The sequence below is a fragment of the Gymnodraco acuticeps genome, unplaced genomic scaffold, assembly GCF_902827175.1.
Source record: "Gymnodraco acuticeps unplaced genomic scaffold, fGymAcu1.1, whole genome shotgun sequence".
Taxonomy (NCBI): Eukaryota; Metazoa; Chordata; class Actinopteri; order Perciformes; family Bathydraconidae; genus Gymnodraco; species Gymnodraco acuticeps.
Window position 1 is genome coordinate 143,165 of NW_022990743.1, and position 141,291 is coordinate 284,455.

At 42.3% G+C, this 141,291-nt stretch overlaps 9 protein-coding genes across 20 annotated transcripts; 5 read left to right on the forward strand and 4 right to left on the reverse strand.

The window, feature by feature from the left end:
- Positions 1–4,205: 4,205 nt before the first annotated feature.
- On the reverse strand, positions 4,206–17,459 carry mmp14b (matrix metallopeptidase 14b (membrane-inserted)). The gene is made up of 10 exons (XM_034232047.1): positions 16,830–17,459; positions 9,295–9,443; positions 9,068–9,190; positions 8,590–8,897; positions 7,929–8,090; positions 7,508–7,668; positions 7,288–7,426; positions 7,008–7,158; positions 5,688–5,803; positions 4,206–5,577 (listed from the first exon to the last, which is right to left on the reverse strand). Exons 1-10 carry the CDS (start codon positions 16,926–16,928, stop codon positions 5,108–5,110), a joined length of 1,878 nt encoding a protein of 625 aa, XP_034087938.1. The 5' UTR covers positions 16,929–17,459; the 3' UTR covers positions 4,206–5,107.
- A 1,157-nt stretch (positions 17,460–18,616) lies between these two features.
- On the reverse strand, positions 18,617–28,288 carry sall2 (spalt-like transcription factor 2). Of its 2 annotated transcripts, XM_034232128.1 has the most exons (4): positions 27,890–28,288; positions 26,089–26,235; positions 20,131–23,969; positions 18,617–19,978 (listed from the first exon to the last, which is right to left on the reverse strand). In XM_034232128.1, exons 2-4 carry the CDS (start codon positions 26,162–26,164, stop codon positions 19,667–19,669), a joined length of 4,227 nt encoding a protein of 1,408 aa, XP_034088019.1. In that variant the 5' UTR covers positions 26,165–26,235; positions 27,890–28,288; the 3' UTR covers positions 18,617–19,666. The 2 variants fall into 2 exon arrangements, with proteins under 2 accessions (XP_034088019.1, XP_034088020.1); XM_034232129.1 differs by lacking the exon at positions 26,089–26,235.
- A 4,009-nt stretch (positions 28,289–32,297) lies between these two features.
- On the forward strand, positions 32,298–37,880 carry trim110 (tripartite motif containing 110). Its single transcript, XM_034232100.1, has 8 exons — positions 32,298–32,397; positions 33,014–33,518; positions 33,599–33,688; positions 33,776–34,009; positions 35,339–35,361; positions 35,539–35,684; positions 36,274–36,545; positions 37,188–37,880. The coding sequence occupies exons 1-8, from the start codon at positions 32,363–32,365 to the stop codon at positions 37,455–37,457; spliced, it is 1,575 nt and encodes a 524-aa protein (XP_034087991.1). The 5' UTR covers positions 32,298–32,362; the 3' UTR covers positions 37,458–37,880.
- Positions 37,881–37,884: 4 nt separating this feature from the next.
- cbln12 (cerebellin 12) lies at positions 37,885–42,605 on the forward strand. 3 transcript variants are annotated; one of them, XM_034232098.1, is made up of 4 exons: positions 37,885–38,758; positions 39,344–40,176; positions 41,815–41,934; positions 42,020–42,605. In XM_034232098.1, exons 2-4 carry the CDS (start codon positions 39,895–39,897, stop codon positions 42,215–42,217), a joined length of 600 nt encoding a protein of 199 aa, XP_034087989.1. In that variant the 5' UTR covers positions 37,885–38,758; positions 39,344–39,894; the 3' UTR covers positions 42,218–42,605. The 3 variants fall into 3 exon arrangements, with proteins under 3 accessions (XP_034087989.1, XP_034087988.1, XP_034087990.1); XM_034232097.1 differs by having other exon boundaries at positions 39,449–40,176; XM_034232099.1 differs by having other exon boundaries at positions 39,475–40,176.
- A 2,022-nt stretch (positions 42,606–44,627) lies between these two features.
- On the forward strand, positions 44,628–71,831 carry chd8 (chromodomain helicase DNA binding protein 8). 3 transcript variants are annotated; one of them, XM_034232049.1, is made up of 39 exons: positions 44,628–44,763; positions 45,832–46,793; positions 46,895–47,164; positions 48,111–48,224; positions 48,696–49,195; positions 49,330–49,441; positions 51,532–51,735; positions 51,989–52,057; positions 52,152–52,207; positions 52,292–52,409; positions 52,498–52,581; positions 52,685–52,822; positions 53,085–53,206; positions 54,231–54,474; positions 54,864–55,040; positions 55,234–55,377; positions 55,475–55,573; positions 55,659–55,818; positions 56,303–56,513; positions 56,620–56,815; positions 57,003–57,173; positions 57,310–57,603; positions 58,881–59,098; positions 59,192–59,394; positions 59,569–59,725; positions 59,810–59,899; positions 60,005–60,108; positions 62,434–62,557; positions 62,800–62,875; positions 62,995–63,266; positions 63,516–63,769; positions 64,929–65,576; positions 65,657–65,763; positions 66,285–66,506; positions 67,124–67,219; positions 67,335–67,448; positions 68,255–68,356; positions 68,444–68,548; positions 70,707–71,831. In XM_034232049.1, the coding sequence occupies exons 2-39, from the start codon at positions 45,933–45,935 to the stop codon at positions 71,070–71,072; spliced, it is 7,602 nt and encodes a 2,533-aa protein (XP_034087940.1). In that variant the 5' UTR covers positions 44,628–44,763; positions 45,832–45,932; the 3' UTR covers positions 71,073–71,831. The 3 variants fall into 3 exon arrangements, with proteins under 3 accessions (XP_034087940.1, XP_034087941.1, XP_034087942.1); XM_034232050.1 differs by having other exon boundaries at positions 63,540–63,769; positions 70,707–71,072; XM_034232051.1 differs by lacking the exon at positions 67,335–67,448.
- A 1,095-nt stretch (positions 71,832–72,926) lies between these two features.
- Positions 72,927–81,347, forward strand: LOC117556595 (TOX high mobility group box family member 4-A-like). Its single transcript, XM_034231997.1, has 9 exons — positions 72,927–73,455; positions 73,558–73,623; positions 73,746–74,045; positions 74,140–74,385; positions 74,505–74,825; positions 74,910–74,990; positions 76,610–77,320; positions 78,237–78,379; positions 80,682–81,347. Exons 1-9 carry the CDS (start codon positions 73,357–73,359, stop codon positions 80,731–80,733), a joined length of 2,019 nt encoding a protein of 672 aa, XP_034087888.1. The 5' UTR covers positions 72,927–73,356; the 3' UTR covers positions 80,734–81,347.
- On the reverse strand, positions 80,992–85,365 carry LOC117556603 (E3 ubiquitin/ISG15 ligase TRIM25-like). 7 transcript variants are annotated; one of them, XM_034232008.1, is made up of 7 exons: positions 84,907–85,365; positions 83,918–84,184; positions 83,519–83,839; positions 82,734–82,817; positions 82,567–82,651; positions 82,397–82,486; positions 80,992–81,859 (listed from the first exon to the last, which is right to left on the reverse strand). In XM_034232008.1, the coding sequence occupies exons 1-7, from the start codon at positions 84,922–84,924 to the stop codon at positions 81,759–81,761; spliced, it is 966 nt and encodes a 321-aa protein (XP_034087899.1). In that variant the 5' UTR covers positions 84,925–85,365; the 3' UTR covers positions 80,992–81,758. The 7 variants fall into 7 exon arrangements, with proteins under 7 accessions (XP_034087899.1, XP_034087904.1, XP_034087903.1 ...); XM_034232013.1 differs by having other exon boundaries at positions 83,519–83,836; positions 84,898–85,365; XM_034232012.1 differs by having other exon boundaries at positions 84,898–85,365.
- A 278-nt stretch (positions 85,366–85,643) lies between these two features.
- Positions 85,644–92,694, reverse strand: si:rp71-1g18.1 (uncharacterized protein LOC559922 homolog). The gene is made up of 4 exons (XM_034232002.1): positions 92,304–92,694; positions 91,884–92,023; positions 91,566–91,659; positions 85,644–87,451 (listed from the first exon to the last, which is right to left on the reverse strand). The coding sequence occupies exons 1-4, from the start codon at positions 92,545–92,547 to the stop codon at positions 86,490–86,492; spliced, it is 1,440 nt and encodes a 479-aa protein (XP_034087893.1). The 5' UTR covers positions 92,548–92,694; the 3' UTR covers positions 85,644–86,489.
- Positions 92,695–103,256: 10,562 nt separating this feature from the next.
- casq1a (calsequestrin 1a) lies at positions 103,257–110,632 on the forward strand. Its single transcript, XM_034232001.1, has 11 exons — positions 103,257–103,658; positions 106,313–106,406; positions 106,656–106,756; positions 106,872–106,983; positions 107,273–107,346; positions 108,340–108,470; positions 108,559–108,604; positions 108,736–108,790; positions 109,021–109,121; positions 109,224–109,298; positions 109,510–110,632. The coding sequence occupies exons 1-11, from the start codon at positions 103,422–103,424 to the stop codon at positions 109,930–109,932; spliced, it is 1,449 nt and encodes a 482-aa protein (XP_034087892.1). The 5' UTR covers positions 103,257–103,421; the 3' UTR covers positions 109,933–110,632.
- The last annotated feature ends 30,659 nt before the right edge of the window (positions 110,633–141,291 follow it).

Consider the following 141,291-nt stretch of genomic DNA (forward strand, 5'->3'; position numbering starts at 1 on the left):
TAAGTCTAACAAAGGCAGGCACGTAGGCTCAAACTAAGGGGGGCAAACGCAGGCAAAACTGCATGGCTAAGAAAACAAAAATCACTGAGCAAACAGTTAAATAGACGATGAAACTGAGAAAACTGAGATTGGGACGTCGGGCTCACAAAATAAAAGTGTAACTAATGAGAAGTTATTTTCCATCCAAAGCTGTGGAACTAGATGGAAAAATAAGATGCAGACTTAACGGAAAAAGCATTAGGTATTGATCCCCCTCTTTAACAAGCCACAGATAAACCGTGTGTCTGTGAGCGCAGCAGCTCTAAGACCTCGCAGAGTGTGTGGGACCATTTTAAGGTCAACATTTCTCTGTTTTAAAACAATGATTGAACAACAAAGCACATGAAAAGAGAGCAAACCTCTGCCTTAAAAGGTGCAATCAATAACCTTAACGACGGCCATTTATGGTTCACAGAACCTTTGATGAAATGGAGGGGTCGTTAGAGTTATTGGTCACACCTGTGCTCAGGACCATCAGAATATCTGCTGTGAAAAAGTTAATCTTTCATATTCATTACTCGACTGGGACTGCATATCACAGCAGTGTTTATGACGGCTATTAAAACCACAAATGTTCATATCAAATCAGCTTTGGCGGTGATAAAAGCAAAAAGAGAAATGTATAACTAGCTGGGCGGCATGATAAAAAACTCATATCACGGTATTTTTCCAAATTATAACGGTATCACGGTTTATCACGGTATCTATTTATTTTTCAATGATTAGAAATGTATTTGCATTTATACGTTTTTCCTATCGGCAGTCCCTCGAAAACCGTACTTTAGACATTTCACCAGCGTTACTTGTTGAAGCAGATCGTATTTTCATACATTCTTGTAAATTACTGGCGTTACTTTCTCGGGCAACAATTTTAGTTCGACAACATATGCAATAAATGTTTGTTTAGTCCATGTCAGAGTTTTGGAATACACAAAACCTCCGGACAAGTTATTCTTGTGTGTCATATGTATCTCCATCTCCAGTCTCATTTTCTTCAGCGTCCATCTTGACTCACATGTTATGCTAGTGCTACTAAGCTAGGCGCTGAACCCCAGCATGATGCCAACCGCTTGAGCGCCCTTTGCCACTTTTTCAAGGGTATTGTGGTATTTGAAAAATTCTTATCATACTGTATAAAGTTCACAGTATTCTGTATGAAACGGTATACCACCCAGCACTGTGTATAATATATTTGTAATATGTATAATGATGTGTAATAGGTAAATAATAATTTGCAATGTTTCCCTTGACAAAAAGCTATTGGGATTTTGTAAAATATAAGCTCTTTAGCAAACAAATGGTTATAATACTTAAAGAAATGTTTAGCTAAAATTGTGTTTTTCATGTTCCCCTTCTTTAATTTAGTGTGTGAGAATGCTAACCACATGCTGAGGCTGGTGGGAATGTGACTAGTTTCACTTTAAATGCTGATGTAAGATTAAAAGTAGGAATTTTTTCCTATTCATCCTGAATGAACATGAGTTCATGAGAAGACAATGCATCCAATATTCTTTGAGAAACTTGTTTTAAAACCACAAAGGTCATTGTCATGTCATTAAGGTCAGTAGAAAATATTATGGCAATCCATCTTAGAGTTTTTTGGATATTACGTATGCGCAAATGTGGTCAACAGACAATAATCAGGGTAATCTCAGATAAGGGCTTGGAGAACATGTTTTTACCTTAAGCTTTTGTTACAACTTACAGGTTGTCAGTCTGAACATAACTGACATTTAACAGGCACAGAGAGTATGCTTTTTCTTCACAGATAAACAAGAACAAGCAATATATCGTTCCTTACAATGTGTGCAAACGAAAGGCAACCCATCACCTCAGCATTAGTTGAGACAGGGTAAGAGACATGGACTCAGGAGAGAAATCCCCTGTTCCTGTTTGTTGTCTTATTGCTTGGTGCAGGATGTGGCAAAGCTTTAACTGATGCAAATGAAAACCATGTGTAACCTATATAAAAGCTAACCAGATCCCTAGAAATGCCCCCTTCCACCTTCCCACATCCTAGTTGCCAGGCAGAGTGCAACACTAGCCTTTCTCAGTTAATCATTCAGTCTTATTTAATGGGAAAACTACTCATTCACATCTCTGCGGTTTGTTCTGCCATTACAGTATGATGTCCAGCTCAGCTATTATGAGACACAATAGCCAAAAGCAGGACTTCCCCTATTTGGAAGTTTCCATTCATCAGCCTGAGTGCTACACATGCCAACTGAAACACAAGCACAGGAAGTGTCCAGCGCAGAGATTGAAACATAAAAGGAGTTTGTTAATGGCGTCCGCTTACTGGAGTTCAATGACGACAGAGAGATGAGATTAGTCAGTGGATGTGTTGTAAGGCCTTGGCACGGAGGAGTTTTTGTTTTTGGAAGTGGACAGTTGCATCAGAACCATGACTAGAAATTACAGTTTCATTTTTTCTTCTTTTTTTCTTTTTTTTTCTAGGTGAAATGTGAGGGCCAGAGGAGTGGAGGTGGCTGGGAGAGGCAATGTGGTGTGGTCTTTTGTCAGGCTTTTGTGAAAAAAGGAGTGAGTCATTTCGCAGACAGTGAAGAAAAGTCTCCAGTTACACAGAGCGCAGAGAAAGGAGAGGACTTTGGGAAGAATTATGCTGAGGCGAATCTTTTCTTCACTCTGCAGAATCAGCTGGGGAAGACAGAAAACACCAAACAGTGACCCAGGGCTGAGCCACAGAGATAATGTAAGCAAAACATGCCCAAAGACGCATACTCGAACCTTGTGAGGAGAAAGACAACTCCAAAAAGGCACGATATTTGTTCACATGTCCTTTTATTGTGACTTTGATGTAGTACATGAAGCTAATTAAACAGATCCAAACCAACTCCCATCCCCCATCGCCCTGTCCCGCTGTGTTACTGGCCAACATGATGCAGTTGGAATTCCAGATGTTGTTCATGGAATTCTGCTCCATCTCTGGCATCCAAATGTGACTTAACCCTCCTCACTCCGTCCTCCCCTTGCCTTGTGACTTCTCTCCCCAGCCCAGGCTCTTCAAAACACTGCTGCAAAGTAGAGACAAATGGGCGCCCTAAATCTTTATGGCACAATAGGAAAATACCTCATCATTTTCATTGCATAACTCCCATTGCCGTAATCATAACATATCCTAGAGACCCTGACCCCCCCCCCCCCCCCATCCATTCCGTCACTTGCAGTAAGTCATCTTTACAGGGAATTTAATGGCTGTGTGGCAGTTGTTCATTAGTGAGATCATTAAGGAGTAGAGAGACGCCTGAGTTTGCTGTTTGAGCTTTTATTGGCTCATGTTGGATGGGTGTGTACATATAAGCAGTGGATAATGCACAAATAAATACATTTATAGCCTTGCAAAACATGCATGTGAGCATTTTGTATTGCTGTACTTATGAGGACCTGCATCGACCACAATTCACTGACAACAAAAGGTTTAACCACTTCACTGCTTATCAATCCCTAAATCCAAAACCTCTGCGTCTAAGAAAATAATTTGTGCGTCCGTTTTCTCATCTCCTACTCTTGTGAAGGATGGTTGGTCCTCATAAGTATGGAAACCCATGAACACACACACTCTCTTGAATTGTATAGCTGAGATTTGTTTTCCTGCTGTGCAGCAACAGCTTTACACAATCTTCTTCATCCCTGTTTCTACTTAAGCTTTGGATCCAGTCCGTGTTTTCCGATCCAGTTTCTGGACTGCCAGTTTCCGAGCCCCAGTAACGCAGAGTGGTGCAGTCGGGGAGCAAGAAACCTGGAGGTCCAGGAAGACTGGGTAAGACTAAATGGATGAGCGAGCAATAGGTGAGATAAAGTCCAGGTTAGAACTGGATATGTGACAGCAGAAAGTGACAATATGACTGCATTAAAGGGAGTGCTCTAGTTTAGCTCAAAGCAGTTGACAGAAAGATGGTGCAAAGAGCAAAAAGTTAGTGAACTACTAAGTCAAAATCAAAGCACTGAAAGTCATTTGAAATTACTTTATTTTGTATGAAAAGCTTAAGAATATAAGTGGTTAAGAACACACAAACAATGTTATTAAGAAAACTAAATCATTATCAGTATCACTAGTATCATTATCATTGTTGTTAATTTAACCCCTGATTAGTAATGTAACACCATGATTTGAAACAGTAAACAAGTACAATGACAAAAAGGAGTCATTTTCAGATCTTCAATTTATTTTCATTTGAAATGGATTCAAGGTAAAAAAAAAAGAAAAGACATTCAAGTTTCAAGAATACATAACCCCCTTCCCCGTTCACTGTTCCCACACATATAAAATTAAGGCCATTTTCAAAACTGTATGTCACTGTCCAGCAGGACTTTTTAATGACAATGTACAAAAACACATTCTTTACACAACAACAATAATAGTATTAGTCATAATAATAATGACAACATCATTTATAATAATCAGCACTAAAGACATTGCTATAAAAAAGGAAAAGACAATCGTATTTATTGCTTTACTCTGATGAGTGAATCTCATGCTTCTTAAGGACTTAAGCTTTGGCTTTGTTTCCCTTGTATGGCCCGTACTGCCTCTGACATGTTACTTTACTGGAAGACTAGGAAAACAATGACTATGCCATTGTGGTTTTAATGTGAGTTTGTGCAAGTTAACAAGGGGGAGGAAAGAGCGATAAAACACGCTCTTTGATACTTAAAGGAACATGCTAGGATGGGCGTCATGGAGATGCAGGTTTGAAGCGGGAATTCACAAGGACACAAACACTGACCACTGACATAAACTCAAAATAAGACATTGAAAAAAGCTAAACAAACAGCAAAGAGCTGGCGTCAGTAACCACGAGGAGAGAGGCCGAGGCCGAAGGGAGGCGGAAAACTGGAAGGATGGAGTGGTTGAGAGATTGAGCAAAAGGAAACTGGCAGTGGTACGAATATTTAAAAATGCGAGTCTTGTGCTTATCCTTCTGCTCTTTCTCCAGTGTTAACTTTTTCTGTTCTGCTCTCATTATCTGTGTTCAACATTTCCTTCCACTTTTTTTCTCCTTCCTTTCCTCTCTTTCCCTCCTCTCTCCTTCCCCTTCTCCTCCGTCTACACCTTATCCAGTAAAGACCGTTGGCAGTAGAGCAGTCTGCGTGGGGTACCGTACCGACGGAAAAACAACAAGGCAGCCAGCGTCGCAATCACACACACCAACAAGAACAACGGTAACACTACCGCCGCTGCTCCACTGCCTCCACCTACCCCTTCCTTCTCAATAATGATCACCTCCGTCTCCTCCTCCACCTCTGTCCCCCTATCCCTCTCTCTTTCCCTTTCCCTCTCCCTCTCCCTTTCCCTCTCTCTATCTCTAGTTCTGTCCTTATCATCCCACTCCTTGTCCTTCTCCCTCTCCTTGTCCTTGTCGTGTCCGCCACCGCCTTTGCCTCCATCAGTCTTGGGGTCTTCGTTGGGACAGCCCATCCAGTCACGAAGGGCTGATTTGGGATATCCGGGCTCCACACGCATCACCTGGTTGTTAAACTTCCAATACTTGTTGGCTTTGTAGAAGTAGGTGTGCTCTAAGGAGTTGGAAGAAAGAAATGTGAGAAACAAACCTGAACTGAAAGGAAAAGCAACTTGTACAGATGTGGAAAAGAAAACACGGTAACATCATACGGGCCCCCCTTACCTTGATCTTTGCTCATGAAAGCTGCCTTGATATTGTCAGGCACTCCTTGCCACACACTGACAGCTTTTGGATAGCCCTCATCAACGCTTCGCATGTCTTCGTTGAAACGGTAATATCTAAACAAGGAATAACAGAGGAAAGGTTAAGAGAGGATCAGCTAGAGGGGTTAATGGTCTCATGCAGAGCCCCAAAGGACTTCACTAGAGAATTGGACTTGAATACCTCAAGACTTGAATCTGATTTGCCGTGAAGGACTGAAACTTGTTCTGACAGACTTTAGACTTGACTTCCACATGCACAGATTTGACTCTACATAACCTGAGTTATTTTCGAGACCTGACCTGGACCTGTCCAAAACAGGTGTTAGACTTGGTTCGACACATTCATAACTATATTCACAATTGCCTGTAAAGCCCTGACTTGGACTTTTCTAGCAGTACTGGAGACTTGATTTGGACCTGGTTCACATGACTAGGGACTTGACTTGGAGTGACTAAAGACCTGGCCCGGACTTACCCTCAAAGACATCAAATGTTACACAAAATAGAATTGACTTTCCTTGAATGATTTGAGACTTGACTTGCACTTGAACCCTAAAGCTTGAAAACGTGGTTATGTGTATGTGTTTCTGCTGAACTAAACCACCAGCTGGACCACAAAATGAGCTGCAAAAATGTGTTTCTGCAGAAATATGAGAGATTAATTGTTGCAAACTCTTCCAACAGTCATACTAAACCTGGTAACACCAAGGCAAGGAATGAAAGCGTTGCCTGGTCTTAGAGCACGTGCAATCTCAGTGATTATGTGGGAGGCTGTTTGCACTGTAAACACTGACTACCACACTTTACCAAGCTGTTTTATAACAATGACCATGATGTAAACATAGGGAGGCTTAGCAAGCTTTAAAGTACGCCAAGGTTTTTTTTCAATGTTGAAATTATATGCAGGTTTGTAATTTAGGATAAGTCAAGCATTTAAAATGTATAGGGTCAACATTCAAACATGTCTTTTGGTGGTGGTGACGTAAATGGATTTTCCTTACAATCAGAAGTTTATAAATTCCAGTAGAGTTTAATTTCAGAATGTCACACACACACACACACACACACACACACACACACACACACACACACACACACACACACACACACACACACACACACACACACACACACACACACACACACACACACACACACACACACACACACACACACACACACACACACACACCACACACACACACACACACACACACACACACACACACCACACACACACACACACACACACACACACACACACACACGGATGACTAACTTGTTTGCTCTGAAGTAAAACGTCTGTCCAGTGGGGGTGTAGAAGAGACCAGCATCTATTCGGTCCTTGGGAAGTCCAGTGCCCATTTCCTTTATGTTCTTCGGGAAACCAGGATCTAGAATTGATTCAGTAAACACCCAATACTTGTCCCCTGGAGAGAGAAAAAGACAGAAAGTACACATACATATGATATAACTGTAAGATATGCCTTTTGATTGGGATTGCTTTTAAAAGAGAAATCTTGTAAATGTTTTTATTATTATACCGAACCCAGATTTACCTTTAAAGAAAACAAATTTCCCATCTTCCCTTTCAAAAGCAGCAGTCACATGAGTGGGCAGTCCCCTCCAAAAGTGACCAATCGGCATTGGATATCCATCCAGAACATGGTTGTTCCGTACTCTCCAGAACCATTTATCCTGAAAGAGCAAACAGAAATGTTAACCCCCTGCGAGACTAACTGTCATTATCACAAGTCCAAAAAGGTTGTATGTGTTTACCTTGAACACAAACATTTCTCCTCTGAGGATAGCGATCGTGTCGAAGTGTCCATCACAGATGTTGGGGCCAAAGTGAGGCTTGTCTGGCGAATATTCAATGTCAGGGTCATGGTTCGGCGCACGAGTTGATACAGGGGGGGGCTGAGGGCCTGATCCAGACCCTATATGAACAAAAACGAAGATTTGCGTTGACCTAATTTCCACTTTTATACCTCATCTAATGTTGGTCCTGTTAGACCAAAGGAAATGTCATGATCCACCAATGAGCTGATAGATGATTGTAGCAGAGAGAAAACTAAAGATCACATGCATCATTGGAATGATACATTTACTTCTACCTTTCAACTGCTGATGTATTTCTTAAGTTAGGGACACCAAGTTTTTTGATAGTGATCTGGATAGCTAATGTTCAATAACCTACCATAAAGTTGCTGTATGCCTCTGCGATCGTCGTCAGGAAGTACGAAGTGCTCGGTTTCCATCCACTGGTAGAATGGAGCCATGATGGCTGAAGGGTCATTGGAGTGCTCCAGACCAAGAGCATGGCCCAGTTCATGGACCGAAACCAGGAACAGATCATTACCTGAAACACCAAATCACCATTTAATATTAACTTACTTTTAAAATAATTGAAGTAATGGAGTTGTGAAACTGGAGGAGTTTGAGACAATGAGAACTGAACTAAAAGGACTAAATGTTGCTGTTTCCTCTATTTTAAGCGACTCAATTGCACACAAATACTTGGAACATCAGTAAAAAATAGATAAATCATCTGCTGGTCATGAGAATATGACCGTATGACAGCTGTTTGACTGTGTGTCACAGTCAAACAGCTGACAGCACAAAGCTGTGTGTCTACTGTTTCCCAGAAATAAACACTTCTCCATAGCCCAGGGCATAAACTCCTTCAAATGTTCTGATGCAAGACTGGACTTGTTGATGCTCGTGTTTTGCCCACGACAGCAAAGTCCTGACTCCTAAAATAAGCAGTTACTCCCAACATTTGTGTCATCAGTTTTAGGATAATCACTAAAAACATGTATCAAAACGTCAGTTTCGACATAGATTTAACAAAGCCTCACCATACAGATCCTTGTTTGCGATTGTCCATGGCTCAGCTGCGTCAAAGTGGGTGTCCCCACCGATACCACTAGAGGGGAAATAGGCATGTGCCAGGAAGCCCCCCTCCCCATCGAACGGGCTGCTGTCACCGTGGAAACCCTCGGCGAAGAAGAGCATGATGTCGGCAAACTCTTCCACCTTGTCCCGTATGTGACTGTAGGGGATCTCCCGGAAACGTAGCGGGCTGACGCTCTCCCACACCTTGAAGGCCTTCCTGATGGCTTCATTGGTCTCGTACTCACCCACCTTAGGGGTGTAGTTCTGAATACTGTAAAGTATGTCATTGTGTGGGTGTGTGAGGGGGAGGGGGAGGGTGTGAGAAAGGTAAGGCACATAGAAACATATTTAGACAAAGATAAAATTAAGCAAAACTTTAGTGTAAACAATAGCGTTTAGTACTGATCCATCATGCTTCTGCAGCACACATTGCTGACTTACGAGAAAGTGATTTCATTCTTGCCCCACTTCAGGCCCTGGATGGCGTATCGCTTCTTCCTCAGGTTGCTTTTCAACTCAGCACCAAACTTATCTGGCACTCCACAGCGCGGTCGCTTCATGGCCCTGCCAAAGACAAGACAGTCCACTCAAAACAGGGTAAGAATAACTAGTTTTATTTTGATCTTTGACCTGTAGGTGACCCTGTTAGAATAAAGCTGTGTGCTCACTCGATTGTGTTGGGGTCAAAGGTGCCAGTGACGGTGAGGCCGTAGAACTTCTGCATGGCGCTGATAGCCGAGGTGACGGAGTGAGGGGAGCGGAGGGAGTGGGCTCGCATGTCCCCCGGGGGCAGGTAACCATACTGCTGCAGCCATGTCTTTAAAACACATTAAAAAAAGGAGACAACAGTGTGAGTCATAAGAAATATTGCAAAATAAACCCAACAACACTCCAGTTTCAGTAAGGAGAAGAAAAAAGGTTTTTAGAAATTAGAAACCGTCGTAAACAAGTCTTACCTCACCAGAGTTCTAGATAAGGGATACTTGGTATGATGTTGATAATATGTTACAGGGGCTACAAATTCAGGACATTTTTATACAACTGCAGCAACAACACATTCCACACTGACGGCAAAAATAAGCTCTGGAATTACATTGTCGTGTGTTTTGAATTGTGGACATTTGGACAGTCAACAACATAATTTCAAGCACCTGGCATGTCTCCATTTAATGACTAAACACAGAAGCTGTCCAGCCTTCAACAGTGTGCTCTCCACTGAAGACCATATATGAAACTAAGGTAAACACGAAAGAAAAAAAGCCAAGCTTAGGCCCAGAAGAGGCTTCTGACTAATACAGTTCAGGTTTCAACAAAAAAACCCTGTGAGGCAGAAACTGAACCAGGAAATCCCCCTCAGAGAGTTAAAGATTAACTACAGTTTCTACATTGAAATCATTCTTTAGCTACTTGTTTGTGTTTCACTGCAACACCTATACCTGAACTCATCCCAGTTGTTGAGTTTGTACTTGAAAAGAACATTAGTTTGAATCCCTTCAAGAACATATTATGAGGCCTGAGTTCTTCAAGCATCAATATCTTTCTATCTCAGGTTAGGTTGACCTTACTTTCCCCTAGAAACCCATTTCACTGCGGTGCTGGTCTGACGTCTGGACCTGGGCCAGCGGCTTCGCTCAGCACCTCTCCCACTCAGCTTCTCCTTAACTCTTTCCCTCTCAAGCCAGAGCTGAAAAACAACACTGAAGCTATTGTGAGCGCAGTGAAAACTGAGACTGCTTTGATATTCTGCTGTACAGTCACGTTGTGAGCTTGTTATGCACTTGTAGGATGTGTTTGATTCCTTTCTTGCACGCTAGGACTTGATGGGACGTAACTTATTGTCATCTGTTTTGCATAGTCCTGATTAAAAAACATATGTGCAAAGTGGATGTTTGTGCTGTGGAGGGCATTGAAACGAGAAAGCTAGGGAGTGTCCCAGGGTGAGACTCAGGCCTTGGGCAACCTCAGCCGATGTCTCCAGTGGAGCAGCAGCGTCAGGCAGTCATTTAACTGGGAATTTCTTCCTCGGTGCATCCAAACCTCAAAGTCAAACTCTTCCCCCCACGTCCATGTCTCTGTCTCTATAATTGTCGCTCCACCCCTTCTCTTCTCTTAATCCTCATCCCTCTCTTATGGAAAACCCGGAGACTTGAGGGTAAATACTTATGAACAACCACACCCAGAGCAACTTAATTATTGCTGTATAGCCCATCTGCTAAACGTTGCTAAATACAATGAAGTCACAACTTGTTTCATTGCTTGGTTTCAGCCTTTTTCCACCTACAATGTACAGTACAGAGCAAATGTGTGCGAGTAGTGCTGACACATGTTGTCTGACTAGGTGCTCAGGTCTGTACGTTTATATTCACGCATGACTATACATGAAGTTGGGCAGGAGTGAATGGCTGAATGGCATTTTGGAGGCCCTTGAAGGTCTAATCTCTCTCTCCCTTGGAGACATGGAGGTCTCAGTATTTAGACTTCACCCCTGAATGAGCCCTTCTCTGGTTCTGACTCACCCGTGGAGCTCCACTGGACACATAAAGACTCAGTGTTTCCCACTGTTCCAGCACATACACTGCAGCGGGAGAGTCAAATGCCAACTTTAGCATCTCAGAATGTGTTACACTATGAATATAAGAAAAAGGGTTGATTTGATTGCTCTTGAAACCTTATTCTCCTCTTTTTCATATCCACTGTTTTGTTTTTCTACATAACTAACATTGCCCTCAGCCCAGTCAAAAGCCTGCTGTTGAGTGACACTGAACACTTGTTTTAACTTGAATGCTCCCACGCCTGTTTCATGGGTCCCTGAGGTGACTTGACAAAGTCTCATTCACTTCGTACTCTACTATTTTTGACCACACTAATGGCCTGACTAACTAAAGCAGTGGCAGGAAGAGGAAATGGTCAGTGTTTACTGTGGCATAGGAGATGAGAGCCTAAGCTAATACAGTCCTTTAATGTAGAGCAGTGGTTCCCAAGCTCCTTCGTAAGTTGTACCTTCACAGCCTTGTCTGATATACTCATATACCCCTTTTATTGACCATAATGATGTATGCATTAATACTCCAACCGTCTTTCCATTGCGTTTAGCTATTTATCTCAACCCTTGATCTATTACGTTTAGCTAACTACTTTAATTGTTATTCCATTACTTTTCGATTTTAACAATTTATCCAATACTTGAAGCTAGCGAAATGTTAATCCATTCATTTAGAGTTACCATTTATACTGTTTCTCCATTACTTTTACAGTAGCCAATTTTTCAACAGTTATTCCATTACTCTTAACTATGTTTATCCATTTCTTTAAAGGTGGGGTAGGTAAGTTTGAGAAACCAGCTCGAGTGAGCTAGAATTTGAAAATACACAACCGGAGAAAATCTGCCACTTCCTTGTAGAGCCCCTCCTCCAACACACACGAACGCGCACATGACCAATGAGGGCACGAGATAAGTTTGTGCACAGATGGAAAGCTGACAGGCAGGTAGGCCATCCAGTTATTTTAGCCGGGCCGGCTAAAATAATTGGTCGTGCTTTTTACAGTACTACGGCTTCCACAGATGACATTTTTTTATGGATTTTTTGTCAAAGCACAAGATATTAAGATATTCATTGCTATCGGGATGTTAAGAGCATTCCATGGAATATAACAAAAAGTGTATCTCGAGCCGGTTTCTCAAACTTACCTACCCCACCTTTAAGCTTACAGTTTCTACCATAAATTCATAGCTGTATGTTTACTATTTCATATTTTAGTACAGTTTAATCTGACTTTTTTTGCAGTTTATCCATCACATCTATGCCACGTCTTTCCACATAGGCTTACCGCCTGGCAACTGCTAAAGTAACCCAGGCTGAGAATACCTGATGTAAAACTTTTAAAACTGCTGCATAAGCAAAAGTGTGTGTTAGTCCACAGATGTATATTCATAGACAGAGAGAAGCACAGAGCAAAGGTACTTTTAGGAAGGAATCCAGGACTTTGAGGTAAAGGGCGCTGACCGCTCGTATGCATCGAAGTGAGTTTATTGTTTAATGGAAGATCCACAAGAATCAAACAACGGTTGCTATGTATGTCGGGTGGCAGAGTCCTCATTTTGTACAGGGTGACAGAGGGAGAAAAAAGAGATTACATTTGAGAGAACGTCAGTTGTTCCGTTTGGTGAGTACTAATGGGGAAAAAAACGTTGGTTGACAGTGAAGGGAGTCCAACTAAGGCATATACAGCACACACACAGCTCTTCATTACACATTCAAAGTATTTAATCAGATGTGTACTCCCACTACACTTGCAACAGCTAGTTATTGTCTTGTTATTGTGTGAGTTACTGCGTAGGTTTATTCAGGGTAACACTGTAAAGTCAATCTTTTCAAATTCTTTATGTCTTATGAACATTTGCCGGAGGCTATTGCTTTTCTTCTAGGAAGATAGTTATGATGATGCTGACCTATCTGGCAAGGAGCTCCCCAACACACATGTAGAACGGTCTTTGTTTGTGTGTGTGTGTGTGTGTGTGTGTGTGTGTGTGTGTGTGTGTGTGTGTGTGTGTGGCCTAGCATTACTATACTTGTGGGGACCTAAATCTGTTTACACAGTCACGTGTGGGGACTCACCTCCCTTATGGGGACAAATTGGAGGTCCCCATGAGGGGAATCATTAATTTTAGGGTGAAGACTTGTTTAGGGTAAGGGTAAGGTTAAGGGTAAGGGTTAGGCATGTGTTGGTTAAGGTTAAGGTTAGGATAAGTCTCCAGGAAATGCATGTAAGTCAATGTAATGTCCCCTGAAGTGATGTATACATATATATGTGTGTGTGTGTGTGTGTGGGCACATTTGTGTGTTAATGACACCAGCTGCTGTCTATTAAAACAACCTTTTTTCCAGCCAACTACAATAAGAGCCGGTGACACAAGAGTGGAACACTAATCATCTCTGCCAATGTCATTTGAGCGATAGGGCAATCCCAAGCAAACCTCAATGGCAGGATTAAGCCTCCCTGAATTTTGGCTCATTGCTTGCTTCCTTTATGAACAGGAAATGACTAAGGGTATTACCTTATTTCCTGTAACACCTCACATTATTCCTCAGGGAGGCTGCCGTCAGGCCACCCACTGGTGATTTATGGGATGTTACTTTGTCTGAAAACTACAAACCCATCCTTCCTTCCTTCCTCCTTTCTTCCACTAATAGTACATACATAAAGTTACTTGTTTGACCAATCTTTTTTAAATCAATGCCAATTTTATTTTGCAGCACAAGGAATAAGAGACCAATATTCATACAGGATGTGTGCACGTCAGCTATGATTTACATCCTGTACTGGATAATTGATTCATTTTACGACTGTCCTTTTCCCAGATTGCATCACTCCCATTGCCACAATGCCTTCCTTTCTAGTCACCAACAGCCTCCTCACTGTCTTCCCTGCTTTGCCTTTATCATCTAATTTCATGTCCATTTATGCTTCTCTGGAGCCAATGACCTCAGCTTCTAGCCATTCTGTGTGGCTAGAAGCAAATATGTGCACATATTCAAGTAGTAGTAGTAGTAGTGTGTGTGTGTGTGTGTGTGTGTGTGTGTGTGTGTGTGTGTGTGTGTGTGTGTGTGTGTGTGTGTGTGTGTGTGTGTGTGTGTGTGTGTGTGTGTGTGTGTGTGTGTGTGTGTGCCACTTGCAGGTGGTTGCTGACACACCAAAGTGTTTTTAGCAGTGAAACAAAAGCCCACTGCCTACTTCCTGTCTCTACCACAGACCACAGGACATAGCCTCTGCATCCTCCAATCCCCGACTGTTCATCCCACCAACACGTAGCCGTTGACCTAATTAGACTTACTCTTAATTAAAACACAACCTACTGAAGGGCAGAACTGGGAACTGATACTAGTAGCTTGTGGGTTAGTGGGAGCAACATTTCACAAACATCCCCTGTTTAAATATAAACACAGCCAGCAGTGGTTTCACACAGTAAATGTCATATGAGGTGTATCACTATATCAACATAAACGTATTGAACCAACACATTTTCCAGGGCACTTCCTGCCAAGCCTGCCCATGCACTTTAGTGCAATCTTCTATACAAATTTGATCAAAGCAATAAGAAAATGTATGACTTTCTTCCATTCTCACATTTCCGGCTGCTATTTTTGCTGAAATCATTTGTTTGAAGTGCTAGATCTGCCTCATCTTATTTGAGTCTGCCATTGAAGCCTAGAATTTGTTAAGCATGACTTGCCAGAAAATACATTCGGAACTTGTCTGGTCACTTGTTGAAAAGCATCAAAGGGAGGCCACCAATTTAAGTGAAAGCATTGTTTAGATGCAGTTATTGTAAAGAAAGGGTTTGTGAAGCGTCATTTTCTAAAACAACTAACTGACGTTTGATTGTTAGCACATCTAATATTCTATTTGCATCCCTGGTATAGCCACTAGCTTAATTCATGCTAGCCTACTTTAGAAACAACTCATTAGTATTACTCAGAAAAGTACATTTCTGTGTAATACTAAATTGATTCTCATTGGAAAATGAAGGCCTACATTGTCCACGGTTTAGAACTATTACTGATGGAACCAACCCGTTTAACATCATCAGAACATATTAGTAACTTGGAGTTGATTGTTGTCTAGTATTTAAACATAACTTTTAAAAAAGATAGACGTTTAGGCCTCTTTGCTCCCTTTGTACCCTTTTCAAACACACTGCACACACACATATGGTGATACATAAGGAAGCAGGTGTGTAGGGGTAACATAACAATGTCTATTCCTGCAACATAAACAGAACTTCCTAATGCTTCACTGGCTTTGGCATGTGAGGATGGTTGATACCGCAGACAGAACAAATTAGACTTAAAAGGGCAGAACAGAAAAGAAGAGGAACAGTCTCTAAAAGTCCCTGATCTACAGCACTTAGCTGGTGTCTCTGCTCAGTGGGTTATTGGAAGTCTTTAATGTTCAGAACCAGAGTTCAAGGAGTTGTTTTTCCTCAGCTGACCATGGCCGAGATGCTGCAGAACCTCTCAGATTGTGAAAGCACCTCCCCCAGTCCGCTGAGCCATAACTCAGGACAGATGTCAACAATTACATCTCCCCAGCCCTCTGATATAACTGTACCCACAGCTATCAATCCCCCCTCCATCCCCACAGAAAATGTCTCTGCCCCAACCACAATACAAACTCATGCATTTTTCCTCATTTGCTTTTTTTCCTCTAGCCCTCCTGTTTTTTGCCCTCTCAGCATTTCTCAGTGTTTTCACGAGCGCTATCATCATTATGGGCTGCTTCCTCTAACCCAGGGTCACAGCCCTTCCCATATCCCTGAGCCAACTACAGGCAACTGTTGAAATGACTATAACATTCTGAGTTTAAACAAAGGCTAAATGCCAGTCATAAACAAAACCAGTGTATATATATTATGTGCAGGCTTGTCAAATCAAATTAGTTTTTTTCCATTCAGAAAATATGGGATTTAGATTTACATTTCCCAGTCACTCATCATTTAATATTTGTTTCTAACTGAACACTTACTGTATAGATAGGTAGGTAGATAGATAGAGAGAGAGGTAGATAGATAGATAAATACAAACATGTAATAATAATAATAATAATAGTATATAGACATAATAAAATCAGACAATGTTTAAATATAAACACATCTGTAATAGAGTCCACAAATAATATAAAAATATTTCAGATATATTTAAATGATCTATATAAGAGAGAGAAAAAAGTCAGTAACAGAAATATAATGTATATTTATTTGCTTTTTCTAGATTCCTTACTAAATCTTTCTTCCACATCTTTTGATTTATTTATCAGGTTTTACCTATTTTTGATCTATTTTTTTAAGTAGCTGGTTTTATAGCTCTAGTCATTTTGTTTCTATATCCCTAAACTCTGTAATTATTTATCTCACTTAGATTGATTCTTAATGTATTCATATGACTCTGTTCCCGAACTATGGATTTATGTATCATACTTTATTCCTTGAAACTGGATTTATTTATCTGAATTTGTTCCCAAACCCAGTATCATTGTATCCCTAAATCTATAGGCCTACCTTGATTTTGGACTATTGAGCTGACTATTTCTTTGTCTGGCTTCATTCCTTGATTCTGGATTCATTTATCTAGCCTAACTATAATTCTGTATAGCTTTACCCCTCTATATTAAGGACATTTTGTCCACCGTTGCCTGTACTCCTCACCTGTGGATTGACTTGTCGCTCCGTCGCTCCCTGTGCGCTCAGCTCCCACGCCACCGCAAGCAGCAGCAGTCGGATAAGCGATTTGAGCTCTGGTGCCATCACTCGTCTCTCCAAAAAAACTAATCAAAAACGCACAGATCTTCCTGTAACAGTTTGCGCAATATTCACCTTGCTATTTGTCAAAACATTGTGAAAAACGTGTCCCATAAACGAAAACGGCGTGACCACGATAGACTTTGCGCAAAGCTCAAAACGCGTTTCCAGAAGATGTGTGTCTTCACAACGTATCACTTAAGTTACCTAAACCACGAGAGGTATTTGTCCAGTCTGTGCATTTTTCTTGCGTGTTGGGGAAGTTTAACCAAATTATCAGACGTTCTCGGGAGCAGGAAGTCTGAAGGAGGGGCTCGGGAGCTGCAGCCTGTGCGTATTTTATGTCCAAATTGAGCTTGCACTTTACTCCAGATGTTGCAGCCGACTTTGTTTTCGTGAGGCAGACTTTACTCCTCGCTGTCCTGTCTTCTCTACCCTCTAGTCGGCTTATTTTGATCCCCTCTCCTCTTCCCCTCTCTCACCGCTGCAGACGTGGTAGTTCGATACTCCCCGGAGACTTTAGCTGGAAAGCAGAGGGTTGTAAACCTCACCTCCCCCTCCTAAAACCGCCCGCCCCTCCAACATAGAGGGCTGGAATCAACTTAGTGACCTTCACATTAGACTTGGCAGGGTTTGATTTTACCTTCAGGCTGTGATTAAATGCCTAAAATGCTCCATAGAAATGCATGAAGCTATTTTCTTGCAAGCCATAGACAAAACAGTAACACGCCTCTGAAAAGTGAATTGTGTTATTTTTGGGGTGGTTTACCAATATATCAATATATTTTCCCTCATTAAACGGAACAAAGAAAGTACAATTAATCCATTTGTTTGTGTACCATCTTCAAACCTTTTTTGCCCTTGCACTTTACAGCCATATTATTAAGATGTTGTCTTTATTGTCTTAAACTGTTCAGGTTTTAAGCTTGGGAAATGTACATTTAGTTTATTAAAAGCTGCTTTTATCGGAATGTATTTTATACTTGACAGATTAATGCTTTCTCTCACTGATTCTAATGAGTTCTCCTGAAAAAGGCCCAAACAGTAACCAATTGTGTTTTGAAAGGGGAATTGCGCCCTCTAATGCACACATTGCACATACATTTAACTACTTACATGACATATAATGTATCCTCTTATTATATATATATATATATATATATATATAGAGATATATATATATATCTATGAATGACAATGACCTCATGATAATTTCTGCTTTATTTAAGAGGAAAACAAATACTAGACATTTATCTTTGTAAAGACATGTTGGTTTGGTACCAGATAACAGATCCAGGCGGCGTTAATTGGCATGCATGTGGTAGCACTCATTTGTTCGTTTTAATGGCAGCTAAGGGTTGGACATGGCATAGGCTGATGTGGGCATGTTGCCTATGTGTGTGCACGTGCATTCAAAGACACATTTTGGATTAAAATGTTGAAGACATTAGATACAAGCGTCCTTTTACCCACCTTATGTGCGCACATACTGTAGCTCAGCTGCTGTGTTGGCCACAGCTAAGGAAAGACAGCTGGCCTCCTGCTCTCCCTTTGGTTGATGTGATACAAGAGAAGGAGCTTTGATTGTCTTGGCAGAGAAAACAGATCAGTAACGTGTGACTGAGGGATGATGGCCGTCATGAGTAGACACCCAAGGCAAGCATAATTACGTGGAAATTAAGTCAGTACATCAATTACAGCAGGATATTTTTTTCCAAATATTTTTTAATATGGAGATACTGAAACAGCTTACAACAAACAGACATAGCCTTTTGATATATAGTAACTTAAAGTTTTAGTAGCTGAAAAAGTGTTACAGATATCACTTTTCGGACCAAACAACAATCAAAATATTCACAAACTAAAGGTCAAAGATCAAACACAAGACCATGTCCATACTGGGTTCACAAACACTGCTGCTGTGCTTCTTGTAAATCACAATGACATGAGTGAGGAGCATATCCGAACCACAAGATGGGGGACAAAAGACGTAATATTAGCCACAGAAACACATTCAGTGTGTTGGCCTTTTGTGCTCTTGCAAAAAATGTTGCTTTCTTAATTTCCTCATTTATATGAGTTCCTTCTGTGCTTGAGGGAAAGAATGCTATGATAATGCGTAATATAAAACAGACCTAGGTCGATAAGCACTTGCAAGAAATCACATTTTGGTTAGCTTGAGCCTCCTTTGGTGCCAGTTGGATCCGATTTGGTACATGGCACAATAAGACAAGTACCGAAATGTTTACACACTGACCCAAAATTATTTTGAAACTATTATTTTAGTGTAGGCTATTTGTGTAACCCTATCTATAAGTGCCTGGGAAGTTAAAACAAAGAGCACCCTAATATTTTTTGACCCAGGTCTGATATTAAACATTGATACAACAGTGATGCTCTTTTTTTCTTCTTTTTTTACGTTAGAATGTGCAACACACTATTATCAACTTCAACCGGAAAATGAAAGTGTCACTTTTTATCAAATCCAGCAAAATCTGAACTTTGTTACTACTTAATATTTTTATCTTTATTTATACATAAGCTGTCTTCTTTTCTTTTTTTTCACACAAGACCAAGCTGGTCAAATCACAACTTTCACATACAAACATATTACTCTGACTATGAACCTGACAGGTACTTGAAATGTGTTATGGAAGCATTACTATGCAAATGTTCATACAGTTTCACCAAAAAGGTAACCATTGTTTGGAAACAGCCAAACGTTATTCAGCCATCACGCTGAGTTATGGCTCTTCACTAGACTCTTCCTCAGCTTCCTCATTGGATTTCAAATCCATCTGAGAATGAATGGGTGATTTTGAAGACCGACCCGACTGATTTTCTCCTTGGCTGCCAGCTGTTGGATCATCAGTTGGCTCATTACTGGTGTTGAGGAAAGCTTGGTACTGGTTCCAGAAGCCCGCTGAGCTCCTGGTGGCTGGAATGTTCAAGGAATTCATCGATGTAGAAGAAGAAAGTTGGTCAGCTGAAGAACGACTACTCCGGACTGGTGGACGTGTTGTTTTGGATGCTACACCATGATGCTTCATGTGCCCCTGCGAACATAAAGTCATTATTTAAACAAAGTAGTTTAGTACTTAAGTTCTGTAATTAATCTGTCAAATATTGTGTCAATCTCTTGAAAAAGCACTGTACTAAAACATCTCTGCCAACATGTCGTTTTAATATCAACATTTTGGTATTTCACCTTTAGTCCACTGCGACTGGCATACTCTTTTCCACACTCAGCACAGCTATACGTCTTCTTTTCAGGACGAGACATCGGGGATGGGAGGGTTGGGGCAAGGTTAATGGGGACAGAACCATCCATTGCTTCAATTGGAGCCAATCCACTAATCTTAACATCTTCTGTCTGCTCTTCCCTCCCGTATGAACCAAAATGAAAGCTCTGACGTGTTTCCCTCACAAACGTGCCATCTCTCTGAGATGCACCTTTTCCATCAGCACCAATAGTGTCAGCAGTCTCCACAGTGGACGTCATGTTGAGGTTCTCGTCAGGCACAGTTGCTTTGTCTTGCTTTGGTGATGCTGGTGGAGAAGACTCATCATTGTCTTCTTCCATGGGTTCTGGTGATTGGGGCCTTGGGGAGACAGACTCTGATACTAAGGTTGGTGTTGCGATAACATTCGTTATATCTTGACTCAGGTTGGGGTCAGAGGAGGTACTGGGACAGGTGTAAGCAGAGGGGTCAGCAAGGGCAGGTGTGCTTTTAAAGTCTTCCAGATTTGATCTGGAGCCACAAAGGGCTTCGAAGGAGGTGACTGCTTCATCTTCTCCACAGTCTACTTCCATAGCGTTCGATGAAACTGGTGTTTTGGTAACAGTGAAGGAAATTGGTGAGGGGCTGGATTTAGGATGTTGGACATCGTTAGTAGCTTGCTCAACCTGGTTATCTTTGCTAACTTGGGAAGCTTGTTCTGTCTGTTGAGAGACTGGCAAGGGGGCACTGACACAAAGGACAGGGGGTTCCACACTGCCTGGGGATGGAGTTTGTGTGGTGGGATTCATGAAGGGGTCAGGGCTAAGGTCAGAGGGGGGAATAAGGTCAGGACTGGAGGTCCCAGACTTCCCAAACTCAACTGATTTCGTACTGCCGGACACAGGAACCGAGCCAACTGCTGGAGATTGAAATAGTGAGCTTGGGGCTGGGCTCCTAGAGTGGCCTGCTAAAGGAGGTGTTTTAGTAGATACAGTATTTGGGTCAGTCGATTGGGATTGAGACTCAGGTTTTGCCATAGATTCAGTTGGCATCTCATGTGCAGGATCCTCTGTGCCATCTGTTGGCAACTGTCCACCAAGGTGCATACGGATGTGGTGCTGGAGCACTAGAGCGTTAGTAAACTTACGCTGGCACAGTGGGCAAGAGTTCTGGACACGTGCATTTGGAGGTCGGGCATGATGAGTGGCTAGATGTGACCGCAGGCTGCCTTTGGTAGAGAAGGATCTGCCACATATCTTACATGGAAAAGGGCGTTCTCCGAGGTGTGTAGCCTGGTGCAGACGCAGTGCTCTTGGACAGCTCAGGACCCGTAGACACACCCCGCACTGATTGTTTGTCAGGTTACCAGCTGGACCTGTGATGCTTAGTGATGGTAGCAAGCCCCCTGCCATGGCACTCGCTCCATTGGCACTCATGCCTAGGGCAGCAACCATCTCATGGGTGAAGTTTGCAACAGAAGTGGAAGCACGAGTCGAAGATGGTGGGGACGCCATGACGTATGTGGTCGAAGTGTTTGCATTTTTGAAACGACTGTTGGCTGAACTTGAAGAGGTAGTGGCACTTCCAGATAACATCTCAAGAATGGAGGAGGAAGTAGAGGAAGACAGCCATTCAGATGAGGAATGGGGGGCCTTCTCTAGCTTTTCCACCAGCCTCTGCAGCTTTGAAGTTTCAGATGTAGGAGTGGCTGATGGCAGGGAGGATTGAGTGTTGGTGGTTTGACCTTGGACTTTAGGAAATGAAGAGAAAGGAAAAGAAAGCTGAGAATGGCTAGATGAAGCAAGTTGGTGGGAGCCTGGGGCAGAGGGGAGTTGGTTGCGCATCAGGCCCAAGGCTGCATGGTTGTAGAGGGATGAGTGTGCAGTAGGGGTAGAGGAAGACGTGGAGACAGATGGGAAAAGGAGCTTAGGCAGGTGGGCTAGCTGGGAGTATGCAGCAGGAGTAAGCATTGGGGCATGAGGGGGAGTGTTTTCATCAAAGTGCTGCTGCTTGGCACCCTTGAATAAGCCTGTGAGGCTGGAAGACGATGACATGGAAGGGTTGGAGAGGAGTGAGGTAACCAGAGAAGAGGAGGAAGTTGAAGAAGAGGAGTGGGATGAGCCAGAGGCGATAGAAGCTGCAGCTGCTACAGCCGCAGCCCTATTAAGCTGCAGAAGAGAGTGGGAAATCAAAGCCAGGTCTACACTAGGGGGCAAGGGCAGGGAAGAAGAAGTAGATCCTCCAGAGGCTCCCAGAGAAAAGCCTGTGCTGGTACCACTGCCCTCCACATTATCTCCACATGTTTCATCCTCAGGCCAGCCTTTTGGCCTCATCTGCATCATATTCATGCCACTAGTACTGCTACTACTGCTCATGGTCTGTCCCATTTCTGCCCCCCCAGTGGGTCCTAATGCTACTCCAAACAAGGATGGTGGCAGGAGTGAAAGTGAGAGCTCTGGGTTTTGCTCACGATGGCGTAGGAAGTGCACCTTGAGATTGCCCCTTGTGGTGAAGCGGCTGAGGCACACTGGGCACTGGTAGGGTCGTTCCCCTGTGTGCGAGCGCAGATGTATCTGTAGGGAAGAGTCACTACTGAATGCTTTTCCACAAAAGCGGCAGGCATGTTGCAGTCGGCCTGTGGAGGCGGAGCCTGAAGAGGAAGGTTCTACCCCTGCAGAGAAAGATTGCAGGGCATTTTGGGAGTTTTGGACCATAGATACTGATGTGGGGAGGGATGAGTTTAGGAAGGACAGCCCACTGTGCCCAGTCACTGAAGTGGTATTTGGAGATTTCTCATGAAGATAGCGGGTGGGGAGAGCTAATGACAAGGCTAACGGATAGCTGGAAGAAACCATGGACATGGCGGAAGAGGAAGAGGTGGGGGGTGCTGAGGATCTGGAAATCCCCCTCAGATAACCATGAGCCCCTCCAGTCCCTCCCATCCCTTCCATCTGGGATTTGTGGGGCTGCAGGATTTGAGACAGGGAACTGCTTGGCTTTGTGGGTTTGTTGGCTGCCTGAGAAGGGAGCAGGGAGGAGAAACATGCCAGGAGAGGAGCGACAGAGGCGGACGGCTGAGGTGTGGTTGGCTGGGTATTTGGGCTGGCTGCCCTTTTGCCGCCTTCCAGGCAGAGCTGAGGCAGGGGGGGGAGGAGTTGCTGGGAGGGTGTGTCTATGGTATAGGAGGCTCCACCGAGGCGTAGCACCTGTCTACAGATCTCCTCTGTTATCTGCATTTGATGGATCTGCCTTTGCTGAAGGACCCGGAGCTCCTCCAGTATCAGGGCGATGCTCAGTTGGGCCCTAGAGGGTGCAGCTGAGGCTGATGTCACTCCTGGGCTGGGTATTGGAGTAACAGGACTTGGGGGTCCCTCAGGCACACGGCTAGGGCTACCAGGGTGTGGTGGTGGACATAGGGAGGCAGAGGATGATGAGGAGGAAGAAGAAGTAGTGGTGGTGGCTGACAGCCCCAACTTGGGAGAGGCCATGTGTGCGCTTCGGGAGGGGGGGCTGAGGGCACTTGCAGAAGACGTAGGGTTGCAACCAGGCTGTTGAAAGGGTGGATATTGAGTTTGGGAAGAGAGAGAGGAGAACGGGAAGTCAGGAGAGAGGGGGGGTCCTGGGTCTTTGAGGGGCTGGTGGGAGGGCTGGCTGGGTGAGCAGGATATCAGTGGACCCTCAGTAGGTAAAGAGGGGGTCTGAGAGCCCTTGAAAAATGAACGGACAGCGAGGGGCAGCTGGGAACTTTGAAGAGAGGTCGATGGAGAGCACAAGGGAGAATCCAGGATAAATGGAAAGGAGTTTGACTTCATTGCCAAGTTGTCATCTAAGAAAATTGAAAGAAGAAACACTAAATGTAATCATACCACCGTCAATGAAAACAAAAGTTTACATTATAGTCTACAATCTTCTCCATGATATAGGACACAACATAAAATACCAGCAGTGAAAAGTACATTATCTTATTAGGTGACTAATGTGTTGGAAATGGATGTATTGGCTTTTTAACCTTTGGGATTAATTTACACTAGTTTATGATCCACTACTGTTTTCTTTTCCTCTTTGTCTATCCTCCTCATCACCTGACTGACCACACACACACACACACACACACACACACACACACACACACACACACACACACACACACACACAACACACACACACACACACACACACACACACACACACCACACACACACACACACACACACACACACACACACACACACACACACACACACACACACACACACACACACACACACACACACACACATCACACACACACCACACACACACACACACACACACACACACACACGACACACACACACACACACACACACACACACACACACACACACACACACACACACACACACACACACACACACACACACACACACACACACACACACACACACACACACACACACACACACACACACACACACACACACACACACACACACACACACACACACACACACACACACACACACACACACACACACACACACACACACACACACACACACACACACACACACACACACACACACACACACACACACACTAGAGGAGCCTACCTTGTTTCCAGGGCAACACAAGACAATGGACTTTACCTAACCCCCTCCCAAATAAAAAGAAGCCACATCCATACACTCTCCCATCCCTGCCCCTCTCCCTTTCTTCCCTCCTCCATTCAAGCTGTCTTTCTCTCATCTCCTTAAGAGCCCTGCCCCCAGTAGTCCAGAGTAGTGCTAAGGGTTAGGTCCTGCGTAGGTACTGGACACTGTACTGGTAGCCTGATTGGCTGGCAGACTTGACCTTTAACACTGAGGTCGCATTCCTGATTCGGTTTAGGGCCAGGCAGAGGAAGAGAGGTGGCTCAAAAGAAAACAAACAGCCCCAAAAACAGACATGACGACTCACAGACCATGAACAAGCTAACTTAGCCAGAAAAAAGCACAAGAGACTAATGTTAAAGCACATACACACAAAATACCTGCCAATGCACAACAGACACAATAGAATCAACACTTTGTATGCAGAGGGTTGCCCATGCACACGCTAACACACACAGACATACTGCTGTTTGCTTGAAGCTACAATTTTATGACACTGTGAGCCCTCCTCCTGTAACTGGAGTTAACAGACACAAATACACACACTTGCATACACACAAACTCCTTCATGGGTATGTTCATGCTTCAGTGCCCAGCAACAAAGCTGAAAGGGGACAATAGGGTCTAATGCTATTGCAGTTCGAGCACCTTATAGTGCCTCACAAAGTTTCCTTTTACTTGACCTTCTCATCTTTTTGCTTCAACCACAGTATCTTGCTTCTCGTAAACACATTTTCAAATTCACTATACATTGTTTTTAAATAAGTGTTTCTCTGGGGATTTACTGTATATCCCCCTATTCTGGTTGGTCTGCGTCTTTGAACCAGTGGCAGTCATGAGGAGTGAAGACATTTGTATTTAGTAGGGAAAAGAAAGCAGCTAATGGCAGCAACCAGAGAATTAATTAAAGACTGTCTGTAGGCCAATTCTTCAAACAAGGTTTCTCTTTCTTCTTAGCGTTCATGTATGACAAAATGTAAATTGAATGGATGTAAATGTTTAATATTTCTGGTAACAAACATTTAGAAATGGAGATAAAATAACTACCTCCTAATCAACAATATTCTTTTGACCGATTACATTTCAATTCTAAAACCGGTATTTCCTATAAGAGGTTAGGCAAGACATCCTATAGGTAACACGTTTTACAAAAAGTTAATTTGTTAGTTTAATGTATGCATTACATTAGATCCACTATTCCAATGACAAATCAACTGGAACAATCTCTGCATGTTGAGGTAAAGTTAATTATTTGAGGTGAAACCAATCCCACTGAATAATGAGTAATCTATTGATATATAGTCTAATTCTCACCATGCTCAAGTATCCGACAGGCACCGAGGGTCTGGTTCATAAGCTGCTGAGGTCGTTTCTGTTTCCGACGGGACATGCTTCTGCAGGATGGGACCGACGCAGGGGCGCATTGGCCAACACACAACTTTTATTCTTTCTCCCTGTGCACTGAAAAAAGTAGGCATCTAAATTACTTAGAGGGAAAAAATAGAAGAAAACCTAAAGTATCATCTCAAAAAATTTGACAATGGACCCTCCGGATTGATTAGTCTCAATAAAGCTTGTCCACGTTGATGGCATTGTGGTGCAGAGAAAGAAAAACAGAACTAAAGTGCCAAAGACGCATGTGTGACAGTTTCTCTCAACAAGTCTTCCTTTTCTCAAAACTCACCGTTGGCCCCCCTACACACACACACGCACTCACACAGCCCACTTGTTCATCCACTACTTTGCATTCAAATGGCGAGTGAACACCCCTTCTTTTGAGAAGCCAAGAGTCCACTGCCTTGCTTTAGTAAACCCTCACACATTGACGCTCAAGTTCGTCACATAAAGGCCCTTTCCTGCGCTTCTGATTATTGATATGATCCTCTAACATCTGGATGACACAGTGTGTGTTTACCAGTGTGTAACAGAAGGAAAAGGTTAGGATTAAGACAGCTTGGTTAAAATAATTCTGCGTTTTACTTTTTGTTACATTACACCAAATGTATTAAGTCAGAGGCCTCACATGCCCATATCCTAGTCTATTCAGGCTGTGTGATATGTGAGGTGTCTGTGCTCCGGTCGCCTCTAGAACAGGCTACTGTGTGAGCTCAGTAAACAGAGTGGCTGAAATGAGGTGGAATTTGCAACAATGGCGTAGAGGGAGCACAGCTGAGTGAACATCACCCTCTTAGAGCCTCTCCAACACATAAGGCCACTGACTGGAGGCACAATGCTCCCTTTTCACCCTCATCCCGACCGCTTACCACGTGGAGAGAGGTAGTGAAAGAAAGACACAGGCACAGAGTGAGGAGGAAAATCATTTTTCACCCGGGCCCTGTGACACCACCCCCCCACCAACACCAACACCCCCCACCCCAACCTCTCCCCTGTCTCTCTAGACTTGGGCAGAATAATAAAATGCATCCAAGGTTTGACATATAGTCTAAATGTTATAGGTCCTCAGCCGATTACAGTCCAATCGACTAATAATGTGTCAAAAATTATTCTTTTTTGAAAAGGTCTTCAAGTTCCATTGTTGGACAGTTTACTGTAAAAGCGATTTATTTGTAATATGATCAATTTGACCTCCGGAATTGTGTTTTAATCAGTAGTGGGCATATGGACACTTTTTCTATGTAAATCGAGCAGTGATTTCCGTGCAGTATAAAATGATTAAAACGAAAATAATTAACCTATAAACCTATAAACATGCTCGTCATTGTGTAATCGATACTAATGTGTCAAAGAGAAAGAAGTGAGAACTCCAATAGTTGTTATGAAACAGTCAAAAGACAGAATATCGTTGCTTTTTTTAAACCAGAACTCTATTGTGCCAACAACGCATTCGTATTTTTCGTGCCATCTTGCCATTACGACGGTCGGACGTGTTTTTTACACCAATGTTTGGAACAAGCGCAAAATACGGTGGAGAGATGCGCGTCCCCGCTACTGTACGGCGACCTGTTGCACGCCAGGCGCGCTCCCACATCATAACAAGTTATGATTCATAAAATATTATGACTTCTCGAAAAAATACAGTCCCGGATGTGCATTTCCCCCACAGGCCGCTCGTCGCCGACACAACCGCTTTAAATATAACACAAAAACAACTTACCATGTTTGAAACGATGATTTTTGGCAGCGATATTGTGTAATGACACGGGGGGAAAAGCTCAGGAGCTTAGGTTGGGTAAGATCGGCTCTCGTCTCTCAGCCGGGACACTGGCGCAGCAATTCCCTATTCACACTCAGGGATGCGCAGTCGGACAGCCGCATTTTTTTTCAATTATTTATCTCCGTCGCAAATCGCGTTTCTTTCTCTTTTAACAAAGGGTTATTATGCCTGAATGTATTTACTGATAGTCCTGTGTCGGGAGGAGAAGCAGGGGCGGTGCTGCGGGCTACTCGCTGCACGGGGAGGATTATTTTGTTGGCCGTGCGTGCTGCTCTTCCTCTTTTCTTTGTATTTGTCGGGGCCTGCTGCTGTCAGGCCTGTCTACGCTCTCTGCGGTACTGTCTGTCTGTCTGCTTAGCAGTATAGCTGTCTGTCTGCCTGTCTCTTATAATTAATGGCCCTCGCCGCCAGACGGTCCTCTGGGAAACAGTGACCACGGTTACCTCCACATTGGCTCTCAGTGTGCATGTCGCACAGGCCACACAGCTGGGCTCAATCAGGCTGACTGGGAGATTGGTACAGGTGTGCATGATTGTACCCCCGCCCCCCCAGGTTATCATAACAAATCATATTTCATATTTTTCATATTTTAATAAAAAAATCACATTTCGTCTCAGTGAGTTTTTAAATGTTGGATTCTTGGCACTACAGGTCTTATCCCCATATTTACATTGAGTTCTCAGTACAGTCTTTAGTGAGCTGTTTTAGAACTTTGAAAGCATACTTTGTTACAGCCAAAGTCATTTGGAGACAATACCTGTCCACTGGAAATATATAGGTTTTATTAAAGCCAATAATAAGTCTGGATGTTGTTTAATAGTCCTAGCCGTAGCATTCTATGTGGCTATAGATATGTCGGTTTGTTAAGTCTTTCTGGATCAGCAAGATTGTTTTAGATTTAGTGTAGATTTAAAATGTAGTCTGACTTGTTCTGAGATTGGATTAGATTGGATTAGGATGGAGTGGGACTGACTGTGCAGGGCTGATTTACTTCATTCAAATACATTTGACCTTGGGGTTGAGTTTAGCTTGATAAATCATCTATGCATGGCCTCAAGAATGACCTTGACACATGTAATCTCTGACGAATCAAGATGCAAACATTATATTTGAGTCTTTCCGCTTGCATGACAATATATAAGCACTTTTATACTAATAAAGGACTGGCTTATCTAAAGCCAGTTGAGTAGCACTTGAAATGTTTGGCTCTATGAAACCTGATGTACTTATATGATTCTGTTTTCTTCAAGGTTGTGTCTTCCTGGTCGAATGTACTTATTGTAAGTCGCTTTGGATAAAAGCGTCAGCTAAATGCAATGTAATGTAATGTAATATAGTCTTACATAAGGAACAAAGTATCTAAGACTTCTGTCAGGATCAGGTAAAACACACTAGTGCTTCAGACGGTTACATCTCATTAAATGCAATACAAACCATAATCTTAGGATAATCATTATACCTAACAACCTCCCTGATGATGACATTTAAAATAGAATAGCACATTTATTTTGATTACTATTATATTTACAATACAACGTGTTGCCTTAACTACCTTGCTGTGGTCTTACATCAGTAAAGCCACTAGGTGTCTCTCAAAGACAACATGTTTTACAATAAACTTGAGTTGCTCATATTTAAATGTGCTATGATCTGAATGGTTTGAGTTTTCCACTTTACTTATTTTTCCTACTTTGTGAAATAGGCCCTGGTTTAAAAATGGGCATCTCTGGTTTGTGAAGTAATTCAGATATTCAAGCAGTTAAGCATGTGCTATGAGAAACAGATGATTCACACACTTCAAACATAAAGTGTTCTTCTAGAAGAGTAAAGGGCATGTTATAAGGTTTTATCTACCAAAGGGGGAATCAAGAGGGCATGTTTGCTGTGCTTTTTTGGAACATGAAAGCACCAAAGGGTGCATGCAACTTATTTTTGCCCCAGTAGTTATGGATTCACACACATACAGTATAGACACCAACACATATTGTAACCATGTACACACAAATAAAGCTCAGTACATTAAGGCAATATGTTACACCAGATGCTTTTCGTTGCTTGTGTAGAGAAGAGTCAGCAAAGTCAGTAAACTGACCCAGTAATGTCAGTAACACAGCTATATCTGAAAGCTAACATCGGCTTAGATACTGATCATACCGGACATAGAAAGACAGAAGCAGAGTGTCATATATTAAACAAGGTCTACCAGCACCTTTAAAACTCACTAATATGTTACATACTTATTGTATCGGTTTTACCAGTAGACTTATGCAGGATTTATTCTAGCACGGTGAATTTTGAACCAAGCTTGCTGTTTCTCCCTGATTTGATCTTTATGCTAAACTAAGGTAAAGTGTCTGCTTCATATTTAAATGACAGACATAGTTACCCTTATTTCAGATCATCACCAAAGTTGTAACAGTACATCCTGTGGGGAACATGAATTTGTGTACACAATTTAATGACAATCCCACCTGGGTTTTGGCTACATTTCAAAGCTTCATTTCTAACTAATTGGGTGCTTAATCACCTGTGTGTAAGTGCAAAGGAAACATGCGCAATTTATTATTTTGTTCCATCTCTCTCTATACATGCAGAGAATGCTCTAAGCTTCCTTGTTGCTTGCTACCTTTGATCATTTATGCTTTAGGGATCAGTTGTTTTGGCTACGGGAAACATACTGGCCTCATCATGTATGGGAAACAAGTTTATTTTAATATTAAAAGTTGAATGACTTGGTCATGTAAATACAGTTACATATTCAGGGAGGTTAAACTAGTGTTCTTGTGTGTGCAGGTGCAGTCATGGTTAACTTAACTCATTGTTCTCAAACATTTTCTGTCAGGCCCCCCTTTGGAGAAAAAAATAAAGTCGAGCTCCCCCAACACAAATAGTCACGTAATGGGCCAAGTTAACATTTATTAAAATATATCAATATGAACGTGAGCATTCCTTTCAAAAAAATAAAAAAAATCACTTTGCTAGAACAGTGATAATAAAACAATGCTCCATAAGTCTGTGTGCTCAAAAAAATAAATACAATTGTGCAATCCCTTTGCCAGAACAATAAGTTATAATACTTTGCCACTTTGCAATCTGTGCAAAAAAATGAAAAGAAAGAAAATGCTGATATTTGGCAAAAAAGTGTGTCTTATCACAGCATTATCTGCAATGAGCCTGTTTTGCACTGCACATTTCTTCAAAACGGGGTTGCAGGCTCAGTGGCGGCGCCAGAGATTTTCTTTTGGGGGTGCTGTGGGTAATCTAAACACTGAGAGAGTTATCTGAGCCTCTCAGTCTGACAGGCGAGAGTTCTCCGTCCACCTTGTTGTTGAAAAAGCTCCTTCTATCCGTTAGCGTAGCTAGCTAGCACCAGATGCTAACAACAACAATCTCCGGCCGGTATCGGTGCACTCTCTCTCTATCTCAGAGCCGAGCTTGAATGAAACACAGAGACCAGACGTACTTGTACTGTACTGTAGCATATTATTTTCGAATCATACATTTTTCAAATTATGAATTTCACACATACAAATAAAAAATACATACATTTCTTGGGGGTGCTTAGGGGGTGCTATGGCTATCCTAGGGGGACCTGCAGCACCCCTTAGTGCCCCCCTGACGCCGCCTATTGACCTTCCATCCTCAAAATGTACATTACACACCTGTGTCCTACAGCGCGCTCATAGGTTTCTAAGGTTTCTAAGGTTTCTAAGTGTTACTTCCGCCGGTCATGCCGACGTCTTTTATTTTGTTTGTCATAACATTTTTTCCTCCTGGTCTCTGGCTCCCCCTGTCACGCCCCCCACTTTGAGAAACACTGACTCAACTGATGGCAAAAAAGTGAAGTTTAAGCCATTGACAGTGATATATAATTATCAGTATTTTTCTGATCAACAGGATCGGTGGAAGTGGGAGAATTTTTGTTAAAGTGGCTATGCACGTTACCTATTAAGAAAGAAATACAGATGTGTATGGAATATAAATGTAAATGGTCTGCAAAGGCTAAAAGTTATTTGAATATTAAAGCATAAAAACATGTCACAGAGGCACAAAATACAAATATGAAGCTGAAAATGAGCATAATAGAGTCCCTTTAAGGTTGATATTGCACACTGAATATAAAGACAAATTAAAAGTCACACTTTATTATCAGAGAGGTTGCTGATATAACAGACAGGGAGATGTTTTTTCCACTCACAGTGTCATATGACGTGTTAAGTAGTCACTGTTTCAGTTCCAAAAGATGATGTAAAGTTAACTTCAAAGTTACCTAATAATTTTCCCTTGGCCACCTCCAGGGTCATGTGACCTCTCTGAGTCCGGTGCAAACCACTAAAGCAGACACCGAGGGTGGGTGGATCTTTTGGGATTAGCCTCCTCGGTCAACAACACTGACCACACTCACCCTCACCGATGGCCACAGTCGGCAAACACCAGGGCATCAGCAGGTAAGAAACACCATTTTGTTTGTAAAAAATCACATTCAGTTCTGACAAGCACATGTGTGTTCGTAGTTAAAGATGTAAAAGCCGAGCACATGCTGAGAGTAAATCCGGCCAACAATCTCTCAAGGAGGATCTCCTGATCCCCTGTAACTGTGCTTAGTGGAGTTAACACTCATGTTCATTGTTGCAACCCCTTTATCCTTAATGTGATAACCAGCAAGTCTACATTTTAAACGCCATTAACGCTCACTTAAACCCATTAGGATATGTAGTGTTATTTTTGTCCAACCTCAGAACATTTTCACAGTAATGGTGGTTTAGTATTCTATTCATAGAGCGCGGTAGGCAAAAGCCCAGGAGACAGGATTACTGTTCAGCGTGCACAGTTGGAGTAAACTTCCCACCAGCTCAACAAGAACTGCGCATTATAATTCACATTCTTACGTATAACAGCAGCAGGTACATTTGTAAATAATGTCTTTCAATTTGTGTGAATAAATCCACAACTTGGTTACATTTTCCGAGCACGTACAATTACTCACAGGAATCAAAATCAGTGTGTATCTGGTTTCTGTCTTACAAACTGTATAGTGAGTAGCCTTGTGTGACACATACACAGTGATCCGCCCACCATGGCGTCCATGGAGGAAGAGCTGACCTGCTCCGTGTGCCGAGACTGCTTCAGCAAATCCCACCCTCTGCCCTGCGGTCACAGCTTCTGCCCCACCTGCATCCGCGAGGCCTGGAGTGGGCAGGGTGAGGTCAAAGGTCGCTTCAACTGCCCCCAGTGTCAGGAGGAGCACGGGGAGGTGCTGTGTGACTGCTGCCCTCCAGAGGAAGCGGTGGAAGGAAAGCCGCCATTGGCCGTCAAGACCTGCCTGAGGTGTGAAGTGTCGCTGTGTGCCCTACACCTCCAACCCCATCTGGAGAGGCCGGCGTTCAGCACCCACCTGCTGGTGGATCCGCTGGGGAACCTCTCCCAGCGGAAGTGCCAGACCCACGAAGAGATACTGAGATACTACTGCGCCGATGACAGGGAGTACGTGTGTGGAGACTGTCTGCTGGACGGAAGCCACGCTCAGCACAAAGTGAAGGCGCTGAGACAGGTGGAAGAGGATCTGAAGGTCAGCTGGAAGAAAATGTGTTTGTTTTGTAAACATTTTCAATGCACAGTTCCTGCATTGACTCATGTGTGATTCCCCAGGTCATTCTCCAAACCCTGCTAGGCAAAGCAGAGGAGAAGATGAAAGATGGAGAGCGAATCCTCAAGGAGCATGAGTGTATTGTCATGGCTGTGAGTTGGAATTTTTTCAAATGCATTAGATATTTTTGATTATATTTAATCGCTGATCTTGCGCCAATCTCTCCCGACTGATTTCAGGACTCCCTGATGGATGACATCTCCCAGGTGGAGCGGCTGGGCTCAGACCTGCAGATCCAGGTGACGAAGCTGGTGGGCGCTCTGAGGGAGATCACCACGAGGGAGAGGCAGCAGGTGATAGAGCGAGTGCATGAAGACTGCTCCAAGGTGAGAGACGGTATGAGCCAGGCGCTGAGCATCCAGTACTACTTGGCCTCGCTGCTGTCAGAGACCGACCCCTTCCTGCTCATCTGGGTGAGGACTGACTCACTGATGTACACACTTGATCTGTTGACATACAAATGCATGTATTCTGATGTATTATAAGTAGGGTAGCCACTGTGAATAATGATGATACAGTGTTGTCAGTCATGCAGAAAAACCTAAAACAATTTAGCTTCTGATGTGCTGAACTAAGCTCAATCAGTTGTCCTTTAGCTAACCGTTAGCAATGCAAGTGGCATGGCTCAAGGGCTCTTTCAAAACATGTCTTTGGTTGTTATCTTTCAAAACACATGTATGCTCAAGGATGGAGAATCTGTAGGGAACAGGACAAGATTTTGGTAACCAAAGTTTTCACATTTACGGTAATTAAGTTTGAGATGGTTTTGTCTAAATAGACACAACTTGTTGGTGTATCATATGTTTACCTAGCATATCTTAACTCAGCTGGTGAAAACTGAATGGAGGTCACTTTTGATAAGGTATTAACATTGCTGAATAACTGACTGAATGTGCCTGGTTTCAAATGTGTTAATGGTAAATGGACAGCATTTAGAAGCGTAGCGCCTTTCTTGCTTTTGCGTCTATTCAAAGGGATTTACAACAACACATGTCAGCATTTAAACACATTTATACAGACGCAGATATTAGGCTCAGGGGATTGAACCACAGCCGCTCTCCACATGTTGCTAAATCCTGATTACAGCTTTATTTAATGACACAATGTTTAAATTTGGCCCAAACCAGTGGAAAGAGAACAGACAAAACTGCACTAAACTAATACAAGAAATAACCAAAATGGTTCTAAATTTGACAGTTATGGAGACATTTTATCTTCAAGGCTGAGGCCCCTGGTAGACTTTAGCCTATGTTTAAAACTTTGCCTAAGTCGCCCCCCCCACCCCCTAGATTTTTGGCAGTCGTCCTGCCTAATTAAGGCAAAAAGATGTTCAGGGCCTTTAAGCTGTTATTTGTTTTAGCACAAAGCCAATTCATCTTTAAAAAAAGAGACAAAAACACACAGAAGATGCTGTCATCAAAAAGTTTTAGCTTATCAAGAATCTGAGCTATGCAGCACAGCCGTTCAAACATCATGATTTATGTTGCATAAGCTTATACAGTACATCTTGGGAAAAAATGGCACATATACATTCCCACAGATGTGGTTAGTTATATGTTTGTGTGAAGCTTCCTCTTTGTGTTTGTTTGTTTGTTTGTTTGTTTGTTTGTTTGTTTGTTTGTTTGTTTGTTTGTTTGCTTTCTTATCCTGCTGGGCTGGACTGTAAGGGATGTTTGCAATTTCTTTTGTAAATGAATTCTTTTCTGTCATGTTTTTCTCGGCTGTCCTTGACTCTTTCTTAGGCCTTTCAATCGGACGACACAAAGTAAGTCCAGAACAAAACTGTGTCATCATTTGTGTTGATGCAGTCTTTGTCTGTTGGAATCACTAGATGTAACGATTACACCCTACATGCCTTTTATCTTTAAAAATATATATATTTTGTTTCTCATCAACAAGATAGTCCCTCTCCTGCAGCATGTGTTGTTCTCTTATATCCTAGGTTACTAGCAGACCTGGACAGCCCAGTTTATGTCCCTGATGCCATCAGTCTGGACAGGAAACACATCTTGGAGGACATAGAGAGCAAGTATCGAGATTTCATAACCGGCACCCTCCGCTGCCTCAGTGAACTCAAGAGGGAGCTCTGTGAGTGCAGATGGGTGACATACCCAATTTATTTAAATCTGAAATAATACGGTGATACAGTAAAAAGAAGCTAGTTTCTATATTCAAATTCTTACAACAGGTTCTCTGGATTATATTAAGTTAACAGGTCCTTTTTCGGAAGAGACATTGCTGTGCTGGTTTTAAAATGCAGTAGTGTGGACCATCACCTACAATGTGTTGGAGCTGTGGCCGATAGAAGCACAAGTGTACAATAGTGATGTCATTAAGTTACAGAAGTAAAAAAAGGAGTCCAATGGAGGTGTTTCAGGATGGGGTGGAATGTGTGGAAGAGAAAGGGGACTTGGAATTGTAGCCTTTTGCAGACCATTTTCAAGCTAAACAACCTATATGACACTACAGGAAAGGGAAAACCCCAAAAAGTTTAAAAGGGCCTCTTGAATATCTTTGGAAAATTGTTTTTATTGCTTTTTTACCAAGAGCTAGATTTGAAGATTTGTCCTCATATTTATTTATAAAAAAAATGTACAGCCTTTAGAGTAGCCGAGCATGACGGCTGCCTCTAACTCTCTCCTTGCTTTGCTTCGTCTGTTATTCTTCTCTCATACAGTGACCAGTCGTTTGACTCTGGACACTTACACAGCCCATCCTCTGTTGAGCATCTCTGATGATCTTCGCTCCGTGACGCGGGTACGAAACCGCCAACCACACCCTGCTCACCCCGAACGTTTCGACCACTGGCCGCAGGTCCTCACCGCCCAGACCATCGCCTCTGGGACTCACTACTGGGAGCTGGAAGCTGAGGGATTCTGGGACATTGGCGTCAGCTATAGAAGTATTCGGCGGAAAGGCAAAGACGGTAACGCCTTTGGGAACAATAAGGTACATATGCTAAGGGTGTTTGTTCAATTTAGAGCATTTAGCCATTCAAATTTGATATATGTCACATAATATTTTCAGTGTTGAAGGTTTGGTCTATAAAATATGATCAGAAATGGCTCTGGCTGATGGTAGGGTAGTTGTCTACCATTTGGTAGGTCAGTGCTTCCATTCCCAGCCCCCACAACCATTGTGTTAATGTATCCTTGACTTGGGTTGCAAAGAGTGGAAATCGCTATATAAATGCAGTCCATTCATCATTTATAATACAAAAATTCCAATAGAAATCTCCCAGTGTACAATTCAAATTGCTTGTGTTCCCTGATAAACAGTCATAAAGATACGTTCACAGACAACAGAGAAAGATCTTTAGTCTTTAGCAATAGATTCAGATTCAGATTACTTTAGTATGCATTACATTTGGATAACATGGAAATGTATATTTAGCTCCGGCACATAAGACAACATACAGCACATCATACAATTAACACACATCATCACAATTATGCATCTTAAATTCTAAAGGTGACTTTCTGTTGAATCAAACCCTAAACATTGTTGGTACTTGACAATCAATTGTTTCAGCTGTAGTTTGAACCAAAAGGACATATTCCTGGATTTAAAAGGTGGTTGTTAAACGTCTAGGTGTCATGGAGTTTGACGCAGCAGCACGACAGGAAGTTGGCTGCTTGGCACAACCGCAGGAAGACCCGCCTTACGTACCAAATGACCGGCAACCGTGTTTCCGTCACCGTGGACTACGGAGCGGGCACCATCACCTTCTCCGAGGTGAAACCATCCAACCACCTGACCCACCTCCACACGTTCTCCACCACGTTCACTGAGTCCGTGTGCTTGGGCTTTGGACTCTACAAAGCTGAGCTCAACAGTCACATCACCATCCTCAAAGTCTGAGGTGGAAAAAAAGACAAAGGGGGACGGAGAAAACACGCTGACTGGCACCATGCTGGTTTAACTTAGACAAAGCCATGCCAAGACAAAGCGCTGCTGATTTATTTCTGGAAGCTAACTGGAACTTTGAGCCTCTCTAATATTTCTCTCCCCTTACATCCAAGCCTGAGCTCGTCTTATAAAGAACAAAACCATATTTCCTAGATCAGGTGATATTGATATGGAAATATCAGAGATATTTGAGAATGGAACATTCAATGAGTGGATATAAGTGCATCGTAACAGGAAAGCAACTGAAGCAACTAACGAAGCACTTTTATACTAATAAAGGACTGGCTTATCTAAAGCCAGTTGAGTAGCACTTGAAATGTTTTGGCTCTATGAAACCTGATGTACTTATATGATTCTGTTTTCTTCAAGGTTGTGTCTTCCTGGTCGAATGTACTTATTGTAAGTCGCTTTGGATAAAAGCGTCAGCTAAATGCAATGTAATGTAATGTAATGTAATGTAAAAAGAGGCTCCTTTGAAAAGACTCAAATAGGTTTTGGAAACCAAATTGCAAGATTGTTGTGTGCTTTTCATTCTACAGCGATCAAAACTGCAGATGACTGGTCTGGTTGGATTGGTTTAGATATAACAACTGTATGAAGAAGGTTGTAAGATGTTTTGAAATGCATTCCATCCATTCTTAAGCACCTTCCTCAGTTCTGACTGAAAGCTTCTTTTTGTAAATAACAAATGACACAAATATTTTCAGCTATTACATGTCTGTATGTAAAAGAAACGAATATCCTCACAGAGAAATGTATGCTATGTTCCATTCACCCAGTCTCATAATACATGCTCCCTAGCTACATGAAGCATAGGAGGTGTAAAGATTTTCCACTCCACAGGTGAAAGAAAGAGCATTTAAACCCTTCCAACTCCAATTGAAAAACAGGAAGGAATCACTTATTTGAAAAAGAAAAACAACTGCCACTGACTCGCTAAGTTGGCTGTTTGAAGCAGCTCACATCCCCAATTATTTTGCAATTTTTCTTTATTTCACGGTAAAGATGAGTGGGTGGATGTAACATAGAGGAGGGTGAGAAAGAAGCAGAAGGAAAGGGGGGGGGTTGGCTGAGAGAAAGACAAGGATAGAGAGATAGAGAGAGGGAACAGAGCATACTGTGGCTTGGTTACGATCACACTGACTGCCGTGCTGAGAGATAATGTTAGAGGAGCCAGAGAACGTGGATTTTTTGACCATATAACAACTGTTTTTCACCTGGTATGGAATACAAGAATATTCGGAAGGAAACAGGTGATCATCTATTTTCTATTCACTTAGGGATAGTACTATAAAGAAATATCCGGGTCATTTTATACCACTTGTTTTAAGTTGAATAGTTTATAATATTGCAATAATGTGAATCTTATCAGTCCAGAAAACTGTATGTATTTGTGTGCGATGACAATTTCATTAAAGCTACGAAGGAGATGTTTTCACACGTCTTAGTCAACAATAAATGATTTTAAAATGTACTGTTTTAAACTTATCCTGTATTAAATGTCACATTTCTACGAGTTAAACAACAGAAAGGCTGCTAAAAATTCTCAACAGTGCAATTTTTGTTTTATGTATAGCTACTATATTTGTGTCTGTAAGTGTGAAACAAAAGCACAAGCGAGAACAAGAGTATGTATGTTGTGTGAGGGAATTTGTGTTGAGCAGCGTCGGATGGAGGAGGGGGGGGGGGGATACGTGTAAAAGACAGATGGTCACTCAGTGGAGTTGTTCCCCCACACCCTCTCTATTTCGCACTCCCTTCTGGGTCCTACATCCTTTGCTTGTCACCTCTCCAAAATCTTACCTCATCTGTTTTTTTCTCTCACCTCTCATCATCAGCATCTTTCAATCCCCCACCATCCTTCACTCCCTCTCCATCTCCATCAGTTAAAGTCTGAACTTGGATCTTTTCTCACTTTGCAAACCTTTTTTCCTTTTTCTCAGCTACATATCTTCTGCCTTCTTGTCAGGTTTTCTTTTTGCCAAAGAAATCAACTTGAAAATACCGATTCAAGAATTGTGTTGTGATTGTCATTCTGGCCCCTGCTGACACAGCACGTAGGACACTGAACACAATTGGGATTTCTGGTGGGCAAACAAGTAAACTCAGAAGACAAGACAGAAAGGGAGTGATTGACAGCTATGGCCAGGGAGGAATTCTAAATATTTTTCCTGAATATAATTTTTTTGTGAGACACATAGACACTTCTACTGCTGCGTAGGTGCATATTAATGTACTTCAGACAAAATTACATAAGAGGTTAAACTTTGGAACATTTTACCACACACTTTTTCTTTCACTGTAGCATGTTTGTTTTCATTCCAAGTTGTGTTTGACACATACAGTAGAATCAATCAGAGATATTGGAGTAAACACGCCAGGTTCAGTCATGCACAGCAGGTCGGTCACCTTTGACCTCTCCATGCTGTTGGGGGTGTTGCTGTTGTGGGGGCCGATGGAGTCCAGGGGTCAGAATGACACAGAGCCCATCATCCTAGAGGGGAAGTGCCTGGTGGTGTGCGACTCCACTCCTTCATCCGAGCCCTCCGGGAACGCCCTGGGCATGTCGGTGCGCTCCGGCTCCGGGAGGGTGGCCTTCTCCGCCAGCCGCCAGACCAACCACGAGCCCACAGACATGAGCAACCGCACCATGATCATCTACTTTGATAATGTGAGTATTTTGTATTTAGATAAGAGGATGCTTGTTATTTTCCATGTCAAATAAAGCCCATTGACGATGAGAGGACAAATTACCCAGAGGTGTGGAATCAAGTCACATGACGTAGATTAAAGTCAGATTCAAGCCACAAATCGACAAAATCAAAACAGACCTGCAACTCAACTTTCAATAAGAAATGTATGAATGACTTGTGTTTAAACTTGGAATAGATACTTTCCCCAAGTCCAAAGATTTAAAAAATCCCTAACCAACAAATCAATTACCCTTGTTTAGGGACAACATTCCCAATGAATTCAGTTGCTTAGAGGCTTAGACTGGGCTCTTCACTGTGACCCTTTTCAAATAGAAGTTTGTACTAAGTTAAAGTTAAAAAATTCAACAAACAACAACTAAAGTGGGACCATACAGTGGAGAGTAATTGTCTGAACCTAGTTTTCCCTCTGTCTTTCAACAGATCAGGTGCATTAAATACAATCAACCATGAGACAAATGCCGGAAGTGATAACCAATTACAAATAAACATGGTGTAAATAAATAATGATAAATTAAATAATAAACACAAGCTAAATAAGCATTTTTGCTCCAATGTTAAAGCTAATTATGGAAGCCCATTTCTGCCACTTGAAAAAAATAAAATCCCCATGAAAAGTCATAATTATGAGATAGAAAAGTCGAAATAATGAGATAAAAAGTCATAATTATGAGATAAGAAGTGTGCATGCGCTGCAGTGGCGCTGTCTTCAAAGGTCCCTTCATCACCTTGCTGCTCTCCACCATGCAAACGGCATCTAGTCCTAAATAAGGTAACTATTACAGGTGACTTATGTTAGATGTTACATATAGCCTATATTGCAGCTAAACTACAACAATGCAGTTCATAGCTTTGACATTACCTGTTATGAACTATATGCCTATAGTTTTGTGGTAACGTTCACGGGTTAGAGTTAGGCTAGCAACTCACAGCAGCAGTATGCCTACACTATTGTCATTAGTGGCGTGAACGTTACCACAAAACTATAGGTATATATATTATAAAAATGTAAGTGGCGGAAATGGGCTTCCATAGCTATTTATTCTCAGTAAGTCAACACTAAATTCTCTAAATCCTCTTCTTCAAACCAATCCAACAGCATTCAATCAAGTTGCAGTAGTTCACAAAGAAGTAATGTAACGTTACTGAGTGACAGTTGGAAATAAATAAACCAAAGACAATTTCATTTGCATTCAAAAAATATGGTGGTAAAAACAAATTAGAGTTTTCCAAATGTGCATCATGACTCAAAACACAAAAGGGATGTTTGACAGAGTGGAAAGACCTGCTACTTGTGACTTGCAAAACAATTACTTGGTCATCTGCTAAGTACTTGGAAAATGTTTTCATGTGTAGTTTTGGAGAAAAAAACAAGATAATTACAATGCCATGTTATAAATAAGTTAGAGGTACAAACGTTCAGACTCACAGTGCAGACCTGCCAGCATTTTCATGTAAATGTTGAGCTTTGCTGTTGTGATGGAATTGTAGGGAAAAAAATGACTCAGTATCTGGGTGTGGCCTGACATCTAACTGCGTGGAAGAAAAATAATGACGTGCCGTGCCCCTTTTTCCACCCTCCCTTGCTGTTGCATCAGATTTTGGTGAATGTGGGCAATCATTTTGACCAGGAGAGCAGTGTGTTCCTGGCGCCAAGAAGGGGCGTGTACAGCTTCAACTTCCATGTTGTAAAGGCCTACAATAGACAAACTATTCAGGTAGGAAACCTCAACTATGATGATTTTTGTTTTATTGCATTGAACCAACATGCACTCCATAATCCCTTCGTTTTCTCTCTCTTAGGTCAGCTTGATGTTGAATGGCTGGCCTATGATTTCAGCTTTCGCTGGTGACCAGGATGTGACCAGAGAAGCCGCCACTAACGCCGGCCTGGTGATAATGGAGAAGGGGGACAAGGTTTACCTCAGATTGGAGAGAGGAAACCTGATGGGAGGCTGGAAGTACTCCACTTTCTCCGGGTTCCTGGTGTTCCCCCTGTGAGGAAGGTGGTTGAGGTGTTAGAAAGTGAAGAGTTTATCGCCGAGTGTGTTTCTTCAGAAAGGTGATGGAAAGGGAATCGGAGGTCGCAGTTGTGAGAAAGAAGCAGAGAAAAAAATAATGGATTGAAGAAATGGAAGGCTTCAATCTGAAACTCTGAAAATATTTGTTCGGTTATAAGAGATTACATTATAAAATAGCCAATGCGCAAAGTGGGCTTCTCTGCTCAAATTACATTTGATTTGATAAGTGTTTGCAACATTGCTGTGCTCCACATGGCATCCTGTCTAGCTTACAAATGTGCCCCTCTATATGCCTGTTAGTCTCCTGCAAAATGTTCATTTATATTTCTTTTAAAGAGAAAATATTGAAATAAAATCCTATAATATTGGCTCAGCATGTTGCTTTTATGCGGTGCATTGTCATAAATTGCTATATCCACACATTTTTTGCCAGAGTCAACGAAAACATTTGTAGATAAACACAAAGAAATAACTGATTTACTAATTGTGTGTCAGTATTCCTCCTTCCTCTGGTACTCTACCCACTGTGTGCCACGGCAGCTGTTTGTAAATATAGCTCCCACCAGCAGAGTCAGCGTTGGCGTGGATGGAGCAGACCCGCATGAGGCAGAGTGTGAGTGTGGAGGATAGCGGATACTCCTCGCAGTGCCGCAGACAGATGGAGGCCTTGGCGATCCGGCAGGCTCTTCTCTACAGGGCTGCCGTGGATAAAGTGTGGTGGGCTGTCACATTAAGTCACTTACGCTTCCCTGGTTCATGACCATCTCTGCCTGTTGGCCCTATTGCAGAATCAATCTTGACCTTAGAATACTGAAATATTAGGCCTCTTGCTATCGTTTACATTTTTTTGTGGTGTCATAGATCATATTCATTGTAAGCTGAGAAGGACAGCAATGTTAAGTATCATTTAAAAATAAACTAAATGCCAGATTTTCAACAGCGCACAACTGATGACTTGTTCGGATGCCCCATAGAAGGACCTGCTTGTTTTTTGGTAATATAATGAATTGTTATTAATACTACACCTCAAATATGTTAACTTAATCAGGTGGTATACTATTTTAAGTGCTAGTTAACACAACAATATATGGCAGCCACTCAATGAATTAAGGCGTGTAAACATGGTCAAGGTCATTTGCTAGTTCAAACAAAGCATCGGAATTGGTAAAAAAAAGTTGATTAAAAGACTTTAAATGATGCATAGCATCATCATAGCATTGGTGCCACAAAGACTTGTTTGAGTATTTCAGAAACTGCTGATGTACTGGAATGCAACGCATATAGCTGGCTGAAGTTTTCAGAAGAATGTTTGGAAAAAGAGCAAATATCCAGTCATTGGCAGTTCTCTGGAATGGCCTTGTTGATGTTAGACGACAACAGCTTCAGCTTCATTTAAATGCCACCTCAGCATTGTTGAGGACCATGCAGCTCCCTTTATAACCACACTATAGGCTACCTATCTTCTCTAATGGCTACTTCCAGCAGTAAAACATACAATTCAATTCTGAAGGCAAAAGGGGTGTAAGTAATAAAGAGCCTGGTGTACAAATCAATATCCTCATGAGAGCCTTCACGTGTGGGCCTGATTTTGAAGGCCTGTCATTAAGCAAGGTGTCAATTTATAATTTTGAGAGTTTCATTATTAGGCTACTTATGATTTTGTAGCCTACTTAGCCTACATGGGACGCATGCTTCCGATTAAATAAACATGCTGTGCCTGTGCCCATGCATAACCCACAAAAGGAAGAAAGGAGCGGGCTGAGTTGTTAATAGTCTTCCCATGTGCCTCCTAGGATAATCTGACGACCATTCTTTAAAAGAGCCTGAAATCATGTTTCAGCCTGTACACTTGAGGGCGCCAAAACCATGATCATACAGACCTGAATCAATGATGGAGGCTCACCAATCATCCCATTGGTACCTAGCAGACAGCTATTATTGATACCTCAACCTTTTATTATAAAGAAAAAAATCCGCCAAGGTGCCCACAAAGTCTGGAAGTATATTTTTTCATAAAGTACTAAGGTTATATCCCGCCATTAGGATAATTCCTGAGCTGAAGCAAATGTCATAAAACCATTAGAAAAAAAACAACAGTGTCATTCAGAAACAGGCCTACTGTGTTGTACAGTTCAGTAACCATTTAATGTGATTAAAACACCGTGTATTACTCTTCAGTCAGCTCTAAATGGTTAACGCTTTCTCACAGCAGTAAAACACCAACATTGAAGAAGATCACTTAGCCAATGATCCCAGCTAGGCCGCATTTATTGTTGTCTCAACCTAACTATGGCTCTCATCCCGCCCAAAAGTGGCCGCGCTGATGACGGATGGCCCCTGCCTCCAATAAAATAGCCGTATGCTGCCGGCTCGGGAGAACACAGACCAATCAGCGCCTGGAACCGTACGAGGGGCACGCATTCTACGCTTTCTCTGGCAAGAATGTTAGTTCCTGCTCTTCCCTGGCCGTTTCCTGTAATCGTACAGTGTTGTGAGACGGAGAAAGCCATGTGTGTCGATGCAAAGGTAAATTTAGCACCCCGAAATTATTACTGTGAGAGTTGGGGCAGTGGATATAATGGTTATTGTCATGTATTTGTGCCGAAAAATAGACGCAGACCAACCGAAACAGTATTGCGGCCTAACCCGTGTCTGAACGTTGACGGGCAATGGTTATTGTGGCACGTTGCTTTGGTTTGGTCCGGTTTGTTGATGAGATTGAAGGAGTCCGGTAGACTGAATGGTTGGTAGTAAATGACAGAGAAGCAAGGAGATGGAACCAAACATACAATATATCATGTTTATAACCCTGGAAACGTTTCAGTGCCACGCACGCTTTTGTAATAGCCACATCTTGGTCGTGGTACAAGCTAATGCTAACCGACGGGTTTGTGAGAAAGGCTGCAATCCGACCAGAGGAAAGCATCCTGCCGCTCTAGCATCAGTACCCTCCTCTTCTCACCTCACTTCCAACTATTTACATTTTTCATTCACAGAATATCCCCTACATTGTGTAGCCTTCTATATTAACATTAAAACTGCCTGAACATGTTTTAGTAAGCCTCTTATATCCCATTGATAGCGTTTTCTGAACAAGTTGATCATGAGTTTGGTGTTATTTTCAAAAACATTTGAGTGAGGCATTTGTTTTTTAGGAGTTATGTCATCCAAAATAAGTTTTACTTCCGAATTGTTGGATACAAAAGTGGTATGTTTGAGGCATTTCATATACAGTAAACTTGCAAGTCTGTTCATATAAAAGTTGTCTTATTTATTGTACAAACATTCGTTCTGTGCATTCAAAACTTAAATGATTGCTGTTGATTATCAACAAAAAAAGAACCTGAAGCTGAAAATGACACAAGAATCAGAAAGGATAGTATTTTGTCAATTAAGGCCTAATTTTCAATGTCTCCGTCTTCTGCTTGTTATCTTTGTTTACTTGAACACGTATGTACTAAGTATCTATTGAATGAGTCCCACCAAACGTATATTGTTCTATGCAGGTTTGAGTTGTATGATCATAATTCCTATAACAAATGTCAACGTTATTTATTGGTGCTGCATTAACAAGCGTTTCTCCTCTTTTCCCAGCTTTTTACCTAAAAGTTGAGAAGAACTGGACTGCGACTATAGATCTTCCTTCTTCGGAGTCTTTTCCCGCTCTACCCATCTCCCTGTGTGGAGAGGGCAACATGGCAGACCCCATCATGGACCTCTTTGAGGACACCCCTCTGTTTAACCTTGATGCCCTGCCGGACGGTTCATTCACTCAGGGCTCCTCGGACCCCGTAGAGGAGGCTCTTAAGCTGGCTTTGGGCCAAGTGGACCCATCAACCGAGGCTGATCTCATGGACAACACGGGCCTCTGCCTTTCTGTAGCAGCTCCTTCCAACCTGGACCCCGTCCCCGTTCAAGTCCTCACACAGCAGCCGGTGCCGGTGGCGACTGCTCAGACTATTTCCATATCTGCAGCTCCCACTGTAGTCCCTGCTCCTGCCGTGGTAGAAACTGTACCTCAGACCCAGACCACCATACCCATTGTCAGCAGCACCAGCGTGGCCACCAGTAGCACGGTCCTGCTGCGCTCACCTCTGACTGTTTCCAGCTCCCCGGTCATCACCACCACTGCCAACACGCAGCAGCTCACGCAGATAACTCACCAGCTCACTCCGCAGCAGTTAGCTGCCATCACACAGCAGGCCGGCGGTAAAATTGTCATTCTCAAAGGGCCACAGGGTCAAGCCCAGGTGCTGCAGACTGTTTCAGGAGCCACAGGGCAGACCACTGGAAAGGTCATCCGTGTGTTATCCGGCACTCAATTTAAACCTGGCATGAACATACTGCAGGGCGGGACAGTTTTGAATCAGGCGGGCCAGGGACAGGCTCAAGTCAAGGTGGGCACTGCGGGGGTGCAGAGGCTGCTGCAGTCTCCTAACGGGCCAGTGAAACAGATGGTGCTGACCACCATGCCCCAGCAGACGCAGGGCCAGACAGTCCAAGTAAACTCCCAAGGCCAGGTGCAGCTGCAGCCAGCCATGCAGGCCCAAATGCAGGTAAGCACCACCTCTCCTTCTCATGCTGACCACATCAGGCGACTCTTGGATTTGTAGGCCAGTTTTTTCCCCTGATTCTCATCCCGTGTATCTGTTTCTAGGGTGGCGAACAGAAGAGGATCACACTGGTTCTCCAGCAGCCATCCCAGGGAATGGCTGCGGGTCAAGGCCAGCAGCAGATCACACAGGTGCAGCAGGGGGGGACTAGACTGGTGCTGGGGCAGCTCCCCGGGGGCAAACTGGTGCTTCAGGGAAGCCAGCTAGCAGCCCTGACCCAGGCCCGGGCTGCAGGCCAGGCTGGAGGCCAGCCCAAAGTCCTCACCATTCAGCTGCAGGTGCAGCAGCAGCCCAACCAGCAAGGGGGAATTAAGGTGAGGAAGAAGTGTGAGAGAATTTGGAAGTACCTGCTTGTGTAATCAAATGTTGTTGTTTTTTGTTCTCTTGTTGATAATAATAATACATGAGACTTGTATAGCGCTTTTCTAGAAACTCAAAGACGCTTTGACGGAGAATAAATAACAACAACAAAAACAAAGAGAAACAAAAACAGAAGTTTTGAATGCGGTGATATCATAATACTCAGAGCTCTGATGCTGTCTTTTACAACCGTGTGAAGAGCTGTCTTCATGCAAGCTGCAAGTTATTTTCCATTGATGCAATTTTTAAAGGGGGTGTTGAAAGTCTTCTATCCAGCCAGAGAATATATATATATATATATATATATATATATATATATATATATATATATATATATATATATATATATATAATTTGAAGATATGTTTTTGGCCTAGTGCCTTTTTTGGAGAGACGTGGAGAAAGAGGGGAACACACCTGTAAATGGACCACGGGTGTGTTCCCCTCTTTGAAAAAATTGGAGATAAAGAAAAAACGTTAGGAAGTTTTAACAGATTTCTAAGTCTGACATGTTTAGGTAAAACATGTCAGAATGTGGCTCTTTCTAACCGTAGTGTCAAATTGATGCTATGTGTAGCCCATCTTAGCACCAAGTATAGAAGTCAAGAAAACCTGTTGGAATAGGCACTACTTAATACCTGTCCAGCCTCAAGACACCCTCAACTAATACTGCTTCTAGAAAGATGAAATTGAAACCACTATTTATAAGCAGACATACAGGCAGATTTCCCAAATATGTTTTTTACAATCTTGCCAAATGTTCTGGATATTTACTGTATCTGTATCTTATGATAGATGTATCTATCTACTTGTGACATCTAACTTGACATAGGCTTTTTAAAAAAAAAAGTTTTTCAAATGGGTCTGTGTCTTGACACCTCTCTTCTTTCTCTCCCACAGTACCAGCTGGTCTCAGGAACGGGAACTCCCGGCGGCCCACAGGTGCTGCAGATCACTCAGAGCCAAGGAGGACAGAGAGTTGCAGTGCCGCTCAAAATGCTTCTGCAGCCACAGGTAGACCTTAACATGGGCATAGACCTCTCTGTATTTCACAAACGTATACACTATTATAAAGAGGGGGGGGCTTAAGGATTTATTTGTGGCGTATATAGTGGTTCATTTTATTTTATTTCATCAAGAAGTCTCATTCAGATTAAGATCTCTTTTGCGAGAGAGACCTGACGTCTGAACAGAAACCACACAATAACAAGGAATTTAACATGTTTACAAATAGGGCTGCACAATGAATCTACATTTTAAAACCTCTTAGGAAATCACACCATGATCATTTATATTTTTAATGATGAGGTGAATAATTCATTTCAAATGTGATCCGTACCCTAAATATCGCAAATCTTAACGCAGTCCCAATAACAGTCAACATAATGGCATTAACTGTTCTTTCCAAATCGTGCTGCCATTTTAACCTAAACCCAAAAAGTCATGAGAAAAGTTCTGCCCTCTAAAATATTCTCTTTCACACAGACAAGCGGGACAACCTCGCTCGGCGGCACCGTCTCCGTGGTGAAGGTCATCAACACGTCGGCAGCGGGCCCCTCCAACACGACCACCACGCCGTCCCAGGCCATCCGCATCACAAAGGCTCCTGGAGAGCCGACCTCTGTGCGGCGAGTGGAGATCCTGTGCAAGCAGGAGAAAGCAAACCGCATCGTGGCTGAAGCTATAGCCCGGGCGAAGGCGCGCGGCGAGAAGAACCTGCCCAGAGTCCTGAACCAGGACGAGCTCCCGGCCACGCAGACCTCCCCAGAGTTGGGGGGCACCGTCACCGTGGTGTCTACTGCAAAGAAAAAGAGTGGCGGAGGAGGTAGCAAGAAGAAAAGTCCTGTAGCTGGAGGAGCAACGCCCAAAAGCTCAGGAGGGGACAAAAAGGGCAAAGCGAAGACGCCAGGAGGAGCAACAGGAGCGTCTGGAGGCACAGTGATACCTGGGTCTGGGAACAAGAGCAAAAGCAAGACTAAGACAAAGTAAGTGATATGTTTGTGAGGGAGAGAATAACATGGATGCAAGTTATATGTGTTTGGAAAGGAAGACACTGTTAGTTACTTTTCGCTACTTAATTGTGTCTTTGCTCTTCCCTGCCACCTTTCCCTTCCCGCAGCACTATTACTCTAGTGGGAGCAAAGAAAAGGAAGAGGACTGGGTCCTCAGACCACTCTGATGGGGAGTTGAGTCCTGCCTCACCTACTACGCTGGATGATGACCTCATTACGGTACAAACTCATACACGGCCACATGGCAAAAAGGGAGATTAGGGATGATATTGTCAACTGTTCTAGCTGGAACCAGTGTTCATTTTGCAACCATTTTAGTTTTAGTCTAGATCTTATTATTATAATTATTATATGTAATGTTAGAAATGTTTACTACTGGTCCCAAGCATTTATAATCGGCTGGATGCTAATTTGCATAATCTTCTGACAATTAGCACAACTTGCCTTAACTAGAAAATGCATTTCCTGCTGAAAATGCGTGTGAATTCTGTAAACTGTGAACATTTGTGGCTGAAAATGCTGAATATGTTATTAGCTGATTGGTAGCTGCTTTTAGTAAGTGTGTTGCTGAACTTAGCGGAGAAATGCAGAAAAGTGAAATGATTTGAATCAAATTGTTACAGCTCAAATGCATTGCAATGACTTTGTTGAAAACTTGAAAGTGATATGTTAAACTGGAAGAGTAGGAAAAACAGTGACGAAGCTTAATATTTAAAAGAAAAAACAACATGTATAGCCTCAATGTCCTGAAATAGCTGAATAATGTAATAGTTGAATGGTTTCTGCAGCTGAAAATAGGCTGAAGGAGTTAAATATCAGATGTAAGTAGTAGTGAATGAATTTGTATTAAGATGAGAAAAGAAAGTAAAAAGGCTTGGGAAAGCAGAAGAAGATTTTGACTGCAAACTTTTCGACTAAAACCATACGTCACCAATAATGTATAAAATATGTGGAACCTGTTGAAGTCTGTATGAGGTCTTTATCAGACAGAAAAGAATAGGCTGAGACAGTCTGTTAAAGTCCAGTGTGTTTGTTTCTGTGCTGAGCCCCTAATCATAACACCCAATCATAACACCTGTGTGAGCCCAGAGATCAAAGCTTTCAATCTGCCCAGCAACACCATGGTTACCAGCTGCAGCACTGCGTCCCATTAAGAATGCATTGAGGATTATATCTGACAATTTTGCCACCTGTTCAAAAACTATGGCTCCTATCAAAAAATGACCAGACCGTGAGCATCAGGAAACCCAAATGAACTGATAAAGGTTTTTTTTTGGTTTTGTGTGTAAAATGTGGAGATGGGAGCAGTTTGTTTAAAGTTTACTTCTCTCTGCTCTGAAGAAAGATCTGGAAATTGTTTACATGGGAGTCTATTGGGAGCTAGGTGGAATTTTTGACACGTTTTTGTCTCTTCATGCCCTCAAGAGGGATTTTGTTTAATATTTTTCTCTTAATTATTTTTTATTTTCCAACCTAGGAGAGGTTTTCCTACGTTTTTCATGAAAAAAAGGTTTGGGAATTATGGCAGGTTTCAAAAAATCTTCCATTTAGGCCCCGCCCACTCGATCGGATCGGTATCGGCCGAAATTGGCGATCGGAGCATCCCTAGTCGTCCCTCTGGGAGGCCAAATATGACCACTTTCTGGTTCCAACTGCCATTTTTGATCGTTTAAATGTCAGAATTGGTGTCAGCATCCTCAATAACTCCTTAAATCACTCCAATATTGTCCAAGTCAGCAAAGCCATTTAACTGTTGTCCATATAGGTTATAATGCTAATTAACGCAAATGTATGCCAATTGTGCAAATGCCCAAAATACATTAGCATGCCACAGTTTCTAAATGCTGGGGACCCATAGTATACATTACTAACAGAACAGGTGCCACTCAACATTTCCAGGTTCACAAAAGGGTTCTATGTGCTGGAAAAAGACTATTAGATCAAATGTTTATCAGATGTATTCTCGTTTTTATCAATTCTCCTTATTGCTAAGTTGGTGCTAAGGTGTCAGATGTCCTTTTTTTGAAAATGTCAAAACTGTACTACTGTCTCAGTCAATTAAACTACACAAATCCACATGTTAGTGTGTGGAACAGTGACAGATTGAGAGAGGACAGATGGATGCACACTCCAGATCAGCTGTAGGCGTTTGTTGCAGAGAAGGAATTTGCTGTAAAATGTACAGTTAGGCACAGACGCTGAACGTTTCATCACATCTGTTCTGATGTGAAAAGTGGGGTGTGCCCATCTCTTCATCTGCTTGACCTTTTACAATCGCGCTCACTACACGTTTGTCTTCCGGCCAGCAGAGGCGTTCCAATCGCGTGGTGAAAAGGAAGAAGTACACAGAGGACCTGGACATCAAGATAACGGACGATGAGGACGAGCAGGAGGATGTAGATGTTACTACGACCGCAGCAGCTGTGGCCTCCATCAGCGGCGGGTCAGCCGCGCAGCTCAAACAGGAGCTGGAGCTGGACGCCGACGGACAGCCCAGCATGCAGTTCTTTGTGGTGAGCGTCAAAGTGAAAGGATTGTCATTGGGTGGGGTTTTTGCTTTATTCATGATATATGTTAAAATAGTAAGAAAATTGACGCCTTTTTAAAGGGGCTATATTATGCTTTCCCCCTGTAGTTTGTGATATAGCTTTGTGTGCATGTAAATGGTCTGCAAAGGCTTAAATACCCAAATTCCCTCCCGGTAGTTTGTCCCCCAGACTCTCATAAAGCCCCCTTTTTTTTAAATGGTATACATTTTTTTTACAGGAAAACCCAAGTGAAGAAGATGCTGCTATTGTAGACAAAGTTCTGTCTTTGAGGCTAACCAAGAAGGAAGTATGTGCATTGTGTTATTTCATTTAATTCAATACCATTATTGAATCCCATTTTTAAGAATCATAAAAACCCATCATCGTTCCTTGTTTTCCAGGTTTGTGTGGGCCAGTACACCAACGTTGAGGAATTCTTTGTAAAATACAAGAACTAGTAAGTTTCAATATCTCAATCCGTAACTTTGGTTTATTTCATGAGCAGACAGCTAAATGAATAAATCCTGACTCTTGTTCTCAGTTCATACATGCACTGTGAGTGGGCCAGTTTGGGTCAGCTGGAGAAAGATAAGAGGATCCATCAGAAGATCAAGAGGTTCAAGGCCAAGCAGGCACAGATGAGACACCTCTTCCAGGAGGTGAGACGGGGGCAGATCCTGGAAGCTCTTATTTTTAGCATGTAGTTCTACAGCTTGAACTTTGTACTGACCCTGTGGTTCTGTTCAGGAGGAGGAGGCTTTCAACCCAGACTATACGGAGGTGGACAGGATCCTGGACGTCTCCCACAGTGTGGACAAAGACAATGGCGAGGTGAGAAATCGCGCTACTGAACTGAACCCTTAAGAAGCATGACCCTTCTTTTATAAAGTATGATATTTGATCATGGTTGATCAATTCTTGCTTTTCCCTCTAGCCTGTTATCTACTACTTGGTGAAGTGGTGCTCTCTGCCTTATGAAGACGCCACTTGGGAGCTGAAGGAGGACGTGGATGAGGGCAAGGTCGAAGAATTCAGCAAAATTCTAAACCGACAACCCCGCCTGAAAAGAACGGTGAGCATTCAGTGCAGGTCTCCCTTGAAAAAGAGATCTATGATCTCAATGGGACCAATCTGGTTAAATAAAGGTTTGAAATGAAATGAATTCAGGGGGAAGATAGCGAAAGTGTTTGGTACTTCACATTACATGTCATTTGGCTGACGCTTCTATCCAAAGTGACTTGCATACGCTTCAATTCTGTAAACATGCCTACAAGAGCAATTGGTGTATCATTCCCATAGACTCTTTGATTCATTTTTTTCATTCCTCTCCTCAGGCACGGCCCTCTGCCAGTGCATGGAAAAAGTTGGAGGAAACCAGAGAGTACAAAAATTCCAACATACTCAGAGAGTACCAGCTAGAAGGAGTCAACTGGCTGCTCTTCAACTGGTACAACAGGTAATTATCACACAGAGGAGATAAGCACTACACTCAATAGTCACCTGTAAGATGTTGCATTTTGATGCCACACTCGGATTGGATTACCAGGTAAGGTGCTGTAATTACAGTAGTAGCAACTATAGAAAAGTATTGTATAATTAAGCAATAGCTCACGACAGGCCGTGGTATATGGCCATTAAATCACAGTTAAGGAGCGTGGTTCGGCCCGAAGTTGTAACGGTTGTAGCTTTTCTCAGATGTGGAGGGATACTGACTTGTTGTGAAAAGTAACTACAAATCTACCCGTGATATACGCTCATTATATCACAGCTAAGAACCAATCAGATTGCTTGATTTGACTTCTCCGTTTTATAAGAGGTTATAACACAGCTTAGTTGAATACTTGATTATAACTGGTCAATTTGGAGATTCAGTGGTCTCCTCTTTTTCCGATAGAAGACCGCTGCTAAGGATAGCAGACCGTTGCTTAGGACGTGCTGATCAAGGGACTATGTGCAGTCATATCAATACGCAGAAAGAAGTCCCGTCACTTTAAGTTGTGGCCAACATTTTTTTTTGTTTTTCCTCCATTCAATACTTTTTGAATATTCATATTTTAAGTTATTTAGAGCAGCAACTGTTGGATTCGTGATGGCTAAATTGTCCCCAGTAAAGCAAAGAAAAATTAAGAAAGCAGTGCTAGAGAATGAAAGACATTAGAGTCAGAGAAGAAGACGACAGACAGACAGGAATTAAACACTAAATGGGGCATAGTATGGGCTCTGGCAGACTAGTTAAAGGGAAAAGAATGTATGAACAGACTTTGACAGTTAAGAGCCAGACAACTTTGTTCAACCAGATATAAAAAAAAAAAGGAAGTTATATTTTCTTTTGCTATAATGACTGGCTTGCTGCACATTATCAATAACATAACACAACAAAAATGCATTGTCATCTATAACCAGGTTTGCGATAGTGCTTGTCAATTGCTTCTCCCAACACGTCACTAATGACTAATGACTCCCTGTGTCTTGTCTCTCAGGCAGAACTGTATCCTGGCAGACGAGATGGGTCTGGGGAAGACCATCCAGTCCATCGCGCTGCTGTCGGAGGAGTACGATGCCGGCGTCACCGGCCCTTTCCTGATCATCGCTCCACTCTCCACCATCACCAACTGGGAGAGGGAGTTTGTCACATGGACCGACATGAACGCCATCGTGTACCACGGCAGCCTGGCCAGCCGACAGATGATCCAGCAGTATGAGATGTACTTCAAGGATGACAAGGTGGAGTTATTACTTTATTTTATTTATCTAACTATTATTAGATTGTCGATTAACTTGTTAAAAATTCCCCATTAGCACAAATATGGGCACTGGCTATTCTTCCTGCGGTTCACACTCAATCAGTCAAATCTACATTTACACAATATATCCACATAAACAAACAAAACGACACATTTTGTGTAATTATCAAAGAAACGTTCTTGTCTGAAATAACCTAAAATATTTTTATCAATCCTACGCTTTCAGACCACAACAAAAAAGATCCAAAAATAATATATTACAAACATTTATAAATGTCAAAGCTCTGCAAAGAGAGATTTCTATTTCCACCCTAGTTTGCATTTTGTCTCTTACACATGTTGAATAAAAGATGGCCCTTCTCTCTGCAGGATCACTTGATCCCTGGTGCGTACAAGTTTGACGCCCTCATCACAACGTTTGAGATGATCCTGTCCGACTGCCCGGAGCTGAGGGAGATCTCCTGGCGCTGCGTGATCATCGATGAGGCTCACCGACTCAAGAACCGCAACTGCAAGCTGTTGGACAGCTTGAAGATGTTGGATCTGGTGAGTCATTTTGAAACAAAACTTATGGTCAAATTTGCACAGAAAATTTTAGTTGATTACATTAAGAAAGGTCTTTGTTCCCTGAAATACTTCCTTTGTATTTGGTATTCACTTACCTGTCTGCCTGATTGATATTTTTGCCCTACCCTTTCCCTCTCTATCTCCTAAATGTGCTTTCTGTTGTTTCTCCCAGGAACACAAGGTGTTGTTGACCGGCACTCCTCTCCAGAACACGGTGGAGGAACTCTTCAGCCTGCTTCACTTCCTGGAGCCGGCTCAGTTTTCCTCTGAGACTGAATTCCTCAGAGACTTTGGGGACCTCAAAACAGAAGAACAGGTGTGGAATATACACTCACTTTGGCAATGAAACACTCAATTGTAACACACTCGTCCATGACATTGTCACTAAGAAAATGATTTACTTTGACCCATAGGTTCAGAAGCTGCAGGCCATCTTGAAACCCATGATGTTAAGAAGACTCAAAGAGGATGTCGAGAAGAATTTGGCGCCCAAACAGGAAACCATCATTGAGGTAGGTGTAAATAATGAATATGCGATGTAAACTGAAGGACACAAATAAGGCAACAGTTAAATGATTTCACTGTATTTGATCTCAGGTTGAGTTGACGGATGTCCAGAAGAAGTATTACCGGGCCATCCTGGAGAGGAACTTCACTTTCCTCAGTTTAGGTGTGACCAGTAACAGCAACGTCCCCAACCTGCTCAACACTATGATGGAGCTACGCAAGTGCTGCAACCACCCCTACCTCATCAATGGTATGTCATCACAATATGAACTTATTAACTCTTCATATTACGCATCTCGTTGTCTGCATGTTGTTTGTTTTATTCAGTCTCAAAATTAACTGTTTCATATAATAATTGGCTTGCTTTCCAAATCATTTGAAGGGCATTTTGGAGTAGTAATATTTTTATTTAAAAAGTATGTAATTTAAGTTTGCATTTATAAGGGCTGAATTATTTGGGAAAATGTGTAATTAAGTGCAATTTCTGACTGATTTTGCATCAGAAATATGAACATATTGTGACTTTACCAAATATTGTGCTTACTACTATCTAAATGTTGCACTTTTTCATAAAAGCATTTTAGAATAATTGTTATATTATTTATTTGGTGGCACTTTAGACAATGGTCTTATATTAAATAAAAACAATTTTCTCACACACTAAGCAGTCTGAACTGCATTTGCATAGTTCGATAACATAATATAACTGTGCCTCTGTCTTTTTTCTTGTCCAGGCGCGGAGGAGAAGATCGTCACGGAGTTGCGGCAGGTGTACGACCCCATGGCCTCCGACTTCCATTTGCAGGCTCTGATTCGCTCGGCCGGCAAGCTGGTGCTACTGGACAAGCTGCTGCCTCGCCTCAAGGCCGGCGGCCACAAGGTGCTCATCTTCTCCCAGATGGTGCGCTGCTTGGACATTCTGGAGGACTACCTCATCAACAAGAGGTAAGAAGGCCAAGGTGGCTCTAAAAGCGTAAAGATTGTCATAACATGAAAGTATTGTGAGGAGTTATGAGATGTGCTAATGTAAGGAATGTTATTTCTTTAACAGATACCTTTACGAGCGAATCGATGGCAGAGTGCGTGGGAACTTACGACAAGCTGCCATCGACCGCTTCAGCAAGCCCGACTCGGACCGATTCGTCTTCCTGCTGTGTACCAGGGCTGGAGGCCTGGGTATCAACCTCACTGCGGCTGACACCTGTGTGATATTCGACTCTGACTGGAACCCTCAAAATGACCTGCAGGTACGATATATATATATATATCTGCTGTCTGTCCTAAAGATAGTTCAATAGGGCTACAACAACAAACAGTCTTTACGTTTACTCCCTCGGTTCTTTAAGTGTATATTTTCCCATTTAATGCTTAAAAACGTTGAACAGCAGCTGCACATGATGCTCTTTTGACCCCTCTTTTAATTTTTTATTTCAGGCTCAAGCTCGGTGTCATCGCATTGGCCAGTCCAAGGCGGTGAAGGTGTACCGTCTGATCACTCGGAACTCCTATGAGAGGGAAATGCTGGATAAAGCCAGTCTGAAGCTCGGGCTGGACCGTGCCGTCCTGCAGAGCATGAGTGGGAACAAAGAAGGCAACAACAACGGGGTGAGAAAAAGAAAATCTGTCATATTTCTAGATGCTAAGTCATTTTTGGGTCAGTCGCTGTTGCAGTACGCTTAGTTTATTTCGGAAATAGAATTCTAAATCCACTTGTGTAAATGTCTCTCTGCGTCGCCTTTAGCCGGTGCAGCAGTTCTCTAAGAAGGAGATCGAGGACTTGCTGAGGAAAGGAGCCTACGCCGCCATCATGGACGAGAACGATGAAGGCAATCGCTTCTGCGAGGAGGACATAGACCAGATCCTGCAGCGAAGAGCCACCACCATCACCATCGAGAACGAGGGCAAGGGCTCCACGTTCTCCAAGGCCAGCTTCGTGGCCTCTGAGAACCGGAACGACATCGCTCTTGACGACCCTGAGTTCTGGCAGAAGTGGGCCAAGAGAGCCGACATAGACATGGACACCATGACCAGAAAGGTACGAGCATGGTGTCTTACGATCGCCACAACATGTGAAATACTGTAGATTTAACTAGTGTCTGGGAAGGTTTTAAAGGGCCCCTATTATGTTTTGTGTCCCTAATATGAAACCTGAAAAAGAGCATCATATGTCCTCTAATGTCCCAGACAAATGGGAGAAATTCTGATCAAATATTATCTGTGTTTATTATTGAGCTTAAAACAATTGAAAGGATGGCTATGTAAAGAATGATGTCATCAAGAATATCTGAAGATAAAGTCCATGGACTTGTGCATTACGCCAGAATTTTTTTTACATAAGCCTACGTCATAGCTCTTAACAAAGGATTTCCCTCAGTTTTAGGTCTACATACTTTCACAACAATAGCAAAATAAATACTTTTTGTAAACAAATGTAGGCCTGTCTGGCTGTTTGAATTAAGACGTGCTGCTGCCGACTTAAGATGAAGTGCTGTTTTTAAATCTGTTCTGCAGAAAGAATCCTCCTCAGGGATGCAAACTTGTCACCTTTCGGCGAAATTCGCCGTTTTGAATCCAAAATAGCTCGTTTGTGTGATTCATTTAGATCTGCAATAAAAATATTTTTGGGGTATGGGGGGGGGCCTGTAAGAAGTGTGCTCGTGTCTTCCTGTCTGTCGGCTGAACTCTGCTGCTCCGCGATGAGGGTCTAGCTTCAGCAGCTACATTACCTACGGTGCATTCGTTAATAGTAACTGTGCGGTCCGGAGTCACTGTGGCACAGACTGGACCGCTGGTGAACAGCTGTTAGAACCGGCAGTCCAGGTGTTCAGAGCAGAGCTCCCTGTCGGAGCGGCAGAGCGTGATGTGCACTGAAACGTTTTTCTGTCGCAATATTATTTTTAAGGAATCGTTGAGCTAGCTAACTAGCATACATTGCTATTATATCCGCTAACGTTAGCTTTAGCCTTCGTTTTCTAATACTTTTTTTCATAGGCTATAAACAGAGGTGGTATAAGTATAGATCTTGTACTAGATTAAAAGTAGAAGTACTCAGATATGGTACTTTAGTACTAGTCGAAGTACCCAGATCTTGTACTTGAGTAAAAGTAGAAGTACTCAGATCTTGTACTTGAGTAAAAGTAGAAGTACTCAGATCTTGTACTTGAGTAAAAGTAGAAGTACTCAGATCTTGTACTTGAGTAAAAGTAGAAGTACTCGGATCTTGTGCTTGTAATTACAGGCTACTGGAACACTAGCTTTTATATGAAATGCTTATTCATCGCGATGTAACCAATGTTACTTCACTCCCAATAGAACACCCTCGTGATCGACACTCCAAGAGTCCGCAAGCAGACCCGCCAGTTCTCCAGTTTACGAGGTGAAGGTGGAGACCTGTCCGATGACAGCGACGATGAGTATCCGCCTGCCAACTCCAGACAGTCGCGGGCCTCCCGGCGCTCCGACCGCCACAGTGGAACTGGCTACGGACGCACCGACTGTTTCCGGGTGGAGAAGCACCTGCTCGTCTATGGGTACGTACACTTTGCTGCTCAATTTCCGAATGTATTCTCTCCGGTCTCGTCCCTTTTCCTTACTCTGCTTCCTGTTTTCTTCTTCTCCTCCAGTTGGGGTCGCTGGAAGGACATCTTGTCTCACGCCAGATGTAAGCGGCGTCTGAGTGAACGCGACGTGGAGACGATCTGCCGTGTCATCCTGGTGTTCTGTCTGCTCCACTATCGGGGAGATGAGAACATCAAGAGTTTCATCTGGGAGCTCATCACACCACCGGAGAACGGGCGCGAACCCCAAACACTTCTCAACCACTCTGGTACACACACAATGTTTAAAATATCTGTCAACTTTGTCAAAAAGGGGATGAATGACTTTTTTTGGAGAAGGAAAAAGTACAAACTCCTACTAAAACCACAACCTATTTTCGTGTAGCCAAAGCTTGTACCTTATATGTTGAATGTTTTAAAATAAACGTTTTGTTTTCTTCTAGGCCTGTCTATCCCTGTTCCAAGAGGCAGGAAGGGTAAGAGGGTAAAGGCCCAGAGCACGTTTGATATTCAGAAGGTGGAGTGGATCCGCAAGTTCAACCCTGACACCCTGCTACTGGACGACAGCTACCGCAAGCACCTCAAGCACCAGTGCAACAAGTGAGTGAAGCCCAATGAGCTGTAACTCACTGTGTCGTTTAGCCTGCATGTCCAAACACTGAAACCTCTCCTCTCCTACCTCAGGGTGCTGCTGAGGGTGCGGATGCTCTACTATCTGAAACAGGAGGTGATTGGAGAACATTCAGACGCCGTCCTGAAAGGGGCTGACATCAGGTACTGAATCTGCCCTTTGTACATTAAGCTAAATGCAGAACACACAGGCTCCATTACGGAACACAGTATGCCATGCAGTTGTTAATTTCATTCAATTTTGTCCAGGGATGTTGACATCTGGATGCCTGAGATGGAGCAGCAGGAGTTCCCTGCAGGATGGTGGGACACTGAGGCAGACCGCTCACTGCTTGTTGGCGTGTTCAAACATGGTAGGATTTTTCTCTATAACCATGTTATAACTGAAATAAGCACGTGGGTTAATTAAAACACGGGAAAACCCGCAAAAAATAGGTGATAAACTCCTTCCCCATTGCCAGTGGAAGTATGCCCTAGTACTTACTGTAAGGGAAACTTCTGCAGCAATGGAGAGTCAGGACTTAGAGAGACACGAGGAGAGTTGGAGCTTTGATGTCAAACACGGATCTTTAATACAAGCATCGGCCGGAGAAATTCACATCACAAGTAGTGTTAATTTCGTTGACTAAAACTATGACGAAATATGTTCGTCAACGACCTTTTTTTCCATGACGAAAACGAGACGATGACGAGACGGCACCGACGGCAGTAAACAATAACTGTAACGAAATCATCATGCAATATCATTGACGAAAAGTGACGAGACGAAAATGTAGTTTACTAAATAAAAACTATTCCAAAATCTCTCTTTACTTTCGTTGACAAAAAATGAGGAGACGAAATATTATCAAAGATAACGTTACATCTCTGATAGTCAGTTTTTCTCCCAGCAGTTCCATTTCCGGTGCTGCGGCAGGGCAGCAGCTGTGTGTCCGTGCTGCGCACGGTGGTACATTTGAGTTACACCGGGCAGCGGCACAATGTGAACTGTCAGGAAGACTCGGGTCTAACTCATGGTCTAACTAACCTTATTTAACAGAAAATAAAATGGCAACAACAGGGCTTGGGAGCAGTGGTCGCACTCGCGTTAACCGAAGACCCCCTCCCCCCGCCGTCAGCGCGAGTGAGAGATAAATTGTGCACTCGACGGATAATAATGGATTATGACGGAAATGTTACGATCCTGTCCGTCAAAATGACTGACAACGAAAAAGTCTAAAGCCACCACTGCTTGGGAGAAAGAAACGATGTGATATTTGGGCCCATTTTCGCTACAATGAGGCGGAGAAAAAAAGCGAATGCATTGTTTTATCAGAAGGGAAGCAATGTGGCCATAACACAGCTGGTGAAAACACCACAAACCTGAGCAGATCCTCTCTGCAAAGCTGCATTCTTTTAATCATTCAACCTGTGTTTTTCATCAAATAAGGACAAGATATAATCTTATTGTGAAATAAGTTTGACTAAAATGACAAATGATTGGTTTTGGCTAGACTAGTTTGACTGAAATGTTCTATATAATCTGATGACTAAAAAAGACTCAACAGTTTTCATTGACAAAAAGTAGACTAAAATAATTAGTTTTCTTTGACTAAAATAAGACTAAAATGCTCAGACTTTTAGTCGACTAAAACTTGACTAAATAAAAACAGGATGAAGGTGACTAAATATGACTAAAACTAAAAAGGAAATTTAACACAGGACTAAAACTAAATTAAAATATAGCTGACGAAATTAACACTAATCACAAGTCACACAGTCAAAGGTTCTGACTGCACGGGTGGGTTGCCATGTCAATTCTGATCAGCCTCGCATCTTGGTAGACCTTTTAACTAGTTTACAGCGAGTAATCCACATATTGGGGATGGGCGTAAACACCTGGAGACACAGGTGTGTCACAGACACATCTGTGGAGCTTAGAAAGCCAGCGTTCTCACTGTCGTAAAACCCCCCCTGTGCCCGCCAGGTCAGGCCATAAAACCTGGTAGTATCAACATACGACTCCATTATCACATTCCTTACGGGAGATAACAGACTTAGGGTTTGTCGTAAATGTCAACAGGCAGAAAGGTTAAATATCTAAAGTAAAGACAGAATTAATCCCTAACACTTACTAATTTATATTTTATATATAATTATTATTCAGTATTTCTTTTAAGCTCTCAAAACAGAGTTATGGATGTTGAAACAGTGGAAAGACTAAACAAGATGGCTTTAATGAGTTTTCTTTTACTTTCTGTGGAGTTTGAATCAAGTGTGTTTTTTATAATGTTTAGCAAGGTAACATTACCAAATGATTAAGTGGAGTCTGGGGTCTTGAGAAAACCATATTTATTTTTAAGTGTTGCGTTGTTAATAACGAATGGTTTTGAATTTACTTCAACACACGTCAAATGGCAACAATTCACCTTTTTCATCACTGCCAATGGGAGCTGGAATAAGTACTGATATGGACATACATCACTTGTCGTAGGTGTGAAAGGGGATTATTGAAGCTTAATATATTTATGAGAATAGGTTGTGGATATAATACAAAACAGTTTCTCTCTCCGTGGTGATCATGTTCACCGTTGTTATGTAACATTTGTCAAGCTGCTGCATTTGCCACCCTTCTGAGACTTGTCATTTCACAAGGCGTTGAGCATTTTCTCATTTAACACACTTGTCTCTGTTGCCAGGTTACGAGATGTACACCACTATGCGTGCTGATCCCTGCCTCAGCTTCCTGGAGAGAGCCGGTCGGCCCGACGACAAGGCCATCGATGCTGAGCAGCACACTGGAGACGCCGAGCTGGGAGATGAGTGAGTAATGCTGAATACAAATGTATTTGTTTATACATTTATAGCAGTATTACCAGTAGAAGTGGATATCTCATTTATGTCCGTTCTAGAGACCCTATTATAACCACATTTCAAAATGTCAAATTCTTGTTGTTAACTGCACGATACCTTTACATTTGGTGTCCCTTTTACTAAACACTTCTTACCTTCTTTTTTATAAAATGTATTAATAATAACCATTTCTGATTGTTTGTGTTGTGCAGTGCTGACTTTGATAAATACTCAGAGGACCCGGAGTTCAAGCCTGCGTCAAGACACGCCAAAGATCTGTTTGACGAGGTATGAATCTGATACTTCGTATTAAAACTTGTCTGCACTGGTCGATTCCCAAAGAATATTTTGTAACTAAGCAACAGTGATAAACAATTGAATGAGTCTCTTCTCATCTCGTGCTGCAGACTGACTCCATGAACGTGGACGATGAGATTACTGTGGAAGACAAGGTGGGTCCGGTGATCACGGAGAGCTTTTCCAGCCAGAGCGGTGCGTGCGACTGGCCCTCCAGCTCTTCGCTGACGGCGCGCATGCGGCGGCTGATCACGGCGTACCAACGCAGCTACAGGCAGGTGCAGCTGAAGATCGAAGCGGAGGCGAAGGGCGACCGCAGGCGCAGGCGCTGCGAACAGGCCAGCAAGCTGAAGGAGATCGCACGGCAGGAGCGCCAGCAGAGGTACGCTGGGGCTGCATTATGGTTTTTATGTGACACTCATGGTAACAGAAGTTATATCTTCAGTGTTGCAGTGTTTTTATCCTTGAGGGTAACAGATGTAAGAAATGTGCCTGTACGCGGTTTTGTTTTAAATGGACAATTGCTAGAATCAAATGAATTCTTTATGCTACGATAGTCTCATTAGATATACAATCTGTAGGGACCTGCCAATTCAAAAATACATTATTTTCTTTCTCATCCTTCACTTAGCTCCACTGTCTGTGTTTCCCCCAGGTGGACGCGTAGGGAAGAATGCGACTTCTACCGCGTGGTTTCCACTTTCGCAGTGCAAAAGTTTAAAAAGGAGCCAGGACTTCCTGAGGCAGGAGAGCCTGAGTTTGACTGGAACCGCTTCCGTACCTTTGCTCGTCTGGACAAGAAAACAGACGAGAGCCTCAGTCGATATTTCCACTCTTTTGTCGCTATGTGCCGGAGAGTTTGCCACCTGCGCACAGGCCGCGAAGGTAACTACCACTAAAAATGCTTTTTAAACAAAACTTTAAATTATTGTTAACCTCGGGGGCTGCGGGCTTTTTTTTCACGAAACTGTGTCTTAGGGCTTCTTAATATTTAACAACCTATTAATGTGTCATACCCACTTAACGGGAAGAAACTCAGCTAACTGACGTTACGAACCATCTTTAGCTAAACGAAACAAAAGGGTAATGTCAAGCCTCTGAATTAGCCCTGAGCAAAAAAATGCTAACGCACTTAGCACAGAACTCACGGTAGAAATGCTTTATTACTTATCGGATCTGCACAAACAAGATATCAGATTAAAGCTGAGATTCCACAGATTCTAGAGGTATAAGTATCATCACTGTGCGACCAGAACTCAGGGCAACGAAGGCAAACCCAGACAACACATAACGTAGCTTTACGGAGCCAAAACGGCAAATTCATCTTACCTTTACTATTTTCTGATCAAAACTTGTGTTCAATGGCATGAAAACGCTGCCGAAGGTTAATCCAATGTCTCTGTGTCCCTTTGAAAGGATTACTGATAATCCATCATCATATTTATGGCAATAATTTTTCAGTTTTCAGAGCGTAACATAGCTTTCGGTTTGGGCAAGCTGCGTGCGCATCACTCTCACTCCTCAATGGTAACGTGTAGGTGGATTTAGGGACTTCCCCTCGATTCTATTGGCTCTAACGGTTCAGGGGCCAGAGATATGGAAAATCCACCCAAATTACCCCAGAAGTGTTTTTTAAACCTCTCTAAAAAGGTCAAATGTCACTTGTTTTGCATCAATCTTGATGCAGGGTACTTATTATATGTTATAGTGTGGATTCCTAAAGCTTTTAGTCTACTATCCCATCATTCAAGGGTGGTTTTCACTATAAGTAATCAGGTGTTTTTGGACGGACACTATAGTTTACATTTTTTTTTTACTATGTTCAATCTGAATTTACTTTAAAATAAAAAAATCTATATTGATTCTGACTCTTCTACATCAAACTCACAGGTTTATCATTGCTCTGGGAAAAAGGATTATTAATTTAACCCTTTTAGAAGTGAAGTTATGGTCATTTGTTCTGGGAATGTCAAAAACAGGCTCAGGGCTTAACAGGTTAAAAGCAGAGTCCCATTATAGTAAGAATGTCTTCTCTCCCCCTCAGATGTAGTCGAGCATCCCCAGAATGTGGCCCCCATCACTGAGGAGCGTGCTTCCCGTACCCTTTACCGCATCAGCCTGCTGCGTCGCCTCCGTGAGCGAGTCCTGACGCATCCGCTGCTGGCGGAGCGTCTTTCTCTGGCTCCGAACACCTCCGAGCTGCCCGCCTGGTGGAATATTCCCGAACACGACCATCAGCTGATGCTCGGGTCGTCTCTGCATGGCGTCAGCCGCACCGAGCTCTCCATCTTCCCAGACCCTCAGTTCTCCTTCAACCAGGCTCGGGATGAGTTTGTCTTGACCCAGCAGTCTGCTCCACCTCCGCCTCAGCCCATCATGCCCATCATGCCCACCATCCTGCCAAAGGTGGAGGAGGACATGCCTGTTGTGAAAGAGGAGCAGGCTGACGAGGACTCCCTGCTGCTTGGAGGAGAAATCAGTGCCGTCCTGCAGAGCACGCCCAGAAGTCATCATGATGGCAAGGAGCGAGGGCAGGGCTGGAACATCAAGAGGAGCAAGGGGAGGGTCGGGAAATCAGGAGAGAGGAAGGGGGAGGGAGGCTCGGATTCCGATTCTGACTCGGATTCAGGCTCGTCGTCTTCTGGGCGATCAGGCAGCAGCGATGAGAGTGGAGAGAGTGATGAAGAAAGAGGTAAGTTGGTATTTCACAGAAAAATGATAAATGCTTCAAGAATAAACCAAATGTAACAGTTTCCCCTTTTCCCTTCTTAGCACGCATGAAGATGTGTGACGTGGATGGAGACAACAGTTTACTCTCTATGAGCACATCTCAGGACGGCCTTCTTCCCCCCGATCCTCTCAGAGTGGATTGGCCCAAGGTAGTTCATGTACAATTTATTATTGTATGTTTAACTTCATTCAAATCTCAAAGCATTTCTCTTGAAGGATAAACCATTGCATTTATTTAAACTATTTCAGGATTAGTAAAGCACATTGCATTTAGCTGACGCTTTTATCCAAAGCGACTTACAATAAGTGCATTCGACCAACAAGATACAACCTTGAAGAAAACAGAATCATATAAGTACATCGGGTTTCATAGAGCTAAAACATTTCAAGTGCTACTCAACTGGCTTTAGATAAGCCAGTCCTTTATTAGTATATAAGTGCTTTGTTAATAGTTCTATCGCTCGAAGTGAAGTCGAAAGAGATGAGTTTTCAGTCTGCGCCGGAAGATGTGTAAGCTATCTGCTGTCCTGGGCGACTTTCAATGGGGAGCTCATTCCACCATCTTGGAGCCAGGATAGCAAACACACGTGTTTTTGCTGATGGGAACTTGGGTCCCCCACACACATCTAACCTAATGTATGATTTTATTGTTGCTCTTTCTTTGCCTCAGGACCGCGTGTTGATCAACCGCCTGGACAGTTTGTGTACGCTGACGCTGAGCGGTCAGTGGCCCACGGGGCGGCGCTACCTGCCTGAGGCTCAGCTCGCCCCGAGCTCAGAGCTGGGGGGAGACGAGATGGCGTTCACGAGGTTGAACCGTAAACCCGGCGGCACACCAGGGGCCCCCGGGGAGGAGGGTGAAGATGGGGAGTTCACCGTCAAGCTCCTTAAGGTGAGAAAACAACAACACAACCACAATCTGTCACCAGTGTGAATCTGACAGGTCTTAAAGAGGCCCTATTATGGTTATGGAGGTTTTCCCTTTCTGTAGGGTTTTAGTGCATGTAAATGGTATGCAAAACATAAAATCCCACAGTTCCCTCAAGAGGGACTTTCTCTCACACACTCCCCTGCCTGAAACATCTCAATTAGACTTCTTTGTTTACTTCCTTAAGATACTGACATGGCTACATAACATTGCTTTCATTTGCTTCTGCTCCAACACATTGATAGACGAGATATGAGCTATGGGGCAGGACATTTCTTATTGGTTGATTAATCACAACAGTGCTGACCAGCTAGCCAATCAGAGCACACTGGGTTCTGGTTTCAGACAGAGGGCGAAAACAGGTGTTGCAGCACAGGCAGTACGAGCAAAAAACAACTACCTTTTTCAACATTAAAGCATGTAAACATGTCACAGAAGAGACACAAATACATTCATGAGACTGAAAATGAGGCATATAGGGCACTTTAACATTTGAGCTGTAATCATGCAGCCCTGCTACAGGGTGAAGGGTGATATGGGCTCTATGGCTAATTTAGAGGTCTCTGTGTGTCCCCTGTCAGGAGGAGGGGCTGAAGCTGACCTTCTCGAAGCACGCCATGATGCCCAACGGATCAGGGGGAGAGGGCAGTGCCCGCAAGAAGCGCAAGGACCAAGACGTAAGTGTGTCAGATCGGCATGAGCTCCTCTGTAGTCCAGGAAGAGTCGGATGGGAAAACAGAAACTGCTCTGGATTTTAGTTTGATCACTTTGTTTTGGCTGTCTCTCTTTTAGTTATCAGACCCAGATGGACTCAATGATCCTCTGGAGAAAACTCCTCGGCGCAGGGACCCCCCCACCTGGTTGAAGGAGAACCCAGATTATGAGGTGGAGGGAGACATGTTGGAGGTATAATTAGGGCATGCATTTTAGCTGATGATGAGCTGTCATACATATAGTTGCGATTAACGATTTTATACTCCGTCTCTGTCCATTTTGGCTTTTGCCTAAAGCCATGTTAGTTTCTATGGCTACTCATCAAATGCCATCATCAGTACAGGATTGTCAATTCATCTTCATATCGTTTGCAGGATCAATGTTTCGACCAATTGCACAGCTGCAACTAGATTAGATCAGACTTGGTGAGTGGGCCGAGCGTATGAAATGAAAACGTGTTTTATAAATGCAACGAAAAAACCCAAGCCTTGTTGACGGTTCCTCATTCAGCTTCCAAACTGTGGCAAGGAGACAGGGGAGCCTTGGTTTTGCATCAAGAGATGAAGTTGGTACTCACTTTGGATTCTGTACAATAATACTTGATAACTGTACTGTAGTTTGTTAGCAAACATTTCTCTCCGTGTCCATCTTGCTTCGTTAGTAAGATATACAGAGAAATAATGAGCTGAAAGAAAGAACCTGTCCAACAGAGGCGAGATTTAGACAGCCAAGCTTTTCTCCTGATATAATAACTTTCTATTTGTTGCCACTTTGTGTCTTAGGCTTTTGTTTCTTTTGTTTGTTACAACTTTGCAAAATGATGGCAGTGAGCTCAATTCATGTCGTTCAGGGGATTATGTAACGATTACAAGAGGCCTCCGTATTTTCACGAGTTGTTCAAGTGTTAAATAAATATGAGGCCCTTGGTCTCAGGCGGATTGGGATACAAATGTCTAAAATATTGTTCAGCTATTTCATAATGTGTCTTGTTTCCTCAGCTTCTTGAGAACAGGAGCAAGAGGAAGAGGAGGAGGAGGGCAGACAAAGCCCTGACAGGCAGTGAGAAGGTCAAAGTCATTAACATGCGGACAGGAAAGAAGGTGAGGCACACAGTGAGTGGTATACCCCTGATTTGTTAGCTGTTTGTTATCTCTTGCTAACAGACGAACATGTTTTTTCCTCTGTAGGTTGGAGCTGCTTTCTGTCCGATGCTGCAAGACCTGAAGGAATACCTGCAGGAAAACCCTGACAACGCTGTAGCAGCCGACTGGTCTGAGACTGTTCGGAGCTCTGTACGTACTAAAGATGTTATTACAAGGTTTTTCTCCGCAGTGTTTGAACCTCTAGATCAGGGGTGCCCAACCTTTTTTGAACCAAGAGCTACTTTTAAAGTTGGCTGTCTGCCGAGATCTACCAGTCCAAATAGAGAGGGGGTGCTGGGGTGCTAGCGAACTGTCAACTGGGGGGGAGCCTCGCTGCGGGGAAACGGCGGACCTCTGTCGGTGCAACTTCAATGATGCCTTTTAAAAACATAAAAAATGAAGAGCGGTGACGGCCGTCAGCGAATCGACTCGCCTCGTAGCGTTTGTGCCAGAGTTCCCGTTAGAATATTTTTTCGCCGGTCAACATGTCCGTTAAAGTTTAAATCTTCCGGACAACATTTGAAAAGTGCCGGTCAAAGGTCTTCTTTGTTATTTATTGAGCTTTAAAACAAATTGATGATTCGATATTAAACAAACTAATTATAGTAGATTAACTACATTATTCAAAAGTGAACAGTAATTTACAATAACACGGGAATAATAAACGGAGCGCTCTCTCCCTCTCCTGACAGCCCGTCATGCAGCAGGCGGAACAGTAAACCGACAGTAAAACTAAACATATCTATAACTAGTTACGGTAGTTTGAGAGGTCATTAAAATAGCTACGTGTGATATTCTAACCTGAAGTGTGTGTTTTGTCCGCTCACCGCTGCATGTGATTATGCAGAGCTGCGTGTCGACTCGTCAGCAGCAGCTGATCTCTCTTTCCCGTCAGATTAGACTTTACTCGCGTTTATGTCCATATCGATCAGATCTAGCTAGTTCTAGCTAATGATATGACTACCTGCTTATTAAAAGACACCTAAACAATAAGCGTCGCTATGCAACTGGGTGAGGCAGCAAAGTATAGCGCAGCATTATGCATTTGTTTACATGCCCACCGGAACCCCGAGGCATTACCAACAGATCAACGCACAATCAACCCATACAGGACATCTCTTTCTCCACATTACGTGTTAGACATTAGAATTGACTCTTCTTGTCTGCCACATACTCTTTTGTCTGTCACATATGTGGCGCAAGTTGCGCAACTGATGCGGTATTGTGCTAAACGGAAATTATTTGGACGGACACTTTGACCGGAGAGATTTAGATGTGCCGGTCTTCAGCATATTTTACCGGTCATAGTCCGGTAATTACCGGCTAACGGGAACTCTGGTTTGTGCACTGTTTTGAAATGCCGCTCCTAAATGACCCTTCTTCGATAAAGCCACGCTCGCATTGCCGATGAGACAGATGGACTTTGAATTGGAATAGATACAAAAATAATCATTCTCCCACTCGGAGTGAAAATGATATATTTTGGGCTTTTTTGCTTCTGCCATAATTGCGGTCTTGTGCGGTCTGTCACTCCTGTTGACACGGACAACGTCAGCTAACTAGCGCCCACCAGCCATGCCCTGACACATGGGGTCACACCAATCACAAAGATTTGATGCGTTCAAGTGCATTATTCTGGCACAGGAAGATTATGTTATAGGACATTAACGATAAAACAGAATATTGTTGTTCTATTTTTAGGCACATCTCGCGATCGACTGGGAATCTCCCCTGCTCTAGATGAAAATGTGGTTAAAAATAATGTTGCACACCCAATATGTTTCCATGCAGACAAACTAAAGCAGCTGTCACTCATGACACGTGTTCAGGTCTCACTTCAAAATACTTTGAGTAAAGTCCTTTGTTTACTTCTGTAACAAAGTGACATCAATATGTAACACTCGCGCTTCTATTGGCTAGCAACACATTGTACGTGATTAAGGGCGGGACATTTCTAAGTGGTTGACTTATCACAACAAAGCCAGTCTGCTGACCAATCAGAGAAGACTAGGCTCTGGTTTCAGACAGAGGGTGAAAAGCATATGAGAAAAATAAAGAGCTTTTTGAACATTAAAGCATGGAAACATGTCACAGTAGAGGCACAAAATATGAACCTGAAAATGAGCATCAAAAGGCTACGTTACGGCTTTTTACGAGATTACATTTTCATCTTTAACCACTTGGCCAGTGTATCCACATTATCAATAATCATTTATCATATCGAGGTATCTGATGAAATCCCACCCTCCTAACTGTTTCTTCATTATAGACTTTGCGGTGTTTCTGACAATATCTATTCTTCCCACAGGGCTTCCTGCCCGAGACCTTCTTCCACCGACTGCTGAGCGAGCACTCGGAGCTCCCGAAGAAAAGCCGACGCCGCCACCATCACCATCACCACCACCTTCACCACACTCCAGAGCCCACCACCGAAGACCCCAACCTGGACGGGGTTGAAGAGGAGACCCTGGTGTCAGACGGAGCCTACATGATGGACGAGGAGGACCTGGAGACCTCCCACCACTTCCTCACCAGTCCAGACTTTGACGTTAAAATGGAGGGCGGCGACAGCCTTTCCCAAGGCGACTACGACAGCTCCGATCAAGAGGCGCTATTGGACGATGTCATCATAGCACAGAAGGACTCCGACTCCTCATCGAGCTCAGAGGATTGACTAAACCCCCCTTCCCGCACACATCGGACGTAGTCCCCTTCTCAACAATGAATCATGTTATTCCTCGTCGTTTATTTTTACCATATTATGTTTCAAATTACAGATTAATGTTTTTTTTCGTTGCTACTTTTATTCATTATTTTATATAGAGATTTTTTCCATGAAAGGAGCAGGTTTGCACCCATCTGTTTTCTTTTTTCGTCATCACAGTTGTGTTCCATCTTTCTCTCCTTGCTCCTCCTCTCTGACCTCTGACATAATGGCAAAAAGCTGAGCTTTCTTATTTCAGGACTCGTCATTCTCCTCCTCTTCCTGTCCCATGACATTCCCAGCCATGACCAAAAGGGGACCCCTGCTGTACAGATGCCCTTTTCTTATCAAATAACCTCAATGCTGGTCCTCTAAGCGCTACATGCAACTGGACGTGTACTGAGCAGAAGCGTGGATCCAGATCCCACAACCCCCCCCCCCCTCAACCACCAACCACCACCAATCTTGTTTGGTCATAGCTACTGTCCTGACAAGACTGTGAACTAAAAGGGGATCCAGTGTGTGGGTGTACTGTTAATGTTTTCACTCTGTGGGAGGGGGGGAAGTGGTGTATTAGTTACTGAAGCAGTGCTAGGAGGATGGGTGTATTGTACAATGTAGAGCTGATCAGTTGTGTACTGTGGTACAAAGATGACGGCAGTGAGTTACTATTCTTGTTTTATGATCTGAGTGTATCTGTGAAAGGAATAACAGCAATCTACAGTGAAAGCAGGTTTGTGTGTTTTATTGTAACTTTCATCAAGCCGAAGCAATATAATATATATGTTGTGTCTTTTTCACAGCAGGGGATACTGCATCGGAGCTAAACTGATTTCCATTCATTTTAAACTACAATTTATTAATGCCAGTTATTTCCACAAAACCAACATGTTTTGAGACCAATGAAGTATCTGATGGTAGCAGATATGAACTGCTTAAAGTTTGCTAATATATACATTACATGTTCTACATCTATTGATTTTCCTGGAAATGGCTGAGATGTTATTGAGTTCTTCCACTATATTGAAAATATAACTAATCCCTTACTAAACTTGCTTTCCAACAGTAAATATATTATATTAAATACATGTGATAAAGGTTATTTAAAGGTCAACAAATGTACAAAAACCAACCCAAATGTGATTGTAACAATACAATTCAATTGGGGTGAAGTCAAGGGATTAAGCGAAATATTTCACAGGTAGATCACAATATTACATGTTGACAATAAGAACCAATGCATCTTTCACCCATTCAAACATGACATTAGATGGCTGCAGAAGGTAAGGAAAATAAATAATAAAATAAACCAATATTATTCAAGGAAAGTTTTGTAATTGTATATTTACATACCTATTTTACAGACCCTTACAGGTTTGTTATGGCCTTTTAAGTAACATGTCACTTGTCTTTATATGCGAATCAATAATATTTGCTTTGATAATTACACGTACTTTACGTGAAATTATTCTTCGATTTATGCAGGCCTAAATTAACGAACACATAAATGTAACAGCATGGCTACTGTATGCAAACAAAAAACGAAATGTACTATGTGAAAATAATCACAATTTTTTTCCTGATATTTTACCCTTAGGGGTCTCCGTAGTTTCATTGTGTACTTCATATGTAAATTGAAATACATCTTTTATTTCGTATTCTACTGGTTAACAAAACGTTAAAATAAGAAACACGGTTGTGAAAACAGTTTAAGCTTTTTGCTTAATAATACTGGTTGTTTGCTGCTTAACAAGTTACATAGGCGACACAAAGCAAATATTTAAGGTAATTTACGGTTAACACTAGTGTTTGATGAGGCAATCGCAATATTTCCCACAGACCATGAACCCGACACTAGCTACTAGGACATGGTAGTAGCATCACACCAGCATATGAATGGGAATGTGTTGGGCCCCCATACTGTATAAAACAGGCTGGGTCTCCTGTAAACTTTGCTCCCCGGGGGCTAAAACGTATAATTTTGCTACTATATGGATTATTTGACTTCCATCAGCCTCGAAATACTGAAGTGTCCCAGTTCTGCCAAGAGCTTCGAAGCTAAGCTAGTTTAGCATCATCTCATCCACCGTAACGTTATGCAAACCGAGAGGAATTAGCTAGCTAGCCGCTAACTCCAGCTAGCGGTTTTAGTTAATGTTGGAACATTAGACTTGAATGAATAAGAAGTTCAGTTTGTCAAACAAGTATACAACGTGTGCGATAGTTTATTTACATGTAAGTAAATCCTCTCAAAATGGACCTGAATTTTTATTCTCTTTCGGATGGTTGTGCTCAAAATGATTCGGAGTTTTTGGACACACAAGCATATGGCGGATACTCTGAGGAAAACAAGGTAACCCAATGTAAACAAGTATTCATCTCAAATTGATAACTATAACTTGTATTCATGTCGAAGATGTACATGACTTAGTTTCATGCTAACGGTTTGTTTCAGTTTCCAGAAGGCGGCGACACTTATCTCACCATCAGTGGAGCGGGTCACCCTTTCTTGTCTGCCGAGGTGAGGGAGTTTATTCAAGTACCATGTTAGTGCAGTGTAACCATCTTCACTGTGTTTATCTTTACATGTGTTTTAGTTTAATGAAAACTCAATATGTGCTCTGTGTCTTTCCCCACATACAGCAAACATTCCATACTCCCAGTCTCGGTGATGAAGTGTTTGAGATTCCCCCCATCTCCCTGGATCCGGACCCCCGTCTGAGGATCAATGATGGAGTTTCCCACTATGAGATGACAGATGGGTCAGACGGCACCGTTGGGCCTCCAGGATCCCGGAGCCTTGTCAGCAACCTGGTGGTGGCAGCCAATGACCCTTCCTTCGCTTCCACTTATGTGAACTCCGGGTCTCAAGGCCTGGAGCAGCTGAACCTTGTGGCAATGGGCCAGGGCGGAGGGGGGGCCCTGCTAAGCTCCTCTGCTCTGGTGAGCGCTCTACCCGTGGACCCTCGAACAGATATCCATAAGTGGTTTATATTTACAAATGTTTTCATCATTTTGTGTTCTCATCCCCCTGCAGGAACTTGGGAGTTCCAGCGGTTCACATTTCAGCAGTTCATCCCCCATGACCATTGATGTCCAACTCGGGGACATCAGCCATGGTCTTTTGGGAAGCAGCCAGTTGAGCACCATTAACCCGGCGGAGCTGGCACTGGGTCTCGGGGGGGACGGCATCGGGCATCATTCAGACACACTGGACCAGACGCTCTGTGCAACACCATCCCCAGCCGGCTCGCTGCAGGATGAGGACATGGATGACTTCAAGGTGAGGGCTTTACCTGCCTATGTTAATGTTCTTCTTGTTCACATTTTGAATTTGACGTTTAAGAGCCTACAGCTAATACCTACTTTCCCCTCTCTTCCATTTTCTCTATCCTTCCTCAGAGGAGTGTGCTTGTAGACTCCCCCCTGTATCTCGCCTCCCTCGCCCACATGTCCTCCCACCCTGCTCTCACGTCTTCAGTGGCTCCAGCAGCGGGCAGGAGGGGCGGTGGGAAGCCGGCCTCAATGTCTGCGGCGCTGGGTGCTAAGAAAGGACGGAAGAAGAAAGACCCGAATGAACCACAGAAGCCCGTGTCAGCGTACGCCCTGTTCTTCAGAGACACACAGGCAGCCATTAAAGGCCAGAACCCCAACGCCTCCTTTGGGGAGGTGTCAAAGATTGTGGCCTCCATGTGGGACAGCCTGGCTGAGGAACAGAAACAGGTATAGGAACACATATTTATATACACAACATAAGTTTAATTGGAGAGAAATATGATTTATAATGGTGGTACTTGTCTCCACTAGGTGTATAAGAGAAAGACTGATGCAGCCAAGAAGGAGTATTTGAAAGCCTTGGCAGCGTATAAAGCCAACCAGCTCACACAGGTAAGATCATGTCAAATTTGACTTGTATAGCCCAATAAGAAATATAACACATTTGTCTCAGGGGTGATACAGTGTGTACAGAAACCCCACAATGAATGGGGGGGTTAAAGTTATGTGTTAAAGAGCAACAGAGAAATCCCTCTCCCAGGATTGACAGATGTGCAATTGGTGTTGTGGGTATACCTTAAAAAAGATAATACATTTACAACATAGACAATCCAAATTACAAAAAGTATAATGTGAATGTAAAATAACTAAATTCGATCCAGGAGGATGTCAACAATCTTCCAGAGGCCTGTACTACGAATCCAGTTCAACATACCCTGGATAGGTTTGAGTTATCTGGCTTAACTAACCCAAAACAAACGCGCTCTCGCTAAGCGGTCCTACGACGCTGGTTATCAACTCGGTAACTCAAGCCAGGGTTTCTCTGTCCGGCTGAGTGTGCGTTCACATGAAAGGGGCGGGGTTAGCAACATTTGACCAATCACAAGCGTACTGACAGCGCAGCGTCATACTTCTTGAATGGAAAGTCAACTATAATATTAGACAAATATGAAGAAGTTAAACTTTAAACATCCATGACTTAAACACTTTATCCAGGATCAAAGCCACATAGCTGCACCTGCAAGGTGAATACAGCTGGTGACAGAACAAGTGTTTGAATGCGTACATTAACAGGTTTATGATATCACGGCCCCGTCTAAAACACGATCTGACTTTAATTACATTTGTCTCGAGTGTTTCGTCAACTTAATGTGTTGCTTAAAATAATACTTCTGCATACAGTATGTGACACTGTGAGTGTTGCACGGCCCGATACGGCTCAGCTGACTCAGATAAGAAAATATATGATACATTATGAAGTGATATGCCGCGGACTGTACTTAATGTTACTCTGATCCGGTTACTTATGTTGTGGCAGATATTTAAGTAAGCTTTCTTAACGCTAATGTTATAATAGTCAGATTGCTCTGAAGATGGAGGTGATATTCTATTAATGTTCACGTTCACACAGTCGGTGATTTTTGCCGGCCGTCTTTCCTGCGACGGCAGTTTTTCTGTATTTCCTTTCTCCTGTAATATGACTTGATCGCTTTAAACTCCGCACACTGAGCTCTGATTGGTCAGCAGCTCACTCAAAATGATCTTGTCTGTCATCACTGGAAGTGAACTTTGGAAGTAACATAAAAAGACAGTCAACACAACAATCTACCAGAAGTATTACGTTACATCTTGATACGGTGTAATTATTAAAATGTATATATATATGTGTTTTTTTAAAGAATGTTTTGGGCATCCAGTACCTTTTTATTTTAGCGACATTGATAAGGGGAGAGATGGAGGGGGAGACACACAGCAAATGGTCCCAGGCTGGATTCAAACCTTGGGTCCACCGTATGGGGACCAAACATGGGCCGCCAGGTCTACCAACTGAGCTATACGGCCATAATTATTCTTATTTCATAATGTTCTTCAAACTAAAGATGTTGGTACAGCTCTTTAAATCATTTGGTAATGAGCTCCATAGTTTAATCCCAACTACGGCATTAAAGACGTTTGTAAAATAAAATGTCCTTCTTTAAAGCAATAGCAACACTTATTTTTCTTCACCACAGCCCGCCACTGAGGAGATGGACACCGCCCCTCTCCCTCCTCCCCCTGTGTCCCACCCGCCCCCTGCAGCCCTTCCTTACGCCGGTCACCATGCCAACCGCCAGATTGCCACTAGCCTGGAGGAGAACACCATCACCAACATCTGCGCCTCCAACATCATCCTGGACGTCCCGGAGAGGGCCACGCGTTCCCGCACGGGGGCCAACAAGTCCCCGGCTCCAGCGGCTGGACCCCCCCACACCCAGACTGTCACCAAGATCATCATCCCCAAGCACCTGCTGCAGGCGGGGGGGCAGGTGGTGACCATGTTGCCCGGGGTGGTCCGCTCTCTGCACCCCTCCCTGGTGGCGGCGGGGGCTTCTCGTCAGCCGCCCCCGCTGCAGCAGATGCAGAACGCGCCGCCCCCGCCCCGGCTCCAGCAAATGGCCCCCGCTCCTCCACCGTTACAGGCCAAGCCGCAGGGGGGGAACTCCTCGGCCGGCTTCCCTGTGAGCGTGGCGGCTACGTCTCCCCCTCCACTCCAGATTAAAATAGTTCCCTCGTCCTTGCAGGGCAAAGAGACCCTGCCCATTATGATCCCCAACACAATGGCCGTGTCCTCCACCCCCACTACCTCCGCCCAGGCTGCGGTGGTCTCGCTGCAGGTGAACTCTGCTGACACGTCGGGCAGTGCGGACGACGACGAGGTCACAGAGGTGCTGCACTCAGATGAGGTAAATGATCTGTTGACATGCTTTATGTGTGAGGCTTGTTTATCCAAAAGTAACTCTTTGATTTGATTGGCTGTTTCACAATTTTAGATTTTCCATTCTTTGAAGCTAGCTTATTAAATCCATAAATAGATTTTCTATAGCACATTTCATACAGTTCAAAGTGCTTCAAAGTGTTTCAAAGTGCTTCAAAGACGACTGAAAAGCCACAAAATAAGAAGAAAATAATATCATTTGAAACCAAAAAGAAAAAAGCTATAATAAACAGTTATGGTAGTAAAACCGCATGAAATAATAAAAACAAATAGATTTATAAAACTGAAATAATCAAATGATGGAATACAAATAATAATAATACCTTTTTTAGCAGCACACTGTTGTGGCAGCATAATCTTTATTTTTAAGAAGTGCTGGATATTATTCAGGTTCAGGTCAAAGTTGTTGAAATGTTGGCCATGTTCTGCCTCAAGTCAGAAAATGTTAAATTTGATCCCTTCTCAATTCTGCTGCAACTATAATGTTAGTTTTAAATCAGAGTGGATATTAATAACTTGTGTTTTAACATCAAATGAAACATAAATGTGGTGAATTGTCCTTCTTTGATTGAAATACATTCCAAAAGTATCTAAAAAGGGTTAATACTTACAGAGCAGTGTTTCCCACTAAGTACATAGAATATGATCCATTATATATAACCAATAGGTTTAAGATTCAATTATTTATAAAGCATAGCATTATTCTCAATAAATTGTTAGAAATGTAACCTCTTAAAATGGTCCCGTAGTGCACCAGGAACAAAACAAAAACATTGAAGAAGTTACACAGAATAATCTTATCACCCACTGCGATGATCCCAAATCAGTGTACAGAAACACAGTACTGTAGCCATGCTGATGCTGCTCTCCCAACTGCTTTCCAGGAGGACATGGAGGTGAATGGGTCCAGCGATGTGGCGGCTGTGGGGAGTGTGTGTGTGAGGACGGGCTGCAGCAACCCTGCGGTGGAGAGCGACGACTGGGACAAGGAATACTGCAGCAACGAATGTGTGGCCACTCACTGCAGGTTTGTACACGTCTATAAACATGCTTTTAATTTAGCTTTCAGCACATACACTCCTGAACAAAATCTTAAGACCGGGGGGAAATTACAAGAATTAGCATTTCGCACTGGTGGATCGTGACCAGGTTGTCAGTAGAGCTTCAAAATGCAAAAAGAAGAAACGGGAACAAGAGACCAAAAATAGAGACTAGGCAATTTAATGAAAACTCAAACAGGCTGTTCATCGGTCGATCAAAAGTTTAAGACCATAGCCTTATTTAAAAAGTCAAAATCTGCGCAAAAATGTCATGTAATTTTCACTCAGGTTTTTACTCTGTCATGACCTCCTGATGGCGAAGGCAAAAAGGCTTTCTATCTTTGCGCGTGGCAGGATTGTTGAGCTGCACAAGCAAGGCCTATCGTAACTAGGGATGGGTATCATGAAGGTTCTAACGGTACTACTGCTTTTATCGATACCGCTTATCAATCCGGTCCTTTAACGGTACTCTTATCGGTTGTTTTAAATAAAAAAAGAAAAAGGTAAATTAAACAAATTGTAAATAATGTGAACTTATAGAACTGTAAGTATTTTCTGCAGTAACACAGTGGCACAGAGCAACACAGATGGGGCATACAGGCATGCTGCAAAAGGCCTAACGGTTCTTCTGGAGGAAAATTAAGGATACATAACATACCTGACGTGGAAAAGTTACTCGTGGATGGAGCTACAGAGCTACTAGAAAGATAGTCGAAGACGGTGCATTCCTCCGTCTGAATGTGGAGCACTTTAGCAAGATGTTTCGACAAATTGCTCGTGTTACCGCCCTTACATTCTAAACTCTTATTGCACTTTAGGTAACGAGCATTGTCCACATCGACACGGGTAAAGTTTAACCACACCTCGGAGCGCGTTCTCTCCGCCATCTCCTCCGTGTGTGTGTTGCTGCATGTAGCAGCTGAGTGTGTGTAAACTGCCCCGCCCCCTCCCACACAGGCGGGGGAGAGAGAGAGATCTCTCGTCTGGATTGGAAAGATCAAAAATACTAAAAATAATCACAGACGCATTTTGCAGTCTTTTTGCGTATTAGTAACGGAGTTGGCGAAACTAAAACTGCAATATAATGTTTGTGTAGCAATAATACATGACTTATATTTTTTAAATGTCTCCAGTACCGATAAAAAGACCGATAACGTTGGAGCTTAACGGTACCACTGTCTTTAATAATTCAGCCCTGGGACCCCTTTCATACCGGGCCTCGGTACCCATCCCTATGCGCTGTTGCTGCCGAGGTTGGACGCAGTAAGACGGTCATTTTACATTTCTTAAAAGAAGAGGGTTATGGCCCAAAAAAGTCAAGCGATAGACCCAAAACAAATTAACCTGCGCTGAGCCGGAGGATCCTACGGGCTGTTCGTAAAGACACAGGCCGATCCTCGACCCAAATTAAGGCCATTATGGATGCTGACTGCAGCCCAATAACCATGAGATGGCGTCTGCGAGAGAAGGGCTTAAAGAACAAAAAACGTCTTCGAAGGCCACGTCTCTTCCCACGCCACAAACTTGCCCGTCTGGACTTTGCAAGGGTGCACCAAACATGGGACATTGAAAGGTGGATGGCTTCCAACGTTACTGGCATGACAAGGAGATCCCACTGGAGATGTTGTCTACACGGCACAGTGGAGGCTCCATCATGATCTGGGGTGCTTTTTCCTTCAATGGCACAATGGAGCTTCAGGTTGTGAAGGGGCGTCAAACGGCAGCTGGCTATGTGGAGAGGTTGCAGCGGGCGTCCCTCTTGACTGAGGGCCTAGTTTGTGATGACTGGGTCTTTCAACAGGACAGCGCTGCAGTTCACAACGCCTGCCTAATGAAGGACTTCTTCCAGGAGAATAACGCCGCTCTTTTGGACCATCCTTGGTGTTCCCCTAATCTAAATCCCATTGAGAACGTTTGGGGATGGATGGAAGGGAAGTTTATAAAAACGGAGGCAGTTCCAGACCGTGGATGCCCTTTGTGAAGCCATCCTCTCCACCAGCCTCCAGGAAACACTCACATCGAAACACATTTTTGAAGTTATCAACAACAACAGTGGGGATCCTCACTACTCAGTTAATTTTTGACACTTTAAGTTCTGTTTTTTTATGGTCTTAAACTTTTGAGTTTGAATTGCCTGCTCTCTATTCTTTTTGCATTTTGAAGCTCTACTTACAACCTCGTTACGATCCATCAGTGCGAAAAGAGTCATTGTTCCCGAAGTCTCAAGATTTTGTTCAGAAGTGTATAAAAGAAAAACTTTTTCTAAAATGTATTTTTTCTCTTTTTCAGAAACATATTCAGGGCGTGGTGCTCATTCCGGAATCAGGCCATGGTGAAATAGAGAGCAGCTGCTGCACATCATCAAAACAAAATAGGACACGTGTTAACAGTTGAAAGACGACTGCAGTACCAATGCAGCACAGAAACATCCATTTCTCTGATTTCTACTACAAGTCTGACAGTTACAAGTAGATGCTACTAAAAGGATTCAATATTAATATTTTTGAAATAATGTAGTGTTATGTTTGATTATGTGTACAGCTTTTTGTTGAGACGTCAAGGCAGCTAAAGAAAAGATCATCACAATAAATTATCAAAGTTAGTCTGGTATTCTCTCAGTTTTTTTATTTCAAATGAAGTCATTTTATACTTGTTTATTGTAAAACATTGGACCACCATTTCAACCTTTTCCCAGCAGTTTAAGACATGATTGTAGAGTTCTCACTGATTTGAAATGCCTGAAATGTTGTTTTATGTCTGAACTAACAATTCTGTCTTTACTACATGCTAAGGAAAAACATGTTCCACTGTGTATACCTTGGTTAGGACTGAAACAGTGGCCGTTTTGGTTTGATGCTGCCTTTCCCTTTTTTTGTAAAACATTCTCTTCATTGTTGTTAAAAAATGCTCGACTTAAATGTTTTCTTAATAAAACAGCAGGTGTGCTCAAATGAGTGTTCTCTCTCTTGACTTCGTTTCTTAAAGCTGTGTTACTGTAGTACTTAAAACAGGACTTTACTCAAAGGAAATGAGATTTGATCAAGCCAAAGCCAGAGTAGTAAACGAGGCACAATTAAGGCAGCCAGAAATCAAAAGTGAATCTTCAAATATTGAAGCAACTTAGCCATTACAGAAATGATCCAGACCAGCCTCAAATCGGATCATTTTAGAATCATGACAAGTCACGAGAATAATCATATCCCATACGTATATGGCCAAAACCAGGATGTTAAAATGCAACACAATCTTTGTCTGATCTCTCTTTAAGGCAGACAATGGTTTTCTTCATAGTCAGACAGATTATAGCACCTCCATCAGGATAGCAAATGTATTCCAACACAAACAAATTGTTCTCTTCAATTGCCTTCAACTGACATTTCCATTCCAATGTTCTATCAGATCGTCTCCTGTGGCTTCTCCTGTCTCCAGAGGTTTGTGTCTTTTCATTGGATGTCCTACCAAGAGTTCTACGAAGAGGAAAAATAAATGATTATACAAATCAACTAACTTCTTAAGGAGGTCTCCATTTAGGTGGAGCATCAGATCGGACAGAAAGTTGCTCATACTCTGAGAAAATGTCACAAAATTAATTGTATCTTACACATTTAGGTTTTGCACTAAGATTAATATAGGGAGTTATTATTAGGCCAATAAAGGAATATTTAGAGATTTAGGGAAATATACTCTAAGTCTAACCCACAAGTTATTGTTTTTAAAGTTGTTGAATCCACAATGAGCTTTTGTTAATAAGGAAATGGTGGAACAAGCTCCCTATTGATATAAGGACAGCAGTTAGTCCACTGATAAACAACCTGTGTTGACTGTCAATACAAAAAGTAAGGTTTATTTATTTTTTTAAAGCTAATGCAGTAGCCATTTCTTGCTTTTTGAGTTTGTTTCTTTATGGTTGAATACACTTATTATAGGTCACTTTGGATAAAAGCGTCAGCTAAATGAAACGTAATGTTAACCTACAACTTCTTTCTGCATGCCTCTCTTGTTACCTTCAATGGTAGAATAAACGTGATGCACACGGTTCTGCTGTTTTTCCAGCGCCTCTGTTAGCATCTGGTTTTCCACAGAGTAGTTGTAGGCTGGTGGGAAACAAGGACAGACATCAGTGGGTGCACGTACACACACAAGACAACAAGTTCTAGGGTTTATCATCTGTTACCGTAATACAGAACGATGAACCACAGGAAGAGCAGCACCACTGTGACACTGTTGAGTGGCGAGGCGGCGGGGATCACTCTCTGTTTCTGTCAGGAGGGAAATACATGTTACATCTGAAGTGTTGAAAACAAACTGAAGAATAACAGATATTAAGAGAACAAAGATTACTTGACGTAGGATTTCTTTTTGCAAATTGTCTCTGGATTCTGCAATTTGCGCCTTAAGCATTTCGAAGCGTTGGTCCATGTACTCCTGTTAAATACATACACAAACACAGTTCGACTTAAAAGCCCTGAAAATCCAATTGTCTAAATTAGGCCCGCACAATTAATTGAAATCGCAATATGGACTACTGAATTATTAAAGGATAAATATGTGTTTAAAAAAATACCATTTTGAATAAAGTACATTGGAGCAGCAGAGATATTCCACCCCACACATGTTATTCTCCAAACTTAAAAAAACATATTTGTTTGCTACAGATATTATGAAAATAATTTAAAATGTTTTATCTTTTCATGAAAATTATGTTTTTGCCTGAAGTGTCTTAGAATAAGTAGTTGAAAAATAAATCATCTTATTCTAAACTATCTGACAGTTATATATACAGCATATGATGTATCTGCTTTTTCTATATTTTCATATAAGCAATATGTTTCAATGAGTAAAACATGTACAGCCTACATATTTGCATCTTTGGATTCTATGGGATCCGCACAAAAAAAGAAATGAGTCCCATAGATCGCATAAAGATTTTCAGTCAGACTTTGAGATTCTGAGGAACCAGAAAATCCTGTTTCTCTGCACAACATGCATCAACAGGAATCTCCTGCCCGTGTGCTACTCCCAGAAGAAATGTTCAACAAACTTCCTTTGTAAATCCAACTTTGTTCCTAATAACATAATGATGCCAAGATGTTTCTCATGTAATACAGTGTGTTTCTGAAGCTCACAGTCAGCTGTCTTCGCAGGACAGAGGAGGCCTCGGTTGCCAGGTTGTGCTGCTTGCTCTCCAGTGTGCACACGTTGCAGATGTAGCGCATGGACGCGTTGCAGTAGTACCTCAGCACCTTGTCCTCGTGATGTGGGCATTTCCTCTCCAGGAGGTCCCCCAGAGGGCTAACCAAAGGGTGTCCGGTGAACACGAGGAGCTCCAGGTGGTCCTTGACATGTTCTTTGCACAGCGACACCTCACACTTCAGACACGTTTTGAAGGCCAGGGTTTTTTCCTCCGGGCAGCAGTCACAGTACACATTTGTTGTCTGCTCCTCCTGCTTTGAAAAAAGAGAAAGGTTTGTGAGACATTTGTCCATGTTTATTCTCAACAGTGTCACGGTCATTATAGCACATACCCTCCTCCTCTTGATCACCCTGAAATGCTCTACAATATTGGCCAGGGCGTAGCTCTTCTGCACCTCTACGATGGGTCCAAACGATTCCCTACAGTCTGGGCAGCGGAAAGGGCCGTCTGAGGAGTGATCCATCATGTTTTCCAGACAGACCATACAAATGGTGTGACCACAGGACAGCTGTCGGGGGTCCTTGAACGTGTCCTGACACACCGGGCACATCAGCATCTCCTCAAGATTTAATTTATCCGTATCTTCCATACTTGATCCCTATTTGTTCAAAGAAAGCATGAAAAGAGGGGACAGTAAGGGGTTAACTGCAGCGTTTGTCCAGCACTCAGCTGCTGCCTTGTAAAACTTGTTTGTTTTGAAAAACCAGTGAGCCTTAGCGGCCTTAGGTATGATCTTGGCAGTTAAACAGCAAAAGGGTTCCTACCTTAAAAGTTAAAGTTGAGTAACACAACCTCAGTAAAACTTGTCTGCTATCTTCCGTAAAGCGAAAGCACTGCTGCATGTTTATAAATGTACTTCCTGGTGGGCGTGGCCTAAGCAAAGAAAGTCTCTAAATATAATATCAGTTTTAAAGTTGAATACAGACAACAATTGCCCAAATGTCATTATTAGAGTGAACACAAATAAGAAATAAAATTGCTTACTTATTGACATTATTACAGAGTGTAAAACAAATTCACAGTAAATATCTGAACTCTTCTGGGCTGAATTGAGTTGTTGCTAGTTTGAGAATATGTTGTTGAAGTCAAGTCACTGAACAGTCCTTCTACCACTAAGTGTATTCTGACTAACTATTAACACGAGTAACAGCGCAATAAAAGTGCTCAAAGTCCAGACCGTCATGGCTCGACTAACGTGACATGACACAGAGCTGTGATGTTATTGGTTCCTGTCCAACTATCCAAATAAACTGAAACATATTATCTTCTCGAATCAGAGCTTTGCTGAAAATACAACATGTATTTACTCACTTAACGTACCCTCTCCGTTTCTCCCATGTCCAGAGATATGACGTTCAGGATCAATCATATCAATCACATTATTTGTTGTCTGCAACTAAAACATTTTTTACAGTGAGAGCTAAACAAAACATGCTAATTTTGCATTACTTGTCATGGTGTTAATTAACACAAATGTATATATTAGGTTGAAAAATGCAGCACATGAATAGCTACGCTTCCCGTAGCGCGGAGCTAACTGACTACTTCCTGTTTACATCACCCAAAGCATGATGGGAACTCTGGTGTTAACTCAAACATATATTTGACCCCACTTTACACCGATACTCTTCCACATTTTGGAAGACAGTTTTGTTATTTTGCTCCAGTATATTTATGTTGAAGCCTTACTTTCTTGTTTCTTAACAGATTACGATTGTTAAAAAAGCATAAATAAGATAACAAATCATGATATTTTACTATATATTCCTCCTCTTTAAACCATGACTTCCCTGTGTACTCCCTTTTTCCTTCTGACAACGTTACATTACTTACATTTCCCACCACTGCATATGAGTCTTATTCAAAGAATTACACATTGTCTAGATTTTAAGACATGCAGTTAATTAACCATACGTTTAAAAGGGTTTCATAGGAGAACTATAATGCTAGAGTAATTTGTCTATTAACCGATCAATTAATACATTAGTTAAAATATAAATCTTGTATAGGCTATTGGGTGATTATGAGAGAGCTGTTCAAGGGTGCAGACAACAAAATACAGGTCACCATTTTTTTTTATTAAAACACAATGTTATTTAGTATCAGAAGTTAAAAAATAAATCTAACAACTTTTTAGATTCATTAACAAAAAAAGACAACATGTGATCCAATTTGTTTGGTCATAAGTACCTTTGTCATTCCAAAGGGTTTTAACATAAGAACTAGATTTCTTATAGTCAGCATGGATAGGCTTTGACATCTTGGTCTTGAAGGTAAGGACATCTACATACATTCAGTCATCATAACAGAAATATAAAACTAAACCTTTTTGGTAAGAGACATGAGTATAAAGTGAAAAAAAGTATAGTATAAAACACATGACAACATCTCCTGATGAAGCAAAGATCCCATGTTTTGTCCCAGTAGGTTCTCACATGAAAAACATCAAATGTGTCATTCACAACAAAATGTAAACAGGATCAAAACATGTTTTGTCTCTTGCCGTTGACTAATGTATATCATTTTCCGGTTATAAGGTCCAATAGGGATAGGGTAATGGGTAGGGATTTGAAATCTAAAGAAAAGTGTCATGTTGCGGAACAACTCACACCGTTCAGTCTCACTATTGGTTCAAAATCATAATAGGCAAAATATGGCAAGGCATAATAAACAAAGAAAACTAATCAGTAGTATAGGTACAAATGTAAAAACAGCCAGATCATAATGCACCTCTTCATGTTGGTTGTTAAATTCTTTCTGGAATGAAACTAGATTGTTTCAATTCTTCTCATAGCTTTAACTTCTTTGTCCAAACATTACATCTAGAAAAGTGATAGTGTTTTTTGTCTGAGGTAGAAAGTGATACAACAACCAAAACCAGCCACTGACATCTGTTTCCACGGCTACAGGCCAGCAATTGTCCTGAATGAAGGTACAAAGACTCCACAACAGCCCCGTTTGTGTTTCTCCAGATTCCTGACGATCCTGAACGTCTTGCCACAAATGGCGCAGTCAAACGGTTTCTCCCCAGTGTGAAACCTCAGATGTGCTTTCAGATTTTCTCGCAAACGGAAGCTTTTGCCGCACTTCGGACAATTATGTGGCCTTTGCCCAGTGTGGAACCTCAAGTGGCGCCGGAGGCTCTTCCTCAGTGCAAACGTCTTCGAGCACTTCAGGCATGCATAGGGTTTCTCTCCGGTGTGGAAGCGCTCGTGCCGCCGTAGAATCTTCCTTCGCTTGAACGTCTTCCCACAGTTGCTGCAAGGGTATCCATCGCGGGAGTGGGCGACCACCTCCTGAAGCCGCCAGATACCGTTTTCACAGGGGGTGAAGCAACAGAGGCGGCGGCCGGTGTGAAGACCTTGGTGGCGGCGGAGGTCTTTGGGCAGAGGATAATTGTTTTTACGGTTATCACCATTACCTTTGGCCACAGCATCCTGAAGCTTCGCCTCTGATGCTGGCCCCCTCAACACGTCCACCAGCTGCACCACACAGCCGTGCTTCAGCTTTTTGTCTGGATGAGACTGTTTCAGTTTAATGTCGAGGCTGTTCTTCGTCTCCTCTGGCGTGTGGATGTTTTCCAAAGCCCCAACCTGAGCAGGAGTGGCAGCTCCATCAGACGGGGACGGGCTGTAGGCGATGCCGTTAGCGGTGCTGATGCAGACTTGCAGAGGCTCCGTTTTGATTGGCTTCTGTGGAATGTCCGGTGTGAGGGCTGGAGACCCAGGCTTGAGAATCAACGGGCACACAAACGTAACCTTCTTCCCAGAAATTATATCTGGATGGATAATGAGAGGCATCTTTTTTACTGGGGAGCAGTGCGGAGACTCGTGTCTTGGTTCCTCAGTCCATGTCGCTGCAGAGACTGAAACAGATTAAGATGCACCTATAATTATATGTTTCATTCCCACCTTATTTATTTCATCGAGCTTCAACTGCACCGGCATACATTTTTTGTTAATGTAAAGTGACCAGAGTGCTTAATCAAACATAGGACCAACATATTTAATTTCCATTAGATTAGTGTAAGGGGTTCATGGGTAAATGATAACAAACAGGGCTGCAGTCTTTAATCAGTTGTCTAGTGGTGAGGGGAAAGTAAAAGTATTGCCCAAAGGCATCGCTGCCATGATGTCCTCTCTTTATATATAGGACATTTTAAATAAAAATTCAGTTTGAACAAAACAAAATCTGCTGTATATGGTTAAGATTATTAGGTGTGGCAAGTGTACTTTAGCAATATTCAGGGATCGGAGATTGAATCTGTGTCGCAGTATAAGTATCTTGCAATTATAATTGACAATTCTCTTTCTTTTAAGCCACACATTCTGGAACTTTTGAAAAAATGTAAAAAAAATAGTGTCTGCAACTTTTCTGTCTGTGCTGGATTATGGAGATGTGGTTTATATGAATGCATCTTCTCAGTGCCTTCACTCGCTGGATACCATCTACCACGGTGCACTGAGATTCATCACAAATTTCAAAACATTGACGCACCACGGCAACCTATACGCTCGTGTTGGATGGTCTTCCCTGACCACGCATAGATTGAAACACTGGCACATCCTTATATATAAGGCTATTCTTGGTGCTCCCTTTCTAAGGATCTACATAAACCAGAAATCCACAGGATCTTATCGGCTTCGCTCCGAGGACTTGTTTCAGGGCCGCCCCTCCCTACAGGCCAATCACGCAGGCTGCATGGGGCCCCGCCTTGCACAGGGGGCCCCGCCCAGAGGGCCTCAGCTGCTGTGCGCAGTTCTCCGCACACCCCCCCCGCAAGAGTGAGAGTGAGAGGTGACAAGGGGAGCACGTCTGTAACCCGACACCGTTGCAATGAATCAACATCTGACCAATCACGGCTTTGATACGGCCACTAGTGCAGGTGAAGAGATGTCGGTGAAAAGACAGTTTCAGTCCAGCGCAAGCAAGAGGGAAAAAAAAACAAAACATGAAGAAACTAGAGCATCACTCGAAGGTGGGTTATTGTATGAGTCAAATGTACAACTTGCGAATGTTGTACAAGTCAAATTGCCAATTGCCATATTAAAACATCAGCTGCAATTCACGACATGAAGAAGGCAGTCTCTGCATAGCATACAGGCTAATGGAGATGCAGTTATTTCCAGCATTCTTTATTTAACATTCATTTAAGCATGTTATGCCTTTTATCTGCTAATGTACAGGAGGAAGAGTGATACACTGTCTGTCTAGTTGGCTTACATAACAGTTAAAGTTTACAGCCTAAAAAACATGGAGCATTTTTCCCCCTTTTATTCATTTGTATGTCAATTTGCACATTTCATGGTGACGCTCAGCCTCTCCCCTTAACTCCTAACAGTCATCATCATGTCAACCACAACACAGAGAAATACTGAGAGAAATGTGTGAGTAGTTGTTGATACATTGCTGACAGAGGGAACTACGTTTGAATACAGATTTAAGAAATATCAGTTTTTGATCATGTAATAAACATGTTTTGTCTTGACTATTACAACAATATTACAATACAATAATATAGTATTTATATTATTGAATTGATTATGATTATTATTAGTAGTAGAAGTAGTTTATTTGCATTAATTATATTGTAATCTTTTTGAGGCTAGTATTCGGCAGGAAATGCAGACGTATTCACCTGTAAACGCATAGTGAACGACATACATGCACATTTACCATTTACCTCACTGTATACAAAAGTAACTGTTGACAATAATAATAAACAGGAATTATATTTGCAAAGTAGCCTACTTTGTTTCCAAAAACATTTGTTGTACTCCTGTCGGTAGGGGGGGGGGCCTCATCTCACAATGTCGCTTGGGGCCCCAAGTTGACCAGGGGCGGCCCTGACTTGTTTAATCTAACTGTACTAAAAGTCCGTACTGAACTGGGGAAGAGGGCGTTCAGTTACGCTGCTCCTGTGGCTTGGAACCAGGTGCAAATTGAGCTGAAACTCAGAGAGCTGGTGTCTCTAAACAAATTCAAAGCAACTCTAAATGACCTTGAAGCAGGTCGCTGTGTCTGTAAATGCTTTGGCTAACTGTGCTGTTACCATTCTTGCGCCAGGACTCGCTTGAAAAATAGATTGTTAATCTCAATGAGACCTATCCTGGTTAAATAAAGGTAAAATAAAAATCTAATTTTGACTTGTCTTGCCATCTGTTTTCCAACTGCTAAAGAGAGATTGTTTTTTAGAAATAGTAAATCTCTAAAGGTTAAACTTCTCTCTTCTCTGTCATTTGTTTAACACATAAGTACACAATTGACTGTAAGCTTGGGTGGTGTAGCGGCCTTTCCTGAATTCCTCTGTGGCCGAGTTGTGTATATTTGTTTTGTGAAATGTCTAACAAAAAGTCAAGTAGATGCACTGATATGATGTGCAGCCTCATATTCTATCATTGAAGCATCACAAATCTGTGCAGGAGACCATAACAACTTGTTTTAAAGTGTGTTCAGTTCACAATATTTATTTTGTGATGTTTGGGGTTTCTTTGCAGTTTTTCCTATCAGACATGTGCCGTATTTTAGTTTCACTTTCAGCTGTATAAGAGTGGTGTCAAGTTACTGCTCTGTAGTCACAGATACATTTCCTTGGTAGAGCCTGATAGTTCAAAGACTATATTTTTGCATATGGATGGTGTAATCTCATGTTAAATCATCCATACTTTATGGTATTAAAGTTATTCTTCAACAGCACAATTGTGTAAAAAGCTTTAAACCAGGGGTGTCAAACTCAAGGCCCGGGGGCCAAATCCGGCCCGTGGCTTCATTTTCTGTGGCCCCACAAGAGCTTGCAAAGAATATAATATGTTTATTATACGGTTACATGCCGATTTACAGAAGCACGTTGCCCATAAACTACATGTCCCACAATGCATCTCAGATTTTTAAATTTTTCTCAGAATTACACTTTTAAAAAAAAAAACATTTTATGACATTCTCACTGAAAAGACTTGCAATTATTTGCCCTAGACTTCTTCTTTCAGACGTAGTTAATTATGAAGTTATTACTAGAGATGTCCCGATCCGATCACGTGATCGGGGATCGGAGCCGATCACGTGATTTTCAAAAGATCGGAATCGGGAGAAAAAAATCGGGGATCGGGATTTTTTATTTATAAAATATTTGTATTCTTTTATTTAATGTTACAAAACAAAAATGACCATGTTCACGTCTTAAAGTCATCCTGAGGACTTAGTATTGGTTTAAAATTACACAACATCATGTATGTGTTGCTTTCTTTGGGCTTGTTTTCATAGATCTGGTTGCTTATTTCTCTCAAACCTGGCAACAGAGTGGGCGCAGTGTCTAATAGTAGCAGTAAGCTAACGAGAGGCTACGTTCAGCTGGTGACTCGGGAGTCGGGACAGAGAAAATGTCAGGAGTTTGGAAGTATTATAAAATTGAAAGCAAAGGCAGTGTAACAGCCAGATGCAATGTTTGCAAGGCGGAGGTCAAAATCAAATGATCGGAATCGGATCGGGAGCAAAAAAAGGTGATCGGGACATCCCTAGTTATTACCCTATCCGAAAATAATCCAATGCAGAGGCAATAATGTAATATAATACGTTATTTTATATATATTGAATATTTATATATGTATTTTTTATATAGTCTTAAAGTTACAACCGGCCTTTTGATGCAACCATAATGTTAATGTGGCCCGCGATGAAATTGAGTTTGACACCCCTGCTTTAAACAATCATAATTCAAATTATTTCCATCAGTGAACCTATATGTTTCTCATCCTGCGGTACCTCTTTTCACCCTCTGTCTGAAACCAGAGCCCAGTCTGCTCTTAACAAACATGGATTATGTGAATACTTCCTACTCTTTTCTCAATTGCAACTCCCACTGGTAAAATGTGCTTATTACAAAAAATGTACAGTACATTTAGTAAGAAATGTTTGAATCTACTGCAGCTAAACCCCATTTGCAATATTCTTGTGTTTGCCAGCGTGTGTTTCATGTTCCTTACCTTGTAAAACAACTTCTGTGTGAGGATCACCATCAGTTGGAGGCTCCTCTTTAATATCACTCACCTCCACCATATCTACAGTCTCTGCCACAACCTGTTTGAAGAAGAAACAAACACGATTTGCATGTTTGCGGTACACTGGATGGAATGGGAACAATGAAGATCATCCTTGAGGCAACATTAAACAAAAAATGAATACTGCTATGATAAACAACGAGCCAGGGTGTGATGATGAGCCAATCAAGCTGTTTACAGTTTCATTCAGCCTGTTCCTCTTCATTCCACAGCTGATTTACACCCCTGTAAATTCTCACTGACCTGTTCCTTCAGAGGCGACCTCTCTGGGTGAACTTGGCCATTATCTTCAAACAGGAAGGTTTGTGAGGCAGTGTAGCTCCCCTGCACCTCCTTCTCGCTACACTCCCCCAGACAATCTCCATTTGAGAGCGGAGGGGGGTCTGTGGAGAAGAAGGGGGAGGGGTTAAGACCCATACATTCCTTTACACTTGGGGTTAGCAATGGGGAACACCATGCAGGATTTTGGGCAACAGTTAAATAAAAACATTACATGTTTTTTAAGTTGCACTGAATATAATCTTACTAATTGTACTTTGCATTTTAAGGATATAGCGTGCATTCTCCTCGTGCATATAACCCATGGATGTATAATATAATCATGTAGCCTAGCCATGGACGTAAACAGGAAGTGAAAACATTTAAAGCTGCAAACATACGCACCAGTAAATTCAAACAGCGGACACATGTCCTCGTCCACTTGCACTCCAATGCTGCGTGTCGTGTCCCCAGTCGATAAAGTATCCTGTGTTTTATTGTGCTTATTGTCATCAGCGCGGCCCACATCCATCGTCGAGGCACGGTATCTGCTCTCGAACAGCTTCGTTAACTCCACCGTCGCAGCTTTGACCAGCGCGCCGAGCACCGACTCCACCTGCGCCTCGAGGTCCACCACGCTGGAAGACATGTTTTCTGCCTCGACGCTGCAATGTCAGGGTTTGTTTCCGAAATTCAGAATAAAAGCAAAGACTACAATTACTAGAGCTATTTATTTACCAACCACAGCCACATGGCTTCCAGATAGAAGAAGAGGCGTGTCTCATACTGGCGCATGCGCGGTCAATACAGAGGGGAGCGGGGACTGGAGTCTATCGTCCTTCGCAGTCTATGGTTGAGATAAGAGGGGCTGAGCTAAGATAAGAAGTAGTCTAACTTTATTGATCCCAATGTGGGAAATGTTTGCTTTGCAGCAGCATAAAAAGACAAGGCATAGTAGTACATTAGAGAAATTAAAAGTTTCAAGGCTTTTATTGTCATGTGTGCATAGCTACAGTGTAGTTAAGACAATGGAAATCTTAGGTCACAGGCTCCTCCAACAGTGCAACATATATATTTATATATACAGTCTATGAGTGCAACACAATAAAACAGATACAATAGTACAAGTAAATAAAAATAAAATAGAATAGAAACAGAATATGATCGAAACTGTGCAGAATAGTCTATAGTAATTGGAGTATATATATATATATATATATGATATATTATGTGAGTTGCAAACAGATGAATGTTATTTATGTTCTTTCAAAAGTTCAGGTGTTAAACATTCGTATGGCCTGTGGGATGAAAGTCCCTTAGTCTGGTGGTTTTAGACCTCATGCTGCGAAAAAAAAAAAAAAGACTAGAAATAAACAATTCAAAATGTAAATATCTCAAATAGAAATAAAATAGCTTTACGAAAGTAGAAAATATACATGTTGAAATACAAATTTACAGTAAACAAAATATAGAGCAGGATATTATACATTAAAGGTGGGGTAGGTAATTCACTTCAGAAACACTTTTTGTTATATTCCATGGAATGCTCTTAACATCCCGATAGCAATGAATATATTAAATGCTTTGACAATAAATACATACAAAAAATTCATCTGTGGAAGCCGTGGAGCTGTAAAAAGCACGACCAATCATTTTAGCCGGCCCGGCTAAAATAACTGGATGGCCTACTATGGGGGTTATTCCTTATCTTTATTCAAGAGCGTGGTATTTAAATTTGAGAGCATACTTTATGTATTTATTTCCCTCAAACCCTGTCCTCAGCACTCAAATAGTGCCTGATTGCACTTAGATTTGCTCTGCTTGTGCTCAAACTGTACGCTTGCACTCAGATATATTGCTGTTTACAGATTTGTTCTGCTCTCAGATTTATTCTGTGCGCGCTCGAAACTTTTGTGCAACAATCCTGTCAAAATCCCTCAACCAATAGGAGGCCAGGTGTTCCTTGCGGGTGCGTTCGCTTTACTTATTACAGCGTCCCGTAAGGGCGGTTACTCTTTGGTTTATAAACTCCAGCCCTCCACGGCTTTATAACATAGCATGTACTTCACTTGTTTGATTTACAACTTGTTTGGGGGGAGGGGAAGCACAGTTAGTATATATATATATATACCAGCATCTTACATAATAGCTATGTTCAGTGGCGTACTGGGACTAAAAATCAGCCCGGGAATCTCGACCGGCCCTCGTTATCGCTAGTAAATTGTCAACGGGGGGAGGGGGGGATTGCTAGTGAATTTTCCGACCGGCCCACTTCTTCCTCCAGACTGTTGTGCTACGGCTTGGTTCGGCCCGACGCGAAGCGGAGTGTCGACAACCCCATATTGTATATATATATTCGTATATCACGGCCTGAAGTGAGCTATTGCATTTATAAAACGGTTACTACGTGTGGCTGGCAATGTGAAAGAAAAATATACACTCCAATTTAAATAGTTTTTATTATTAAATAATGATGTTCAAAATAAAATAGTCCCTCCGTTGCCTTCTGCACAAAACACAGTGCGAGGTGGTTGCTATGCAACAACAATAACAGCTGGAGAACATATTAGACAGACAGCATTGTCGTCGTTTAGGTGCTTTTTTTTCTGGAGATAGGCACTTCTCAATCCACACCTCCATAGTAAGGGCACCACGGAGGTCGAAATTAACCTTAAATGTTTCCATTTTAAGCTTTGTTAGTTAGTTAGTTTCGTGACGGACGTAATGTAACAGTTGTAACGGTTCTCAGACGCGGAGGGATACTGACTTGTGAAAAGTAACTACAATTATACCCGGGATATACGCTCATTATATCACGGCTAAGAAACATCAGATTGCTTGATTTGACTTGTCCGTTTTATAAACATATACTAACTGTGTTTACCCCCCAAAAAAAAAGTTGTACAGCGAAGTGAAGTACATGTTATGTTATAAAGCCGTGGAGGGCGGGAGTTTATAAACCAAAGAGTAACCGCCCTTACGGGACGCTGTAATAAGTAAAGCGAACGCACCCGCAAGGACACCAGGCCTCCTATTGGTTGAGGGATTTTGACAGGATTGTTGCACAAAAGTTTCGAGCGCGCACAGAATAAATCTGGAGAGCAGAAAAAATCTTTAAGCAGCAATATATCTGAGTGCAAGCGTACAGTTTGAGCACAAGCAGAGCAAATCTAAGTGCAAGCAGGCACTATTTGAGTGTGAGGACAGGGTTTGAGGGAAATAAATACATAAAGTATGCTCTCAAATTTAAATACCACGCTCTTGAATAAAGATAGGGAATAACCCCCATAGCCTACCTGCCTGTCAGCCTTCCTCTGTGCACAAACTTATCTCGTGCCCTCATTGGTCATGTGCGCGTTCGTGTGTGTTGGAGGAGGGGCTCTGTAAGGAAGTGGCAGATTTGTTCCGGTGTCAGTACCAGATATGTTCGGGCTACCAGTGTCACTACCCGATCTGCAGCTCTGCCCGATCTGCAGTGCGCATGTGCGAGATGGTCCGCCATATTGGACAACTCCGTACGGCAACCCAATAAGGACACTTGACACAGTGGCTTTTGGCAAAGCTCTAAAAGAAAACTCGAGAGGGATGAGTTATTGTTATTACAACGTGACTTCAGTATTATTTAACAACTCTTTTTATTGGGTTCTTTTATTTGCGGTTAAGTACATTGTCAGAATAAGTGAGAAAAGAATTTAACTTCTGTTAAACAGCTATCATACTGAATACATATTTACTGTGAATGTATGCAAAAATGTATGGCATTATGTCTAACAGAAGTTAAATCCATTTCTCACTTGTTCTGACAATTTACTTAAACCCAAATAAAAGAACCCAATGAAAAGAGTTGTTAAATAATACTGAAGTCACGTTGTAATAACAATAACTCATCCCTCTCGAGTTTTCTTTTTGAGCTTTGCCAAAAGCCACTGTGTCAAGTGTCCTTCTTGGGTTGTCGTACGAAGTTGTCCAATATGGCGGACCATCTCGCACATGCGCACTGCAGATCGGGCAGAGCTGCAGATCGGGTAGTGACAGTGACACTGGTACTGACACCGGCTGTGTATTTTCAAATTCTAGCGCACTCGAGCTGGTATCTCCATTCTTACCTACCCTGCTGTAAGTGTGTAAGGAATGGAATATTCAATGGAATATAAATGTAAAATGTACAGTGTGAGTTTAAGTCCAGTTATCCAAGAGAAGCTATGGAGAAGTGAGTTCTCTTCCAGCCAGAGGTAATTTGTTGTAGGCTACAGAGTTATTGCAGTGGGCAGGAATGTGTTCCTGTATCTGTCCTTGTGACAGCGGAGCTGCAGCAGTCTTTTGGAGGAGCTCCGTTGACTGTCGAGCTGCAGGTGGAGAGGGGGTGGGGTTATCCATGATGGACAACAGCCTGTTCAGTGTCCTCCTCTCCACCACAGCTTCAAAGGTGTCCAGCTTGATGCCGATGACAGAGCCAGCTTTCCTGATCAGTTTATTGATTCTGCTGGTGTCACCGGCTCTGATGCTGCCCCCCAGCAGACCGCAGCAAAGAAGAGAGCACTGGCCACAACAGACTGGTCTCCAGCATCAATAAGATCAGTATCGACTGAATGCTTTAATCGTATTGTTATCGAATTTGAACAATATGGCAAATATTGGACAACATCAAGCTGCAAAAACCTTTGACATTTTAAAAGAAAGACATTTTATTTCTAAAAGGACTCCTTGAAATGTACAACGTTTCTGTTGTTAATGGCAATTGTTGTTAAACCTCTTTGTTGTAAATAAAGGATAAAGAAGAACCGACTTAGTGCTTTTATGTGTTTCATACAATAAAATCCTGGATGTTTGAAGCTATCTATTTTAAAACCTTCATTTAATTTTTTCAACAAAAGTCTATTATTTTGGATAGAGCCTAAGTTTTATGTCTATTTATGAAAAATACAAACATAAACACTATTTAATTATATGTAATTACACTATGTATTTATTTTCTTTGCATCCACTGTAACCTTGTGCCTGATCCAAATTCCTCTTCAGGTAGATACAATATTAGAACTTGGAGTTATATATCACACAGGCTCCGCCCTCTACTGGACTCTATGGGTACTACTCTCTACCATGCTATGCGAGCATTCACCTACTGAGTTGCATAAACGTAGCTGGCCAATCGGGGCGAGCCTACCTGAATGCGCGTGCAGGCCCACAGTATATAAGGCGGTTACGCCTCCCGACTGTCATCCTTTTTCTCTTCAGCGAGCGAGCAACAACTGAAAGTAAAACGTTTGAAAGAAGAAGAAAGAGTTATCATACCTGTCCTTCCTGCCCTGGCTTAATAGCGGGCGCTGATCCCCACCACCTCTGCTTCGAGTGTTTGGGGGACCAGGATATGGCCGAGGCGGTGCCATTCACGTTCGCTATTCCAACGGGGCGGATGGCTCCGTTTGCCGGGGAGGAGGATGACGAGGACTTCTCGTTGTCGGGCACTTCCGGGTCCGGCGTCCATGGAAGTCCACCGCCCAGGTCTCTACTTCCCCCTAGGTGATGACCATGGCGGCGGAGCGTGGCAGCCCATCTGCCCTGCTGCCGCGTGACAGGGCGGCTGCAAATAAACACGGGTGTGTTGGGCATCTCGATCATTGCTCTTCCGCAAGATGCCCCCACCTCACCGGATCAGAGCCATTATTTGGCCGCAGCATCGGCCGAATTAATAGCTTGGTCTACGGTGTGGCCGCCACGGCTTGCCGTGTGATGTCCCTGGGGGATCAGGCCGCATGACATTTTCCAAAAAGACTGTGATGATCTCCTGGGACCCCCCGTGTATTAGTCCAGCAGATATGTGAAATATCTGAATGAATTGTGCTTTTGATGAAAAAAACATGAAATTTGGCACACTGTTAGAGCATGCCCTAAGGAAGATTTTTGGCTCATCATATTTGTCCAATGGCGGCCATTTTGAAAATGGCCGCCATTGGCGATACAAGAGCAGTGTCATGTTCCCAATTCCACTTCTGGTCTGTCATCCTGCAGCTGGAAATAGAGTTGATGATCTATGTGCGATCAATAAGAGAGGCCGACGTCCTACTCTACATAAATGCCTTGACCAAGATTGTGCCTTGGTTCCTTTCTCTGGGACACACCCACTGTGCCGGATGGATACCAGTCCACTTACGTGACATGATTGTGCTAAAAGATAACCATCCTGATGTCCATGGGCAGTTTCTGAAAGGAAACTTTGCTGTGAAGAAGACGACACGCAGCTTCTCTGCTATTGTCATTGACCAGGCCCACGAGCAGAACAATGCCTCTGTGAAAGGTGATGGTGGTGCTGTAGGCCTGACAGAGAACCCTGCAGCTCTGTGACACTGGATGGTGTCTGGCCCCGAGATGGCACGTGTGGTTGGGGAGTTTGAGGCCTCCACTGAGAAGAGAAAGAAGAGTGACACCCGGCACCATGAGCAGACCAAACATGCACAAATGGCATTTGCACGAGATGTTAAAGCACTAACTGGTGCTATAGAAGACATGGGCAATCCATTCTGTGAAAAGAGCAGTGTATATCTTCTTGTACTGGATACTAGAGACCTTGCAGATGCAGCAGTCATTGACACTCTGAACCAGATTGATAAACTCGGACAGGACGAGTATGACACCTACAGTGGAGGAAATAAGTATTTGATGCCTTGCCGATTTTGTAAATTCACCCATTTACAAAGAAATGAACAGTCTATAAATGTAATGGTAGGTTTATTTTAACAGTGAGAGTAAGAATATCAAAAAGAAAATCCAGAAAATTACATTATATAAAAGATAAACAATTATTTGCATTTAACTGAGGGAAATAAATATTTGATCCCCTTGCAAAAAACAAGGATTCTGGCTCCCACAGACTGGTTACATAAGTCCATTTCCTTTAGGAAAGTACCCCTCATATCAACTTGTTACCTGTATAAAAGACACCAGTCCACAGAATCAATCAATCAGATTCCAACCTCTCCACCATGGGCAAGACTAAAGAGCTGTCTAAGGACCAGGGACAAGATTGTAGACCTGCACTTGGCTGTGATTGGCTACAAAACCATCAGCAAGCAGCTTGGGGAGAAGGTGACAACTGTTGGTGCGATTATTCAGAAATGGAAGGGAAAAAAATGGACATCAATCAACAATCAATCACCCTCGGTCTGGGAATCCACACAAGATCTCGCCCTTTGGGGTATTGATGATCATGAGAAAGGTGAGGTATGAGCCAAGAACTACAAGGGAGGAACTTGTTAATGATTTCAAGGCAGCTCGGACCACAGACCCAATAAAACTATTGGTAACACACTACACCATAATGGATCAAACCCTGCAGCGCCCGCAAGGTCCCCTGCTCAAGAAGAACATGACAGGCCCGTCTGAAATTTGACAATGAACATCTGAATGATTCAGAGAAGGCTTGGTAGAAGGTGATGGGGTCAGATGAGACCAAAATGAAGGTGGAAACATTATGCTTTGGGGTGTTTCTCTGCTAAGGGGACAGGACGACTTCCCTGCATCGAGGAGAGGATGGACGGGGCCATGTACTGTAACATCTTGGCCAATAGCCTCCTTCCCTCAGCCAAGACTCTGAAAAAGGGTCATGGATGGCTCTTCCAGCAGGACAATAAACCTGAACATACGGCCAAGGCAACACAGGAGCTGCTAAAGAAGAAGCACATGTAGGTGATGGATGGGCCTAGCCAGTCTCCAGACCTTAATCACATAGGAAATCTGTGGAGGGAGCTGAAGTTTTGAGATGCCAAGCATCAGCCTCAACACCTGAAGGATTTGGAGAGCATCTTCAGAGAGGAGTGGACGAAAATCCTTCCTGAGATGTGCACAAACCTGGAGACCAACTACAATAAGTGTCTGACCTCTGTGCTGTCCAACAAGGGTTTCTCCAGATGAAACGAGTTGCTATGCCTTTGTTTTGCATTTTATATAAAACTAGAAATATTTCATTTATTATGTCCATTCTAGATGAAGATCTGCCTGATCGTACTTGATAATGCTGAAAAGCTGTCAGATGCAATTACACTATTATGTATTTCTTTCTCCTCTATCCATTTCAATGACAACACCAATGCCAACAACTCTGTGGTGTATACTGACACATGGTCTGTTACCCTTTTCTTTATTTGTGTATTACTCACTGGGATATAAACTGCTGCCCCTGCACTCCCTGTCTCTGGATCTTTGGAACCATCTGTAAATATGATTGTTGAGTCTGAGTGATATCTTGCAAAATAATTCTGGACTATGCGCCATACTGGTAGTTCTTTCTTTTCCTTTAACTCCTCTCGTATATTGAGGTCTACACTTGGCAATGGGAACAACCAGGGTGGAATGGACAAGATTGGAACTGTGGGGCAATACTGTATTTGATTCAAACCTATACTTGCTGCTTTAACATCGCCAATCCATCCAAAACTTGTTAAATGTGACTCATTGTGCTCCCAGCAGTCTTTCAAAAATACTTTTCGCAGGATGACTATCACTATGCCCCTGAAGGTTTACCCAGTATGCCAACATTAACTTCACTCTTCTTATCCTTAAAGGCATTTCTCCCATTTCCACCTGCTGATACTGGAGATGTTTTAAAAGCTCCACTACATATTCTCAGGGCCTGAGCTTGTAGGACATCCAGCTTTTTAAGGTTTGATTCTGCTGCTGCCATGAACGCTATACACCCATAATCGAATACAGGTCTCATGAGTGCCCAATATATATTCAGAAGTGATGACCTACTCGCTCCCCACTCCTGTCCCGCCAAACACCGAAGTACATTGTTGACCTTTTTACATTTATTTCGAACTTTTCCTATATGATTGCTCCATGTTAACTTTCCGTGAAACCAAACACCAAGAAATCTTATTGTATTAACCTGTTCAAGAGGTTGCTCAGCACTGTGTTTCAACCTTCCGTTAAATGACTTATATCAGTAGGCTGTTCCTACAACATGTTATGAAACGTTCTCTTAAGCACCGCCCCCCTCTGGTCACCATTTGACCTGCTTTGTCTCAAGTTTATGGACATTGTCAAAACTGTTAAACATAAATGGCTAGAACTGTTACAAATAAATGCATGTATGTAAATTACACTGTAGCATGCATGTGCTTAAGAAAAATGGTGATTTTCACAAGCTGCATATATAAAATAGAGCCAAACACTGACAATTTCACAGCAAAACGTTCTACTGAAAGCTGACCAGTGTCAAACCTCAGTATTCAATGTTCAATAGTTTATTAAACTTTATCAACAAGTCCAGCATTTAGGTTAAAGTAGCAGGGTAACAGTTTGTATTTTAAATAGCATCATCTACTGACCAGTAGAGGTAATGCTGCAGACATGACTTAACCAAAATGAAATTATGTGTTATGGTCAAGCCATCACAGTCTCCAGCTGTATGACACATTTGTGTGTAAATTCATGATAGCAAACACATTATCACAGATTATTTAAATTATAGGACAATCTTGACCTCTAAAGACTTGTTTGGATTTTTGAGGAACACATATTGCATTACATTTGAACTTAAAGGGGCCGTATAACGCACATGTTCAGGTTTTATTTTGTGCTTCTACTCTATCATGTTTATATGCTTTAATGTTGAAAGGGGTCTTTAGTTTTCATACTGCCTGTGCTGCAGCACCTTCAGTCTAGTCGGCTCTGATTGGTTACCTAGCCGGCTCTGTTGTGATTGGACAACTGCTTAGAGATGTCCTGTCCCCAAGCATATCAGGTACAATTTTGTTGGAGCACTAGCCAATAGAAGCGCGAGTGGTAAGATGAGATGTCACTATGTTGCGGAAGAAAACAAATGATTACAATGGAGGCGTTTCAGGAAATGTGTGAGGGAGAGAAACTCCCTCTGGAGGGAACTTTGGTATTTGAGCCTTTGCAGACCGTTTACATGCACAAAAACCTATGACACAGTACAGGAAAGGGAAAACCCCAAAAAGCATAATAGGGCCTCTTTAAAAAGGCATTCTTTGGGAGCTCTAAAAGTCCACAAGACACCATATGGGGGTTCTTCTATTGTCCTTTGGCTGTACTGCTGCTAACATGTATGACATCACAATGGGGTTTGTCTAATTGCCAAAGACTATCGTTGTAAACATGTCAATAAATAATACTATTCACTCAGAATGAAGTCTCTCCTGTTTGAACTGTAAAGTCTGTGCATCGTGCTTTTATGAAGTCGAGTAGGTAGGGCATTTTGCCAATCTGTGCTCAGGGGCCCAACGAAAGGCCTTTACATATAGTATGTAATGGTTATGGAAGCTTTTATGGGAGATTCAATGTGACTGCATGAAAGGAACTCCCTCCTCTACTTTAAGCCTCTATCACACACCATTTTATTATTTGTTGACAGTGCCACAGGGAGCCTCAGTGGTCATTGACACCACACGTAAATGCATACCATCTCCTCTAACATGACTGCCCCGCACATACAGTCAGTGCATCTATCAACAACTCCCTTAAATCTTTCTACTTTAATACTACATGGCCGCATGTCCTGCTACAGAAAGAGGGGTGTGGCGTTCAGGCTACGTATGTGTTTTTGAGGGTCTGAAGGAGGATGACGATACCATGTGGCTTGTATTTATTTATAGCTTACCTCCTCCCTTTCAATCTGTAAAGTAATATCACAGCATCATGCATGCTGTACACATTGGACAGGACTTAGCATACTGTACAGAGGGATCAGACTCAAAAAGATAACAAATATTGCCACATGGCCCCCACGTTAAAACTCTATGTTTCACTTTCTTCTTGAGTCAGGGCTAAGTGACACCTATGCACTGAATCCTCAGCAGGTGCACCACCCTCTCCTGTCTCCATGTCCCGGGGTGACCCAGCAACACATTCTAGCGCTGCGTCAATGCCAGCAGCAGCAGCAAATTAGAAACCAACACCCACTCCTGATATGTACTTCTCTGTCCTACATCCATTATTTTTAGCTGGGATTCAAGACTTAATATGGGAAAAGAGTGCCTCATATTTGCAGCTACCTCTGAACCCAATCAGGTCACGGTTTCTTCAGTTGGCGCTGAGCAGAAAAGCAAACACGTCCCACTTTTTCTCTTTACATCTTGCTTTTGCACCATCTCCCTCCACCTGCCCCTTCTTCTGTTCTCATGGTAAGAGAGCCGGTTGGTCCTCATCTCCTGACTCCACCCACTTATACAGGTCTGCAACACACACACTCAAGAGCACACAAAGCACTGTCACCCCAGAAACCACAGTGCCCACCCCCCCCCCCCCCCCCATGTCCTGATTACACCCCACATAGACATATACCTATGTCAAGCTAAGCCCAACCCTCTTGCACCCTGCGCCCCACTGCCAGTTGCCCATGTGCGGTTTTTAATAAGGTGGATGCAAAAGTTGGTCTTGCTCTCTTCTGGGTGACGCGGATTGGAAGGAGTTCTTCATACTTACACCAAAGTGTTTAGTTTTTATCGCCAATTTTTTCTTGCTGAAACTGTAAGTACATCTTCAATATCTTAGGGAGGAGCCATGAAGTGGACCTGGGTGCTTGTGGCAGTCTTGCTGTCCATCGGGACGCTATCACTGGCCAAGGACAGCTTGGACTTCCCTGATTACGATGGCAAGGACCGCGTCCACAACCTCAACGCCAAGAATTATAAGTCTGTGATGAAGAAGTACGATGTCATGGTGGTGTACTACCATGACCATCCCGGATCCAGCCGCGTCGCCCAGAGACAGTTTGACATTGAGGAGTTGACCCTTGAGGTGGGTTGGGATGGGAACTATGGGTGGGGTACTGATGAGAAAGCTGTATGCTGGATTCATAATGCAAAGCACAAAGAAACATTACACAATCTTGCTATTGTAGTCTCAAGTAGATTTTGTTTTTTGATAGGGTTTATTTTGTTAGGTTCCACAGAATTTGAAGCATTATTAGATGAAAATGGATTACTAGATTCTTAGCGAAAAAGGGTAAGGGTGTACATTTGTGGTTACACTTAGAGTTAAGAATATATGGTAACAGATACATGTATTTTTTGCAAGATTTCAAATGTGTTAAAAGTAGAATTTAACTCAGGGTCCAGGTGATGCTATAAGGGGGAACAAATATTTGCTGGATCAGAAATGCTGAAAGATTAAGGCTAAAAAATGTGTCACTAGCTTGTGCTCATTATGTGTGTGTGTGTGTGTGTGTGTGTGTGTGTGTGTGTGTGTGTGTGTGTGTGTGTGTGTGTGTGTGTGTGTGTGTGTGTGTGTGTGTGTGTGTGTGTGTTTGTGTGATAGAGTTGATGGACCTTATGCACTCTCTGTCAGTACATCTCAGGCCTCCTGTCAGGCTGAATGCTCAGCAGTTTGTTCACATATCTCACAGAGACATTACATCATCATCCAGCAAGCCTTTAGTATCAGCTCACGAACGCATCAAACCTCAACTGACCCGGCTAGATTCTCGGGTTACTTAAAAAAAAACTGAATATCAAATGTCACACACTCAAACAGCATTTTTCCAGGAAAAGTTGTATTTTAATTTCTTGTCATCTCTTGTTGAAATTAAAGTTTGCTTTTAAATCATATATGCACTGGATCATGTGACAACAACATTTTAAGGGATTTGGCATAGTCACTTCACAGTGTTCAGTAAAATATGCAACCTTATATGCTTGATGCATTGTCGGGGAGCTGCAGTATTGCTGGGGGGTTTCTTTTAAAATTGACATTGGGTACAAAAAAGTATTGGCAATTACAACCAAATTCAAATACAGATTTGGACAAAGGATATGCAACTAACACTCAACACACCCTAAAACACAAAATAAATGTATCAAACAACAAATTATAGTTATTTGCAATGCAAACCAATACATAAAATTGGAGGGATAGAACTATACATTTAGAAAGATAACATTAATACACATCACATCATCTCACCAGCCTCTGCTGTCTCTGTATGGGAGTGCTGGGGCTTGGTCTCAGGGCTGGAGGCCAGCTCTGGAGGTCCTGGCATCAGTAGTGCCGGCTCAGCTCCCCGCTGTGATTGACACTCTGGCAGTACTGTACTTGTCAGCGGATCCCGAGGCGCTGAGCATCACCGCCACCTCGCCAAAATAGTCCCTGGGCTGGTGTTGCTTCTGGCGCTATATTTATCCTGAGATGTTTTGTGGCGGGTCGAGCTCCTTGAAGGCTTGCGTTTCTCCTTATGAATGTATTATGATTTACATTTGATGGGGATTTATTATTAGCAAGAGGTGGCAGCAAAGGACTCAACATTTCAGAGGTCAGGGCCAAACTGTTTGGGAAAGTTATATGGAATATGACATGATAGGAATGAGGAGGTCGTAATTACGGGTTTTATTTACTTTAGGCAAATCCAAAATTGAGCGTTGAGGTCGCCCAACATTCTGACTGGGGTCTCTGTGTGCATTTCCAAATGTTTTCCATTTTTCAATTTATATTAGAGGGCCTGTATTCTCCAGAAAATTTAAATATTTTAAAATGAAAATTGTACAGCTGTTCTGCGTTTTGCATTTTGGGTAGTTGAAAAACATGAGGATCTAGTTCTAAAATCCCATCCCAGATATTGAGATTGTTGGTAACTTTACATGTAGTTAGTTAGGTTCAGTTACTGTGAAGAAATTATATCAGCCACATAACAGTGGATACACCAAGGTCTAAAGGCAACCTTGCATGTTTTATATTTAGATGACTTGTAGATATAAGGATATGAAATCCTTTTCAAATTGGATCTACGACAACAACCGGATAATTAAAATCAAATAATTCGTATTTAATAGTAAAATCAAGATAAACAACCTTGAATGTCTTAATGCAACTACACATTTCATTTGCAATAAAAACATTGCAAATGATCATTGCTTTTCCACACTGTCTAATCAAATTATTTCTACACAAGTATCTGTATCACAAGTACATTGTATAATTTGTATACTGTAACTCACCTCCGCAACTACCAATCAAATTAAAGCATTGTGCACAACAACCTGCCGGATAGACCCATGAGACAAACTTGTAATGCCTGTCCCAGCAGCTGCTTAAGATCTCTGACACTAGTGTGCACCCATGTGTGTTTATGTTTGAGTGTGTGTTTGAGAGTTTGAGACAACCCTCAAACAACTTCCTCAATGTAGTAAGGCTGTGAATGCTGCACTGCCATTGGTGGAACAAACTGTCAGTCATGAGGGTTCAAGTTTCATACAGATTTAGAAAGTGCATAAGCAGTGCTCTGAAAAGCAGGCTTTTAAGGTAATGAAAATATTGAGTGAGACAACTTTGTTAAAAATATATAATTTTGCATGATATATGGACACTATTGCAGGCTTGTGTTCTATGTTTTATAGACTTATAGATACTTCACTAACAATTCATGTCCGATGTTATATGACGGTTTCTTTGTTTTACAGCTTGCAGCCCAAGTCCTGGATGAGTTTGATGATGAGGATATCGGAGTCGGACTCATTGATGCAAAGCTTGACAAAGTCGTTGCAAATAAATTAGGTAAACCTGCAACAAAACTCAACAAGGCTGCAAACTTGTAACTTTACACTGTGTATGATGAGACCAGTCAGTATCAGAATCTAAGCTCATCTCCAATGACTGATAATGTATTGATCTAAGTATTATATGGCCTGCTTAACTTTAGTGTTTACTGTTTTGACGGAAGATACAAGATACAAAAAAACGATATAGGAAAGATGCGCCATTTGTGACCTTTGCTCCAGTCTGGGCTTCTTCTCTTCTCTCCAGATCTCGATGAGTCGGACAGTGTCTACATCTTCACCGACGATGAAGTCATAGAATATGATGGCGAGTTTGCAGCAGACACTCTTGTGGAGTTCATCTTTGATGTTCGTGAGGATATAATCTCCCAGTTAATAGCCTGCATTGTTTTAGAAAAGTCTCTTAAACCAAGTCACCTTCAACTCCATTGTCCCCTCTTTTCTCCTCAATGACTCTTAATAGGTTCTTGAGGACCCAGTGGAAATTATTGACAACAGTAGGGAACTGAAAGGCTTTGAAAATATCGAAGAGGACATCAAACTGGTGGGCTACTTTAAGAGTCACAAGTCAGAACGTAAGAATCTGTACTGTGATGAACTGATAACCTGTGTTTCATTTATTTTATTACAGTTACTTTTCAACTAAATGTCTCATGATTTCATATCAAGCAAATGCAACAGAGACCAGGCTCAGGTTGCTTGATTTAACTTTGAGCTGCAGACCTGTTTTGATTTTTAAGGTGATTTTCACGTGTGCACACTAGAAGCTACATTAATGATGAGGGCAACAAGTCGACATTGATAGATGTTTCATACAGGAACCGATCTACTGAAACAACTTGATGGATGCCTATAACATTTCAGATTTCCTGGCTTTTGCCGATGCTGCTGAAGAGTTCCATCCTCACATCAAGTTCTTTGCCACATTCAGCCCTAAGGTGAGTAAAAAGTGTAATTAGACACACTTAAAATACCATAATAAGACTGGGTGGAAAATGAACGAGTGTTAATTGATTCATCTTATTTTCTATAATGAGCTGATGATTAGCGTTGGCTCTATGTTATTTGGTGCTGTTAAAGTTTTATAACGTTTTTCTTTCTTAAAACAGTTTTCTGCAGCTGCCGAAATCAGAGTCTGTTGGTCATAGAACCAAATCAATACTTAAAACACTTAAAATGTTCCTCTCTGGATAAGTCACTAGGAAAAACGTATTTGAATTGAAACACCGTTTTTATTTTAAAGCAATGGGCCAAACATTGAGCCTTGTGGCACTCCATAAGGAAGTTGGGGTCTATATGGCATTTGACCATTGATAAACAACATTTGAATTTATAATACAAACTAAACTGTTTACTGATTTTGTAAACGAAAGTTTTCAGTTATAAGCCATTAAAGGTAAAATGCTCTTATATGCCCAATCAGAATTGATGGTAAATGTAGTTGATTACATTTTAAATGTAAAAGATCAAAGTTCCTTGATGCAGAGTTTACAGTTGTTATATCTAGAAACTACTTCTTCTTGGACTTCTAGGCTGTAGGCTTTTGCATGTAGATGGTAACTTTGATTCACAAAACCTTGTGAAAATTATTGCAAGACTTGCTGCCAGATGACCTTTCCTAACCTCAGCAATTTGAGGTTCTTGCAAAGTGAGGGAACCATCTAGAGATGGTTATCAACTATGAAAGGTGTCACATTTGACCTTACACGTCTGTATGGCACAGCAACACGTGCTTGAATGACCATTGCCTGCCGAGGCAAATAATTGCCTAATTGACCAAAGTTGAACTCCACATAGAAAAAATATGAAAATTGCATAGAATGTAAGCAAACAGGTGGTGAATGTCATTTCATACACGTGTTGCCATGACCTCATGGTTCCCAGGTCCTTTATGCTCAGTTATTGGTTATAATCATCTGATTGTGTTATAGGTTGCCAAGGCTCTGGAAATGAAGCTGAATGAGGTAGACTTCTATGAACCCTTCATTGATGATCCAATAGTCATCCCAGGAAAACCTTACACTGAGGAAGAGCTGGTCGATTTCATTGAGGATAACGACAGGTAAATCCAATTAATGCAATGCCCTAAACTGTACATATTATTTATAAATATATAAAAAGCCTAATAAAATATCCCTGTGCCTTTCAAGACCAACCTTAAGGAAGCTGCAGCCACACAACATGTACGAGATCTGGGTAAGAACTGTTTTTGTCAAACTATTCTTCTATGAAGACGCTTTGATGAGATTCAACCTCCAGAACCGTTTCTAAAATTCTTTGGATAGTTCTCCTCAGTTGGTTCAGTTTGTCTTTGTTCTTTTCCACAGGACGACGATGTTGATGGTGAACATATCATTGCCTTTGCAGAGGAGTCTGACCCAGGTACAGGACCCTGAATGAGTTACATGGGGCAGCAAAGGGGTTGGAAAAGTTTTTTAATTTGTGCAAATAAACTAGACTGGCCATTGTTATGTATAGTGCCTGCTGGAGAATGAAGGCCAAGTAATACAATGATCTGATATAATACATCCTTCCATGGTTTGTCCACCATGTTGATTCACCACTATGATAGTTTAATTTGTAGTTTCACTGTTGTTCTTTCCACTCATCAGACGGTTTCGAGTTCCTTGAGATCCTGAAGGAAGTTGCAGAGGATAACACAGATAACCCTGACCTTAGCATTGTCTGGATTGACCCTGATGACTTCCCCCTGGTAAGAATATAAAACCCTGCAATTATGCAAAACTGGAAATCAGAGGAACTACTTGGTGTACTCCCTGACTTAAATAATACTTAAAAATACCTGTCCTTGCAGCTTCTGCCACACTGGGAGAAGACTTTTGGAATAGACCTGTCCCACCCACAGATTGGTGTTGTCGATGCTGATGATGTGAGTGATATTTTTGGTACTTTAGTCATAGATCTGTGTTTTGCCACACTCTTATAGATCCTTAATTATAATATTAATATTATAATGTATTTTGAGACGCTTTTAAAGTCAGTTACTTGAAGTCAAAAACTCTGCATGGTTGCTTGAAGACTTTCGCCTCTTCACAGAAGTCACACCTGAGTGATTTTTTTGTATGCTTTTCACCCTGAAGGCTGACAGCGTATGGATGGACATGGATGATGGGGATGATTTGCCATCTGTAGATGAGCTGGAAGACTGGATTGAGGATGCTCTGTCAGGTGAAATCAATCCTGATGATGATGACGATGATGACGACGATGATGATGACGATAATGATGACGATGATGATGACGACGACGACGATGACGACGATGATGACGACGACGATGATGACGACGACGATGATGATGACGATGATGACGACGACGATGATGACGACGATGACGACGATGACGACGACGACGACGATGACGACGACGACGACGACGACGATGGTGATGATGATGACGACGAAGACGACGACGATGACGATGATGATGATGATGATGACGATGATGATGACGACGAAGATGACGACGATGATGATGATGATGACGATGATGATGATTATTAAATCATTAAGTCTTAAGTCTGACCAATACAGTATCAAGAGTCAACATCATAGCTGCCATACTCTATCAAATCATCTTCTTTTGTAACTAGTTATTGTGTTGAACTCGGCAGTCACTATTAGTATCACATCTTGTCATCGTCCTCTCTGCATCTCACCAGAACAATATTCCACTAATCGTTTATCCCACTTCCCTACATGTTGAGTAATCTTCTATGTAACAAAGTTATTTCTAAGTAAGATCCCACACTTTTATTTTTAAATGTAACACTATCCAGTACAATAAAAGAAGAAATTCTTTCCAAACCATGCCATCTATTGCTATTGATTTTTGTATTATTAAAGTTTTTATTTTACAAAGTACTGGAAGGGTTGCAATGTTGTGTGCATTATGTCTTAATCTACATATGGAGTCTGTTGCAGTCTGAATGTGTTTTATCTGTTCCCTTAGTTTCTTGTTTGCTGCAGTATCGAAACAACTGAAGTCAGACCCATGGGTGCTAGCAGGCTTTTCTGATGGGTTTTAAGTACCACCAGCCTACTCTGTGAAATCAATGTAACGCTGTACACTGAAAGTGCTGTACATCATATGGATGTTTTCTACGATGATGATTATGAAAACAGCTATTTTCTATTCTTGTACCAAGAGGAATTTAACTTACTGTAAAGTCTTAAATAAATGACAACTTGGATAGAAATAACATTACTGTGATTTTTTTTAAAGGTGTGTGAGTGTGTGTGAATTTAAAATATTGATATATCTTAACAACTATACATACAGTATAGGGGAGAGCGGGGTAAGATGAGCCAGTGGGTAAGTTGACCCTCCCACATTATCTAGGGAACTGTGCACATTTGTTGTCATGTGACCATGAATTCAGGAAGCACACATCATTTTTATTTGGCTGTGATGGAGAGAAGCACATGGTTAAGTGGCAAATATGTTTTTTTTTTACAATAAACCATGTTTTGCTTGTCAAAGTGAATGTTCAACATGTCGGTTACAATTACTGTTTTGTCAAAGTGAATGTATCCAGGCCTCAAAATATGTATCATACATGTTGGTTGGTTAGTTAGCAAGGTGTAAAATCATGTCAATCATTTAGCTAAAGATTAACATTAATGACTAAACTAGACAGTTTTGATTCCCAAAATTGGCTGTGGGGCCAAGTGAGCCAGAGGTTGTGGGCAAATGAGCCAGTGGTTCAACAGTGGTTGTTGCCTCTGCAACGCCTCGCGTCGAAAACTAGACTTGAATCCTATTTTGAGCGGAGCCCACGCCGAGATGCTTCTGGGACGCTTCTGGGATGCTTCTGAGCCGTAACGCGGCGCGTCTGGTGGAATAGCAACCATTGACTAGAGTGGCCGCGATCTATGCGAACGCCGCGGCGGGCGAGGATGAGCAAGAAGCAGCATACGCCAAGCTGACTACTCCTCATCCACGACACGTGACCAAGGAAATCGATCCAAAGAGCCCTTCCGTATATAGTCCAGCAGATATGTGAATTAATTGTGCTTTTGATGATAAAAACATGACATTTGGCAGGAGGAGTTCACGACAGACCCGGGTTGCTTCTGGTGATGTGGTCCAGTAAACTTCTTCCACCCCGAGTCACCTGGGGATGGGAGTTCAGGCAGGGCCGTATCTAGGATTTCCTAAATACTAATTTTTGGGATTTTCATGATCTAGTTAGGTGCTTTTTAAGTCCTGTGGGGGTTCCGAAATTGGATAATATATTGATTTCAAACCAAGTCAGTGGGCTGCAATATAAATTATTTTTGAAAGTGTAATACATAAGAATCAGTTGATTGTCACTATTAATGATCTGGACATGCAGAAGAGGCTAAAATGATCACAAAACAAATTGTCAACATTCATTTTCCAATGTTTAATTCAATTGTTCAAGTAAACAAAATTATTTAAGAAACTATTTAAATCAATATTGTATGTTTTTGTGTATATGTGTTTTTGTGTTTTACGTGTGTCTGCGTTAATTTTCTGATGGTGAGGGCAGTGGCATCATGTTTTGGGTTCAATTAAGATTTCTTGAAGTGCCACATTTTTAAGCATTATCACGCTATTTTCTATCAAATGCCAAAACTATACGTCAGGTGGTCACTGGAAGTGTGAGGTAGATGGAGAGGATACATTGGATGTTGGGGTAGTATTGAACATTTATCATATTCAATGTGTCTTTTGCCGTCAATACCAGGAGTGTTGGAGGTTGGTCAATGTTTATTTATATAGCCCAATATCACAAATGTTACATTTGTCTCAGTGGACTTCACAGTTTGTACAGAATATCAGTATGACAATACGACACCCTCTGTCCTTAGACCCTCACATCGTACAAGGAAAAACTTCCGGAGAAAACCCACAGTTTAAAGGGAAAAATGGGAGAAACCTCAGGGAGAGCAACAGAGGAGGGATCCCTCTCCCAGTACGGACAGACGTGCAATAGATGCCGTGTGTAAATTGAAAAGATAATACATTTGCAATATAGGTAGTCCAAATGTTTGGAAATGCATGTGTGTATAATAGGAAGATTAATCCACGAGGATATCCATCCAGGACCTATGATCCAGGACCACAGCCATGACTCAAGATCCAGGGCTCGCGATGCAGGACACAGGACTGCAGGATCATCCATGACTCCGGATCCCAGCGTATATAGACACCAAAAAGAAAGACATTTGGGGAAGCTGGGTTAATCGGAACATGAGTACACAGGTATAAACAGAGAGAAGGAAGAAGTAAGATGTCCCCCGACAAACTAAGCCTATATCAGCAAAACTAGGGGCTGAATCTAATCAGCCCTAACTATAAGCTTTATCAAAAAGGAAGGTCTTAAGCGCACTCTTAAAAACGGATAGGGTGTCTGCCGCCCGAACACAAACTGGAAGCTGATTCCACAAATGTGGAGCTTGATAAGAAAAGGCTCTGGCTCCCATTGTACTTTTAGAGACTCGAGGAACAACCAACAACCCTGCATTCTTGGAACGCAATGCCCTAGTAGGACAGTAGGGTATAATGAGTTATTTGAGGTAAGATGGCGCCTGCCCATTAAGTGCTTTGCTTTGTATCCTGTGTTCTATAGGGAGCCAGTGTAAGGCAGCCAGAACAGGAGTAATGTGGTCCCTTTTCCTAACTCTGGTTAGTACACGAGCTGCAGCATTTTGAATCAGCTGAAGCGACTTGACTGACATCTTGGTACACCCTGATAATAAGGAGTTACAATAATCCAGCCTTGAAGTAACAAATGCATGGACTAGTTTCTCTGCATCGTTTTGAGGCAAGATATGCCTGATTTTTGCAATGTTACGTAGATGGAAGTAGGCGGTCCTTGAAATTGATTTTATGTGGGCTGTGAAGCTGACCGTTGAGCGGCCCAGACCAAGCAAGGAGGCAGAGGCAGAACGTCCAAAAATATAACCCGACGTGGGCATTTATTCAACTTCAGCACAGGACACAGCCTCAATCCTGTTGTTCCTGTGCACACATCCTACCAGCCACAAATATCTCACACACTACCAGCCTCCCAACAGACAGGGAAACAGAGCCTAAATACACACACTAATCAGCACAACAAGACACAGGTGAGGGGGGGAGGAGACAACACAGGACACCAGGTGCACACAATTACCCGGCCTGAAGCAGTCAGTCCATAGTGACGAAGTTACCTTCGTCACATGGGCGTTAAAGGATAAATCCTGATCAAATATAACACCAAGATTCTTTACAGTCTCACTGGAGGCCAAATTAATGGCATCCATAGTTAGTATATATTTAGATAATTTGTTTCGTAGATTCTTCGGGCCAAGTACAATAACTTCAGTTTTGGTCGTGTTTAACATCAACAAATGTAAGGTCATCCACGTTTTTAAGTCCTTAAGGCAGTCTTGAATTTTATTTAGATGATTAATTTCATCAGACTTGATTGATAAATATAGTTGAGTATCATCCGCATAACAATGAAAATGTACAGAATGATTCCTTATAATATTGCCTAAGGGAAGCATATATAATGTGAACAAAATAGGTCCGAGCACTGAGCCCTGTGGCACTCCATGGCTAACTTTGGTTTGCGTGGAAGATTCATCATTGACACGTACAAACTGAGAGCGTTCAGATAGATAGGACCTAAACCAGTCTAAAGCAGTTCCCTGTATGCCAACTAAGTGCTCTTTGCAATAAGATATCATGATCGATAGTATCAAATGCAGCACTGAGATCGAGCAAAACAAGAATAGAGACAAGTCCCTTGTCAGAGGCTATTAGAATGTCATTTGTTACTTTAACCAGAGCTGTCTCTGTGCTATGATGTGTTCTAAAGCCAGACTGAAAATCTTCAAATAAATCATTGTTTTTTAAGTAATCACACAACTGTTTTGCGACTGCTTTCTCAAGAATTTTTGAGAGGAACGGAAGATTAGAAATAGGTCTATAGTTGGCTAAAACCTCTGGATCGAGGTTGTGCTTTTTAAGAAGCGGTTTTATCACTGCTACTTTGAATGAATGTGGAACATAGCCTGATAATAAAGACATATTCATAATATTTAATAAAGAAGTGCTAATTAATGGAAAAACGTACACGTTGATGGTTTAGACGAGAGAATCATTGAATTTAATTGTTCAAGGTTTATGGCTGAAAAGCATTCTAGTTTACTATCTAGTGTAATATTAGAACTTAGGTTTCTGGGAGCTGTTGATAACACTATACTGGTCAAAGACAAGAGGTCATTAATTTTGTTTCTAAGAGTAACAATTTTATCGTTAAAAAAGCACATAAAATCATTACTACTGAGTGCTATGGGAATAGAAGGCTCAATCGAGCTATGGCTCTCTGTCAGCCTGGCTACAGTGCTGAAAAGAAATCTTGCATTATTCTTATTCTCATCTATTAATGAAGAGTAGTAGGCTGCTCTCGCTTTACGCAGTGCTTTCTTATATTCATTGAGAGTAATATGCCAAATTAAACGAGATTCTTCAAGTTTAGTGGAACGCCATATCCTTTCAAGTTGTCTCGACTTTTGCTTTATTTTGCGGGTTTCGGCATTATGCCATGGAGCTAATCTATGTTGTTTTATTTTCTTCTTTTTCAAAGGAGCAACAGAGTCTAATTTTATTTGCAGCGCATCTGTAGCCCTATCAACAACATGATCAATTTGGGGTGGTGTACATTTCGTATAAGTTTCCTCCCCTACATGCAGACATGCTATCGAGTTAAGTATTGGTGGAATCTCTTCCTTAAATTTGGCTATACACTCTAAAAACAAATGCCTTGGCTCAACAAAGAAAATCAACGCAACAGTTTGCATCGATGTTTTTTGAGTTAAGACAACTTTTAATGAAATTGTCTTAAAGCAACAAAGTTATTTGAGTTAGGGGAGAAGGCTTTTCCTCTACAATTAGAGGTGTTTTTAATTACCACTTACTTAATAATTGGTAGCATAAACACAAGTTTTGAAGTTGATTACTCAAAAGATTAAGTTGTTCCGACTAGTTTTACCACATGATTTAAAAGGAATTTTAAGTTGTATGTACTTAATTACCCTCATTCGGGATACAAGTTTTTAAGTTGATTACTCCAAAAATTAAGTTGTTCCAACTTGTTTTACCACATGATTTAAAAGGAATTTTAAGTTGTATGTACTTAATTACCATCATTGTGAACACACGTTTTTAAGTTGACAACCATTTATAAATTAAGTTGCTCCAAATATATTGTATTCAATAGTTTATTTTATTAGCTTTTTCATGTTTATGCCTTTAAAGAAAGAAATTAATTGATTCCACAACCAAAATATTAGGCAATTCACTTTTTATTTTGAACTGCAGTTGTTTATTTCAACACATGATGTTTCAATCAGGAGAGAATGCATTTAGTTTGAATATTTATTGACACATGCCATGATAAGGTGCATGAGCACCTGAAATCACAGCTGACTGCAGGAGAGAGGAGAACCATTTTATAGTTTGGCTGCAGCACGTTGATTGGCTGCTGGAGAATGAGGTGACATGTAATAGGTTAAAGAGAACGCCTGTGATGAGCTGATTATATGCAGCTGCGGAGTGAATGTATTTACACCCAGTCTTCCTAAAAGAACTTGCGCTGAGCTTCATTTAAATCTTGAAAAAAAAGATAAATAACACAAATAATAAATAATAAACACATTAGCCATATTACCATGGGAAATGGGGACACAGCAAATAAATGCTGCCATCACATCGAAATTAGAGGCCTTTGCATATTTAAAACCAGTGCCAAATATGTCAAATCTGTAAAGTTGTTGTAAAACTACAGAAACAGACTCTCAATGGCCACCAATCTGCAGATCACACACATCCATTTGACAAAAGATGTAACAAAGATGTTTACACTGCCGACAGTCATTATTTCAAACAGTATGAACACATTTAACGCAGAATGCTCATTCATTTGTTTCCCTCGACCACGATGGTTGCCATCGTATGGTCAGATCCTGGGGTGGACCGGTCACTGATGAAGGCGATATTCATGTCCTTTTGAAGCACATTAAATAATAGGTTAGCGAATAAGAGATAATGAATTAGGTAATTGCATACTTTTTAAACTGCCACTCTTAGCTAATTCAGAGCCATTATTACCAGCTGCTAAAGCAACGCTGGTATTGTTTTCATCTATTGAGTCTGCATGTGTGTGTCGTCATGGCAATGTGGTCCTGAAGACACACAGAGGTGCTTTTGAGTACTTTGCCTATAGTGTTTAAATGCATGTGGACATATTTTGTCAATCACAACCGTGCAAGTTTTAGTGTATCTTCTCATCTTTTTTGCAGGTTCCAAACAATATTTGAACTGGTTAAGTGAAGAGCAGAAGCCACTTTTCAAATGTTACACAATCCTTTGCATGCCATTGCTGTAAACACCTATCCATGCTGAACGTTGCTGAGATATTATTGATTGGGGTGTGGCCACAAGTGCAATATGCTTCAAAATGTAACTGACAGAGAGCAGTGCTTTTGTCCTGTGTCCACTGTGCCCATGGATTTAATTTTATTTCAAGATTTTTAATTACGTCGCTAAACTCCTTGAAAAGGTCCTCTTCCTTTTCTCCAAGGCACACGACAAGGCAGCGGATGGCTATAGTTCTCTGCATACTTCAATTGTATTGTGCTATTTTTGAAAAAGGAAAAAAAGATAAATGACCTAAATGAATATATTCTGAATGGGTGACTGCCAACAACTTGCATTTCAATGACAACTCTAAATAACGATCCTACCTCAAGAAGCATGTCCTTGATCTGCTTCACCGAGATTCATTTTTAATAAAAAGAGATATCACAATAGTAACTGTTATGGAAATAATTATCATAGACGCCAATTTGTAACATACAGGACAAACCTTGATGTCTGTTTACGTTCTTTAAGGACACAGGCTGCTTAGCCAATAATGTTATTGTTCCCATTCTGTGACCGGTCAATACTGGGTCACAGATGGTCTGTGTTGTGGGTACACTGGGACACTTCCTTCTCTGTATTTGTGGACTCCAAGGTGAAATCTTCGAGGTCATAAGTGTCCGACGCAAGTAGCTCAGTGTTCCCACACTGTTTAGGCTATCTTCTCAAATATGTTGTTTACTCTCTGGGAAACCAGTTAGATGGGCTGGCAAGAGAGAGGCTCTCCAGAATTGACGTGGCAACTCTACCGTGAAGTCAGAACCTCTGACTCTTGGACTTGTGATGTGAATCCTCCGGCCGTAACTCCAAATAAACCATCATGTGTTTGACATCAAAGCTACTGCTCCTACCGTGTCTCCTTCCTGAGTCGGTGACTCCCACTGCATAGCTACACAGAAGTTTCCTCTACAAATTGGCGTTGTCGGCAGGATGCCAACAGATCTTCAGATTCTGGTAAGTGTGATTTTCAAATCTACTTTGGACATTGCCTTATCAGAATCTGTGATTGACGGTATCCTAAAATTACCTGTGAAACTGAGGGGCTGCGTTTCCTTTTGGTTAATGAACATTTGGGGATGATAAACCCAGGGAATCAGTGTCTGGGGACTCAGTCCTGGCTTATTTCCTCTGTGTATGCTGCTCGGGACGGAAGTGCCATACAGGCATACACAGCTCATGTTTAGAGATACCTTAAGGAAGGGGCATCAGTGAAGTGGAGCTTCTGTGTGAATTGAAAGCAATGTAAAAGATTTGTATTGGACAAATCGCCGGATTTTGAGGGTCTTAGCGGCCAAACATAGCAGTTGAAAATAAGCAGCCAGAGATATTTACTGCTATCACCTCTCTGTAAAAACACGGCTCCAGCTGCAGCCTTGTGTGTGTGTGTAAAACCTCCCTGCGTGTGTGTGGGGCTGGAGCAGTGCAGGATGAGAGGGAGAAAGTCACAGCTTATTGCCTATAGGTTTTAACTCACGGCACCACCGTCCTTCAAACGGGACGGTCTAAAAGCACTCGTTGTTTAGGACCGCTTTTCTCATGGTTAGACGGGCCAGCGTGAAGTGCGTGCATCACCCGATGCGCTACGGCTCTCTGGAGCAGGTAGCGGTCAGGAGTGCATACATACAATTATAGGCTAATTGATCAGAGGTGTGTAGTGGCAAGCAAGCATAGGCAAACTGTGTTTCACCTTGAGGTGAACTCGATGGCGAGTAGATATAGGCTGGTCGTACGGACTACAGTCAACTGAGCTGTTGTTTGGAGAGAAAGGGCAGGGAAAAAGTCTGTGGGCTCCGATCGGGGGGGCACAGCGCCACTAGAAACAAATAGCCTAGTGGTTGTCGCAAGAGGATAAGCTTAGTTATCGCTCTTGGACGGCTTTCAGGCACCGATCAATAACTTGTATACAAGGGTGAGGCGTGAGCAGACGCCCCACTAATTCCCCACCCCCTCTAAGATCTCTCTAAAATCCGGACTAAATTGAGCTGGATGAGCTTTGCTGTCGCGCTGGTGTTTATTACGAGTTCATGTTTTGTTTGTCTGATTGTTTGTATGGGGGGGTCTTGTGTATGTTTTGTAACAACTAATAATTAATCAGTCCATAGACAGGGTAAAATGAACTAAACTTTAGTTATCTCACCAAAAGTAAATGACTTGAGAAAAATAAAAAGAGTGTTTTTATGTCCTGCCTCTGAGTGCAGGGGAAAATGTAAACAAGAAGCACACTGTTCAGGGTGAGCGCTATAGGTGTAAGAAGAAAATAAGATTATATTGCTTTAAGAATCCATTCTTAAATGGTATTGCTGGTATGTTAAGATATCTTTGTGACCTTGTATAAACCCTATGCCCGTCCTGCGCCCCGAGACCCTCAGAGACTTGCCTGAGGAGATCAGGGTTGCAAAATCTGGTTTTAGGTCAATGTTGTATTATTTGTTTAAATTATTCTTAATCTATGTATTGTATAGTAATAATGAATGAAAAACGTAATGTATTGAACACATTCCGAAACAAAGCAGATAAGACAGAACAAGACTCAGACGTAATACTAATTGTTGTTGAAACCTTTTGCGCTGTTGCAGCAAAATGGAAACTGTGTTAATTATTCTGTTCCAACTGGCCACTGGAATCAGGTAATTAATATAAGTTGAAGTTCAATTACAGTTTTAAAAATTGTTTAACGTTCTTTATTAAACTGCTTCAAATTATTTCTAGTATCAACCAATTGGTCTCCATAGACATTACTAAAATTAAAATAGTTGTTAAACTACTGACAAGTTTTCTGAAACCGAGCTTATGAACAATAGAGTAAAGGTCGCTGGTTAAGCCAGGATCAATCTATTTGTTGACGTTTTTATTGTGTGCATAATAGATGTTAAATTAATTGAGCAATTTTTTAAAAGTATAATGTTGCAATTTCTTTAAAATAAGTAATTACAGTTAAAAAAAATAGGTGTTGTTTTCCAAGGGCCTCTCTTTCACAGGCACTTTGAATCATGACACTTCCAAGTCCTACAGAGATCAGTATCACTTTGTGTTGCAAGCCAAATCCAGGGGTTCTACTCGAGCCCAATTTTAAATACCATAAAGAAAAGTATTGAACCCAGCTCGAGCTAAATGTGAAATGTATTTAATTAATGTGCAAGTGTTTTGATTTATTTAAAATGTTCCAGTCTAGCTTCCTTCGAGTTTAGTATAAACAACAGATTGGTTCTCATAACATTCTCACTGCTGTACTGTCCCAAATGTTTTAAACCTTGGGCAGATAAGCACACACACACACACACACACTTTGGATGAGTAATCACTTCATCCAAATTGTAAATTGTTGCCTTCTTTAAAGTTATTAGTGATTCAAGATTAATTATTAAATTAAATTAGGTACATAACATATAATAAACAAAATAACTTTGACTTGATCATTTTGTTCACAACATTAGACCTTGTCCTCTAATCTCTACTAGAATAAGATAAGTGTGCATGTTTGGGTGTGGAACACTCCTGTGATGTACATAATCTTCTTATCCTTTTCATTACAGAGCTGGGGAAATGGTGTATTGCTTAGATTCGGATCCGTGCAAAGTCCAATTATGACTGACTTTAGTTCTAATGTTAATTTGATTTCAACCCATAAGTAATTATTTAGATTAACTCAACATTTCACATGATGGATTAGTGCTCCACATTTTTCCCACTAATTTGTTGTGCAATTAGGCCAATGGTAAAGAGAGACATTGATGACCTTGTGTCCCTTTTGTTGGTACGTGGTTCCATTCTGTCTATGGCCTTGGACGATTTCACTAAGAATCACCCAGTTGAGGCTGAGTGCAGTCACAGAGATGCTATGGCTGCTCTACATGAAATGACATTAATGGTCTGGTCCGAGAATGGACACCATTACCTGCTTCCAGAGACAATGACGCTCCTCAAACTGAACAATACTGTCTCACGTGGGCCACTCCCCCCACCAAGCCATGAACTGAAAGCTTGACATCTGCTTTGAACACCTGGAAGCCTCCCGGTCACACCAGCACCAACCCTTGGGTCAGTCAGATGGGACTAACGGCTTAACTTAGGGCATTTGGTTCAGAAATATGACTCTCGTTACCGCAGAGTGGGTTGTTTTTTTAAGGCTATTCATACTGCTATGCAGAGGATGCCTGTAGGTTGGCAAGCTGTTAAAAGCCCCTACTATTTTTTAAAATAGGCCTAAATGTCAGGGGCCTCTTAATGTCTAGTTCTACATGTATTCACATTATATGGACAATGTTTCCACCTGGTGAAACTGAAGGCTGCACGGTACTCAGGCTACAATACGACCATTCTGTTCTGCTCTAACAATTCAATTGATAGATTCTACATCAAAACAATGAGCTTTTATTGTTTCCAATGATAACGTCATTTTAAGTGGAGGAATGCAAACCAGTTTTCAAATGTAAGGCTTTGAATGTGTTTGACATTTCTCAGTAAAAACACCCTCAGACACTCACTATCATTCATGCTATGCTTTCAGTAATAACTCAGATGTTAAGGGGAAGAAGCTTTTCCTCCCAAATCAGATATGCTTTGTTTTTTTTAACAAAGGTATGCATTTCCTGCATAATATATGTTTCTCACAATTGTTTGTTTTTTTGTAAGCTGCACACAGGTGATACTGAGTCTTCTCGAGTTATAAACTACACCATGCTTAAATAGACTCCTAAGTTATTATTTCATATGTGACATATGTAAGAAAAGGGAGGGAAGAGTCAATTATATTGAGTAATTGATTTTATATTGGAACATTTATTTCTCAAACCTGTTTTATGGAAGAGGAAAATATTTCTGATAAACTAATCTTTTATCAAACGGTAAATGGTGAATTAATATAACATTTAGAATCATTGAGAAAGGGTTATATGCACAGGGACTAGCTCACCTTTAACTTAAAATAACATTTCTCTGCTTTGGACTGATGAGTATATGATTCTTGCATGTTAAATGACTAACACAAACCTTACATTTATGCATGTGTTAGGAAGGCTCCCAAATAATTCTGAGGGGCCTATCCTATTTTTGTAATTAAATGATAATGTGCTAATCCATTACCTTGAGTTGTCTGCACTCAGGAAAACATCTCTATCAAGTGTTAACCCAATAACTAGGACAGCTCTGAAGGCCAAGGGTCAGAGAGAGAGGGTCACACTCTCCGGCTGCAGAGGGCACCCCCAGCCACGGGCAAGGAGGCACGAGGTCGTTCGAGATGAGAGGATTCTAATCTTCAACTATCTGAGGAGATGGGATGCTTCTTCACCTTTCTGCGCGGTGGGCTCAGGCAGACAACCCTGCGGGACGAGCGAGGACTTCAGAGGCTTCATACCAGGTTCCTTGTTTCTTGGAGGATCAGATGTCTTCCTAACCTCTCCCATCACGGGGGGAGACCTGGATGCGCCACTTGGAATACGCAGTTTTGTCTGGCACTGCTCTCAAGCAGATAGCAGAAGGAATGCAGGCGGATGAGCCTCCGTTTCACTGGGGGGATCAACTACAGTGCTCACTGAATGAGCCACACAAAAGCAGAGCAATTGGGGGGTTTAAATATGGCGCTCTGAGGAAGAGTTTGAGCCAATCAGCACCTCCGTGCTAATCTACAGTATCAGGATGCCTTTACACACACCAGACACTCGTTGTCATAAAGAGAGGAGGAGAACGAGTCAGAAAGACTGAAGGACACGTTTTTCCAGCTCTCGTACAAAGATGAACTTTGAATTGATTTTATATCTTGGATGTTTACAGATGTACAATTAATGACTGTCTTTATATTTCCAATGACCAGACATGTGTTGAATAGTGGTGATAAATATATTTTTGCCGGATCAGATTACACTTTCGCACTAAACAAAATGTATTCAGATTATAAAGTATTGAATCATAAGATATTTCTACTATTATAACAGATAATGTTAATATCCTTAATCGTCCAGCAATCAGGCTTAACAACACTACTCTTTAATGTATTATCCATGAACAATGTACTTGACTAAAATGAGAATCCTTTCCAAGTACCATAAGTAGATGCTCAGGTAAGTATGGCTAATAGGAATAATTGATAGACTTAATTTGGTACAAATCAGTGGTAGCATTCACAAAATGTAATAATTCACATTTTAAGAATGTTTAATCCTTCCTTTCCAGGTTTTTACAAAAGTCTTTGAATATTTGCCTAACTTTTCCTTTTCAGATTTTGAGATGATTTTTCCTATTATGATTGGCTGTAGCAATCATTGTGATTGAATGTTTCAATCTTATTCCACTTTGTGATATAATTGATGGAAGGTGAGACCACACTCGAATCTGGAGACGCCTATTGAGTTAATTATTGACTAATGTTTTTAGGTTATCATAAATGATAAAAAGAGAGGACTGTTATGGAAATAATTATCATAGACGCCAATTTGTAACATACAGGACAAACCTTGATGTCTGTTTACGTTCTTTAAGGACACAGGCTGCTTAGCCAATAATGTTATTGTTCCCATTCTGTGACCGGTCAATACTGGGTCACAGATGGTCTGTGTTGTGGGTACACTGGGACACTTCCTTCTCTGTATTTGTGGACTCCAAGGTGAAATCTTCGAGGTCATAAGTGTCCGACGCAAGTAGCTCAGTGTTCCCACACTGTTTAGGCTATCTTCTCAAATATGTTGTTTACTCTCTGGGAAACCAGTTAGATGGGCTGGCAAGAGAGAGGCTCTCCAGAATTGACGTGGCAACTCTACCGTGAAGTCAGAACCTCTGACTCTTGGACTTGTGATGTGAATCCTCCGGCCGTAACTCCAAATAAACCATCATGTGTTTGACATCAAAGCTACTGCTCCTACCGTGTCTCCTTCCTGAGTCGGTGACTCCCACTGCATAGCTACACAGAAGTTTCCTCTACAGTAACCAAAGTATTTTTACTCTCACAGTAGCCTCTACTACTTTGTACCCTCTCACAGAACTATTCACAGTTCAAAGAATGCTAATTTTGGTCAAACAGCAATTTGCCTATACAGTGCAACTACAAGGCTATCTACTCTATTTGAATGACAAAAGATGACACTCACCTTAAAATGTGCTTTGTATATTTATATTTGTCTTAACTGTGGGAACTTGTCCAGTTAAGTGGGAGTGGACTTGAAATCCTTAACTCAAGGTGTAGAACAATTAAGTTATCAAGCCAATTGCATTACTTACTACAACTTGAATTTTGTTTTAAGTAAATTAACGCAGAAATCAGAGTTCAAATTACACACAATATTAAGTTAATGTAATTACCAACATTATTACGTCAACACAACTTATAAATTAAAGTTTGCAACTTAAAATGTTTATCTAAATCAATTAACTCACATTTTTATCTTGCAACCATGCATTTAATTAAGTGGAGGTGAAAGGTCGCCTGAATTCGTTTTTAGAGTGTAGCACTAACAGTTTCTGCTGCAGGAGCTTTTGACTAATGCTTTGTAGTCTCGTAACAGTACTTCAAAAGTTACTAAGAAATGGTCGGATAAAGCAGGATTATGCGGTTCGACTAATAGTTGCTCAATTTCAATACCATAAGTCAGAACAAGGTCGAGAGTGTTATTATAGCAGTGGGTTGGTTTATTTACACTCTGACAGAAACCAACAGAATCTAATATAGAGTTAAATGCAACAGTAAGGCTATTTTTATCATCGTCAACATGAATATTAAAGTCACCTACGATAATTACTTTATCTGTTTTAAGAACCAAAGTTGATAAAAACTCAGAGAATTCTGATAAGAATTCTGAATAAGGACCTGGTGCATGGTACACTGTAACAAATAAGATTGGCTGCAAAGTTTTCCAGGTCGGATGCGTAAGACTAAAAACGAGACTTTCAAAGGAGGTATAATTTAATTTTGGTTTAGTATTGATAAGTAAACTTGAGTCAAAGATTGCTGCAACTCCACCTCCTCGGCCCGTGCCTCGGGCAATATGAGTATTGATATGGCTGGGTGGAGTGGCCTCATTTATGCTGACATATTCTTCATGTCTCAACCAAGTTTCAGTGAGACAGCATATATCAATATTATAATCTGATATTAAATCATTTACCAATATTGCTTTAGATGCTAGAGATCTTATGTTTAAGAGACCACATTTAATATTCCTGTTTTGTTGCACTGTAGTAGTTGTTACATTTACTTTTATTAGGTTATTATGTATGACATCTCTATTATGTTTTACCTTAAATTGTCCTTGGGCAGACACACACACCGCTAATATTGGGTATTTTATTGGTTCGGGATTCCTATGGATGACTGCCTAGGAGAGAGCGCAGAGAAGCGTGTAAGACTGTGACTCCGCCTCCTGATCTCAACTCCACTTTGTCATGGATTAAGTCCACAAAGCCCTGAAATGTTTGCCGAAATGAGATTTGCACCTTCCAAAGTAGGATGAATGCCGTCTCTCTTAATCAGACCAGGTTTTCCCCAGAAGGCTGTCCAATTATTTCCGAAGCCCACATTGTTTGCTGGGCACCACCAAGACAACCAGCACTGAAATGATGACATGCGGCTATACATGTCATCATTGATCAGATTGGGGAGGGGAGTTCTCTTGGAAAAATCTGATCCGTTTTTTTATAACACCCAAGGTTAAAAACAGATACTCAAATGTAAAGTCACCATGCTGGAGGGAATGTGGAACAGCAGAAGCAGATCATTCACATGTCTTTTGGAAATGTCACAAAGTAATAACGTTTTGGGGAATGGTTCATAAAGTAGTACAAAAGATAATCGGATATGATTTCCCTAAGAGTTTTGTGATTCTTTATTTGGGTAATTTTAGGGAAAATGATATACAACCAAGAGATAGATGCTTGGTTAAAGTGTTGTTGATAGCCGGCAAGAAAGCCATCACAAGGAAATGGGGGCAAGTGGATATCCTTACCCAAGGACAATGGATGGAGATAGTAGAGGAAATCTACATAATGGAAAAACTGACACATCGGTTGAGACTAATGGCGCATTTCCACTGCAACGGGGTAGCCCCGTTTAAGCGTCCCTAAGCGTCCTCACTCAGGCCTCGGGCTGCCTCGCTGGCCGTCCGAGGCCGTGGCGCATTTCCATTACAGTTTAGGACCTGGGGTAGCAACGCAGTGTAGTAAGCGATCGGCTTTGTTTTTGTTCACATTTCGAGTTGTTCCGTCGAGCTCCCGCTGGATTTGATCATCCCCAATGAGATGTAGGAACGTCGTCACCTCCTCGATCGACCACGGTGTGCTTTTCTTATTAGACGTAGCCATTTTTGTAGCTCATCCGTTTACAAAATGCTGTTTATAAAAATGCTGCAAGCTTGCTTCTAAATATATATGCGATGCTAGGGATGAACTCGTGCGCGATCTTGTGACGATTCTCTCTGACCAATCAGCAGTCGAGAGTGTTGACGTCACTAGTTCAGCCCTGGCCCTGGTGTGATAGAACCACGATTTTATGGGGCCGGAAAAAGAGGGACAAAGTACCCGCTAGCCGGTACTAGGCTATATGGAAAGGCCACCAAAAACTGGCCTGGCGGCTTGAGGACGGTTAAGGACGCTTAAACGGGGCTACCCGCTGCAGTGAAAATGCGCCATAAGTCTACCAAAAATGGAAGACCAGTGGAAAGGATGGACATTATATAGAGAAGAAGAAAAACACATTGGACAAGATAATCCAGGAAACCATTGAGATTTAAAGTCCCGACAAGGGCTCTTTTGGACAGTCGTTTTTTATTTTTCATTTTTAAGTTGCGCCTCAACATATGGATGCAAATTGAAATTGTATTTTTGAATGTCAAAGTTAAATGACATTATGTACGTTTGGAATTCAGTGCAATTATTTTCAATAAAAACAAAGTATAGAAAAAAAGAAATGATGAAAAAAAAAAGAAAAAAGAAATCAGGTCCTCCAAACAGCCCACCAAGTCTGACTTGGTACCAGTTCTGAGCTTGCCCATTTGTGACGATGATGATGATGGACATGCCTGGTTTATTTATAGTTTATTATATTTCACATAATGAATCCCAAAAAACTCATCCAGACTTCCATTACGTATCTCAGATACAATGTACAGCCTAGAGAACAGAGAACAGTCATTCTTCAGAGATGAGAGCTGTTGTGGGACCTGGACTTTGTTAAGAATGTCACAAGGCTCAGGACCCAAACGCACAACACCAGAAACAGATCAGAATTAACAAGGTATTTTAATTAAGGTCAAAACACAAAACGCTCATTTGGAGGATCAAAAACTCTAAACCAAAAAACATCTACATGGACTATCAAATATACTTCACACGATCAAGGGATGACTGGCAGGCTTGACGAGACAAGACGAACTGGCACAGGACAAAGGGAGACGCAGACTATATATACACACTAGGTAAGGGGACACAGGTGGCAACAATTAAGGGAGGGGCTGACAATCACACTGGAGGGAAAATACACAAGGGCAGGAATGCTCTGAAACGAGAGGGAAAGGTTACTACAAAATAAAACAGGAAATCACAAGACAAGGCAAAAGACAAAAGGACTGAACTAAATAAATTAACTTAACACAAATGTCTAGACACCACAGTACCCCCTCCTTTACGGACGGCCCAGAGAGTTCAGGATGGCTCTTGTAAAAATCCTTTATCAGGTTCTGGTCCACTATGAAGCTAGATGGGATCCATTCCCGCTCTTCCGGTCCATAACCCTCCCAGTCCACTAAAAACTGCTGACCCCTTCCTCGTTTTCTGACCTTCAGTAGACGCTTGACGGTGTAGACCAGACCTCCATCAATGATCCTGGGAGGAGGGGGGGGCTTGGAAGCGGGAACCATCTTGCTTTCCTTGACCGGCTTGAGTTTGCTTACGTGGAATGTTGGATGGACTCTGAGTGATCTAGGCAGGCGCAAACGAACAGACACAGGGTTAATACACTTTGACACAGTGAATGGGCCTACAAATCTTGGTGCCAGCTTCTTAGAGGCAACGTTCAGGGGCAAGTCTCTGGTGGATAACCACACTTTCTGACCCGGTCTGTACACAGGTGCAGGACGGCGATGCCGATCAGCCGCTTTCTTCATGCGGGCCGAAGTCCTCAGGAGGACCCGACGTGCTGAAGTCCAAATGCCATGACAGCGCCTGACCAGTGTGTGTGCCGAGGGAACCATGACTTCTTTCTCTGTCTCGGAGAACATGGGAGGTTGGTAACCGTAGACGCACTGGAACGGGGTCAATCCGGTGGCAGAGGTAGGCAATGAGTTGTGGGCGTATTCTACCCACGTGAGGTGTTTACTCCAAGAAGCTGGGTTTTGGGACACCAGGCACCGGAGGCAGGTTTCCAGTTCATAATTCAGTCTCTCCGTTTGTCCATTTGATTGGGGATGGTAGCCGGAAGAGAGGCTGGCAGAGGCCCCGATGAGGCTGCAAAACTCCCTCCAGAAACGGGAGACAAACTGAGGGCCCCTGTCCGACACAATGTCCCTGGGAAAGCCGTGGAGACGACAAACATGGTGCAACAAAACTTCAGCCGTTTCTTTGGCCGATGGCAGTTTAGGCAAAGCAATCAAATGTGTCATTTTAGAGAATCTATCCACCACCGTGAAGGTGTTACCTTTGGATTCTGAAGGTGTTACCTTTGGATTCTGAAGGTGTTACCTTTGGATTCTGGCAGTCCGGTGACAAAATCCACTGAGATGTCGGACCAGGGCCGACTGGGGATCGGTAACGGCCTGAGCAGACCCATCTGGGGCCTAGAAGAGGTTTTATTCCTGGCGCAGATGGTGCAGGCGGCCACATACTCCTTGACATCCTTTTCCATAGATGTCCACCAGAACCGTTGCTTGATGAAGTACATGTTTTTTTTTACCCCAGGATGGCAGGTGAGCAGCGAGGTGTGAGCCCATTGAATGACCTTAGGACGCACAGTTTGAGGAACAAACAACCTATTTGGGGGGCAACCCCTAGGTGTCGGGCTCTCACCGTTAGCTCGTTTCACCTCCGTTTCTATTGGCCAAGTTACCGCTCCAATCACACAGTTTAGTGGAAGGATGAGCTTTGGTTCCTTTGCCGAGGATTCAGGATCAAAAACACGAGAAAGTGCATCTGGCTTGGCATTTTGTGAACCGGGTCTAAATGACAAGGAAAAGTTAAAACGGGTGAAGAACAAAGCCCATCTTGAGTTCAGTCTCTTAGCTTTTCGGATGTACTCAAGATTTTTATGATCCGTCCAGACTATGAATGGTTGCTCTGACCCCTCCAGAAAGTGTCACCATTCCTCAAGCGCTGTTTTAACTGCCAAAAGTTCTCTGTTGCCTACATCATAGTTGCGTTCAGCAGGTATTAACTTACGTGACAGAAATGCACATGGGTGAAGTTTGCTGTCCTTGGCTGAACGTTGTGACAACACAGCCCCAACTCCATCATTGGAAGCATCCACCTCCACCACAAACTGCCGTAGTGGATCAGGAGTGATGAGAACAGTAGCAGAGGTAGACAGTCTTTTCAATTCCTGGAAAGCTTTGTCGGCCTGTAGAGTCCACAAAAACTGAACATGGGTTGAGGTGAGTGAGTGGAGAGGTGCAGCTATGGAGCTAAAATGTCTTATGAAGCATCTGTAGAAGTTAGCAAAACCGAGAAATTGCTGTACCTTCTTCCTGTTGGTGGGTGTGGGCCAATTTGCGACAGCACTGACCTTGCTTGGATCCATCTTGACCTGGTCCGGAGCAATGATGAAGCCCAGGAATGAGACAGAGGTCTTGTGAAAATCACATGTCTCAGCCTTCACGAATAGTTGGTTTTCCAGAAGGCATTGGAGAACCTGGCGGACATGCTGAACATGGGACTCTTCATCAGGAGAGAATATCAATATATCATCCAGGTAGACAAACACAAAATGATTCAAATATTGTCTGAGCACGTCATTCACAAGAGCCTGAAATACAGCAGGAGCATTAGTTAGCCCAAATGGCATTACTAAGTATTCATAGTGGCCACTGGGGGTATTGAATCCAGTCTTCCATTCGTCCCCCTCCCTTATCCTGACCAAGTGATAGGCATTCCTCAAGTCAAGTTTAGTGAAGATCTTAGCTCCTTTTAACAGTTCAAAAGCAGTGGAAATGAGGGGGAGAGGGTACCTGTTCTTTACCGTTATATCATTCAGGGGAGAGTAGTCTATGCAGGGTCGGAGGGATCCGTCTTTTTTATCCACGAAGAAAAATCCGGCGCCAGCAGGAGATGACGATGGACGAATGAGGCCCGCCTTCAGAGATGAGTCAATGTAATCCGTCATGGATTGTCTTTCAGGACCAGAAATTGAGTATAGACGTCCCTTGGGAATGGGGGCACCCGGTAGTAGGTCAATTGCACAGTCATAAGGTCGATGAGGAGGCAACGTAGAGGCCCGAGTCTTACTGAAAACCTCCCTCAGGTTGTGGTAACAGGAGGGAACATTGGGCAGGTCTGTTAAGTCAGAGGCATGATCATGAGTTACTTCCTTAGTCTCCACCTCACTACCTGAAGTAACCCTTCCTACAGACAGCCCTTCAACTTCTCCTGGTGAAACCAAACATGTATGATTACATTCTCTTCCCCAACCCTTCACCCTACCAGAACGCCAGTCAATGTGAGCATTATGTCTTTTCAACCATGGGAAGCCTAAAATCATAGGGTGTTGTGCGGAGTCGAATAAATGGAATGTCATGAATTCTGTGTGGTTGTGATTTATGATAACCTGGACGGGTTCTGTGTGGTGAGTGACTTGAAACAATAATCTTCCATCAAGGGCGCTGGCATTTAAAGGTTGAGCTAAGGGCATGGTGACAATGTTCAAGCTTTTGGCAAAATTCCAGTCCATAAAACTTTCGTCTGCTCCTGAATCAATGAGAACATTCTGTGTTAAGGTCTGCTTACCTAATTTTACTCGGATAGGAGTCAGCGTACGAGGAGAGTAGTCAGAAGTTAGTCGGCTCACCAGCGCTCTCCTCTTGCATGGGGAGCCCCGTCTTTTAGTGAGCAAGCGGCCATCAGGTGTCCATGATGCCCGCAGTAGAAACACAGGCCCTGGCGGAGGCGCCGTTCACGCTCCTCCAGTGAAAGTCTTGCTCGGCCAAGTTGCATGGGTTCATCTGATGTGGTGGATGGCGTTGTCAAAGGAGGCTTGAGCCAGACCCCTGGAAAATAATCCTCCCCCATCCGGATGCCACGAGGAGGCCCCCTGGAGCTTGGTGAACGAACTGCAGGATGTTCTCTTTCTTTTTGTCTATCCCAGAGTCTATTATCTATTCGTATAGCCAGAGCAATCACAGAGTCTAAATCTTCTGGAAGATCTAATGGGGCTAAGTGATCTTTGACAAGGCCTGAAAGTCCATTTACAAAGGCGTCCAGCAAGGCCAGATCATTCCAGCCACTGTCTGCTGCTATTGTCCTAAACTCTATGGCATAATCAGACACTCTTTGATTTCTTTGCTTGAGTTGAACTAGAGCTTTAGCCGCTTCTCTCCCTGGTGCTGTACGATCAAAAATCTTTTTCAGGGAATCAGTAAACAGTCTGAGTGATCTGCAAAGGGGAGAGTCTCTAGCCCATTCTGCTGTAGCCCACGCTGCTGCTCTACCAGTCAAGTGTGTTATCATGAAAGCTATCCTAGACTGGTCTGTTGGAAAAGCAGAAGGCTGATGTTGATAATGCAGGTCGCATTGGACTAAAAAAGGACGACAGTAACCTGAGTCACCGGAGAATTTCTCTGGAGATGTGAGACGAGAGCATGAAGAAGGAGTAGGTCCTTGGATCACAGGATTCACAGCCTCAGGCAGGGGTGCAGCAGCGGAAACAGTTTGAGATCCAGCTTCCAGGTGGGCAAGGACACGGACAAGCTGATCTGCCAGGTGGTTTACTTGGCTGTTCACAGATGTTTGGAAGCTTTCTTGACGACCACTCAAGTCTCTCACTCCCTGGTCAATTGATTTCAGCTGATCGTCATGCTGAGACAAAAGCGTGCCTTGTGAGCGCAGAGCTGCTCTGAACCTGTCTGGGTCGGCTGGGTCCATTCTTTGGCCAGTTCGTACTGTTAAGAATGTCACAAGGCTCAGGACCCAAATGCACAACACCAGAAACAGATCAGAATTAACAAGGTCTTTTAATTAAGGTCAAAACACAAAACGCTCACTTGGAGGATCAAAAAATCTAAACCAAAAAACATCTACATGGACTATCAAAAATATACTTCACACGATCAAGGGATGACTGGCAGGCTTGACAAGACAAGACGAACTGGCACAGGACAAAGGGAGACGCAGACTATATATACACACTAGGTAAGGGGACACAGGTGGAAACAATTAAGGGAGGGGCTGACAATCACACTGGAGGGAAAAACACACAAGGGCAGGAATGCTCTGAAACGAGAGGGAAAGGTTACTACAAAATAAAACAGGAAATCACAAGACAAGGCAAAAGACAAAAAGACTGAACTAAATAAACTAACTTAACACAAATGTCTAGACACCACAGACTTCTCTCGGACTGGAGGCCGGCTGAATAGAGGGAGGTTTTTCCTTTTAATGAGAGCTTTGATGGGCTTTGTCTGTTTGACCAGGCGCTCACTGACATACAATGGAGGAAATAAGTATTTGATCCCTTGCAGATGTTGCTTTGGACAAAAGCGTCAGCTAAATGCAATGTAATGTAATGTAATGTTGTAAGTTTGCCCACTTACAAATAAATTAATAGTCTATAATTGTAATGGTAGGTTTAATTGATCAGTGAGAGTAAGAATATCAAAAATAAATTGACATTATATGAAAGATACAATTTGATATGCATTAAACTGTTGGAAATAATTATTTGATCCCCTTGCAAAACATGTGTTATATCATGTTAGTGTGGAGGGTAATGAACAGGTGGATATTCTGGCCAAACAAACACTCAGAATTATGAACATAGACATAGAAGCAGGGGCGGTTCTAGGGGGGGCCAGCAGACCCGGCGTCATGGGCGGGCCACACAGCCACGTAAATTCTCAGTGTGATGGCAGCTGGAAGCAGGAAGTGACATCATGACGGGCTCTTCTCCCTCTCTATCTAACCGCGTTAAAGACACTCACTTATAGAACTGTCCCGCTGTTTTAATCAGGGCTGAATACAACATTTTAATTGTTTTATTATTATGTTCAGTGGCGGCGCCAGGGTATACTGGGGTAGGCTACAGCCATACCAAGAAATGGCTTAGCCCCACCATGAAAAAAAATGATTTTAAAGTAAGCAAAATAAAGTCCGCCAACTCGCGCCGAGAATTGCACAGACAGCAGTAAATACCGAATACTAGAAACGGTTTGAAAACGTTTGTCCCGTAGTGATCGTCTTCTCAATAGAACATCTTTGATAATGTCTTCTGGCCAATCAGAATCAAGATAACGGCGTGGTGTTGTTACAGGAAGTCCCGACGGAGAATACTTTTGCTGTAGTAAATCTCTATATACATCGATACAACATTACGTGTTGATAGAAATCAACACGTAATGAAATAAGACCCCACGGTTTGATGATTGATAGGTGTGTGGGCTGTCTTTCATTTTGACACACAGAACAATGGGGGCTATCCACCCTTAACCACAATGTAAAGTCATTACTAAAAACTAAAATGGCATTCATTTTTTTTTAAATATGTCGTGTAGTAATAGATTTATTTATTTTTCTTCTCAAGAGAGTACCAGAATGTGTATTTTATGTTAGTATTTCAAAAAATCTCCTGGGGGAGAATCCCCCCAGCAGGGGTTGGGTTTTCAGCATGTCAACTCTTTCACCTGTGGGTAAATTGCAGGATTGGCTCCAGGGGCTTCATTTATAAAGGGATATACGCTCAAAAAATGGCGTACGCCAGTTTCTACGCAATGTTTGCGATTTATAAAATACTAACTTGACGGGAAAACGTGCGGTCCTCCACGCAAACTCTAACCATGTACGCACTAAGCACAACAACGGGAGAGACGAGAAAACTGCGACACCGTTGGCAGAAAGAAGAATGGAGAGAAATATGTGGAAATAATACCATAAACAAAATGTTACTTCTCATTTATCATATATGAAGAATTCATTTTCAAACATTGATTAAAGCCAATCTTAAAATGATTAAAAAAACGCCTGTTTGAGACTCCTCAGTGCACACAAACACATAACTTGGAGAAATAAATAAATACGGATATGTTATTTAAAACCACCTCGAATATGTTGTGTTAATGTTATGAAATGTTTTCTCATAAATTATGTGGTTTTGCATTTCTATATCTGAGATTAAAGTCAGAATTCTGAGAAAAAAGTCAGAATTCTGAGATTAAAGTCAGAATTCTGACTTTTTTCTCAGAACAAAAAAAAACATTTTTTCCCCAAATCCTCACAAAAAAAAATTGTATGTGGCCCTAATCCTCTTCCGTAGTAGGAGCATGGTTATATACTACCATGTTTTATGCCGTTTGCTAAGACTTGATAAATCGCTCATAAAACACAGGAGGTATAGAAACTAAGAATAAGTGGCCCGATAAAGGTAAATATGTGGTAAATTGTACAGCTAATATAACACAACACATTAGTTGTATTTCCTTTAACTGGTGGATATAGAGTTGCTGCAGCGGAGACCTGCGCACAGCTGATCGACAGCTGGGACACAAACCACCAAATACGAAAACATAATTCAGATCCAGTCGTCATGACTCCACTCCGGAGGGATTCCCTGATCATTTCTTACAGTCTCTCATCAAGGGGGTGTCTCTGTCCCCGGTACAAACACACTGCCTGAGGAAGGCTATGTGTATTGTTTTTGTCATTAACCTTTATCGGGCCACTTATTTATTTATTTTGGTGACGATCCGACCTCCATGCTGCTACTCTAGTTCAAACTGCATCCACCAAACAATATGATTTATCTCGACCTCCGCAAAATAACCAACATCTGACACGGTGTGAGATGTCTTTTTTAGCTGTTCTGTCGTCATTTCCTGCGATCTTCTTCATAAAGTCAGTCAGAATGAATGGGCGTTTCTTTGACTATTTATAGGCAAATATGGGCGTTACGTGAAGCCCGCAAAAGCTGCACCGCATTTCGAGTCGATTGTGATTTATAAAGGGAAACCGGCGTAGCTGTACGCACTTTTCTCGCCGGTACGCAATGTTCGGTGAATCGGAAAATTTCGGAAATTTTCTGTACCTATTTTTTGGATTTCTACTACGTAAGCAACCTTCCCACGTGACATGCGACATTTAACATGTGCAATATATCCATTATTACAGCTCCGTGGGATGGCAGTAAGACGATATGGGTCCGTTCTTATTGTGCATCCATGGGTAAAGATAAACGCAACTCACATTGGTTTCTCAAACAGCATCTCTGTAAACCAGTGCTGGAATGGGGCCGGTACTCACCGGTACGCAGTACCGGCACTTCTGGTTCTGACCCATGGAGTACCGGCACTTCTTGCTCAGTACCGGCATGCTGGCGGTACTCCGGTACTCATGCACCGTGCCAGTACTCAACACTCTCCCGCCGTTCTTATTATACATCCATATATATATATACAGCCGCCCGGTACTCAGTAGATGCGTCATGAGGTGCCGAACGGACATTCTCATCGCTCTAACCGCTGGAGTTTCACAGCGGCTGTCAGCTGTTTACTCCTGTCATTCAAACAGAACGTGCTGGAGAGGGGGCGGGGCTTATCTTCTCCATGTAAATACTGTGGTGGAAACGACTATGTCAAAATTAACCTATTTGACCGTGATTTAATAGTAATACACGTTTCAAAATAATAATAATAATAATAATGCCGAAGTAACAACATACTGAAAACTGTTAGTAAAACCATGTTTTAATGCTTTACAATTTACATACCTAGATGCACGTGTGTTGTGTTTATGCAGTGCAACTCCCACCCAGTGGGTGGCTATGTAGAGTGATAGAACAGAGCAGGCACGCCCCCGAGAGAAGGAAAGCAAGTCACGTCACAAATTAGCATTTCTAAAATGTTAGCGTGGATTAATAAAAGTGCAAAAAGACAGCGGTTGTCGCCGGAAGAAACTTCAAATACAGAGAATGCTGTGCCTGTGTTGGAAATTGTGTCTGATGGGGAGCTTTCTTTGGTTGATCCTCCTGCTCCAAGTTCTAGTGCATTAGCATTAGCACTAGCTCCGCAGCCTCCTCCAGAGCCTCTAAAGTTAGCTGCTGCTGGCGCAACTGCCACCACCAACACCGGGCAAAGCGATGCACCTGACTGCTGGACAACGGACCAGGTGCAATATTTTTGCAAGACCAATGCATGGCTCCTTCTTAAAGATAAGAAGCTAGGATGTCGGATATGCAGAGATGTCAAATCTTTGGGAATACACACTGGACAAGGACTGAAACTGTCAACTGAATGGGGTGAGTGTGCAGTGTCTCATTTCGGTGTTGACAAGGGCAAACAACAAGCTAGCCTGAGAAAAAAAAATCAAAGAACATAAAGAATCACAAGCCCATGTAAAAGCTGCTGACATCCTTACATCTGCTTCACGTGAAACTATTCAACATCAAGTGCAGTCTATGCATAAATCTGAATTAGACACCACTATCAGAGTTTTTCGAACGGCATATAAAATTGGCAAACATAGCCGGCCATTCACAGACATGCCAATTGATTTGAATGTACAGAAACTGAATGGGCTGAACGTGGGCAGGGTTTTGCACTCCAATAAAACCTGTGGCGAAATCATCGACCACATAGCTCATGAGCTGAAGAAAAAAATGGCAAAAGACATTACAGAAAACCAAAGAAAACTCTGTGTTTTGGTCGATGAATCTACCACTATTAGTGGTAAAACGGTGCTTGTTGTGTGTCTACGCTCAGCTTTAGCTGATGCTGAGCCCGAAACGTTTTTTTGGGAGCTGATCGAGTTGGATGGAACAACGGCTGATGACATCACAAAGGCGTTAATGGAGTGTCTTGGAAGAGATTTTAACGAGGACTTTTTAGGTCAGTGTTTCGTTTCTTTTGCATGTGATGGGGCTTCAGTCATGCTAGGGAAGAGAACAGGCGTTGCTACCCAGTTGTGTAGTAAATTCCCAAGCCTGTTTGTGTGGCACTGCTCCAATCATCGTCTAGAGCTGGCAGTTGGGGATGTGGTCAAGGAGGTCTCAGGGCTCAATCATTTCCAGATCTTTTTTGACAAACTCTATTCCTTGTTCAATGCCTCCCCCAAAAATCAGAGGCAGTTAGCACAGTGTGCGCAAGCAGTCGGACAGCGTCTCCTGGTGATAGGGCGTGTTTTGTCCATCCGCTGGGTGGCTTCAAGTGAAAGGAGCGTCAGAGCAGTCTGGGAAAACTACCGAGTGCTTCATGATCACTTCACAAATGCTGCAAACGACACGAGCAGGGATTCCAGAGACAGAGCAAAGTACAAGGGCCTGGATGATGTGCTCACATCTGCAACGTTTGTCAGCAATCTGGGACTGATGTACGATGCGCTCACAGAGCTCAGCGACCTCTCTCGGCAACTCCAAAAAAGAGAGATGACACTGCCTACAGCAGATAGGCTCTTAACTCGAGAAATACGAGTTTTTGAATCCATGGTCACCATGCCTGGCCCACACATGACTACAGTTCATACAGCTCTAGCTGAGAAGTCCTTCAAGGGTGTTGCCCTGCGTGAGAATGGCAGGCTTGTACAGATTCATGCAGGTCAGTTTTTCCGCAGTATGGTAGAGAATCTGAGACACAGAATGACTTCCACAACCTCCTCTCATGTCAGCACAAGATAAATCCCATTACATGGCCGGGAGGCCCGGGACAATCAGCTAATCCAGGACATGAAAGTTATCCATCCTGGAAGTTGGCCTGAAGAGGAGTTAGACGTACAGTATGGGGACGTAGAGGTGCTACGTTTGTGCGAAGTGCTGAAAGTGGACAGAAGAGAGACTGTTCAGGGCTTTCGCGAATACAAGGAAACCAGGGCATCCCGTACACCTGCTGCCATGGAGCCTCTACTGAAAGCAGTCCGAACCATCGCTGTCTCCACTAGTGAGTGTGAGCGGGCATTCAGCTGCATGAACGATATCCTTACTGCAAAAAGGAATGCTCTCTCTGTCAGCCGACTGTCCAGCCTGGTTTTCATTAAATGTAATGGACCATCACTAGGACAGTTCAATCCGGAACAGTATGTGAGGTCCTGGCTGGCAAAGGGAAGGAGAAGTGCTGATGAAAGAGCCTGTCCAGCTCCAGCCCCTGATACTGATGTCCCCAAGGCCTTCTGGAGCCTTTTCTAACAATGTGAAGTATATTGCAAAGCAGCTCACCCAGTGAGAAGACTTTTGGCATAATGTGCCGATTTGTACAGATCCTGGAGATAGAAGGACTTCAGACCAACCAGGGAGTTATCTGATCAGCTTGGTGTTCAATGTAACTCTTTACCATGGCTCAGACTTTGTTACTTGCAGTTACAGTTTCTCATTTTAGATTGTGCAAATTTTGCATTTGTTTTTACATGTTCTTTGTTCATGCTCTTTATCATTTTTCTGAGTTGGAAAGTTAGATTGCATCATAGTTTACTTTATACATATTTGTATTCTTCAGTGGTGAAGTATATTGCAAAGCAGCTCAGCCATGTGAGAAGACTTTTGGCACTTTTTCGTTTTTCGTTTTCTGAGTTGGAAAGTTAGATTGCATTCAAAATGTACAGAAATACTTAATTTTGTTAAAGCTTTTTATAAAAATGCTTCTGACCAGAGCTTTGTTTCCTTGTCATTAATGTTGAACACCACCAGAGGGGCTCTCACCTGAAAGGTCTCTGTTTCATGTGTCTTCAGCAGAAGATCTAGACTTTGATTGCTATATTTTCAGTTAATATTGACCTTACTGAGCTTTAGCCATATCCGCTGCCTATCATAACAAATGTTAAGTACAGTGAACCTTTCTAAAATATACAGTAGTAAAGAGACAAACCCACCAGAATTATAGTAGCCAAATTCTTTTTTGTGGGCTGTATATATAAAATTGACTTGAAAAAGTTGCTGATTTTAGAGTACTGGCACCTTTTTCATTCCAATTCAAGCACTGCTGTAAACTACGTGTATTGTATTCAATGAATTTCACTCTCTGCCTTTAACGGCTCGTTGTAGCTCCAATAGCTCCAGCCCATGGATGTATAATAAGAACTGGATACAGCGTGGGAGGCGGGGCCTCATTCATTCCTATGAGAGCTGCTCATTAGCGCATGATGATAAAATGGCCCAATTTTTGAGAGTGAAACGTCACAGATTACCCAGCATGCCTGAGAAGTACCCGTATGTGCACTCATAGAGCATGCGCAACTTTAACCAAAATGCTCGTTCACATCAAGCACGTCAATTTGCGTACACGTAACAGCACCGCGCGTTCATGACAGCATGGTAATGTATTGTTGTTATCATGGATTTGATATGAACGAGGCGGCAGTTAGCAGCTAGCGGCTAGCTAGTAATGATGCTAATGTAAACATCAATCGTTATGTACTTATATTACGCTGTAACAGGATCTAGTGATATCCAACAGAGCTTCATTTAGCATGAAATAATGATTGCACTGTATATATATATATATTTATATATAGCCTATTTATATACAGTGCAATAAGCTTCTTAGTGCAATACGAAGCTACAGGGACGTTAATAATGTCGGTAATATTAACTTTATTTAATACAATATTTACGGTACAAGATTTAATCATACAGCCCATGCAGTATGATAATGAATTACAGCAAACATGTGCAATATATCCATTATTACAGCTCCGTGGGATGGCAGTAAGACGATATGGATCCGTTCTTATCCATGGGTAAAGATAAACGCAACTCACATTGGTTCCTCATACAGCATCTCTGTAAACTACGTGTATTCACTGAATTTCACTCTCTGCCTTTAACGGCTCGTTGTAGCTCCAATAGCTCCAGCCCCACCCTCCCTGTGAGCACAGTGTGCTCTGATTGGTCGGGACACGTAACATGAACGTGCCGGGCGGCGCCGTCCCGTGGGTTAGATGCGCGTTCATAATGCAGAGGGAAATAACTCTCAGAATAACGTTATTAGCACATTTTTACAACTTGAGGAACGAATGTTTTTAATAAGGGCTATACAAGTGTTCATACTGGGTAGTTTATTTAGTTTAAAAAAAATTATCCAACGAGTTACAGACCACTCTTTCCCCATGTAAGTCAATGGGAAAAAGTGTTTCCGGGCCTGGAAACCAAACGGAAGTGTAGTACCGCCGTTTGGCCAGCACGAATATTTTCATCTGAGTCCGGCGCACTTCCTGGGGGCTCCAGCCCCCACCCTCCCTGTGATCACAGTGTGCTCTGATTTGTCGGGACACGTAACATGAACGTGCCGGGCGGCGCGGTCCCGTGGGTTATGGCGCGTTTCCACTGCAGCGGGTAGCCCCGTTTAAGCGTCCTTAACCGTCCTCAAGCGGCCAGGCCGGTTTTTGGTGGCGTTTCCATATAGCCTAGTACCGGCTAGCGGGTACTTTTTCCCTCTTTTTCCGGCCCCATAAAATCGTGGTTCTATCAGACCAGGGCCAGAGCTGAACTAGTGACGTCAACACTCTCGACTGCTGATTGGTCAGAGAGAATCGTCACAAGATCGCGCGCGAGTTCATCCCTAGCGTCGCATATATATTTAGAAGCAAGCTTGCAGCATTTTTATAAACAGCATTTTGTAAACGGATGAGCTACAAAAATGGCTACGTCTAATAAGAAAAGCACACCGTGGTCGACCGAGGAGGTGACGACGTTCCTACATCTCATTGGGGATGATCAAATCCAGCCAGCGGGAGCTCGACGGAACAACTCGAAATGTGAACAAAAACAAAGCCGATCGCCCCGCCTACACTGCGTTGCTACCCCAGGTCCTAAACTGTAATGGAAATGCGCCACGGCCTCGGACGGCCAGCGAGGCAGCCCGAGGCCAGAGCGAGGACGCTTAGGGACGCTTAAACGGGGCTACCCCGCTGCAGTGGAAAGGCGCCATTAGATGCACGTTCATAATGCAGAGGGAAATAACTCTCAGAATAACGTTATTAGCACATTATTACAACTTGAGGAACGAATGTTTTTGGGCTATACAAGTGTTCATACTGGGTAGTTTATTTAGTTTAAAAAAAATTATCCAACGATTTACAGACCACTCTTTCCCCATGTAAATCAATGGGAAAAAGTGTTTCCGGGCCTGGCAACCAAACGGAAGTGTAGTACCGCCGTTTGGCCAGCACGAATATTTTCATCTGAGTCCGGCGCACTTCCTGGGGGCTTGGGCCCGCCCTGGTAAATCAAATGCCCGCCCAGAGACGTACGTCTGCCGCCGGGTCTGGGGGCCAGTGCCCCCCTAACACTGACCTCTGACCCCCCTGTGGCCCCCCTAACAATGAAACGT

What these genes read in the sequence shown, in the direction of transcription:
- mmp14b (XM_034232047.1), bottom strand. Translation starts at nt 16,928, where the DNA reads ATGGCACCAGAGCTCAAATCGCTTATCCGACTGCTGCTGCTTGCGGTG. An exon ending in AGCGACAAGTCAATCCACAG is followed by an intron (nt 9,444 to 16,829) that starts GTGAGGAGTACA and finishes TGTGTTTTAAAG; the next exon opens with ACATGGCTGCAGCAGTATGG. An exon ending in GAAATTTGTTTTCTTTAAAG is followed by an intron (nt 7,159 to 7,287) that starts GTAAATCTGGGT and finishes TTCTCTCTCCAG; the next exon opens with GGGACAAGTATTGGGTGTTT.
- sall2 (XM_034232128.1), bottom strand. Translation starts at nt 26,164, where the DNA reads ATGTCCCGTCGGAAACAGAAACGACCTCAGCAGCTTATGAACCAGACC. An exon ending in CTGTCGGATACTTGAGCATG is followed by an intron (nt 23,970 to 26,088) that starts GTGAGAATTAGA and finishes CAATTTTCTTAG; the next exon opens with ATGACAACTTGGCAATGAAG. An exon ending in CCAGTCGCAGTGGACTAAAG is followed by an intron (nt 19,979 to 20,130) that starts GTGAAATACCAA and finishes TTATGTTCGCAG; the next exon opens with GGGCACATGAAGCATCATGG.
- trim110 (XM_034232100.1), top strand. Translation starts at nt 32,363, where the DNA reads ATGGCCACAGTCGGCAAACACCAGGGCATCAGCAG. An exon ending in ACCCCTTCCTGCTCATCTGG is followed by an intron (nt 34,010 to 35,338) that starts GTGAGGACTGAC and finishes ACTCTTTCTTAG; the next exon opens with GCCTTTCAATCGGACGACAC. An exon ending in TTTCAATCGGACGACACAAA is followed by an intron (nt 35,362 to 35,538) that starts GTAAGTCCAGAA and finishes CTTATATCCTAG; the next exon opens with GTTACTAGCAGACCTGGACA.
- cbln12 (XM_034232098.1), top strand. Translation starts at nt 39,895, where the DNA reads ATGCACAGCAGGTCGGTCACCTTTGACCTCTCCATGCTGTTGGGGGTG. An exon ending in TGATCATCTACTTTGATAAT is followed by an intron (nt 40,177 to 41,814) that starts GTGAGTATTTTG and finishes CTGTTGCATCAG; the next exon opens with ATTTTGGTGAATGTGGGCAA. An exon ending in ACAATAGACAAACTATTCAG is followed by an intron (nt 41,935 to 42,019) that starts GTAGGAAACCTC and finishes TCTCTCTCTTAG; the next exon opens with GTCAGCTTGATGTTGAATGG.
- chd8 (XM_034232049.1), top strand. Translation starts at nt 45,933, where the DNA reads ATGGCAGACCCCATCATGGACCTCTTTGAGGACACCCCTCTGTTTAAC. An exon ending in AAATGCTTCTGCAGCCACAG is followed by an intron (nt 48,225 to 48,695) that starts GTAGACCTTAAC and finishes TCTTTCACACAG; the next exon opens with ACAAGCGGGACAACCTCGCT. An exon ending in ACATGCGGACAGGAAAGAAG is followed by an intron (nt 68,357 to 68,443) that starts GTGAGGCACACA and finishes TTTCCTCTGTAG; the next exon opens with GTTGGAGCTGCTTTCTGTCC.
- LOC117556595 (XM_034231997.1), top strand. Translation starts at nt 73,357, where the DNA reads ATGGACCTGAATTTTTATTCTCTTTCGGATGGTTGTGCTCAAAATGAT. An exon ending in GATACTCTGAGGAAAACAAG is followed by an intron (nt 73,456 to 73,557) that starts GTAACCCAATGT and finishes GGTTTGTTTCAG; the next exon opens with TTTCCAGAAGGCGGCGACAC. An exon ending in AGGACATGGATGACTTCAAG is followed by an intron (nt 74,386 to 74,504) that starts GTGAGGGCTTTA and finishes ATCCTTCCTCAG; the next exon opens with AGGAGTGTGCTTGTAGACTC.
- LOC117556603 (XM_034232005.1), bottom strand. Translation starts at nt 84,428, where the DNA reads ATGCAGCAGTGCTTTCGCTTTACGGAAGATAGCAGACAAGTTTTACTG. An exon ending in TCCTGCGAAGACAGCTGACT is followed by an intron (nt 82,818 to 83,518) that starts GTGAGCTTCAGA and finishes TGTATTTAACAG; the next exon opens with GAGTACATGGACCAACGCTT. An exon ending in GTTCATCGTTCTGTATTACG is followed by an intron (nt 82,487 to 82,566) that starts GTAACAGATGAT and finishes GTTTCCCACCAG; the next exon opens with CCTACAACTACTCTGTGGAA.
- si:rp71-1g18.1 (XM_034232002.1), bottom strand. Translation starts at nt 92,547, where the DNA reads ATGTCTTCCAGCGTGGTGGACCTCGAGGCGCAGGTGGAGTCGGTGCTC. An exon ending in TCCGCTGTTTGAATTTACTG is followed by an intron (nt 92,024 to 92,303) that starts GTGCGTATGTTT and finishes TCTTCTCCACAG; the next exon opens with ACCCCCCTCCGCTCTCAAAT. An exon ending in GGTCGCCTCTGAAGGAACAG is followed by an intron (nt 91,660 to 91,883) that starts GTCAGTGAGAAT and finishes TTCTTCAAACAG; the next exon opens with GTTGTGGCAGAGACTGTAGA.
- casq1a (XM_034232001.1), top strand. Translation starts at nt 103,422, where the DNA reads ATGAAGTGGACCTGGGTGCTTGTGGCAGTCTTGCTGTCCATCGGGACG. An exon ending in TTGAGGAGTTGACCCTTGAG is followed by an intron (nt 103,659 to 106,312) that starts GTGGGTTGGGAT and finishes TTTGTTTTACAG; the next exon opens with CTTGCAGCCCAAGTCCTGGA. An exon ending in TGCAGAGGAGTCTGACCCAG is followed by an intron (nt 108,791 to 109,020) that starts GTACAGGACCCT and finishes TCCACTCATCAG; the next exon opens with ACGGTTTCGAGTTCCTTGAG.